Source organism: Mus musculus, chromosome 10 (assembly GCF_000001635.26).
Source record: "Mus musculus strain C57BL/6J chromosome 10, GRCm38.p6 C57BL/6J".
Classification (NCBI taxonomy): Eukaryota; Metazoa; Chordata; class Mammalia; order Rodentia; family Muridae; genus Mus; species Mus musculus.
The window spans coordinates 95,795,516-95,935,616 of NC_000076.6; the positions used below are offsets into that span (position 1 = coordinate 95,795,516).

The following is a 140,101-nucleotide window of genomic DNA, read 5'->3' on the forward strand; positions in this document are numbered from 1 at the left end:
AGTACCACAAAGTAATAGCACCAGTGAAATCAAAGGCAAGTAGACAGAAGTCCCGACTGCTGACCAGAGTTCATCTTTCTGGTCCTTAACTTGGTTTCCTCACTGCTGGGACGAGGAAGTTGCTTGTTTTGTTGTGTCTTTTTCTTAGGAGGAAGTTACCTTATTTCCTGGCCCTGACCACTAGCTGGAGTCAACATTTGGATGCTGCTCCATGCAGATGACCCCTGCCAAGCAGATCAAGTCTTCATCATGTGGTTAACAGTGGCAACCATGAGTCGGACATGATCTCATGTTCAGGGGATGTAGGGAGAGACAGGAGCTGGACTCTGAAACTAGAATACTGAGTTCGAATCCCAACTTTGTTGTTTCTTGGCTATATGACCATCAACAAGTTCCTTAGCTTCTCTGTCGCTCAATTTCCTGGTTTTTAAAAGGAGTTAAATGTATTGCTTAAAAAGTAGATGACTTCAGAAGGCATCAGTGGCATAAAACAGTTATGTGTCATATTGTGAGGTATTCTCTCTCTCTGTATCTGTCTGTCTATCTCTGTTTGTTTTTTTTTTTTTTGAGACAGGCTTTTTCTGTCTAGCGTTGGTTGTCCTGGAACTCCTCTAGACTAGGCTGACCTTGAACTCACAGAGATCTGCCTGCCTCTACCTCCTGAGTGCTGGGATTGAGGGCATTTACCATCACCACACAGCTCTGTTTCTTACTTTACATGCATGATGAACTCAACAGCCATTAAAAAAAAAGTGTTGTAATCCAGGAGGTAGTGTCGAACACCTTTAATCCCAGTACTGGAGGCAGAGGCAAGTAGATCTCTGAATTAGAGGACACAGAGAAATCCTGCCTCAAAAACAAACAAACAAACAAGCAAGCAAACAAACAAACAAACAAAAAAGTATTGTAGTGTTGTACATATGAAAATGTCACAATGTAACCCATTACTGTGTGTCTTATTTAGGGTTTTACTGCTGTGAACAGACACCATGACCAAGGCAAGTCTTACGAAAGACAACATTTAATTGGGGCTGCCTTACAGGTTCAGAGGTTCAGTTTATTATCATCAAGGCAGGGACATGACAGAATCCAGGCAGGCATGGTGCAGGAGAAGCTAAGGTTTCTACATCTTGGAAGGCTGCTAGTAGAAGAATACTCAATTCCAGGCAGCTAGGATGAGGGTTTTAAGCCCACGCCCACAGGGACACACCTACTCCAACAAGGCCACACCTCTTAATAGTGCCACTCCCTGGACCAAGCATATATAAACTATCACATTATGTGTAATTAATTTATGCTAATGAAATATGCCCACCATATGGAGCTCTTTGGTTTAATTTCAATGTGCATGTTTGGGGGAGGTCACAAAACTAGCAAGGAGACTATGAGAAAGGAAGAAGAGATCTAAAGAATGGGGAGGGGCAATAGGGATGTGAAATACATGGATTGAAAGTGAACGGGGCCTATGAAGGGGAAGACATTGGTCCAACAAGAGAGGTGGGGGGCACAGGAAGAGGGTGGGAGAGTGGAACCAATAAGAGCAGGGCTTATGTGAAAATGCTCTGATGAAGTCATTGCTGTATGAGCTAACCTAACAAACGCAGAACAAGATAAATGAAAGTGGGAAAGGCCCCATGTTTAGATCAAGCCAAGTGAATGAAAAAAATTGGCACAACTTAGTTTAGGATTAATGTTGCCGCATATTAAATACTGATGTCCCGTTCATGGCTCCCGAAGTGTGGATGGAAGAAAGCTTGTGTTCTTGGTGTGGAGACACAGGATGGTACAGTACCCTTGGTTTCTGCAGAAGCTCTGAGATGCAAGGAGTCCCACAAGGTCATGAGTAAAGGAGATGTTGATCCCATTTTTCTTCCACCACCAGGATGTAGAATCCAAAAGGGAAAAACATCCTTGATAGAAAAATATTCAATGGCCTTTCAATACTAATAATTACAGAGTTGCACGCTTCGATGTATGAAGCACCTGCCCTCACATAGGAGTTTTATGTGAGGCTGAGAATTAATATACTTAGAGATATAACCCCTAGAATAGACCGTTGTCTTTAAGTGAAGTCAGTTTGAAATGGGGCCTGCGATGCACAAAGTTTGAAGCCATTATATTATCCTATAATTCTGTTTCCTTGTTTTGCTTACCTGCTTTATGGTCCACAAAAGACACTAATTACAGTCTTCCCATGCATGGAGAGACTGGTGCAGGGAGTAGAAGAGAGCAGATTAAAAGCCTGCTGTAGAACCTTGTTCTCCGGGGCCATGAGTCTGGCCAGCCCTTACACTTTAGCATCCCGAGTAAAGCTGGCCAGGGAAATGTCTCCCTCTCTGTAAACATATGACCTGCAAAGTTAATGGGAAGCCGCTGATGTTCCTCCCCAGAATAGAATCCTGGGTTAATGAAAGTCAGTAGGCATTCCTCCCAGATGTCCAAAAAGAAATGGAAGTGTCGTTGCTCTCATTTTAAAAGCCGCAGATTAGGAAAACCTAGTTTAAAGTTATCTAAATGATAACTAGACACTAATTTCAGGCAGAAAAACACAGGCCACCTTTCCGAATCTGTTACATGAGCCTCTCTCCTAGGCTCTGCAGTTCCAAGTTCTCACTGGTATTTAGACGGGGGTTACAGTATCCGTGTCGTTCTGGATATGGAAGGTGACACTGTGCCCATCAGCTCTGTTGATGGATATATTAAACATCATCCGACTAGCAAGCGTCCCATCTAGTCATACTGCCCCCAGCTTATTAACCAGGTGTTGCGTAAGAGAGGAAAGGATGTTCCCAGTGTGCTGTCAGTAGGACACAAATCTCCAGGTGACTTTCTTTTTTATAAAAAAAAATTAATTTATTTTATTTTATACATTTTACCTGCGTGTATCTATACATACACACATCTATCTATCTATCTATCTATCATCTATCTATCTATCTATCTATCTATCTATCTATCTATCTATCTATCTATCTATCTATCTATCTATCATATGTGTGCAGTTCCTAAGGAGGCCAGAAGGGGACATTATCAGATCCCATGGAAATGGAGTTACAGACAGTTGGGAGCTACCATGTGGGTTCTGGGAACCGAATCAGGTCTTCTGCAAGAGCAACAGTGTTCTTAACTGCTGAGCCACTTTTTTCAGCTCCATTGAGCTGCATTCTCAAATGGATCTACTTATTCATTTACTCATTATCTCAGTCCTTCAGCCTACATATATGCCCACGACAGTTCAGATTCTATATTAGAGGCCATGTTTCAGGGGTTACTGTGATGCCACAGCTATTCTAGGTGGCTAATAGTGTAAGCAAGATTCCTTTGGATCTTTAAATCTATAGTGCATGTGAAGTTGGGCTTAAGGGATCTAGAAATCCCTTGAAATTAAGTACACTAATGGATCTGAATGCACACAGAAACATTTTCTAGAAACAAAGATCCCTATCTTTCATCATAATGTTAAGGAACTTAGGACCCAAAGATGATCAAAGAGTATTGATGTAGAAGGAAAGAAAGCCTAAGCTATCTATTTATTGATCGAACGATAGATAGATAGATAGATAGATAGATAGATAGATAGATAGATAGATAGATAGATAGATTGTGAGAGAGAGAGCAAGGAGAGAGAGAGAGAGGAAAGGGGAGAGGGGGAGAGGGTAGAGAGAGGAGAGGAGAGAGAGGGGAGAGGGAGGAAAGAGGAGAGAGGAGAGAAAGGAGAGAGAGGAGAGAGGGGAGAGGAGAGAGAGGGGAGAGGAGAGAGAGGAGAGAGGAGAAGGGTGAGGGATGAGGGGTGAGGGGAGAGGAGAGAGAGAACATGAGTTAGTTGAATTGGGCTGAAAACCAGAGAGATAGAATTCTGGCTCTGACTCCCATCCCTTACTGGTTATATAAGCTTGGGGCAGCAATTTCAATGCTCTGGGCCATAGTCTTTCGTTAATTTAAAATGAGGTATTAAACCCACTCGGTCTGTGTTTGTCAGAAGGCCTAAATAAGATATAATACATGTGAAAATGCTACACTGTAAATTTCTAAAGCCAAACAAGGCTTGCAGAAATTACTGCTTTAGTTTGGGGCATTATTGGGAGAACAGAACCATTCATTAGCAACACCGCACTTTCCTATCATTAAATATGTTGTTTGTCCTCTCAAGGTCTTTATTCATGGATTAAAAATAAATCTGTTATGCATTTTGTTTCAAAGGGCATCTGATAAGGCTTTAAAAGTTTAAAACTATAAACTGAATAGTAAAAGGAGCAACTGAAAGTTAATGGAGCAGGACTTGTCAGGAGAGAGAGAGACTATATGCTGAATTCGAGATAACATCCATCTCATTTGCAAGGAGGAAATCTCTAACCCTCAGAATTATGCTAGAAATTTCCCAAGGGGTTGATTGGTACAATGCCCATGGTTTGATTAAATTCTTCACAGGACTTTTGGCCATGGGCACCCAAGGTTCCGGAACAATTATGATTAAAAAAATTTACTCATGCCAAGTCAGTTACAGGAGCAAGAGCTCCTGCCCCAAGTTTAGCCTGGTGGGATGATGCCTGCGATTTAGTCTTTCACATAGCAAAGTAACACAGTCTCCCTTTGGGGTCCTCTGACTCACTGTGCATCTAGATTATTAGGCTACTCATGCTTAAACAGTTCATCCTCTTGAGTATTTCTGAACTGTTTGCTTCCACGGTCAGGGTTAGGGTTAGGGTTAGGGTTAGGATTAGTGGGCTCCTCGAGAGTTTAAACCCATATTCTTAAAATACAGCTCTGCAGTGGACAGTTTAGAAAGTGGCCTAGCCTCCTCACCAAGGTAGAATTCTGAACAGGAAGGACCTATCCAGGTTCCCTTTCTGGCTTTTAAAGTTCGGCAAGATACAGTGTGATGGGTTGTCATCTGTTGGGGAGAAATACTTGATGTGATTGCTTAACTTCAGATATTATGAAGCCAACGGAGTGGTGTGGTGATGACTATATTTTAGGCCCATTATCAGATTCTTATTCATTTTTTTTTTTTTTGCAATAAGAACTACAAGACACCCCCAGAGCTATATTCATGATCCATTTCATTTAGCTAGGGTTTTGGAGATAATGTTCAACCAACATTGTGAGTAAAGACCCTTGAGAGGCTTGTATCTGAATCTTAGCTTCACTACTGACTAGCCATGACCTGCATCAAACTAATTTTGCTGAGGCTCCAATTTATAGTCAGTACAATGGGCTCAATGATAGCACCCCTTAGTAGAGGGTATTGAGAAGACCGAAAGAAGCAGAGGGCTCTCCGTTAAAGTGTTAACAGGGGGCCTGGAGCCTGAAGTGTGATCAGTGCCTTGTAGCATTTGGTGTTAGCCAAGGGAAGAGTGTGGGACCAGCTCCAGGCTGCAGCCTATTTGATGTGCTCCCTGTCATCCTGTGGCAAGGGCTCTGAGCTGAGTCTTTGTCCTTCTCCAAGCTTTATTAGTCACTGCAGACTGTCATTCTCTGTTTAAGCTTCAAGAACAACGGCTGCCTAATGTAGGTCTCTTTCTTTACCCTGAGTTGGAGTTGGGTTCCTATATCTGGACACTGGACTCTTTATCACAATGATTCTGCATGACACAGTGGTTGGAGGCAGAGGACATAAAACCCTCAGAGACAAGAGACCCCTCCCCTCTCTCTCTCTCTCTCTCTCTCTCTCTTTTTTTTTTTTTTTTTTTTTTTTTGCTGGCGTTGCAAACTGGAAAACAATTTCCCAGCCACCCTTGCCTCACGCTGCAGCAGAGGCTCAGACTTTGTGGTGTAATCATTTCATGCCCAGAGCTATGCAGCAGAAGGCAATTTACTGTTGGATCTTGAAATGGCTCCATTAAATGAATGCCTTTTGATTTAATAATCATTAGCGTCACACAAGACGCTGACTCTTAAGTATGGGCTTGGGGGAGAGGTGAAGCCTGGAATGCACTTTTCATGCTCTGTATTTTCGAGGTAGGCTTCTGTCTGAATTGACATCTCTTGAGCCAGCTCAGAGGGAGTGTGCATTTTCGGTTGCATTAGAGATCATGTGCATCACAAGAAGACTGGCTTCTGGTTGGGCTGGTGTGCTACTGTGAATACAGAGGGTGTGCCAGAGCCTCACTCTGGGCTGAGAGGTTCCTGCTGAGCTGGGTTTGCTGGGCCAGCTAGCAAGCTGGGGAACAGGGAGAGTGAACTATTTCTGGAACACTTGTAACCAGGCCTGGTGCTAGTCCCAGGGTCTCTTGCTGCACTAGAAGAAGGCAGAGCTCTCTTTCTCTGAAGTCATGACTCTTTTGGACTTGGGTTCCTGACTTCTGTCCATCTTCTCCCAGTCTGGTTGTATTTGAGTCCAGGAGTTAATGAGAATCATACCCAATCCACTAGATCAGTGGAATACATTTGTCACAGGGAATGAGGAGTCCCCAAGAACTAAGAATTTCAGTGTAGCTTGAAATGTTAATATAGTCTAATGCTGTGCTTTTGAAACAGGCACTTAGAAGCATTGCACACACTAGCAAGATTTTGCTGAAAGGACCCAGATATAACTGTCTCTTGTGAGGCTATGCCAGGGCCTAGCAAACACAGAAGTGGATGCTCACAGTCAGCTAGTGGAGGGATCATAGGACCCCCAATGGAGGAGCTAGAGAAATTACCCAAGGAGCTAAAGGGATCTGCAACCCTATAGGTGGAACAACATTATGAACTAACCAGTACCCCGGAGCTCTTGTCTCTAGCTGCATATGTAGCAGAAGATGGCCTAGTCAGCCATCACTGGAAAGAGAGGCCCATTGGACTTGCAAACTTTATATGCCCCAGTACAGGGGAATGCCAGGGCCAAAAAGTGGGAGTGGGTGGGTAGGGGAGTGGGGGGAGGGTATGGGGGCCTTTTGGGATAGCATTGGAAATGTAAATGAGGAAAATACCTAATAAAAATATTTTTAAAAAAAAGAAAAAAAAAAGAAGCTTTGGTTGTTGGAAAAGCACTGAGTCCTCACTTGGCTCAAAAGACAACTAAACATGGGGTAAACGCCTGGTTCCTCTGGTTCTTTTTCTTGTCGTCTTTCTATCTCTTTCCCTTTTACTAAAAGCACAGAGATAGCATTGCTTTGGTTTTGTTTTGTTGTTGTTTTTGATACAGGGTTTCTCTGCGTAGCCCTGGCTGTCTTGGAACTCACTCTGTAGACCAGGCTGGCCTCAAACTCAGGGAGTTCACCCATCTTTGTCTCCCAAGTGCTGGGATTAAAAGCATGAGCCGCCATCACCTGATTGCTCTTAACCTTTCCTCTTAAGTCCCATTGGACTCTTGGAATAGCAGGACCATACAGAACTGAGCCCTCTCCACATGAAGGCCGTTATCCAGGAAAGGGAGGTAGCATCACAGAACAGGTCATGGCAGGGATAACTGAGACATGGCCAACCAGAACATCCTGCTTAGTAAATCACACTCCTGGCTGTGTCCAGTTCTTCCTCTGCTCAGCAAACCTCATGTCAAAAGCCCAACACTGGACTTGGGGGGGGCGGTCACTGGACCCCTGCATTTGTCTCTTTTCCCACTGTGGCCCACATTGGATAAATCCCTCTCTGCTTTGCACTGCTACTCAGACTGTCCTGGAACTCTATAGACCAGGCTGCCCTCGAACTCAGGGTCTTTGCCTGCCTCTGTCTCCTGAGGGCTGAGTTGATTGGCACACTGGGTGTGGGTGGCTGAGTCCAGCCAGTTTGGGCCACTGAATCCTGAGGCTTTTGCTGTAAAAACTCCAACTAGGTCCCATCTTAGGGTTTTATCACTGTGAAGAAAAGCCATAGCCACAGCAGCTCTTATAAAGGGAACCATTTAGTTGGTGTCTTAGTCAGGGTTTCTATTCCTGCACAAAACATCATGACCAAGAAGCAAGTTGGGGAAGAAGTGTTTATTCAGCTTACACTTCCACATTGGTGTTCATCACCAAAGGAGGTCACACAGGGCAGGAACTTGGAGGCAGGAGCTGATGCAGAGGCCATGGAGGGGTGCTGCTTACTGTTTTGCTTCACCTGGATTGCTCAGCCTGCTTTCTTATAGGACGCAGGACCACCAGCCCAGAGATGGCACCACCCACAATAGGCCTTCCCACCCTTGATCACTAATTGAGAAAATGCCTTACAGCTGGATTTCATGGAGGCATTTCTTCAGGGGAGGCTCCTATCTCTGTGATAACTCCAGCTTGTGTCAAGTTGGCACACGAAACTAGCCAGTACACTTTGGGGCTGGCTTACAGTTCAAGAGGTTCAGTCCGTTATTGTCTTGGCAGGAAGCATGGTAGCATGCAGCCAGACATGGCACTGGAGAAGGTCTACATCTGATTCAGCAGGCAGCAGGAAGGAAGAGTGACACTAGGCCTGGATTGAGCTTCTGAAAACCTCAAAGCCCACTCCCAGTGACATACTTCCTTCCAACAAGACCACACCCACTTTAATAAGGCCACACCTCCTAATAATACCACTTCCTCTGAGCCTTACGGAGGACGGGGGGGGGGCAATTCTCATTCAAACCATCTCAGACTCCATACTCATATGGTGGGCACAGTGTTAATTGGATTCAATGAATTAAAGAAAAAAAAATGAAGGTATGTGGAAATGGGGCTTGTTTGGGGCAGTTGTCAGATACATTGTCTACATATAAGAATAAAAAAAATTGAATTATTTAAAGACATTTTCCAGATATATTTTCAAAGTATGGACTGCTTTCTGTGTTCAGATCTACCAATTTGGGCAAAGGGAGATCCATCATAGCATTTGTTGAGTGAATGCATAACTGAAGCATGCATGATGGGCTATCTATCATGAAGGTTCTTTAGTATATGTTTAGCGGAAGAGTATGTGTTGTGTTTTATAAAAAGATAAGGAGAGAAGGAATTTGTTTGGTGGAGGAGTAGTCAGGTATGGGGGAAAGGGGTGCCTCCAAGGGCCCACGCTGAGGCATCCCTTCCTCCTGAGGGACCAGCCATATGATGGTCTAGTATAGCATAGAGTTTATTTGGGGCATGGGGAGGGGAGTTAGGAGGGTAGTAGAGACAGAGAAAGGCAGAGAGAGAGAGAGAGGAGAGGAGTAGAGGCTGGCCATGAGCTCCTGGAGAGAGTGGGGGGAGGGGAGTGGGGAGAGAAGGGGGAAGGGGCGAGAGGACAGAGTGAGAGCAAGAAGGCAAGAGAGCAAGAGAGTGTGGAGGGGGCAAGCAGCCCCTTTTATAGTGAGTCAGGCACACCTGACTGTTGCCAGGTAACTGTGGGGCAGAGCTTAGACAAAATGCTAACATTACTGAAGGGAATGAAATGGCTTTCAGTAAGGACAGTATATACCAGGAAAGTATCATGGAACTGTTAAAGGAAGATGAGGAAGGAGATTGTAGAGCTGATGACTGCAATAAATTTGATAAAACAAAGAGAATCATTACTACAGACCAAGTGGGACTGTTTAAAAAAAAAAAAACAAAAAACAAAACAAAACAAAACAAAAAGGGGAGGTAATTCTTTGTGTAAAAAAAAAAAAAAAAAAAAAAAAAAAAACCTCAAACATCATAGATATTCCTTTCATGAGTCAAAACGTTTTTGTCTCTGTTTCAAAATAGTTCTTTCATCTGTGTGCTATATTTTGGGCACATTCATATCCTATGGGAAGGGGGTGGGTGAGCAGATGTTCTTTCTGCTGACAGCTTCTCACCTTTTTGTATCTGATCATTAGAAGCAAGGTTTCCAAAGTGACATATTCAGGCCATACCATAATAGACTTCCCTCGAAGCAAGTATGCAAATGAGGGTTTAAGGTAAATTTGATCCTTGAGTCTCACTGGCTCTAATGTTCTTAGAAGAATTTCGCTACGTTCTAATCAGTGAGCTCCTGGCACTTTTGAGAGGCTCTATGAGGTACCTGGTCAGCACTTTCAAGAGGAAGACTAGCTTTCCTCTTGGCTTGGAGCAACTTCTCCAAGATCACAAGGGACATTAAGCCTTCATTGATGGTGGCCCTTGAAGATTCTGCGTCAGAACCATCAATTACTTTCAATCATACCTTAGAAGTATTAGGTGAAAGCTATCAGGAATGCTTATAATTACAGATTGAAAGTGCTGACCAGGTACCTCATAGAGCCTTTCCTTTTTTTCTTTTTTCTTTTCCTTTTTCCAATTTTTTATTAGGTATTTTCTTCATTTATATTTCAAATGCTATCCCAAAAGTCCCCTATACCCTTACCCCCCTGCTCCCCTACCCACCCACTCCCATTTCTTGGTCCTGGTGTTCCCCCCCTGTACTGGGGCATATAAAGTTTGCAATACCAAGGGGCCTCTCTTTCCACTGATGGCCGACTAGGCCATCTTCTGCTACATATGCAGCTAGAGACACGAGCTCCGGGGGTACTGGTTAGTTCATATTGTTGTTCCACCTATAGGGTTGCAGACCCTTTCAGCTCCTTGGGTACTTTCTCTAGCTCCTCCATTGGGGGCCCTGTGATCCATCCAATAGCTGACTGTGAGCATCCACTTCTATGTTTACCAGGTACTGGCATAGCCTCACAAGAGACAGCTATATCAGGGTCCTTTCAGCAAAAGCATACTGGTGTATGCAATAGTGTCAGCATTTGGTGGCTGATATAAGATGGATCCCCGAGTGCATGAGTCTCTGGATGGTCCATCCTTTCATCTCAGCTCCAAACTTTGTCTCTGTAACTCCTTCCATGGGTGTTTTGCTCCCAATTCTAAGAAGGAGCAAAGTGTCCACACTTTGGTCTTCATTCTTTTTGAGTTTCATGTGTTTTGCAAATTGTATCTTGGGTATTCTAAGTTTCTGGGCTAATATCCACTTATCAGTGAGTACATATTGTGTGAGTTCTTTTGTGATTGGGTTACCTCACTCAGGATGATATCCTCCAGATCCATCCATTTGCCTAGGAATTTCATAAATTCATTGTTTTTAGTAGCTGAGTAGTACTCCATTGTGTAAATGTACCATATTTTCTGTATCCATTCCTCTGTTGAGGGACATCTGAGTTCTTTCCAGCTTCTGGCTATTATAAATAAGGCTGCTATGAATATAGTGGAGCATGTGTTCTTTTTACCATTTGGAACATCTTCTGGATATATGCCTAGGAGAGGTATTGCTGGATCCTCCAGTAGTACTATGTCCAATTTTCTGAGGAACCACCAGACTGATTTCCAGAGTTTGCAATGGGTTGGCAGGATCAATATAGTAAAAATGGCTATCTTGCCGAAAGCAATCTACAGATTCAATGCAATTCCCATCACAATTCCAACTCAATTCTTCAACGAATTAGAAAGGGCAATTTGCAAATTCATCTGGAATAACAAAAAAATCTAGGACAGCAAAAACTTCTCAATGATAAAAGAATCCCTGGTTGAATCACCATGCCTGACCTAAAGCTGTACTACAGAGCAATTGTGATAAAAACTGCATGCATGGTACTGGTATAGCGACAGACAGGTAGACCAATGGAATAGAAGTGAAGACCCAGAAATGAACCCACACACCTATCTATAGTCACTTGATCTTTGACAAGGAAGATAAAACCATCCAATGGAAAAAAGACAGCATTTTCAACAAATGGTGCTGGCATAACTGGCAGTTATCATGTAGAAGAATGTGAATTGATCCACTCTTATTTCCTTGTACTAAGGTCAAGTCTAAGTGGATCAAGGAACTCCACATAAAACCAGAGACACTGAAATTTATAGAGGAGAAAGTGGGGAAAAGCCTTGAAGATATGGGCATAGGAGAAAAATTCCTGAATAGAACAGCAATGGCTTGTGCTGTAAGATCGAGAATTGACAAATGGGACCTCATAAAATTGCAAAGCTTCTGTAAGGCAAAAGACACTGTCAATAAGACAAAAAGGCCACCAACAGATTGGGAAAGGATCTTTACCAATCCTAAATCAGATAGGGGACTAATATCCAACATATATAAAGAACTCAAGAAGGTGGACTCCACAAAATTAAATAACCCCATTTAAAAATGGGGCACAAAGCTAAACAAAGAATTCTCAACTGAGCAATATCAAATGGCCGAGAAGCACCTGAAAAAATGTTCAACATCCTTAATCATCAGGGAAATGCAAATCAAAACAACCCTGAGATTCCACCTCACACCAGCCAGAATGGCTAAGATCAAAAATTCATGCGACAGTAGATGCTGGCGAGGATGTGGAGAAAGAGGAACGCTCACAGGACCTTTCAGAAGTGCCAGAAGCTTGCTTTATTTCCTGAGGCAATTGGGGGAATCGTACAGCCATCAGGGAGCAAATAATCCTCAGAGACGGGTGGGGGACAGACAGGAGGTTAGTTTTTAGAATGCATTTTGATTTGAAGGTCATCCCCAAGCCGTTCCGAGAGACACTTGCCTGTGAAAAGTCTATATGGTCAAATTGAATGATACTCAGAAGTCTATATCTGTATCCAACTTGGGATACGGAACAGAGAAGTTCAACTCTCCTGGGAAAAGAGCAGAAGACTAGTTAGCGAGTGTTCATGTGGGAGTTGTTATTTTCTGGTATGAAGAATTAACAATAGCGCCCATGAATGAATATGCCTCTGAACGTGTGGGAAGCTCACCATAGTTTTATCGGGTGGCATGGTTTTTATTTCTGGCACCCTCAATTAGAAGTATGTGGTTTTCAGCACATAGAGTCTAGAATTGAGCGCACAACTGTGTATAGAGGGTATTCTGTGCACGAGGCGCTCTAATAGGGCTGGTACACACTAGCCTTATCCTCATCCAGTCTAGGCCTAAGGGGAGGAGGGAGGTGAACAAATAGGAAATGAATATGGATATAAAGTGGAATCAGAGGAGAGGGAAAAGATCCAGCAGGGGAAGAGAGATTTAGTTTGTGCAGACACTGGCCTCCTCGTTGGGGTGAGAGAGAGTAGGCAGCAGTAGTTAGGTCAGGACCTTATCTGTTTATACTTATTTATGTTTTGATAAAACACCTTTATCAAAACACTTTAATAAGTCACCCTACCCAGAAAAAGCTTGCTGAACCCTACGTGAGAGTCGGTGGCTGCCCACCAGTAAACACAGAAACGCAGTTCCCACTGTGTGGAGCCTTGTCAGGGAGGGATTTATGTGCAGGGATGATGGAAAGTTTTTCCCCAGGGCTGAGTGACCATAAAGGAAAAGTGGTGCCCTGCAAGGAAAACCAACCGAATTCTAAACCATCAGGAGCTGGTGGTAAAGTCAGAAAAACAAAAAACAAGGCAAAACAACAACAACAGCAACAGCAACAGCAACAACAAACCCAGAACAAACCAAAAAAAAAAAAAAAACACACAAACAAAACAAAAGCCACACAATACAAAACAACAACAACACACCAACAAAGACTGAAGAAGGCTTTCCCTTCCACAGTGTTCTTTCCTTCTTGCGATCCCAGGATGCCCGTAAGGGTTCTCTAGATGGCATGCATCTTTCCACTCATGGAGAGCAGACACTAGGATACAAGGTGTTCTTGGCTTGGGCCCAAATTCCTCAAACTGTCACTGTTGGTTTTGAAATTCTACCTTAGCTGGAGAAAACAGAGACGGGGTAGAGGGTGGGGTAACAACAGTTGGAAAAGAGGCAGAAAGAAGCTGTCCTGGTTCCATAAGTGTTGTGGGACAAGAAGGAAGGGCAAGAAAACAGCCCTGTCTCAACGTATCAGATGCTTCTCAGCATTAATGGAGGGCCTGCTTTTTAAAAAATTAATGATGTAGTTAATTCCTTTACAGACTCATGCTGTACCAACTGAGCTTGCAGGACACCATTTGAAAATGAGCGTTTGGCCTGAATGCACGTCTGTCCACCACAAGCGTATCTGGTGCCCAGGGAAAGCAAGAAGAGAGCATCAGATCCCCCTGGAACTGGTGAGATGGCTCAGTGGTTAAAGCATTTATTACACAAGTCTGACAGCCTGAGATTGATCCCCGGAACCTAAGTGGACAGAGAGAACCGACTCTGGATAATTGTATCTTATCTCCACAGGCATGCCTGCATGCTCTCACTCACTCACACACACACACACACACACACACACACACACACACACACACATACACACACACATACTACACAGACATCTAGCACACACAGAGACACATGCTATACACATTCATTTCATAGACATCACACACATAGAAAGACACATCACATACATAAATCAGACACACACACACACACAGAAACATCATACATATTAAGACCCCTCTCTGTCTCTGTCTCTGTCTCTGTCTCTCTCTTACACACACATACTAGACATTCCTTATATAATTATATAGTCTAGAAATTAATGCCTTGTCAGATCAATATTTGGCAAGTGATTGATTTCCACACTCAGAGATCTGTCTTTCACATTTCCGCTTATCCTCTTTGTTGTTCGGAAGCTTTTTAGCTTCTATGAGAAGAACAATCCATCTACACTGGCAGAGATGCATTCTTTTTTAGTATAATGCTTTAAATATATACACTTTTCATGGTTAAATATATTATTTCAAGATTTAAGACATAGTAAAAATTATGTTCTTAGAGATTTTTTTGTGCCTTCTCAAAAATACTTAGGACAAGTAAAGATTATTGTTGTTGGAAACGAGTTATCTGTACTTAGCAGCATTGTAAATAAAAGGAAGGGTGGGAGAGATGGCTGCACAATTTGGAGTCAGTGGGAAACATAAACCGTTTTTTAAAAGAAGTCAAGAGACAGGGTTCTCTTTGCTCTTGCTGTGTGGCTGTAACAGAAGAAACAAAGAGATGTTTTAGAGGCAGGCTAATAGAAAAGCTATGCTTCGGTGGCTTCCTGGACTTGGGGAAGGGATGAGCTTTGAACTAGCACTTTGTAGAATGGTCCTTTTCTACCCCAAATCACCGAAGGCCTCTAAATCCTTCTGGAGGCAGGGAACAGTAATGATCAGTTATGTTTAAAAATTCACCAAAAATAGTGAGATGTATTGCATCAGGAGCACGCCACCACAAAATATTCTGCTCTAAAAAGTGGTTAGAATACTATATTTTATGTTACATACATGGCAGCACAATTTAAAACAGACAAATTAGAAGTAATCTCTCCATCCTCAACATCAATATATAAATCTTTTTAAAAAAAACAGGGTTAATAGTATTTAATCAAGAAATGTATTGCATATACATTACATAGGCTATATACATATGTATCAATAATAACAGTAGAAGCAAAGTTGCCAGAGCAAATAGCAGAGAGTCTGGAAAACAAGGAATCCTAGGGTAAGGAAAGGATTTCATCAGAGGCCACTGCTCCTTTAGTCCAGGAGAGGCTGCCACACCGTCAGGGCTGGGAGGACCATTGTGGAGCACCAGGGATGGAAGGCCAAGGAAGAGAAAGGAAGAGAAGGCTCCCAGGATAGGATCTGATTGGTCACTAGGGTTGCAGCAGATGTCAGGTTAGCAGAGCTCTAGAGGGGCCCATAGGAAGCAAACTGACATCATATTTCACCCACTGTTTACAGATGAGCATCTCTGAGGTCAGGATACATCCTAGGCTTCTGGCGTCAAGCTCCTGTCATGTGGGAGCTGTCATTACTGGGCATGTGCAATCTGGGTGCTCATACTGTGGCTCTGTGCTATTTCAATAAGTCGTTGTATCACTTAAGTTGAGCATAGAAAGAAAGAAAAATTTCTAATAAGAATGCATGGTGTCATGGCTTAATGAGTGTTTTTCTTGATTAAATCATGGTCTGTTTTGTGATCGATGATACCTTTAGTACATAGGCATCTCATATCTTAGTACATATTAACTAGCAATGTGGATCCTCTTTACCACCAGCTTGAGGTCTTTTTCTAGTATTTTTGTTGAATCAGAAATGTGCATTTAAGTTGAAGTGCAAAAAGCAAGTGCCCCGCAGTCACAACTCTGCATTCAGAAATGGCCAGCTGCAGACTGAATTTGCTTGTTCATTGGTGACATATAGCCATCCAGGTGTGGAGATGAAACACACTTATAGTCCCAAAACTTGGAAGGTAGAGGCAAGACGATCTTGCAATTAAAGCTAGCCCAAGCCACACAGTGAGTTCAGGGCCCTGTGAGGTGGTGGCACACACCTTTAAGCTCTTGGGAGGCAGAGGCAGGTGGATCTTTGAGTTCAAGGCCAGCTTGGTTTACAGATTGAGTTCCAGAACAGCCAGGGATACATAGAGAAACCCTGTCTCTAAAAACCAAAAGCCAACCAAACCAACACAACACAACAACAGCAACAACCCAAAACAAAGTAAGATCTTTAAAACAATTAAAACAAATTTAAATAAATAGATACGCATATCCATGCCCAAAGACTATTTGCCATGGTTCTGATATCTGCTTAAAGCTATAAAGAATTGTAAATAAATGAATTTCTGGAATTTTCCCTCACAGGCTCAGGTCACCTCCAATGGGTGGCATGCACACTGACACTCACACTCCAATTGGGGTGTGATGAGTCTTTTGTTAAATGGAATCCGTAAGCTGAGGAGGAACAAGAAGCTGCCAAGCAGAGAGGCAAAGTTCTTGACCAGTTTTCTCAAAACGACTGGCTTCTGTTCCAGTTGCAGAGTTGAAGAGCACAATCCATTTCACAGCTGGAGGCCTCTTTGCATTCTGAAGGAAACCGAGGTGGAACATCTCTTCTGTAAGGCATTGGGGCATCAGTGGGGCAGGGGTGGAAAGAAGTCGCCCTAGTTCACTTTTGTCCCTTTCACTGAGTCCCTGAAAAAATATGAAGGAAGGGTTTATTTATTTTTTTCTTGTTTAGGTTTATTTTTATTATTTTTAAAATTGTGTGTTTGTGTAATTGTGTGGAAGATTTCGAGGACAGGTGCCAGTAGAAGCCAGAGGTGCTTGGATCGCCCTGGAGCTAGAATTACAGGCTATTGTGAACCATCTGACACGGATGCTAGGAATTGAACCCAGGTCCTCAGGAAGAACAGTCCATGCTGCTGAACCATCTCCCCATGCCCTCTGCCTCCTCCTCCTCCTCTTCTCTTTCTCCTCCTCCTCTTCCTCCTCCTCTTCTCTTTCTCCGCCTCCTCCTCCTCCTCCTCTTCTCTTTCTCCTCCTCCTCTTCCTCCTCCTCCTCTTCTCTTTTTCCTCCTCCTCTTCCTCCTCCTCCTCTTCCTAAATGAAGAATTTAAATGCAGTCTTTACATCTCTCTCAAAAATGAAAGAAAGGAAGAAAGAAAGAGAGAGAGAGAGAGAGAGAGAGAGAGAGAAAGAAAGAAAGAAAGAAAGAAAGAAAGAAAGAAAGAAAGAAAGAAAGAAAGAAAGAAAGATCTCTTTAGCTCCTTGGGTATTTTCTCTAGCTCCTCTATTGGGGGCCCTGTGATCCATCCAATAGCTGACTGTGAGCATCCACTTCTGTGTTTGCTAGGCCCCTGCATAGGTGGAACAACATTATGAACTAACCAGTACCCCGGAGCTCTTGACTCTAGCTGCATATGTATCAAAAGATGGCCTACTCGGCCATCACTGGAAAGAGAGGCCCATTGGACAGGCAAACTTTATATGCCCCAGTACAGGGGAATGCCAGGGCCAAAAAGTGGGAGTGGGTGGGTAGGGGGGTGGGGGGAGGGTATGGGGGACTTTTGGGATAGCATTGGAAATGTAAATGAGGAAAATACCTAATTAAAAAAATTAATAAATAAAAACATAAAATTAAGAAAGAAAGAAAGAAAAAAGGAAAGAAAGAAAGAAAAGCTGAAGTAGCAATTATATTAACGTTTACTGTGTTTTGCTCTTAGGGGGTAATATATTTTTAACTATGGATTCCCAACTTTGAGAATTTCATTGCTGTGAAAATTCCATTCAGCATGTGTTCCATTTTCTCTCTTATGAAATACGTTGTGGACGGGGGTTGGGGGCTGTCAGCATCTTTAAAAGACCCAGGCTGAGCTGAAGTTACGACTTCCCCAAAGCCATTATCCCCTGTGACAAGCTGGGTGTTGCTATGATTTTTTTTTTTATCCTTCTTTGATGAATAATGTTGTTGGCAAAGAGCAGATGCTCTGTGGCTCACTGGAGTCTGGAGCACTGTGCAACTGAAAGCCAGTGATATGGAGCCAGTGGGAGTTTTTATTAGGTGGACGTAATCACAGGAATAATGTCAGTCATTAACACTGTGTTGCAAACGGCCTTGGGCCCTCAGACCACAGTCGGCTCAGAATGTATGAAGAATGTGTAACTCCTAAAACTTATCTAGAAAGGGTTACCCAACCCTCCCTCTTCTTCCAAAAAGCCAAGAGTAGATGTAGGGAGGGTCTCTCACATTTACACTGATTTCTTGTGTATTCCCAGGTCTTCCCTGGGTGAGAATCAGAGAATCCTTAGGAAGACAGTCGATATTCTTGGGGTGCTTCGCGTCAGTTCAATGAGCAGAATGTTTGCAATAACTGGCTGCAGACACAATGTTTACAAGTCACAAGCAGTTTGGGGAGCAAAGTAACTACTCTTCTATATTAGAGCCATTTGAAAACATATACCCAGGGTACCGAGAAAAAGAAATACATGAATTAGGGCTGGAGAGATGGCTCAGCGGTTAAGAGCACTTACTGCTCTACCAGAGGTCCTGAGTTCAATTCCTAGCAACCACATGGTGGCTCACAACCATCTGTAATGGGATCTGATACACTCTTAAGAGTCAAAGAATTCAGAGGACAGCTCAAGAACAAACCGAAAATCTATAGGTCTTTAATCAGGGAAGATGTTATTTACAATAGATAGTCTTAACGACCCCAAAAACTCTCTCATAATTTGGTGTCAACCCATAGATTCTACCCACAGAAGCATAAATATTTGTGGGAAAAGGTAGGAAAATAAACAGATAGCATACAATTAAACTAAATGAAAATTTTAAAATAATGGTGATCTGTTTAGCACTGTGTGGTTTACAGAACACCTTCTGCATTTGATTACCTGTGTGCTCGCCACTAACCTGGGAGTGAAGCGCCTGCTTTGTGAGGCTGCTCACTTTCCTGATGCACGGTGACAGGTGATTTGCTGCGAAAACTACAAACAACTTCTGTTGGATTTGGACCTCACCTCTGGACTCTCCTGTCAAAGTCCTTCTGAGCGTAGTGCCTTGAGATCAATCCATGAGCCAAATTCTCTAAAAAAAAATTTTTTTCAGAAAGAGGTTCAGAGAAATGATATGATTCGGTCTAAGATCCTTAGCTAAGGGCTAGGCCACACCTCCATCCAACTTCTTGTCTTACACTCTTTAATATCAAGTCATTAAAGTATGCAAGTTTGAACTAAACGCATGATAAAATTCTTGCATAGATGGCCAAGAACACATAGCCAGAAAATGGTAGGCTGGTTACAACTCAAGTAAGAAGACCTGTGTATACACTCAAAAATGATGCCAGAGAGAGAAAGAGAGAGAGAGAGAGAGAGAGAGAGAGAGAGAGAGAGAGAGAGAGAGAGAGAGAGAGAGATGTTTGTGATTATAAACAAGTGCAGAGATGGAACTCCATCTGCTTAGGAAAGCCTTTTAACAGCTCAACCAGTTGGAAATAGCATAATAATGTAAACGTTCAGGTCAATTGAGGCAATAAATAATGAATGTCTGTCTGTCTTCATTATTTCACTCATTGGCTAAGTGCATACATCTACTGTGTGTTTGCCAAGACCACAGCTGTCTTGGAGTTGACATGCTATGACATCTTTAAAAGCACAGTCTAACTTGTATGAAATTGTCAAAGAATAGGCTGGGTACTCAGATGGAATGCAAGAGGAAGAAGTCAATTAGTGCAGGGATAGGCAGTGTCTGTCTGTCTGTCTGTCTGTCTCTTGTCTGTCTTTCTTTGTCTGTCTTTGTCTCTGTCTGTCTCTGTCTGTCTCTGTCTGTCTCTGTCTGTCTGTCTGTCTCTCTCTCTCTCTCTCTCTCTCTCACCACCACCACCACCACCACCACCACCACCACCACCCCATCTCTCCTTCCTGGCCACCACATTGTGAGTCCCTCTGCTTTGCTGTGCCTTCCCACAAGAATGGACTAACACCCCAGAATCCATGAGCCACAATAGATCTTCCCTCTCTGACATTGTTGTGTCAGATGCTCTGTCACAGCCATGGAAAGTGTAGCCACAACACCTTCCATTACTCAGGGTAATAGTAATTTCTTTCTTTTTTTTTTCTTTTTTTGTAATGATATAACAGTCAGGTCAGACACTGTTCAAGCACATCCATGGAGCTTGTGCAGAGACCGGACAGGTTTAGCTTCTTCTTATGAAAAATCTTTGCTAATTGAACCAGCAGCACACATAGTGAATAAGCAGGCTCTCTGCATGTGTGAGAGATTTGTCTTCCTAAGATGTGCGGCTTAGGGAAGCTACTCAGGAGTACTTGAAGAAATGCAAACAAGCAGCCAGTTAGGATCAAAGCATTGAGGTCTCTGCACTTTTAGTTTTTAATCCCTCTTTCCTTGTAAGTGTGAGTTCCTGCAGCAACCAGCTCCTGAAGCCGGAAGTCATGGCTTACTGGTATTCCCTGCCTCCCAGTAAGCCATGCACGGAAGGCAAGTCCTCTGCTACTGAGTTATTTACCCAGGGTGAAGCTTTTTCTTTTGCTCTATAATTTACCAAGACTAATTTTGAAAGGTTGAGGGACATGAGAGTTTCTAGCTACTTTCATCTTACCTTTCAAAGTAAATGAACAGGGATAATGCCGTTAGGTCACTGATTATTTATCCTTGATGTGTGTCAGAACCATGATCTCGGAAGTCCTAATAGCAGCTGCAGAAATTAGGCATTCCTATCTTAATCACTATGACATCTGCCATCAGCATAACGTAGAGATTTGGATTTAGAATCGAGACCACCTGTGTCAATATGACTTAACTATCTATACCATGGAAATCTGCTTAAGATAAACTGTATCTGTTTGCTCCTGGAAATTCCTGTTGATCCAGGGTCTGAGACAGTCTGGTCCAGGTCCAGGTCTAAGAGTGTTCTCTCTCTAACTCATTAGACACTAACATCATCTCTCTAAGTAGAACAGTACTATCACAGTCACACAGGTTATTGGGAGACTGAAGGGTAATTTTTAGTATATATATATATATATATATATATATATATATATATATATATATGTATATGTATATGTATATATATGTATATGTATATATATATATGTGTGTGTGTGTGTGTGTGTACATATATGTGAACACATATATGTATGTATATATGTATGCACATATGTTTATATAGGTATACATAGGAACATATATGTATATACATATATGTCCACACACACATATATGTGTACATATATGTGAACACACATATGTATGTATGTATACGTATATATATATATATATATATATATATATATATATATATGTATATATATATATATATATATATATATATATATATATATAAAATGACAACTCATATTCTAAAAGTCCACACAATCAGACAAGCAGCTCCTTAGTGAAGGGAGAGAACATTATCAGTCTCCTGACATCCCCATCCTTCCACCTCCACCACCCTCAGTGGGGATTCCAAGACCAATAGTTTCCACCGGCTTTCTAACGTCCTCCACCCAAGTCACACAGCATTGATTATATTGTAGATAATCACTCTGTTCAACATTAGATTTGTAGAAAAATATCTTATTTTAAAGAAATGGATATATATGTATATATATACACGCATAACATATGTGTATGCACACATACATGTGTGTATATGTACATATGTATACACATGCATACATATATACATACATATATGTGTTCACATATATGTACACATATATATGTGTGTGGACATATATGTATATACATATATGTTCCTATGTATACCTATATAAACATATGTGCGTACATATATATACATACACACATGTGTGTCACAAAGGTATCTCTATGTATGACAATGCTTACAACTGTTTCCATTTTAACATTTATAATCCACTGTATTAAGCATGTATTGTTTTGCAGCCATCACAACTGTTCACTGCTAGCACTTTGCCGACGTTCCAAGCAGAAACTTTTCTGCTCATTAAGCAACCACCCCTCATTTCCTGTCCCACTCCCTGGCCCCTGAAACCTCTATTCTGCTTCCCTTTTTTGTGACCTTGCAGATTCTGAGCTGCTTACATACACGAAAGCATAGGGTAGTTGTCCATTTCTGCTTGGCCATTGACATCCCCCTTCTATGGGTAAGCAGGCAGTGGTGAAGCAAGGAAGAAGCAAATGGGGGAGCTGGCCTTTAAGCACAGGCAGCCTGGGCGCAGAGCTGAGCACAGCAGAGCCCTTGACCCACGGGTCTCACATTTTAGTCAATTATTCAAAGCACGGGCCAGGGGAAGGCACCACCTATTTCTCAATAGGCTGCCTACCCAGAGCACTACTTGAAGTCACATTTCTTTCCCATGTTGTAAAGAAGCACTCTGCTTTGTCTTTTGTGTGGAGCTGATGGGACAGACGTCCCCTTTCACAGGGACCTCTCAGGTTGTCTGTGCTGCAGCAGCTGCAGCTTGCCCTCTCTCTCCTGTGATTGCTCGTCTGGCAGCCTCCCCAGAGCCACCATTTGGCTGTCACACAGTTCCTATTGGTAAAACTTACCATCCCGTGGCTCCTGACTTTGTACTGTTTGCTCAAATGATCAGTTTAGTGCAGAGCCTGCTGTCACTTTGCAAACCAGAACAATCCCTCTGGAACCAGAGATGTCAGAGTGACTCTTGTCAGGAGTGGGGAGGGGATACCTGTAGGGCACCTGCCAACAGGACAGTCTCATCTATAGTGAATCCATGAGGACAGACACACTGTCTCAGCTTCTGTCTTTCAGCAGCCAAGTCACACAGGGCTCCGTACATTTATAAAGAGTTCATATGCATTCGGTGTATCTTGGGCTAAAGTACTGAATTCAAGCATTTCAAGAAACTGGACGCCCAGAGAAGGCAGACCACCATGGCCGTCTGGACTGTCGTGACTCTGCAGTACTGGTTATTCTGAAAATGCCAATACCATGATATGCTAAGGTAGGGACATTTTAATTTGGTGATTAAAAATAAGATACAAGTGAGAGAGAGAGAGAGAGAGAGAGAGAGAGAGAGAGAGAGAGAGAGAGAGAGAGAGATTACTAAGCCTAAAGCCCTCTTTGTACTTATCACCCAGTTTCAGATATTCACCAATCCTTTGCCAACAGGCTATTTTCCATGCAACACATCACCTTCTGTTTCTGGCTTGGTTGTGATCTGGGGTTAAAAAACCACTAACACAAACCTGCCTCTTCCTCTTCTAATTCTTAGTTTCCTTTCAGGCTCATCTAGGTTTTGTCCCCTCACGTGATCCCATCCATCCCAAATAACATTGGAACAGTAATAACCAGGCTCTTGGTTGTAAGTACCGGACTCTGCCAACTCTGAAACAATATTTGTTGGTCCACATAATATGAGATCTGCTTCAGGACTGATGATGTCATGGGACCCAGTTTCTCTCTCAGAGCTTCTCTCTCTCTGTTAGTTGAATTTTATTTGTTGTTGTCATCATCATCATCATCGTTATTATTATGTTAGCCTCATTTTAATTAGACTATGATGCCAAGATAGAGAGGAAAAAAAGAAAGTAAGCCCAAGCTTCAACTGAACCAAGCTCCTCTTTATTTCTGCTTTTCCCATCAAGAGGTCTTTGGTGGGACCTGGATGGTTTAACGGTTAAGAGAACTTGCTCCTACTCAGAGGACCTTAGTTCGATTCCCAGCACCCAAGTCAGTGTCTTATAACTATAACTTACCTGTTGCTCAGCTTCAGGGGAACTAGCACCTTACTCTAACCTCTGAGGACACACACACACACACACACATACACACAGAGAGAGAGAGAGAGAGAGAGACAGAGAACAAAATAAATATCAGAGAGAGAGAAAGCATTGTTCTTTAAGAAATTCAATCATTCTTCTTGGATTTTTTTTTTTTTTGAGACAAGGTCTTGTTATGAAGCCCAAGCTAGCTTTGAACTCATAGCAATCCCCCTGCTTTAGCACTGAGATTAGAGGTATGAATGACTGTTTTTTACTAATTCTTACTGAAATGATTCAGGGCGTCTGTCATTTATTTGCATACCTTAATCACTGTGGCCTGATGGCTGTCATATTTTGCCTGTCCAAGCCTGAGATCTTCCTTGTTCCTTGGTCAGATTGTTCAGTTAACAATCCTATCACAATCACTACACAGAAAAGGGGAGATTTACCTAGCACAGCATCACCTCCTGTCTCCTGTGTGCAGACACAAGTTGGAGGTAGAAGTGCAACAAGATGGCAGAAAACTGGGTTCAAGTCATTGGGAGATGACCCACACACCCACAAATCCACAGCTGATCTGTGCTTTGTGTAAGAATATGTTGGATCTGCTAACTAGTTCACACTCCTTCTCATTAAACGTTTCTTAGCTCCTACTCTCTTCTGAATATGATAGTGGATGTTGAAGGGATGAAGATTATTAAATACAGTCCATGAACTCAAGTAGCTTACAACCAAAGGGAAGAAATAGATGCACTCACACACTCCGGATAAAACACTAAATCAGGAAAGATTGCCAGTATTCCTTATTCTGTTCCTAAGGATGACACACTCATAGGTTTCTCTCTAATACAACTACAGGCAGAAGCTAGATTTCTCAAGTCTGATTCCAGACTCCCTGAATGAACATAAAATCTGTACCCTTAACGTGGGTCCCTGTCCTCAACTGCAGGTTTTACTGTGGAATTTGCTTTGGACAATGACCTCCTAATAGAGGCAGAGACTTCAAATGTATAAATGTGCTAAATAGTTGGGGTTTTTGTTTTTACTGATTTGTTTTGTTTGTTTTGTTTTTATTGTTTTTTGTTTTGTTTTATTGTTGTGTTGTGTTGTTTATTTATTTGTTTGTTGGCATTTCTGTATGCTGTGTGAGTTCCCAGGTGGCCACTGTTTGCTGGGCCTGGAATAATAGATGCTTTATCTTAGTAGAATTCCCAAGACAAGAAATCCCTTTTCCATCTAATTGTTTGGGTGTGAGTGCTGTCTGGAGCAGCTATCATGGGATCTTTACAAAGGCCTACCTTAAAAAGACAAGCCATGCTGATTTCTAAGTTTGAGGCTACCCTGGTCTACAGAATGAGTTCTAGGACATCCAGGGCTATACTGAGAAACCCTGTCTCAAAAACCAAAAAAGAAAAAAACAAAAACAAAAAGACAAGCCATTGTACATGGGAATGGTGGAGAGGCAAGCTATGAGAATTGTATGTCCTGGTCACATCACAGAGATACTCAATTCACTAGCTCTGACTTCCCTGTTTCTACATGTCTTTCTATATAAGATAGTAAGCCTCATTTCTAAGCTTCTTTGAGTTTTCTATTACTAGCAATTGGTACCATCTGGATGCGTTAATAGGAAATCATGCATTCTGTAACTTTTAGAAGAGATGTCTAAGACTGGGGAAAGTTCGAAGCATTTTATTTTCCCTTTGAGACCAAGTCTCAAACACAGACTGGCTTTGAGCTCACTGGGTAACAAAGGATGACATGAACTTCCAGTCCTCTCGCTTCTACATTTTGAGTGCTCTGGTTACAGGCAGGAGCCACCATCCCTGGTTTATGTGGCACTAGTGATTAAACCCAAGGCCTGCTAGGCCACATGCCCATTCCTGTATTAAAAATTAAAAAGGACCCTGATATAGCAGTCTCTTGTGAGGCTATGCTGGGACTTGGCAAACACAGAAGTGGATGCTCACAGTCAGCTATTGGATGGAACACAGGGCCCCCAATGGAGGAGCTAGAGAAAGCACCCAAGGAGCTAAAGGGGTCTGCAACCCTATATGTGGAACAACAATATGAACTAACCAGTACCCCCAGATCCCGTGTTTCTAGCTGCAAATGTAGCAGAAGATGGCCTAGTCGGCCATCATTGGGAAGAGAGGTCCCTTGGTCTTGCAAACTTTATATGCCTCAGTACGGAGGAATGCCAGGGCCAAGAAGTGAGAGTGGGTGGGTAGGGGAGTTGGGGGGGGGTCTAGGGGACTTTTTGGGATAGCATTTGAAATGTAAATGAAGAAAATACCTAATTAAAAAAATTAAAAGGTAATTTTTTTTTAAACAGCTTTGTTGGCCTTGTATAGAGGATACTAAAAAGGGCCTTTTGGTGGATCCGATGACATCTGACTTTTGATTGAAATCGGTCATTGTGGCTTATAATCAAACTTTACCTTGTGTTAGCTGCACACTGTTGGAGTACCATTTCCCAAATGGAAGGAAACAGACAGAAATGTAGACAAGCTGTGCATTGCTTATTCATTGACCAGGGATTAACTAACGAAGCTAATTCACACTTAATGTCCATGAACAGCTCGCTCTTCTGTTTTTGCTGTAGGTAAAAAGTAACACATTTTGGGTGTGTCAGTAATGAGTTAAAGTCTTAAATACCCAGGTAGCTGTGTGCACGTCATTTAGTGCCTGTTAGCCTTGGTCTCCTACTATATGAAGTAGGAGTGATGGGTGGGCTTTATGTTATGTTTACAGAAAGGATGTAATATATTAAGGGTCTGGTATATACAGTTTGTTGTCATCTCTCCTCTCAACTCCCAGAAAAAAAAATCATCTGCTGGCATGAAGAGGACTGGCTTAAAAATTACAAGTGGGGAAGTTCACATGTGTGCAGGTAAATTCAGTAATAATCATTTTCAAAAATCAGAAGAGAGACGGAGGGAACTGTGTGTTTCTAGGAAGAAAGACAGGATATTAATAGCAGGAAGTATTACAGCTCCCTTCACTTTTATTTCTCAACTTACACATTTATTATTTTAATGTAAAATAACATGACAAGCAAGCCAACTTTGAATACGCTGAGGTATTTTTAGATTCTTCTGCCATTCAAATGCAGGAACCACACTTTTTTTTTTATTTATTCTTTCTGAATCCCAGGTTTTCCATAATGTCTCTTGAAGTTAAGACTGGTTTTTTTTTTTTTGGTTGTTTGGGATTTGGGATATCAGTTCTCCCAGTGTGTATATGTACACTGCTCACAGGCGCAGCTCTCTCAGTGCACGTGCATGCATGATCACACACACACACACACACACACACACACACACACACACACCCTTCTGCTAATGGTGAGAATCCAAGGCTTTCTCAAGGAGTCCAAGCTGTGTGGGTAGAATGGAATTTTCTGTGTCTCTTGGAATGCTTCACATGAGCTCATTGGGCTCTTTCTACCTTTCTTTTTTTTTCCCTAAATCAGAGATTGCCTTTGGAAGGCATGATCTCACAGACCAGGTAAGAGCTCATGATGTCAGGTACACAGTTCAAAAGCTAAAATATGGCCTCCGGATGAAAAGCAGACCCGGTATAAAAATCAACTCGTTGATCTTCCGAAATGGAAAAGATTAGGCTTAGAAATACCCCACACATTCGTTGTACGTTGACTACCATTCTCAGCAAGGTGGGGTCACAGCTATGATCACAGTCCTAACTTAAAGAAGCACTTGAGGTGGGGATGTGTTTGAGAGAAAGCCGGGAGGCTGGTAGACTACGGCAGCAGGGGGAGGGGTATTTTCAGATGGTATCTGGGAAAGAAGAGGATCCAGATGGGTTACAAGTGTCACAGTGGGAAAGGACTTGAGCTCTTATTCTGTATAAAATGGTAGACTGTTGGTAATTTTGAGCCATGAGATGACACTATTTGACATGTTCAAAAGATCCATTAGATACTGTGGTAAGAACAGATTTCCTTACCTATACATTCCCAATGAGACATGCATGTGGTCAGGACCAGGATGGTGGCTTTATAGAGGCGAGAAGCATTACCATTCTGCCTTCCATTCTCCAGGTAGAATCAAGACAGTATCTTGCTAGATTGGTTTAGGATGAGATAGAAGAGTCGAATATGACCCCAAGGTCTTAGCTGAGAGACTGGAAGACTGAAGTTGCCATTCATTGTCCAGAGTGAGAAAGACTGAGGCTGGGATGTGACTTGGGGAGCTTGGTTTGGGACGGATGAGATGTCATTGCACACCTAAGTGGCGATGTTAGGTGAGCAGCTGTTTGTAAAGGTTTGGGTTCAGAGGTCTTGAAGATAAAGCAACCAGCCCAGTGCTCAGAGCAAAGTGATGTCACAACTGATTCCTGTATCACTTATTTCACCTTCCTGGCTGCTCTGTTTTGTTTATAAGCATTAAAGAGCAGAAGGGACTCTGGAGTCCATTCTAATCCATAATAGTGTATGACTTCTTATCTGTACAAGACTGCATATATGTTATGGAAACGAAATATATTGATTAAAGAACCAAGTTGACCTTTTCAGCCCCAGTTTCATAAAGAGGATAATGTAGTATGTATACAATTTCTTCTTCACCTCTAAACCAGTAGCCAGGGAACAATCAGTAGTCTCAATCAATTACTCCTGCCTGTGTGCTCCCTCCCTGTCTTAGTTAGCGTTTGACTGCTGTGAACAAACACCAAGACCAAGGCAAGTCTTATAAATGACAGCATTTAATTGGGGCTGGCTTACAGGCTCAGGGGTTCAGTCCATTATCCTCAAGGTGGAAGCATGGCAGCATCCAGGCAGGATGAGAGAGTTCTACATCTTCATCTGAAGGCTGCTAGCAGAATACAGGCTTCCTGGCAACTAGGAAGAGGGTCTTGAAGCCCACACCCACAGTACCACACCTACTCCAACAGAGCCACACCTTCTAATATGGCCCACTCACTGGGCCAAGCATATACAAACCATCTTACTCCCTAATCTCCTTCAAAGAGCTGTTGTTCATTTCCAGGTCTTCCCTGCCCTTCAGTGCGTTCTTCTCTCCTGCTCAGAAGACTAGAGAGTGCTAGAGAGCCAAGAGTTTTACATCTTGATCTAAAGACTGCTAGGAGGAGACTGTCTTCCACAGGCAGCCAGAAGGCTCTGATTCCACACTGGGCAGAACTTGAGCATAGGAGCCCTAAAGTCCACCCCCACAGTGACACACTTCCTCTAACAAGGTAACACCTCCTCCAATAAGATCACACCTCCCAATAGGGCCACTTTCCATGGGCCAAGGATATTCAAACCACCACAGGCTGGAATATAGTTTCCGGATTCCGGAAATTTGGAAATGGGAATGCCTGGTGGAGGAGAAGTTGAGAGGATGTATAGAAGTCTTCATGTCTTCTGAATCCTGCGCATGTGACAGATGTAGAGTTAGTGAGGGCTGCTGGCCTCTTTCTCTCCTTTTATGGTTGGTGTGAGCTCTGGGAGGCCCCTGCTTTGTAGGGTTAGCTTGAGGCTCTTGATGTTTCCTGAATTGGCTTTTACATGGCAGGCAAGTCCCAGAGACAGGAATGGCAGGTAGTTCAGGTGTTAAGATGAATCTCCCACTTATTCTTTGCTGCCATAACTGATTCACAGATCCGTGCTTGTAAGTGTCTAGAAAACTGAGCGTGGAAATAACCTTTCCTTTATGCAATAAGTAGTAGACACACAGGTGAGGCTAGCCAGGAGCATGACCAATTCCCTTAAAGGAGTATAGGCAGAGGCCATGCCAGCCAGAGAGACAGGAGACAGGCTGAGGAAGTGCAGCCGCCAGTGCCTCCAGCCAGCCTGGCATCTTCAGTATCTGGCTCCAGCTCTCTGACCCTTGTCTTATTCCATTCTTCCTGAGGATTCATGAAGAGTATGTAGGGGAACGCAGAAGGCTTTTTATAGGCATCCTGGTTCAACCTCTGATGGGTTGCTGAAAAAAAAAAATATTTCTCAGCGGAAAGATCTTTAGAAATGTCCTTGCCAAGTGTTTTATTTAGTTCTTCGTCACGGGACATAGCTATGCAGGGAGATTTTCCTAACACTTTCCAAGCTCTTGGGCTATGGGACAATTAGGATGTCGCTACATCAATATGGGAGGAGCAGGGTACTTTGAACCACCCTAGATTTCTGGAATCCTTAAGCTATTTACATCAACAGCCCTAGCCCGAACCTGCAGAGGTTGTATAAGGAATCTTTAAACACGCCCCCCCCCCACTCCCTCCCCTGTGTGTGGAAGAAAAATCTCTGATGGAAAAATAGAAGGCAACCCAGGGACATCACCCCTGTTAAGGACAGAGGGCTGGTTTTCACCCCTGCTTTTCTTGAACCTTTCCTGATGTTTCCTTTATGGAATTTGGAATGGGGAGCCTAAGGGCCTGTCCTTAAGGGGAAGGGAGATATCCTTCCCGTGTGTGGAGGAGGGACCAGAGACCCCACACCAAGTTCATTTTGATTTATGCCCCCATGTTTCCTTTCTTGTTTTCTGCTGGGACTGTCTGGATTTCTAAATTGCAGGGGGAACAGCTGGGAAAACAGAAGAGCTGTTCTAGTCTGCTCTCTGGCCTACCTCAGACTCCAGGAGTTGTGAGTGGCTCAAGGTTTCCAGGGTGGCTTGTGGGCTCCTGTGGATCTGAATAATCCAGATGAGATCAGGAGGAAGGGCATGGACTGGGAACATTTGTGAGCCGGAGAGTCTTGATCCCTTTTGGGTTCAATGGAAAGTCACTGTCCGTAAATCAGCCACCTCCTCTTTTTTCTCTACCTCAGCACCAGAGAGAGAGAGAAAGCGGGGGGGGGGGGGGGGGGGGGGAGGGGGGGGAGGGGAAGGGGAGGAGGCAGGAAGGAGAGAGGGAGGGGGAAAAGGAAGGTAGGGAGAAGAGGAAGAGAAAGAAAATGTAGCTGTCCCCACAGTGAGGGTCAAGTCTGACAGCGTTGTGGTCCTGACTCTGTGTCTGTGAACTGACAACCTGGGATGTAGAGTTACCCTTTCTTGGCTTTTTCATCTACTAGACAAAGAAAAGGAGACCATTTTTAGTCTTTGTTGTTTTTGTTTTTTTTAAATTGTGATATAACACACACATACAACATAAAATCTTCAGTTTTTTTCTTGCTGTTACATTGTGCTTTGAGATAGGGGTGTGTAACCTTGACTGCCTGGGAATGCACAGCCCCTGTACTCAGCACCCCCCACCCCCTCCCCCCAGTGCTGGGCTTACAGGAATGTATGGTCATGCTTGGGGTGCATCAGTGGTATTGTGTATGCCCCCCCACACTATTAAGAAACAGATTTCTAGAACATTCTTATACTTCAAATCTAAAACTAAACCGATTAAACCACTTGCCTTTCCCAAAGAATCTGGTAACCACACGATACTTCCTTTCTCTTCTCTGTGAACCTGACATTGGACAGTTCATAGAGAAGGAATCGTACAGTGCCCGTCTATTTGTGACCAGCTAACTTCATTTACTGCAGTGTCCTCGGGGTTCGCCTATACTAGAGTGTGACCAGATTGTCTTCCTTGCTATGGCTGAGTAACTTTCCACTCTTTGCCTGTTACCTACAGCTTATCCACAGGTGACAGTGGAGTGGTTTCTGTATCTTAGCTTCTGTGAGTACTTCTATTCAAAACACATATATAAAAATACCTGTTCAGATATCAGCTTTTGATTTTTTATATATACATATATGTACAGAGACATATCTAGGAAAAAAGTTACCAAATCATGTGGTAATCTTATTTTTAAAAAATTTTAAAAATGATTTACCAGACAGGATTTTGTTTGTTGTTGTTAATTTGGTTTTGTTGTTGTTTGTTTGTTTGTTTGTTTGGGAGGGGGTTCCAGTTGCTTGTTTTACATGGTTATTTTATTTCATGTGGATGAGTATTTTTGGCTGCATGAATGTACACAAACCACCTGCATGCCCGGTGCCAGGGAAATCAGAGGAGAGTGCGGAATCTCTTGAAACCGGAGTTCAGATTTTTGTGAGCCACTGTGTGGGTGCTGAGAAGTGAACCTGGGTCCTCTTTGAGAGCAACGTACACTCTTAATTGTTGAGCTAGCTCTTCAGCCTCTGACTTGTTTTTGTTTTGGGAGAGGTTGTTATTGTTTAGCCCAATGTAGTCTTGAACACATTGTGTATCTGAAGCTTGTGAACTGCCTCTACCTTCAAATGCATAAGAAACTAAACCTACCAGGAACTCTGACAGACTTTTTTTTTTCTTTGCAAGTTGGACTTTAGTTCTGTGTGACAAGAAGATAATATGCTCTCTTTTTTTAAAAAAAAAAAAAAGACTTATTTATTTATTTTTATGTATATGAGGGCTCTATCTGCATGAACATCCGTGTGCTAGAGGAGGGCATCAGATCCCATTACAGATGGTTGTGAGCCACCATGTGGGTGCTGGTAACTGAACTGGTAACTCAGGACCTCTGGAAGAGCAGCCAGTGCTCTTAACCACTGAGCCATCTCTCCAGCCCTGATGATATGTTCGTTAGGGCTTGTGTGACTGGATGTTTGTGACTTTGGGGAAAGTGTGACCTGGTAATGTTTTTCCCTCTCAGGTTGACACTTCTTCAGATCTGACTACATGTTGACATTTCTCTGAATGCCTTTCATGTGTTAACACAACAGCATCCTCATGACAAGTATGACCACTGAAGGCCTCTTTGGACAGTCTAGGGATGCTTTCTCTCTCTTCTGTCTGTCTCCCTGCCTTCTACAGCTTTCAGAACCCCATTCTTGCGTTCTTACCATTTCTACCAAGCTTCTTCTTTCTGCCCTCAGCTGGACCCTAATCTCCTGAGACTCCTGCTTCTCTTTTGTCCTTAGATAGAGAAGACTCATTCTAAAAAGAAGCAACAACAGAAAACAAAACAAAAAAATTGTAAAATGCTTGCTTATGTTTTCTGGGGGTGGGGGTGGGGTGGGCATGCATGTGCCATGTCACGTATGTTGGGACCAGAAGACGACCTGCGGATATCGGCTCTTTCCATCCTTCATCTGGGGTCCAGGCACTGAACTCAAGGTTGTCAAGGTCAGCAGCAAGCGCCATTACTTGGTGAGACTCATTCTTATCCACCCTCTGCCCTCTGGGCTGGGTGTTGGGAGTTGATACCACCCTTACCCTTTAAAATTGTCCCCAGGCCATATTCTTCCCTCCACACATAAATTACCCTCACACCTTATCCTCTGTCAAACCTATCAAATATCATCAGCCACCGTCTCTAGAGCTCACGTAGGGTTTTGGCAGAGGGCTTGTGACCTATCTCTCTCTCCCTCAGGTTTGGCAGGGTGTCAGCTGGATGCCTCATGGACAAGAGGGTAACCTGCTAACCCGCTGGCTCCCGGTCTTTAGCTGTAGCTTCTATCCTGCCCTGCTGGCTTGTCTGCAGCCCTGCACAGCTGTGTCATTAACTCCAGATCGCTCTACCCAAAATCCCTAGCCCTGATGTCCTTCCAAATTATTCATTCCCTGTCTCCAAGACCCCATTGGCTGATGGTGTCCAGATCCGCCCTCCGTCTCTTCCTATAGCCTCTGTCCTTACAAATGATTAGAACCATTTTCTCACTCTTGTCCTTCAGTCTTTAGGGCAAGCCTCCCCTTCTCCTTCTCCTGTTTGGAGAGTGAAGCACTTGGCCTTTCTTCGGAACCAATGCTCCCTGCTGTGTTCTGTGTTCTCATTACTCCTCAGATGGGGCTTCTCTGACAATCCCTCTGCCTCTGCCCCATATATTTGCCCTCATGTCCTCTCTCTTCAGATATGTCACCTCTCCTCATTCTGCATGGTTCTCTCATATGCAGTCTATCTGGGGGCAAGGATGGAGGAGTGCCACTCTGTGTATCTTAATTGAAGTCTAACTTGCTTCGTAACTAGAGCACAGAGGAAGAAATAGAACTTTCTTGTCCCTGCACTCCTGCTTTGTATATAGCATGAGATTGGACCAAATAAATGCTCAGTGAACCTCTTCCAGCAAAACTGTCTTTATACAATAGAATTTCTCCTAGCAATGTCTTAAGTTTGTAACTGCCTTGGAGGCAAGCCTTCCAAACTGGCTTACAAAAAGCCCAGTGTTCCTTCTACAGAGCATTCTAAGCAAATATCTAAAAAGAGAGAGAGAGAGAGAGAAGGAAAAAAAAGCTTCTAAAAGGCATTGAATTCATCACATAATAACCTGTTACCTTACTGTCCCTCCCTTGAGGAAGCCAAAGCTGTGTGTGTTTATGGTGGTGGTGCCAAACCAGTGTGTGTTTATGTTTATGGTAAGATTGCTAGGTAATGTGATTTCCATCCAAGGCAGATACATGCATTCCAAAGGGATCTTCAGAAGGTAGCATGCCAACTTTGAGGGATAACTTCTATTCAGCTCAATTTAGGCCAAAGAAAGGCTGATGGTTTCCAGACAGATGGGGTCTTTTGTGGATGGAGCTGGACAAATGAAAAGAATGCAGAAATCAAGCAGACAACAGAGAGATTAGTTGAATTCAGCCTAGGCCAATGGCTGCTGAATTCCATCTACCCAAATTAAGCTGCACTGAAAAGGGCCAGTATGTGCTATTTCAAGAGGGCCTGGCTTGTTCTGACTCCAGGAGATTGTCTTTATGTCAGTATAAAATATGAAACTTATTTTAACCGTGGGTGGTTAAGTTAGAAGGTTACAAAAATTTTGATAAAGTCTGTAAGCAAAGCTAGACTATTTAAGAGATTTGCTTCTCTGGTGGTCTAGGGTTTATTTGATTAAGATTACAGCAAGAGCTTTTTAAATACTAGAAAAGTTTTTGCTTGTTTTGGTTATAAATTTGTCCTGTTGAACATCTGAATATAGCAACCTGAATATAGCACATTTATAAGTGCACTTGGAAATAGAGACTATTTAATCAATTAAACATGTAACTGAGATGGAGTATTTACAGTCTAGTGTGTCAACTAGAATTTCTGGAAACTTGACAGAAAAAAAATGGAGAGACTTTTTCTTATTTAAGTTTTATTCATTTTGCATCGAATCAAGATTTGAGTCAACAAGAACCAGTTGGTTTCAAAGTCACATTTGAAACTTTGAAAATGCAAATGTTAGCTTAAAAAATCAACTGATTGAGGTTAGAGAGGCGCCTTAGTTAGCAAAGAGCTTGCCTTGCAAGCATGAGGATCTAAATTCAATCCTTTGATAGAACCTACATTAAAAAAATAAATAAATAGGGCTGGTGAGATGGCTCAGAGAGTAAGAGCAGTGGTTGCTCTTCCGAAGGTCCTGAGTTCAAATCCCAGCAACCACATGGTGGCTCACAATGTAAAGACAGCTACAGTGTACTTACATATAATAATAAATAAAATCTTTAAAAAAAAACAAATTAAAAAAAAAACCCTGGGGGTTGATGAGATATCTCAACAAGTCAGTCCACTGCTCCAAGACTGATAACTGGAGTTCAACTCTAGCACTCACCTGGTAAATGATCGCTCACTCCCCTAGGCTGCCCACACATTTATGTGGTGGCACACACAATAAGTAATTTGTTTTAAAACATAAAACATAAAAGTTGGGTATGGTAGGGAGACAAAAAGATTCCTAGGTCTTACGGGCCAGGCAGCCTCACCTACATGATGAATTAATTATAGGCCAGTGAAAGACCCAGTCTTCCCCTCAAAGAAAAGATTGGCAACACATGAATACTTAGGAGACTAATCAAGGTCTTATCTTAACTTTTCTGTGTCCTCATTGAACAGGTGACAGATCAGGATTAAGCTAGCTCAAGGCACCATTCACTTTGGATAATATACTGACTCAATGACAGGTATTTATCAGTTTCTCAGTGAGGGAAGTGCAATGTGCGTTCACTGTGAAAACTTGACACCTCTGGAAACTGGGAATCAAACGTGATAAGGTAACAAGCAAGGGTTCTTAAAATAACCAGTACAGCAAATGCAATCTATGTTCGCTCCCGGCTCGCAGGGAAAATGGGAAATTGGCCAAATGGGAAAGCAGAGGAAAAGCATCAAGTCTGGGATGCCTGAGTCCTTGCTATCATTCTCCATCAAAAGCCATCCCTTTGTCTCCTCCACTCTTGCTATTGCTTGACACTCCATGTGAATTTAAGCAGCAGTGACTGTCTTTCTCTAAGTCTTGAATTTAGCTGTGGAATTGATGGGAGTGTGTCTTAGTTAGGGTTTCATTGCTGTGAAGAGACACTGTGATTACAGCAATTCTGATAAAGGCAAGCATTTAACTGGGGCTGGCTTACAATTGCAGAGGTTTGGTCCATTATCATCATGGTGGGAAGCATGGCAGGCTGCAGGCAGACATGGTGCTAGAGGAGCCAAGAGTTCTACATCTTGATCTGAATGCAGTCAGGATCAATACTGTCTTCTACAGACAGGTAGGAGGGAACTCTCTTCCATACTGGGCAGAGTTTGAGCATAGGACCTCAAAGGCCACCCCATAGTGACACTCTTCCTCCAACAAGAACACACCTGCTCCCACAAGGCCACACCTCCTAATAGTGCCACTTCCCATGGGCCAAGCTTGCTCAAACCACCTTAGAGTAGTCCAAGGTTATTCTCATGGGATTCTTACTAACAGTGATTATTCTTAAATGTGTGCCTACCAAGAATTCAAGAAGTTAGGCTCCAGACAACCAAACAACCCTATTAAAAAATGGGGTACAGTGCTAAACAAAGAATTTTCAACTGAGGAATATCAAATGGCTGAGAAGCACCTAAAAATTGTTCAGCATCCTTAGTCATCAGGGAAATGCAAATCAAAACAACCCTGAGATTCCACCTCACACCAGTCAGAATGTCTAAAATAAAAAACTCAGGTGACAGCAGATGCTGGCGAGGATGTGGAGAAAGAGGAACACTCCTCCATTGCTGGTGGGATTGCAAGCTGGTACAACCACTCTGCAAATCAGTTTGACAGTTCCTCAGAAAATTGGATATAGTACTACCTGAGGACCCAGCTATACCACTCCTGGGCATATACCCTGGGCATGCTCCAACGTGTAATAAGGACACATGCTCCATTATGTTCATAGCAGCCTTATTTATAATAGCCAGAATATGGAAAGAACCCAGCTGTCTTTCAACAGAGGAATGGATACAGAATATGTGGTACATTTAAACAATGGAGCTACTCAGCTATTAAAAACGATGAATTCATGAAATTCTTAGGCAAATAGATGGAGCTAGAAAATGTCATCCTGAGTAAGGTAACCAATTGCAAAAGAACACACATGGTATGCACTTGCTGATAAGTGGATACTAGCCCAAAAGCTCCAGATAACCAGGATACAATTCACAGACCACATGAAGCTCAATTAGAAGGAAGACCAAAGTGTAGTTGTTTCGGTCCTTCTTAGAAGGAGAACAAAATACTCACAGGAGCAAATATGGAGATAAAGTATAGAGCAGAGACTAAAGGAAAGGCCACCCAGAGGCTGTCCCACCTGCGGATTCATCCCATACACAGTTACCAAACCCAGACACTATTGTGGATGCCAAGAAGTGCCTGCAGAAAGGAGCCTGATATGTCTGTCTTCTGAGAGGCCCTGCCAGAGCCTTACAAATACAGAGGCAGATGTTAGCAGCCAGCCATTGGACTGAGCACGGGGTCCCTAATAGAAGAGTTAGAGAAGGGACTGAAGGAGTTGAAGGGGGTTGCAACCCCATAGAAGGAACAACAATATCAACCAACCAGACCCCCCCCCCCCCAGAACTCCCAGGGACTAGGCCATCAACAAAGGAGTACACATCACTCCAGCTGCATATGTTGCAGAGGATGGCCTTGTCATGCATCAGTGGGAAGAGAAGTCCTTGGCCCTATGAAGGCTCGATAGATGCTCCAGTGTAGGGAAATCAAGGGTAGGGAGGTGGGAGTAGGTGGGTGGGTGGAGGAACACCCTCATAAAAGCAGGAGGAGGAAGGATGTGATAGGGTGTTTCCAGGAGGGAGGGAAACTTGGAAAGGGGATAACGTTTGAAATGTATATAAAGAAAATATCCAATAAGAAAAAAAAAAACAATAAAAACTAACTAAATAAAAAGAGTACCTACCATTTTCTTGGAGAGTATCTTTAGGAGAGGTGGAGTATTGGCAGGACAGCACATAACTTTATTCTTTTATTTTTTTTTTTTTGTTTTAGAGATTCAGATATTAAATATTTATCTGTTTTGATGTCTTGTGGCATTGATTTTAAAAAAAATGGTACACTAAAACAAAACCTGAAGACTTCAGATCATACCTTGCTATAAATAGCTATATTCTTTCCAACCAGATCACAAATACTGCAATTTGCAAAGACAGGGAAACACAAAGAAGAGGGTAAGGATGAACTATAGCTAGAGAAAAATCATGCCCAAATGTTTTGTGCACATTTCAACCTGATTTTCCTAACCTCATGAGGACATACTGTCACGGGAGCCTTACGCTTTATAAACATGCTTGCCACTGCAAGATTATAGGATGTTTACTACTTTATACTGCAGTGGTTTTAGCGTTATAGTGCCTACATGGACTTAGGTTCTATTACCTAACTGACCTTAGTTTATTTCCTTAACCAGTCCTGGCCTGTTGCTTATTTTGTTTCCATTCTTGTCTTTAAAAACAAGGCAGTGCTATTTGAGTTGTCCTTCGGATATCAAGGCAAGCAGTTTTAATCATGCAAGAGTTCAGAATGTATGCAATCATTATGCTTCCTGAGAAACCCATTGAACACGGAATGTACCTGGCCCAGGAGGGGCTGGAAACAGAGCAGGGGCTTTGGTGGTGAACACTGATATTCTTTAGCTCTACGTGGAAGAACAAAACAAAGGGGCAGCATCTATACATGGTTGTATATGTTACAGAACCTGATAAGTCAGAAAAATTTGACTAGAACATCAGAGAAGAGAAAGGGTAAATGTAACCATGCAGAGTGCGAGCGAACCCAGAAGATTCCTCTCTTAGGGTTTCTGCTGCTGTGATAACAGAGCATGGCCTAAAGCAACCTGAGGAGGAAGTCCTCTACAAGCTCAGTCATGGTGTCTGTCACAGCAGCAGAAAACTAAAACAAAAGATTAGGCTGGAAAAATAATTCCAGTTTACTAATCAGTGGAAATGTCACCAATGACGGCGTGAACAGGTCTAACGTCTTCTCTTGTCTGATGTAATAGGAAATACACAGAGCCCTATGAGCATTAGTAAACACAATGGAACATGATCCTGAACTCATTTGAGACATTAGTTTACAGGGCCGAAGGGACATTGAATGACATGAGCCGTCACAACTGACCAAATCCAAAACATGAGTAATATCTATGACATGACATGACATGACATGACATGACATGACATGACTTGATTCCTTCAATTGATAAATGAAATAACACAAAGGAGAGAAATAACCACATATTATAGAGACAAGATATATACATATTAATTGAAAAAAAAGAGAACTATTAATGAATCTGACCTGTAGAACTTTTAGATTTGTGTTGAAACAACATGTAAGAAGACACTTTCAGCACTCTACTTGTATTTAGATGGTATTAAGAAATTATCATTGTACCGGGGAGGTGATTCAGCTAATAAGAGCTCTTGTGGCAGAAACACGAGGACTTGAGTTCAGATCTCCAGGACCTGCCATAGCGTGGTAGAAGCCAGGGCTAGGAAGATCACTGGCCAGCAGCAGAATTCTGATTCAGTGATACATCCTGTCTCAGAGGAACAAGATAGACAATAGGAGTGCGGGATACCCTGTACTTTTTCTGGCTCCCAGACAGAAGATGCATACTCCCACACCCATACACACACAAAGGAATTGTTGCTTACTTGGATATATAAAATAATGATATTAATGTAATACTAATTTGAAATATCATTACTGAGTTTCACCATAAACCTGAATAAAAGGAGAAAAAAAATCCTTGCCCCAGAGGTTTAAATTGAAGTCCCTATGAGTTAGTTGACTGTCAAGTTGACATTTATTTTAAGCTATTCTAGTGAAAACAGAAAGGTGAATAAACGGGGATCCATCCCATAATCAGCTTCCAAAAGCTGACACCATTGCACACACTAGCAAGATTTTGCTGAAAGGACCCAGATATAGCTCTCTCTTGTGAGACTATGCCGGGGTCTAGCAAACACAGAAGTGGATGCTCACAGTCAGCTATTGGATGGATCACAGGGCCCCCAGTGGAGGAGCTAGAGAAAGTACCCAAGGAGCTAAAGGGATCTGCAACCCTACAGGTGGAACAACATTATGAACTAACCAGTACCCCGGAGCTCTTGACTCTAGCTGCATATGTATCAAAAGATGGCCTAGTTGGCCATCACTGGAAAGAGAGGCCCATTGGGCTTACAAACTTTATATGCCCCAGTACAGGGGAATGCCAGGGCCAAAAAGTGGGAGTGGGTGAGTAGGGAAGTGGGGGGGTTATGGGGGCCTTTTGGGATAGCATTGGAAATGTAAATGAGGAAAATACCTAATAAAATACATATATATATATATAAAGAAAGGTGAATAAAATAACAGAAACTAAATGGAGAAGGAACTAGGGAAAATGTTGACAACACGCGAGATTTGGGCCCCTGGCAGCTGAGAGTATTCTTCTTACATGTGCGTCTGTTTGATAATTTGCATTATAAAAACATAAAGCTACAACGAAGTATCAAGTAGGTATAGTGGTACCTTTTTTTCTGATTATTAGAGATACATTCTTGGAAGTGAAATTGCAAGATCAAATATTACACATGTTTTGAGAACTTGTTCTATTTGAATAAATAAACTTTAAACCAGAGTTATTTATTTTTAGTAATATGGAATTCATGTTAAAGTTCTAACATAGTGAGCAAAAAAAAAAAAAAAGATTTTTGTTTTGTTATTTGCCCAAGGATAACTGTTTCTTTGGATAACTGTCCCTATTCCTACAGAATATTAGTTGTGTCATTTCCAGCCTGTTGGATACCCAACAGGGAAATGTGTGAGGAGCAGTCTTTGCTTAATAATACTTCTGCTCATGTTTGGAAAAAGAACTGCAGTTGGCTTTCTGGGTTTTACTTTTGAAATGAAGAGAAGTTAAGGTTTATGTCTTTGGCCATGTGGTGAGACAGAGAGATGTCATTCCACAGTATAGGAATGACTGAAGCATGGTGCTCTGAGGATGGGAGTTGGGGGCAGAGCCAGTGGTGTTTAAGCCCATGGAGAAGTAAAATGGTGAAAAGAATCAAGGCTGAAAAGGACGAGGGGACAGATGTAGCTCTCTCTGAAAGGCCTCAGCAACAGGAGATGGCAGAGCTTTAAAACAAAAGTAACAGGTGGGCAGGCACATTGGCTCAGTGACTTTTCCACATTGTGGACAAGCCAAAACATCTGGGTTTAAGCCTCATGCCCTACGTGGTAGAAGGAGAGATCGTGTTGCAAGTTGTCCTCTGACCTCCACATGGGTGTCACTGGGCATTTGTATGTGTGTGGCACGCCCACAGGGTAAGCGGATAAATGTACAAACATTTTAAGAAAGAAATTAAAAACAAGAGGGGGAGAGAAAGAAAAGCTTTATACCATGTGTTAATGATTTGCCAGTCTTAGTCAACAGAAGAATTTGGTAGGCTACAGGAGGCAAATTTCTCAGCAACGTCCCTGCCTCTCCTTCCAACCACCACTCTGCCCCTGACATTTAGCTGGGGCTCCTCCTCTACCTAAGATAGAAATAGAGAAGTATCACGGGGGATTGTTCAGGTTCTGGCATGGGGGACGATGTATGCTCAAGTCTACATGATTTGCTAGGGGCTGTGAGTAAGATGAACAGTGGGGAAAGGACATGTGTATTGAGAAATAGTTTTGCCACAAAGTTTAAGTGCAAAGGTCCGTGAGTGTATTCTGTGACAAATGTGATTTCAAAAGGTGTTTTTTTTTTAAAGGTGATAAAAACAGGACAAATGTCCAAAAAGTCACATTTTGTCTTGGTCAATGTCGTCATCTGAATGTGCTTACTCACTGCTCTAGATCATTCTTTTTAATTTTCCAAGTATATACACCAAGTGTATATAGCATGGTTTAGAGTTAGATGCTATGAGGACATGAAGAGACAGACATATCCCACTGATCTGGGAGAATGGAGACCAAAAATGCATGAAATGTAGCATCTGGAGAGTTCAGTAGAAACGGCAGGAGTGAAAAATGAACTCAGGTCAGTTTGCAGAGCATGTGATTGAAGGAGGATCGCACCAGATCTTAAGAGACATCTGCACAGTGCTTCATTTCTTATAGAGTACCCTGCATTGAGGACAAGCATGGGGTCCGCCCGGCTCTGCTTGGGTAGATTCAGAGTGCTTTGTGAAGCTGAGAGCCTCATATGGCTGCACAGTGTTCATCAGTCTGTTCTCAGTTGTAATACAGTAAAATGAGCCTCTGATTAGCTTCTGGACATCAGTGCTAATTCTGAGCATCCAGGACCCATGACGCCTATCAATATTTGGAGACATGATAGATTCCTCCCGTACTCCAAACAGTTAACTACCTTCAACCATAAATCTTCTAATACTCTCCTATGGTTGCTCAGAAAATCTGTAAAGTTTCTCTTGACCTCACTCTCTTCATTTACATATGCTATCTTTATACTTCTTCTATTAGGGAGCACCCTGTGGGCAGTAGATGGGGTTAATGTCTACAAACTACAGAGGGACTATGATGGGATGTTTCCTTAGGGATGTTTAGAGTGATACCTCGTTTTTATAGACAGCGATTCTGGGACTCCCTGAAAATTAGCTCCATTTTGTTTTAAGTCAGACTTCTATTCAAATGATATCCAGTCTGATCTTTGACTAAAATATAGTTTATAGGCTACTTGTGTCTAAATTAAGTAAGATTATTAGAAATAAAGAAATAAAAGGTGTTGTGCACCTGTAATTTCACTACTTGGGAGGTGGAGGAAGAAGAGTCAGGAGACTGAGACTACACAAGACCCATCTGAAGAGAAGAAATGAGGAAGAGAGGAAGGGGGGGTGCTATTGAATCAGAGTATCTGGGTATGGAGTATGATAATCTACCTTTTAATGAAATGCTATAATGCTTCTTACACAAGTTGGCATTTCAGAACTATCTATTTGATGGTTATTAATATAGACTTTTCCAGTTTCCAGCTGTGTGGCACAGCAGCAATTTATTTAACATCTCTGGGTTGCAGTCTCTTCCAGATTAAGATAATTAATTCTTCAGGATTATTTATTAAAATGATAACATGCTTTGGCTGTCTACTCAACGGCTATTTCCTAGCATAGCTGGACCATCCAGTGGAAACCAGTTTTATTTTGCTGGGGTGGTTACATTCCACATGTCAAAGGAAGGTGAGACAGAGGTCCCTTAGGATGCAATCCCCACCATCTCATTCTCCTGGATTGACATACAGATCCACATTGGATTTGATCCTTGAAAGGATATGTGTAGGAGAACCTGAAGGGGGACCTTTTGGGTCAGCATTTCTTAAGCTGTAGGAAGGCACATGTGGGTCTTCTACTTTGTTGGCGGTTGTCTATGTACACCTGGAATCATTGCATCCACTAGGCAAGCTCAAATGGAGACGATGGCCTTACTCTGAGAACAACAGGGTTGGAAGATGAGTTCCCTGTCATGGTGTTGAAATGCATATCAGTTATTTTTCTGTGGCTGTGATAAAACTCCACAGCCAAGGAAATGTATCCAAGCATGTTTATGTGGGCTGATGATTTCAGAGAGATTCGAGTCCGTCATAGCAGGAAAGTACAGCAGTCATTGGTAGGCATAGCAGGAAAGCACAGCGGTCATTGGTAGGCATCATGGCAGGAGCAGGTGCTGAGCAAGTGGCAAGCAGAGAGAGAGAAGTGAAGAAGAGAATGTAAACTCTCTAAGCTCTCTCCCAGTGACGTACTTCTTACAGCAAGGTCCTATCTCCTAAAAGTTCCACAACTTCCCCAAAAGGGGTTATCAACTGGATACCATATATTTAGGTACAGGGCCTATAGGAGGACATTTCTCATCCAAACCACCATAAGATACTCAGTCAATCAACGCAGAAAGAAAGCCTCTCATTGGCCAATAGTTACACGAAGTAGGAAACACCTACTGTGTAAGCCACTTGATTTAAATATTAATAGGCATCCTATGTAAATCCCTTTTTGTAATGTCAAACATACTATTTACACTATTTTCACTTTATTATTAATTAATAAATAAAATATTAATCTTGGCTAAATTTGGGGCAGGATTTATAGTGTCACTATGATTAGAAAATACATCTACTCAAAAATATTTGATAAAATACAGCTTCTACTTTTTGTTGCAGTCCAATGAAAGTATGGTGGCTTCACTGTACAGAATCAGCCTTCCTTCTAACCCTTGACTTTGCTGTAGATATGATGGCTATTTAAACCTTCACTTAAATTTAGCCTTCCTTAAAGAGTGATTATAATTTGAAAGAAAAAGAGGGCTTCCAAGCTTGAAGGGAAAACACACTGTAGCTGAGAATTATTCAGGGAAAAAGCCTAAATTTATGATTTTCTGTAGGTGGCACCGTAAGGGCATTTGGAGGGTAGTTAGAAATCAGTTAGTAGAGCCATGAACTTTCTGTGTCATGAGGTATCAGAGGGAATTAGCTGAAGTTAGGTGCCCTGCCCAAGGTTATTCAAGGACAGCATGAACAAAGAGGGATTAGAATTCACCCTCACACTGCCTAGAATTCCTGTGCGTGACTGGACTTTGCTACGTGATGTTACTTGGGGGCAACGCTAATTATTGTGGCAACAATATCTCCAGAGGACAAGGGGAGGGACAATGGTGTCATTGACTTGTAGAGTGGCTCAACAGCAAGAGGTCTCTGAGATCATCCCAGCAAACACTCTGTTCTTACTGGGGATGAAACTGACATCCAGAATGGCATAGTCAGGGTCAACTGGCCAGAAAGGGGAAGGAGGAACTTGAGAAAAGCATTGACCCTTGACATTCTCTCCCTCTTATTCTCATTTCTACTGAAGGTTTTTTTTTTTTTTTTCAACCCTTTGGAGAAACTGTGGACTGTATTCCTCATATTTCTTCACCAGATTTACTTAAATTTCATTTACTTTATCATCTAATTACAGCAGACTTCCCAGGTATCTCTTGAATTCTCAGATGTGCTAGGCCAGTGCTAACGTTTATGGCTGGTTTACCAAGCTGTTTTGGGAAAGAGGTCATAACGTACCTGTCTCTTCTGTAGCTCCATAAGCTGGTAATACTTCATTTCCAAACAGCATAAGTGGAAATCAGAGAGCTATTTCACCATGGCTAAACAATCATTATAACACATTAGCCATGTTAAGGGTTGGTCTTAGCATAACACACTGGACTTGTTCTTATCTTTTAAAAAAATAAACTGAGGGATTCAGGGGTGCTTTATAAATCTCTTGCCTTGTGGGCAAGAGGAATGAAGTTTGATCCAGAATCCACATTAAAGTTTCAAGTGTGATGGTGTACATTTATGGTTCCAGTGCTAGAAAAGAGGAAGCAGGAGAATCATTTTTATCCCGTTGGCCAGCCATGCAAGACTATTATTGGTAAGCTCCCAATCAATGGCACAGTGCCTCAAAGGGAGTGGGTGGCATTCTGGAAGATGACACTCAAGGCTCTCCTCCAGCATCTAATGAAGAAACATGATTATACACACACACACGCACACACACACACACACACACACAAATACACAAATGAGAGAGAGAGAGAGAGAGAGAGAGAGAGAGAGAGAGAGAGAGAGAGAGAGAGATGAGACAGAGACAGAGAGATGGAGAGAGCTGAGAAAGTCAGAGCTAATGATTGCCACCTTACAGAAGAGGAAATCATGCCATAGCTTATATAACTATACAGCTGGAATCAAAAGCAAGTCCGACGGAACGAAGCTCTTGACAGATTTCCAAACAAGACAGAATGGAAATTCTGATGTGTTTAGAAGCACAGAGAAATAATTTAGCCACTGACCACAGAGAATACTGAGGACTGAGTGAACTGGGACTATTAAAGATAGAGTGACCTGGGTCATTAACAGAAGTACTGAGGACACCGAATCTAGGAAAAGCAATCACTGGAGTCTAAGAGGGTTGCCTATTTCCCAATGTGTTTTGGATCTGAACTTTCTAAAAACCTACCAAAAGTATGTCTGGTTTGGAAAGAACCTTGGCCCCATCGGACAACCAATAGGAGGTGCTAATTAGGAATTGAGGTTTTCAGATGGACTCATTATTTGCAAGGGGAACTGTGCTCTTGAATCCTGTGTCATGGGATAGAAATTGCCTCACTCAGCTTTGACAGATGCATTGGAGCAAGGGTTTAGAGAGCAGAGTGTGGAACAAGTCTGAGGACAGTAGCATGACCTTGGATCGTTGTCTTTCATCCCTAACTTCTCTGCTCTGAAATGGGATAAGAATGATAGTCAAGTTCCTAGCTTTGCTGTGAGGGTATAGTGGAGGATGGCTGTACCCCTCATATTTCTGGGGTACCCCTCACAGAGCTGGGCAGTCAGCCAATCAATGTTCACTGCAATATACACTGATGGTTATCAGTGCGATATATGAGCAATTGGAAGAACGTTCAAAAAAGAGGGGGCTCTACTTTTTCACTGCCTTTATAGATTTGCATTACTGCCATCTTCAATAGGTCACACACACTTTTTTTCTTTAGACTTTGATGTCCCTATAGAATGTCAACCCAAGAGTGCTTCAACATACACCATTATGCCACGTGGCAACAGGAAGACTCACAAATGACATATCTGGTTCTCATCCTAAGCTATATTTTGAGACAATGGGTTGCCTCTGAGCCAGGCTTGAAACCAAATGACCATCTTTCTCAAAAATACTAAAGGTTAGTTGCCTCATTTATACCTGTGGGATTTAATTTATGGACATGACTAAGTGACATGGAGAAGCTAATGCTACTGGAAAAAGAATTTATCACTTATTTTTTCTAAGAAGAGGATGAATGTCCATCATTCTGGGCTACAGGAAAATCACTGGGTTTGGTCAGGAGCCAGAAAGGAATGAGGGGAAATCATAAACTATAGGCTTGTTTTACAGAAAAGGCAAGCAGGGCAGTGAGCCGTTCAGCATTGGCAGGCTTGATGTTCCAGGGGGGGCTTCAGGAGCCTGAGCATGCCTGCCCCTCACTTGGCCCTGGGGTGATATAGGGCATAGGTAATATTGGCTTAGTGTCTGCGGGTGAGATGAAAAGTGTGTAGTGATGGGGGCTTGGGATTGGCTAGTTTCTATGTATAACACATTTATAAAAATAATTATAAAACACACTATAAAAAATAATTCACTAGTTCTGGAAAGAGTGGTCTTTCTCCATGTTTAGAAGACTCCCTAGTGTGTTAGAACATCTCAGAACACAATAAGCAAACATTTACAGTTAATATTCTCTACCTTCATTGCATACCTCTACCCTCATTCTTTGGTGCCTGCAGTCCTCCAGGTTCTCTGGAAATGCATGACTTCATAGGTGTCAAGGTTAAATGCACAGGACAAGCCCCTTGGGGTAAGGAGAGAACAAAAATAAAAATAAGTCATCAAAAACTATGGCAACTCACGGCTCCGTGACTAGAACCTTCATTCATTTCAGTTCTGCGACTGTCAATGCCTTGAAAGTGTTCAGACTGAGATTCTAGGTAGAAGTCTGGATTCTAACTGTGGGTTTCACCACGTCAAAGCAAACAGCACCCAGCTCCCGCCCACACAAGGGCATGCATGTGAATTATTCACCGCATCTGATTCTCTTTTATGGGCAGCTATTTTTGTAGGCAGTGTCAAAGACTTAAATGGTTGAGGTGATTTGCATAGCGCAGCATTTTTACAGCTACTTTAGGGAATTTTATGTTTACTGGCGCACAGACTCTTGAAGCAAGAACAGATGGTAGAGGTATTGTCTGTGCGTATCTGCATTGCAGGTAGATAAGAGGAAAGTTCAGGCTATGCTCCTTATTGTGGTGTATTGTTAATGGGCAACTCTGATAAGTTACTGGGCTTTAGTTACAGCAAAGAAAATCTCAAGACCACAGTGTTGGAAGAACACCATATTCTTTGTCAATCATTCACATGGCTTTGATCTCAGATATTTGATCTCTCTCAGTACTTACTAGTTCTACTAGATTGGAAGCTCCTTCTAGTTCTGCTTTTAATTTCCCCATTTCAGTATAGTGTGTGAGTGTGTGTGTGTGTGTGTGTGTGTGTATGAATGTGTATATGTGTGTGAATGTGTGTGAGTATGAGTGTGTGTGTGAGTGTGTGTGTGTGTATGAATGTGTATATGTATATGTGTGTGAATGAATGTGTGTGTGTGTGTGTGTGTGTGTGTGTGTGTGTGTGTGTAGGCTGAAGCACAATCTTGGGTATTGTTCCTTAGGAGCTGTCTTTTTTTCTTTTTTAAGACAGGGTCATGTTCCATCTTCTCCTTCTTTGTATCATTCTTGTGGATGACGTGTAAGCTCTCAGCTACTTCTCCAGGACCTGCCTGCAGCCTTGCTTTCCATCATGATGGTCAGACACTCACCCTCTAAACTCTACAAAAGCTCCAAATTCAATGCTTTTTGACATATAAGTTGTCTTGGTCATAGTGCCTTGTTTATGGCAATAGAAAAGTAACTAGTTGTTGGGATACACTGTATGAATTTGTGTCTCTGTCCTTCCTCACCTACCTAAGGCATTCTCTGATTGGCTTTAATAAACATCTGATGGCCAGTTAGTTGGACAGGAAGCAGAAGGTGGAACTTCCTGGGGAAGAGAAAGGAACTTTGAGAAGAAAAAGAGGAAGGGCCTTTCACCAGGAGACATGAGAGGAGACAGAATGGAGGTTACTACAGACATGGAACACATAGCTAGCCACATGGCTGGATAGGCTAGGTCGACAGATTAACTTAGATGAACTAGTTGAGAGTCTACCCAGATAAGGCCCAAGCTTTAAACTATTAAAAGGTCTCTGTGTGGTTGATTGGGGAACTAGCTGGTTAAGAAATAAGAGCCACTGTATTAATTTCTAGCAGTAATTAATAATATAGATATTAATAATCATTTTTTACAACTAATGATATTTGTGGAGGCCTGCCCTTTTCTGAAGAGAAATGGAGGAGAAGTGGAGGGGGTGGGGGAGAGAGGGGAGGGAAAGGGGAAGGACTAGGAGGAGATGAGGGAGGGGAAACTGCAGTCAGGATGTAGTTAATTAATTAATTAATTAATTAAAAAAAAGTAAGACACCCACTAAGATAGATTGCTTATATGCAATGCTTGTCAACCTTAAAACCACTGTATAAGTATACCCACCAGCAAAGAGTTGTACATTCCACCATATTTAGAAAGTACTACCTTTGTTGTAACACGTCCACACACTCATATCACTCACTCAGATCTATACGTCACAGGTACTGTCTGGGGTTGGACACACTCATTGTTGTTCTCGTTATCTGATTTAGATGTTACTTTCCAGTGCTTGCTTTTGCAGCCTGTGAATAGTGTGAATAGCTTTTTAACTTGGAGTTGAGTGAAATCTGTGGACATTGGATCTCTTGTCCTGCCTAGGGAATCTTCCATCAAAACATTCAGAGAGCCACGGCCTGGGATCGGTTTTCCATGTCTCAACTGGCATGGTACTGCTAATCATCGAAATGTTCTTTGTGAATGATTTCCGTTTCTATGTAAACTCAGGAAGACTCACAGTTATTACTAGAATAACACCATTCTTACTTTCCCCACACACTACCTGAAAATGCAGATACCCCATCCGACTCTTCAGTGTAGCTCACGCTTCCTGTCTCCTGCATACTTACCCTGAATCAGCTATCCAGGTCAAAGTTCCTGTCTGAGGCACGTAAGGGGCAGATGGAGGGTTCGGGACACAAACTTGAATCTTTCATCTTCATGTTCAGTGCTCTGTCACATTTCTATATTTTTATTAGATAGGCAGAATTGAATGATTAATTAATTGCTTTATTTACTTTGAAATATTGCCTTGAATAGTCATCCATATCAAAGTGTGTTTTCCCTAAACATAATTATTTCTATGGCCTTTTCTTTCTAGCCCACTGGCCCCATACATTATGAGAAAGGAGACTCCGTATATAGTCCCCCACCACCACCAGTAATGCACCTCCAACTCAAGAGATTCCTCCTTCCATAAATTGGAGCAAGTTAACCATACAAGGAATAAACCAAAAAACCATGACAAGAGTCAATAGTGACAACACTTGCCTACCAGAGCAATGTCTGCCCCCTCACCCCCCACACCCCCACCCCCCAGGTAGAACACTTCAGATTGCCTGGAGATGTTTTCTTAGCCATTGGGCATAATGATACTGTGAAGGATTTATCATTTTTGTTTAAGACAGTGTCTCATTGTTTCAAAGGTGTGTTGCCTAGGCTAGCCTTGAACCCAGGCTAGCCTTGAACTTCTGATCCTTCTGGCTCAACCTCCCAAGTGCTGTTATATAAGCTCCATAGCTAAGCTTTAATCAGTTCTGATGGAGAATACCATGCTGGGCCTTTTCTGGTAACTCCAAGGGAAAGAGAGTCTGTCTCCTGCCTGGCACTTGCTGATGGGGTGACAGGTTAACATGAATGGAGGGATACCACCATTTTTTTTTTTTTTTTTTTTTTTTTTTTTGTAATATGGAAACCACAGAGTCCGAGCTGATCACCTCCTCCTTAAAAGGGTCTCAGTTTCTCTAAGAACAGAAGAACAGGAGTTGTCTACACCTGAAGCCAGGATGCTTCTCTCAACACTTTTTAGTTATAAAACCCAATGAATGCAGGTCAGAATTCAATTATTTCTTCTAAACTTAAAAAAAAAATAAGATGTTTTAGAGACTGGAGAGATGTCTCAGGGGTTAAGAATGCTTGCTATCCTTCCAGAAGACCCAAGTTCGGTTCCCAACACCCATGTCAGGCAGCTCACAATGTTGGTAACCCCAGCTCCAGGGGATCTAACACCCTCTTCTGGCCTCCTCAGGCCCTGCCCCTGCCCTCATGACATATAGTTACACAATACACAGAGAGAGACACACACACAATAGATGTAAAAATGTTTTGGGTTACCAATTTAGCACTAAGAGTATCTTTCATCTGCTTCCTTGTTGGTGTTTCTCAGTTGGCTACAATAGCAAAGAAAAGTGAGGGGGGATGGGGTTTATCTCCAATTTGCCAAGAGAAAGACTTGTAATGTGGGTAGATGAAAGACTGTGTAAATAATGCCCAGAATTCCATGGTGATGTTTAACAGCCTGATATTGAAATTGGCAAAGAACTCAAACCCACATATCTGCAAAGAAAATGTGCAGAAGACCAAAAGTCACTCAAACCAAGCTTGGCAGAACTAAACATTAAAGAAACACAGATCAAAACTGCAACAAAATACCAATTCTCTTTGTCTCTGTCTCTGTCTCTCTCTTTCACACACACACACACACACACACACACACACACACACACACACACACACACCAATGACTAAAAGCAAACAACAAAAACCCAGAAAGTCAGTAAAGGTGATGATTTGGAGCCATCTGAACCCATTCACAGTGCTGATAGGAATGTAAAATGTAGTCACATTATAATGGTTTCCCAAAATAAATAATGGTAATTACTACAGAACTCAGCAGTTTCACTTCTGGGTCTATGTCCCCAAGAATTGAAAGCTGAGACTTAAATGAGTATTTGCACACCTGTGTTTAGATCAGCACTATTCATAACAGACTTTGAGAGACATAACTGACTCTTGAATAGATAAACAGTGTGGGTGTATGCACGCAATAGAATGCATTCAAACTTTGGAAGAAAAGAAACCGACACAGGCTGCAACGTGAAAGGTCCTTGGAAACACCCTGCTAAGTGAAACAAGCCAGCCACAAAGACAAGTCCTGTGTAATCTCACCTCTATGAGGTGCCTGGAATAGCCAACTCCATATAGAAAGAACTCAGAAGGGTGGTGTGAGGGCTGGTGGAAGGAAGTCATGGAGAGCTATGGTTTACTGTTTCTGTGGAGGATGGCAGACTTTAAGGAGCTTGATACTGGTGATGCTTGCACAAGAGTGAGCCTGCACGGGGCTTGCCACCGCATTGTAAACTTCAGAATGGTTTGGATGGCTTGGCATGGTGCTGTGCCTTTTGTAGCTTCAGCATTTGGGAAATAGAGACATCAGAATTTGGAGTTTAAAGTCATCCTCAGCTACATAGTGAGTTTGAGGCAAGCCTGGGCTACCAATGTATTTCAAAACAACAATGGAGTTAAATTAGGCATTTTTGTTTTATTTTTTCTTTTTAAAAATAAAATACTTAATAATTTTAACAAGATAAAATATATAATAATAGTCGTTATTATTAGTTATTATTCCTTCTATCTTCCAGAAGGTATGGTACTTCTTTGAACAAACAAAAGAAGCCCCTCAACTTAATCAGATGATAGAAGACTAGAAAATGGAAGTGGGAAGGGCAATAGGTTACAATGACTTAGACTCATTGATGGAGCTAGGATTCTTACCTTCAACTCAACAAAAAATACTGGATCATTTGCAAGTGTGGCATCTGACAGCTTGTCACAGCTTGGTGAAGGAGGAGTGGTGGACACTGTGCACCAATGGCCCCCTTCCCTCCAGTTGGCGTCTTCATTAGTTGTAGCAGAAAACAAAGTCTGCTGTCCTCTTTACACAGCCATAGCTTGTTAGTATTACTTGGTTTAGTTGTAAACAACGTTCATTGCCTTTGGATGTTCCTAAAATAATCCAGTAGACATCATGATCAGTGGCTCTGTGCCTCTATTCACATTATCTGTTTGTTCTTTCACACAGATCATCTTCAACCCTTGTGTATATTCTTCTGCTTGGGCTACATGTGACCTGAGACAGTATTCCCTGAGCTCCATCAGTCACCAGCTTCTTGTTGGGAGGAGCCACTTAGTAGTAGCAACAAGAAATCAACAAACTCAACAAGGATAGTCTAGGAATTCTTGCTGCTTCACCTCACCATGGTTTGGGCATGATTGTATTCTCGTTCATTATGCAAGCTGAGGATGGCTTGGCTCCCTAGACTCACAGCATCCTGGAAACGCTGCTTCTCCCAACTTAACTCATTCAAGACTGTGGTGTGGGAGGTAACAGCTCTGCATTGTTGGGAGTCCCTGGGCCTTCTTGAGCTCTTGTTGGTTTCCTTGATCAGCTAAATACTTGCATGACCTCTTGGTCTATTGTTTAAACCTATCGCTCATTTATTCCAAGACTGATTTTTCTGGTGACTCACGTGTCACCAAGATAAAGACTGTCCTGACAATCTGACTCCACTAATGAATAAGGTCCTGCTCATAGAGAAGAGACCGAATGGCCAAGCTGTTGTTGATGTTTCAATATCCACATCTCCTAAATGCACTGCTTAACTCTCATCCAGCAGGGTGCCTGGGCCAAAGTGAGCCCCTGGTAACAGTTACTATTGCTGTTTTGCCATCTTAGTAGCCAGAGCACACCTAAAATAATCCAGTAGACATCATGATCAGTGGTTCTGTGCCTCTATTCACATTATCTGTTTGTTCTTCCACACAGATCATCTTCAGCCCTTGTGTATATTCTTCTGCTTGGGGCAAATGTGACTCGGGACAGCATCCTCAAGGCTCCATCAGTCTCCAGCTTCTTGTTTAAAAGTAAATGATCCACCCTATTTATTTGCTGCTATTTTATTATATTTGCTACTGAAGCCATTCACTGGGCCACCTAGCGACTAGATCTCATTTAATCATACTCCAGAAAGTGCTGTGAGGTAAGGATTACAAAATCACTGTCTCTGTCGTTCAGACAGGGTACCGACGCTCTGAGAAGACTGATGTTCTCCCCGCCCCGCCCCCTCCCCTCCCTCTCCCTCCCCCCCCCCCCAGGATCACACAGCGATTGTTTTGGACTGAGACTGCAGGCAAGAAACCCAGAGCCGGACAGGACAAGCAGATATGCTCCCTCTGTTCTTGAAGCTGGAAACAATCGTTAAGTAAACAATGAAAGATACAGTGTGTTTTACAGGCAAACCTAATCAGACCCAGAGAAAATGATGTTAAGCTAGGAACCAAGGGAATGAAGGAGCCAGATGCAGAGATTTGGGCCAGGCCCCTCACCTATAGATTTGGGAACAAGTTAAGGCAGAGCCAAGTCACATTTTGGATTTAACTCTGAAGTGTCTACCATGTTGCTCTCATGAACTCTACCCTAAGCAAGTGTTTTCCTTGACTACTGAAATACCGATTTTATTCTTCCCTGGTTGATGGCTGTTTCTGGTAGAAATCATCCTTAGTTGTTGTTTCTAAGTCAACTTTCACAGTGCCTTGTAAGCTCACGGGACCATTTTTCCTAGTTATCTGTGACACCCATTCATTTTGTTGGGAGGGACATGTAATTACTTGAAGGGAGAATTTGGCTGAGGGGCTTATGGACAGCGCCAGCCCCTCCAAATGCGCGTTTACATTTTGCAACCACTGTTTAAGAAGATTGCATGCCACACGAATTAGAGGTTACGGGATGAAGGCACCTATGTCTTTATTCATGCATCCCTTATCTTCTCCAGGTATTGTTCATTTCAAATTCATACCAGGTTATCCTTTTTTTTTTTTTTCTGACATCCACTTTTCCAGATTTCAAAAGAATATCTACAGTTGGAGAGACACTTTGTTTGCCTAAAGATATGGGTCTTTCCTCAATTTGTTTGTAAGGAGGAAAGTTGTCTAATGGGAGTCCCTAGGGGTAGTTGGGAATTGGAAGTACTGTGTGTGATTACTGGATGGTTCTGCTGGGGTTTGTTGTATCCTGACCTCTGGATCCATTCTGGCCTATTTTCTTTTTCTTTTCTTTTCTTTTTTTTTTTTTTAAAGATTTATTTATTATATGTAAGTACATGTAGCTGTCTTCAGACACTCCAGAAGAGGGCGTCAGATTTCGTTATGGATGGTTGTGAGCCACCATGTGGTTGCTGGGATTTGAACTCAGGACCTTCGGAAGAGCAGTCGGTGCTCTTAACCACTGAGCCATCTCTCCAGTCCTCTGGCCTATTTTCTTAGCACCATGTCAGGAAGGGAAAGAAATATTGTCCCCTGCTGAGGCTGCAGTTTGGGGGGGGGGTTCTGTGAATCATTAGTGTCCCTAAATATCGTACATGAAGAATAGACATGTGCATTCCATTCGGTACATGTTTCAAGACTGGAAACCAGAGGTACCAGGCTGAGAGGTATCAAAACAAGAGCCTTTCAAAGACCCTTCCAGCAATGCTCTTAAGTACGTCCTAGTTCAATTCCTCCCCACCCCTTACTTCCCCCCCCCCCCGTTTACTGCTGTCAGATTGGGTTATAAGAAAAGATAAAGTCAAGTCATTTAGAAACTGAAATTCTAGATACAGTCCAATCTTGACTTTGGTGTTGGAGCCCTGGTTCCTCCTTTTCTTAACTAGGTAGGTCATTGTTGACAATCTGCCAGAAGCCTGATAGTGCTTGGGACTGAGAGAGGAAGGGAACATTTGTAGCCTCTGCTTGCATGAGTTGACCTTTCCGTAGGAAAATGAGTGGTGACCACAAAGAGAGAGAACCCAGCCTTGTGAGATGAAGTCTGGAGCATTTGTCTAGGTGTCTGTGCATGTGGGGGCTATGAAATTGGCCTAGGATTATACCTGCTTTACCTCCCAGACACTACAGAATCCTTTAAAATGCAGCCTAGGCAAAGGATGACTTTGTAAAAGAACAAAGGTGGGGACCTGCACTACCTGATTTTCAGGCTCGCTATAAAAGCTATAATCACTTGCCAATGTGGTAGTCATAAAGATAGCCATGCAGTTCAGTGTGACAGAGCGTTCAGAAAGAGACATTTCTGTGGCCAGGTGAGTTTTGATGAGCCATGGGGATCAAAAGTAGAATGGAACAACTGGTGCCTCGGCTTTTCCTCACAATGCATTGAAAATTCAGTTGAAAATAGATCATAGGACAAAAGCTGGAAGCTAATATCATAAAGATTCTAAGTAACACATGAGAATAATCCTTGTGCTGTTGAGTTGTGCTAAGTTTCTTATTTAGAACATGGAAACATGAGACTTAAAAAAAAATACTTGTTTAAAACTTTATGAAGTCAGATGTGATGGTGCATACATGTCGTTTTAGCACTTAGGAGGCAGAGGCAGGAAGAGCACTAGAAATTTGAGGCCAGCCTGTTCTACATAGTAAATCCTAGTCTATCCTGGCCTTACAGAATGCGATCCTTTCTCAAAAAAAAAAAAAAAAACACAAAAAACAAAAACAACAACAAAAAACGATCAAACAAAACAAAACAATGAAAAAAAAAGACTTCGTAAAGTTTAGAATCATTAGCTTGTCAAAGCATAATTGACAAAATTAAAAAGTAAGTTGTTAACTGAGAAAATAAAATCCTTGTGAGGTCTATCATTGACAAAGGACTCAGAGCTGGATAACATGCATACACCTTTCAACACAATAAAAAGATAACAATCCAATACTATTATAAAGGGAGGAAAATATTTTATACACACTTCCCCAAGGAAATTATATGGGCAAAAAGCACATGAACAGATGCTTAGCATGATGGGAAATTCAACTTAACACCACAGAGATGCTATAATACCCACACTAGCATGGCTAAAGTTAAAAAGCCTGAGGACCATGAAGGCTGATGAGACCGTGGTAATCTGGAAATCTCATTTATTGCCAGTGGGAATGCAAAAAGAACACAACCACTACGGATAATGACGTTCATAGAATGTTAAACATAGACTTATCATGTGACCCAGTCATCCTACTAGTAGTTATTACCCAGTAGAAACAAAAACATGCCCACAAAAGACATATATGTATTTATAGTGCCATTATACTGTTGAGGCTGCTGGGCAGCAAGCAGTCCAGTTGCCTGACAACAGATGTATAGATAAAAAGAGACCGATGAGGAGCAATGGAATGTTTACAAGTAAAAGGAGCTGAGTACTGACTGACCTATGACCCTGAGGAGTCTTAAACAGCAGAGTAAGCAAAAGGTTGTCAGAAAAAAGTATCTTGTATTGCACTATATTCCTCCATTAACACGAAATTTTATATGCAGAATACAATACACATATACGCATATATGTCTACATACACACACATTAAACAAAGCCACAGGGAGTACAATCTGACAGTTTTGGGATCTGTGGTTAAGAATAGTAACTGTGGCCGGGCATGGTGGCGCACACCTTTAATCCCAGCACTCGGGAGGCAGAGGCAGGCAGATTTCTGAGTTTTCTGGTCTACAAAGTGAGTTCCAGGACAGCCAGGGCTATACAGAGAAACCCTGTCTCAAAAAACAAACAAACAAACAAAAAGAATAGTAACTGTGATGGTTTGTATATGCTCGGCCTAGGGAGTGGCACTATTAGAAGATGTAGCCCTGTTGGAGTAGGTGTGTCACCGTGGGTATGGGCTTTAAAACCCTCAGCGTAGCTGCCTGGAAGTCAGTATTCTACTAGCAGCCTTCAGATGAAGATGTAGAACTCTCAGCTCTGCCTGCACCATGCCCGTCTGGATGCCACCATGTTCCCACCTTGATGATACTGAACTGAACCTCTGAACCTGTAAGCCAGCCTCAATTAAATGTGGTCCTTTATAAGACTTGCCTTGGTCATGGTGTCTGTTCACAGCAGTAAAACCCTAACTAAGACAATAACCAGCTGAAAAGGAGCTCAAGGAAAATTGAGGGTGGGGGTAGGGTGACGGAAACATTCCAAAACATGTTTGTGACTGTTCACACTTCTAAAGGTGGATTTTATTGTGAATAAGTTATACTTTAATATAGCTTTCAAAAACATTATTTAGTACTGAGCGGTTGTTGTCTAGACTACAGGGGGCCTGGTTTCAACGTCTAGCACTGAAAAACAAGTATAAGCCAAAATAATATGTGCAAAGCCAGTGTCGGCAGCTAGGAAGAAGTTTGCAGACACAAAGGGGGTGGGGGTGGGGGTGGGGGGGCTTCTGAGGTTTTTCCAGGAGAAACTTTCACTCACAGCTACACCCCAGAAATCTGCCCACATCTTAGGATGCCACATCTGACAGGACATCTGAAGTACTGAGCATCAGGAATAGCTCTTTTATCATCCATGCAGAAACTTCTGTCAGAAGCCATCAGAGGTGGTGAGCTGTGGACTCCTGCTTTATCTGGAGAGATAAAACCTGAGGGGGATTCTCCTCAGCTGCTCCCTGGAGCCCTTGGGTGAGAGGGGAAAGACCTATGTGGTGGCCCACCTCTTGCTGCGTTTGGCTACGTGTTAGGTTGTATGTTCTCTTAACTTTGAAGTCTCTAGTCTGTTACAACGCTTCTTCCTAGGGTATTGAGTTTCCTCTGAGGACGCTGTCTCTGAAAGCTGCAGCAAAGACATTTGATGTTCTGGGGAAGCTGGAGCCTCTAAGACAGTGGTTCTCAACCCCTTGGGGTCACCCACCCTAAGATTGTCTGCATATCGGGTATTTACATTATGATCTATAACAGCTGCAAAATTACAGTTAGGAAGTAGCAGTAAAAATAACTTTATGGCTGGGGGGTTACCACAGCATTAAAGGGTTGCAGCGATAGGAAGATTGGGAACCACAGCTCTAAGGCAACCCAAGCAGTAGAAAGCCAAGGTTTATTTCTGTTAGGAAACCCGAGCTCATCTTCCCTCTCCAATCCCACACTCGCACATTTTTTATCAGCTTTTACCTAGCTGTGGTCTCTCCCAGGAGCCATCAAAGACTTTTCCCTTAAACTCTCCCTGAGCATCTTTTTTTTTTTTTTTTTTTTAAGATTTATTTTATTATACATAAGTACACTGTAGTTGTCTTCAGACGCACCAGAAGAGGGCATCAGATCTCATTATGGGTGGTTGTGAGCCACCATGTGGTTGCTGGGATTTGAACTCAGGACCTTTGGAAGAGCAGTCAGTGCTCTTACCCGCTGAGCCATCTCTCCAGCCCCCTATCTGAGCATCTTATAGTCTCCCTGTCTGAGCATTTTACACTCTACCTGTCTGAGCATCTTACAATCTCACTGAGGTTTTCTTTCCATATCGTTAGAATCATGTGATAAATCAACAAAATCTGAGTGCTACAATCTAGGGCCGTGTTTTTCCAAGATGTCTTCCTCAAGATGAAGGGGAGTTGGTGCTTAGTAGGAAATGGGTATCCTGGCCAAATGCATTTAGAAAACGCCAATTCACCAGGGTTCTATACACTATGTATTCTGAGCAGGTTTGGTACACTCACCCTGATAGTGAGCACAGATGCCATGGGGTGGGGATTGGTAAAATGTGGAGAGGCAGTTATTTGATTTTCTTTCAGATTATAGAAAAACAATAAGAATATATCAAATAGAAATATCTCATTTGACATTTTATTTTTCTGGACAGGGTCTCACTCTGTAGCCCAGGCTGACCAGGATCTCCTGGCAATCCTCCTGATTCTGTCTCTTGAGTACTGGGATTATAAGTGTGAGTCATCACACTGGGCTTGGCATGAACTTAGGTACATATGTAAATTTAAAGGTTCCTGCAACTATCGTCAGAAAGGTAAAAACAAGCAAACAAACAAAAAAACAAAACAAAACAACCAACCAACCAACCAACCAACAAATCAAATCAAACAGGTGAACTATTTATAAGCAGGCTTCTGTTTTGTTTTCTGACTTAAGTCGGGCTCTCATTTTGTAGCCCAGGTTGGCCTCAAACTAGCAATAGCAATGTAGTTCAGGTTGACCTGGAGATCCTCCTGCCTCTGTTCCAGAATGCTGCTGTTATGCTAAGTATGAGTTACAATGGCTGACTTGAGCATTCTTGATTTCAAAGCAGTTGTAGGTTTTTGTAGCCAAACTGAACAAAAGTACTGGAGTTTACACATAGCCTCTGCCTCAAATCTGCCTTGCTTCTGCTCCTATCCCTTTTCTGATGATCTATTTTTATTTAGCTCAGTAGGTAAAAAGACCATTATTTATTTATTTATTTATTTATTTATTTATTTATTTTTTGGGTTTTTTGGTTTTTCGAGACAGGGTTTCTCTGTATAGCCCTGGCTGTCCTGGAGCTCACTTTGTAGACCAGGCTGGCCTCGAACTCAGAAATCCGCCTGCCTCTGCCTCCCGAGTGCTGGGATTAAAGGCGTGCGCCACCACGCCCGGCTAAGACCATTATTTAAACATCAATCAATGTAACATGATTGAAGGGATGTGCTGCATGTCTGTTTTGCCTTTTCTGTACACTGTTTTGGTCTCTTCATTTGAAAATGTAGCCTGAGCCCTACTGCAAATGCTTGCCAGTCACATGTGGCCACTGGCTCCTGTGTGACTGCAGGTGTAGAGGGCTGGAGTCTGGAAAACCCGGTTCCAGGAACAGGGTTGGGGAATGCTGGCTAAGTTTCATCCTGCAGTCACACAAATGTATTTCAGGACCCTGAAATTCTGCAGTGATTTTTCCGTGAAATACAGGCAATGCTATACATAATGCACAAATTTCATGACTCCAGGGGGGCAATTCATCCCACTACACCATGATTCTAGCACAAATCTTTTCCTTCATAGGAGGGAGAAGTCCAGTTTCCTTCCTGTGCCCTTTGGGAGTACAGCTTTGGATTCCTTGTCAACTGGGTTAGAATGGGGCTTTGTCTAGGGACCCAGAAGACTTCGTTAGCCTGGATGCCTCAGCTTGCCATTCTACTTGGAGCTTTTTAGAATCATGTGTTGTGATCCTTAAGATTTGCAGGACTTCTCCAGACTAGCTTTTCTTGTTCACATCCAAGTCTGTCAGGCAGAGTGCCTGAGGATTCCTGACCATAGACTGTTGTGATGGGCGATGGTCTTTGGGCCTGAGGGTAAAAAGGGAAAAGAAAAAAAACAAACAAACAAATGAAAAAAACCAGAGTCTTGAAGCTCCCAGATGTCTTAGTTATTGTTCTATTGTTGTAAAGAGAAAATATGATAAAGGCATCGCTTATAAAAGAAAAACACTTAACAGGGTAAAAATGTTCTTGATTTAAGAAGGTAGTAAGAATCCATGGCCATCACAGTGGGAAGCACACAGGTGCGGTGTTGGGGTAGTAGTTGAGTGCTTTACATCCTGATCCATAGAAAACTGGCAGAGAGAGAGAGAGAGAGAGAGAGAGAGAGAGAGAGAGCACCTGAGCCTGGTGTGGCCTTAGGCCATCCCTAGTGACACACCTCCTCCAACATGGCCAAACCTCCTGATCTTTCCATCAACTGGGGTCAAACATTCAAATATGCTCCTATGGGAACTGTTCCTATCTGTTCCAAACTACCACACCATGTATTCACAAACAAACGCTTACTGATCACCTACCAAGTGACAGTCCCTGTTACTGGTGCTGGGACACATCAAAAGACAAAGTTCTATGGGTGCTGAAAGATTCTAATGACAAAAGACAGATGAATTGCATAAGTACGGGTAGATTGGAGAGAAGTAGATTAATTTATTCTTTAGTTAAGGCTGTAATTGAAGGAAAGAGGGAACCAATTCAAGAACAGTTCTCTTAGCCTCTGTCCATTATCCATTGATATAAAATGGTACCTTTAATTAAATGATGCATCCTCCCATATGCCTTGACTCGTGTTTAGGTTATATATAATCGCCAACCCAATATAAATGTTGCATAAGCAGTTGTTAAGCTTATTGTTTGGGAAAAAATGACATGTCAGTACAGATTATGTGTAATAAATATTATATATCTATATATAGAAAGAAGAGCAGGGAGTCTTACTGTGTGACTTTGGCTGGGCTTGGAACCAGAGAGATCTACTTGCTTCTGTTTACTGAGTGCTGGGATTAAAAGCATCACCAATCTCAGCTCAGACTATGCATATATAATATTATATATAATAAATATATATAACATATATTTTATAGTGCTGGGTGCAGAACTTATAGAGAGTTAATGGCACACATTTATAAGTACATATAAATACACACATAATGCTATTTTCTTGTTTATTGTCACATGCTTTTGTACCTTCAGTACTTTTGTGAACATGTGGTCTTTCTATGTAGATAATGAAACTATTGAATGACAACCAAGGTGTGTGTTGCTCACACAGCTCTCTACTGAGTACACAGCATGGGCTCAACCATTTCAGGAGAAAGAGAGGCTTCGCTCTCCGACTGTTCAACTTACAAGAGGTATCAGGAGCAAAACGTGTCATAATGAGCTGGCTACTCACCAAAAGCAGCCCTCACTTAAATCTTTCTCACTCTGCTCCAGTTCCTATCCTGCCCAGCAAGTTGTCACTGTGTTGCTCATAGCCTGGCTTATTGTCAGATATAACACAAGCCTGAGACGATGGGAAGTTGAAACAGTCGTTACACAGGGGGATTTGCCAAATTTTCTGGATTTTGTGGAGTTGGTGAAAGCAATACAGAAAAACCACTGGGATTATATGCCACGGACACCTGAGAACTGGACCGTGGTCTCCCTGTCCATCGTGGAGGCAAAGGATGTTGGGAACAAAGACAAAGGTTTTAAAGGGAAGGGCTGGCTCAATATTAAGGGAACAGAAAAGTTGCTTAGAAACCTAACATTTCAGAATAGCTTTTTAGTGCATGTCCTATTAAAAAATCGAGTCAAGTGTGAAGAACGTTGTATAAGCCCCATGGTGGCACATGCCAATAACCCCAAAATTCGGGCAGCTGAGATAATGAGATGTCAACGTTAGCCTGGCTACACAGTGCAAACTTATCTCAGAACAAAACAATTCAGGGGCTGGGCTGGAGCTCAGTTGGTAAATTGCTTGCCTAGCAAGTTTAGTGCTTTGAGTCTGATGTCCAGCACTGTGGAATTGGCATGGTGGTAGAAATCATTAATCCCAACACTCAGAGTGGAGATGGGAGTCAGAAGTTCTGGGCCTTCCTTAGCTGCATAGCAAGTGTGAGATGAATCTGCGTTACATGAAATCCTGTAATTTTTTTTAAAAGAATGAATGAATAAAAGAAGAAAGAAAGGAAGGAAGGAGAGAGAGAGACAGAGACAGAGAGACAGAGAGACAGATACAAGTTCCTCAAGGTCACAGAGCTGGTTTGAAAGACCACATCTCCACTACACAACACTGCCTCCTAGAGGAAATACACGTGTCAACTCTTAACAAGTTTGGAAAAAAGCTGTTGTAAAACCCCATTTTTTTGCAGCCCTCACAGAAATAACTTTTTTCATTAAGCAGTCTCATCTCAGAGAATTTTTGAGTGACAGATGAGTGTAGTATCTTACTGCCTTGCCACTGTATATCATACAGGCTAAAACTTTCAAAGTCTGAATATCCCAACTGCTGCTAGTTAGAGCCTGTTATCTTGTTTTCTTCCTGTCTCCAGGGCCTATTGGGAAAATTAAGCACATCTGATAAACGTTCAGCATCTAGATACCTTACCTTGTAGTTCAGCTGGGAGGCAGACACTAAATAAAATAATAATAAGATAAAATAAAACCTTGCCGCTCACAATGATATGCTGCCTTTGTCTGCCTTTCAAGCAGAGGAAAGCTAACGACCACGTATGGCTCTAGGCAAGAATGCTGATTTGCAGTCTCTTCAGGAAATTGTAGAGCTTCCGAAGAAGACAATATTCGTAGTCAAAATAGATTAAGTTGAAGCCAAGGGCAGAGCTAATGATACTGTGTGTTTGGTTGGAAACAAGTAGCAGACGACTAAGCTATGATAGCAGACAGTCTGCCCTGTAATCCTCCTTTGTTCTTAGGTCCCTGTCACCCACAGGATGGAAAAAAAAATAACATTTTCTATATGAGTACTTCACATTTTTGCAGATGGGTCAGAAAAAAAAAATCATGCTCTATAAACAAATGGGATGCAGGGCAAGAGAGGCAAATGTGTGTCTTTGGGAAAGAGTGGGCCTTCACGCCGACGTTTTCAAAGGATGTAAGAAAATCCTACAGCATTCTCTAGGATTCCAGGGAGGCCACACTGCCTTACAGAAGGGGCTAGAGAGAGTGGCTTCTCTAATAAAGATGGGGTGTCAAGGGTAGTAGACTACCAGAAATTTGCTTTGTATTAAAATGAATTGTAGGCAAGGATTCACAGAAAGATGTATATATACACTTGTGTTTGTAGCAAAACTACTCATGATTGCCCGAAAGTGTAAGGACTCTGTGTCCATGAACAGATAAGGCAGAACAAAACCACAATACATTTATAACCTGGGACAAAAAGCAGCCTTATAAAGGAAGGATATTGTTTTATTATTATTATTATCCACTTATTTATTTTATTTATATGAGTACACTGTAGCTGTCTTCAGACACACCAGAAGAGGGCACCAGATCCAATTACAGATGGTTGTGAGCCACCACGTAATTGCTGGGAATTGAACTCAGGATCTCTGGAAAAGCAGTCGGTGCTCTTAACTGAGCCATCTCTCCAGCCCCATAGAAAGGATAATCCATAACTGAGATGCACCACACTTGAGTCTTCACACTGTGCTAAGCCAAATAAGTCAACCACAGAAGGAACGTGGCATTGATGAGTTCCTACAAAGCCAGGAAATAAAGCAAGGATGTTGTTAGTGTGCATCAGAATCCCTCAAAAGACTTGTTAAAGCAGTTTCCTGGGCACTCTCCTTAGCACTGCCTGTTGGGACACAGAATTGTACTTCTAAAAAGTTCTCTGATGGGGCTGATGATGCTACTTGGAAACCATGCTGAGAATTAACGAGCTAACCTGTGCTCTTATTTATTATAATGTAACAATAGGACTTGTTCTGTCTAAGGAAACTTGTAGGAACCACAGGGTAACTCGATGTGTTGAGAGGACTCAGTGGTGACAGTATGATGAACCAGTCACCTTGCAGGTGACTTTCTTTGCTCTAGCATATGGGCAGTTACTGATCTCTGTTAACTGAGTGTGACCGTTCAGATGTTTTCCACTGAAACATGTGGACAAAGACTCATAGCATCGTGACTCCTCATCAGCTTCTCCGGTCTATTCAGATAGTTTGTGAGGTCCCATTTAAGGATGATCCCTTGGGCCTTAAAACTGAGGTTAGATTAAACTCAGGGTTACGCAGGTTAGCATTTAATGATGCTCTAATTAGTTGACGAGAGGAATAAAGATATTTGGATATGGTTTGAGTGTGTCTCACAAAGATTTGTGTGTTTGGGATCTTGGTTCCTAGTGTGGCAATGTTAGGGTAGTAAGACCTTGAAGGCGTGAGATCTAGTGGGACATTGAAAGACTGGCCCGTTCTGCTTGATCGGTATCCTGATCAGTAACATGATTTATCCATCCTCACATCATCAGCTGTATTGAACAATGGTGTCCTCACCAGAGCTGAGCAACTGCCAAAGCCACACCCTTAAATCTTCAACATATGAGATAAATAAATCTTATATTTATAATGACATCCTTATAAATCTTATATTATAATGACATCAGGTGTTTTATTAACAAGAAGAAGAAGGAGAAGAAGAAGAAGAAGAAGAAGAAGAAGAAGAAGAAGAAGAAGAAGAAGAAGAAGAAGAAGAAGAAGAAGCCACAAGTGGTGGCATGGGTCTGTGATCCCACATTGGAGCAGAGGTTCAGTGCTGAATGAGACTGCATGGCATGACCCTGTCTCAAAGTCAAGGAAACAAAAGCAAAACCACGCCTCCAAAAAATATACAAAGGAAGAGGAGAGGGAGGAGGTAGAGAAGATGAAGAGGAAGAAGGAGGAGGGGTAGGGGTAGAGGAGGAAGAAGGAGGAGGAGGAAGAGGAAGAAGAAGAAGAAGAAGAAGACGAGGAGGAGGAGGAGGAGGAGGAGGAGGAAAGCAAGCAAGAGAAAGAAAGAAAGAAAGAAAGAAAGAAAGAAAGAAAGAAAGAAAGAAAGAGAGAAAGAGAGAGAGAAAGAGAGAAAGAAAGAAAGAAAGAGAAAGAAAGAAAGAAAGAAAGAAAGAAAGAAAGAAAGAAAGAAAGAAAGAAAAGGAAGGATTACTTCAGAAAATCAAATAGTTGTTATTACATTGGAAGGGCCAGATGATACATAGTAAAACTTTTGAAAATTTGTTTGGAAAAGTAACAGGACAGCATGAAAGTTCAAAGACAAAACATTTATGATGCTATCCAAGCTTCAATAGGACCACCTTTGTAGAATCTTAGAATGAATTGTCTCAGCAGTTCCACAGCTGAATATGAATAGTTTAATCTTCCTTCCTGCAACCCATGTCTCAGGTTTTAAAAATTCCACAATTTCTTCAGCATCACTTGACAATTTAGTCAAATCAAGACACTGGTCCTCTTTTTTCTTTTTTTTAAACTTATCTATTTGCTTTACACCCTGACCACAACTTCCCCTCCCTCAATTCCTCCCAGGCCTCCCTCACACTCCACTCTCCTCCCTTTCTCTTCAGAAGAGGGGAGCGCCCATGGAGATCGACTTGGCACATCAAGCTGCAGTAAGACTAGGTACAACTTCTATTGAGGCTAGGTGAGGCAGCCCGGGTGTGTGTGTGTGTGTGTGGGGGGGGGGGGATCCCAAAGGCAGGCAACAGAGACAACCCTGCTCTCATTGTTAGAAGTCTCACATGACACCCAGTTTTCTATTGGGATGCCTGCATTTCTGAAGGCCCTCATGGAGATATGCTACATCAGGAAGAAGTTGCTGTAGGAAAATAACAAAGGTCACTAGTGCTCTATTCTCTTCAAGAACACATTCATATGTTGCCCTAAAAATACCTATTTGTCCTTTGGCATTTGTGGCAGTCATCATGCTGTGACCGGTTGTGACATGTCCAAGCTCATGACAGAATGGCCCTTCCTGTCCTCCTTGAAGTGGCACGGGCCACTGACTTGCTTTGGCCCATGGAATATAAGGAGTGGGAACAGGCTAGGTAGAGATACCCTACCCTCCCCCAAGAATGCCATTATGAAGTTTGGTGATCTGTAAGGACCTGACATTGCAAATTTGAAGACAAAGGAGAAGCTGGGCTAGAGATGCCTATTAGAGTCTTCCAGGAAGTTAGACAGACCAACAGGTTTGTGATTTGCCTGAAGCCAACCCTCTGAGGCCTCAGAAAGGGAGCCCCTCTCTGGCAATTCAGTGCTCTGTATTTAGAGTGGATACTCAACTGAACCTTGTTTGAGTTACCTTGGGCTCTTACCTGGATACTAAAGTAACCATTTATGGAACACTTGTACTGCACACATTTCCCAAGTGCTTTATTGATCTTGTGTGACTTAATTCTCACAATAAACACAAAGAGTTATTCCTATCTTAAAGGTCAGAGCTGAGACTTAATAAGGTCAAACGGCTACTGAGCTGGGAATCAGGGCTCTAAAGTCATGGCTGCCTGGTGTCAACTTCTTATGCCATTAGCCACTAGGAAAACCAGCTGAATTTATTTTACCTGTGTGTTACGGTGTATGTTTGTAAAATATCTTTTTTCACTTTATCAAAAGCTGATTCTATGACTCTATGCTGTCCATTGGAGGAAGGATAAAGCAAAAGGGTGTGGTTCCCAGGGAGTCTACAGCACACCCCCAAGATCTCTGCTCCAGAATGCTCACCTTTGTGAAGTGCTTGCTCAGAGTATAGGTAGATAGAACCCCTGGCTCGCCTCTAACCGCAGGAATGAGGTGTGACTCCAGTGATTGTATAAAGTCATGTGATACTCTTCCTTCCTAGTGGACCCACTCGGAGGTCTCAGAGGCAACAGCAGATTCCAAAGAAGTGAGTCTACTTACTATGACTTTAATAGCAAGGAAGTAAATTCAGTAACTTGGGGAATTACAGAGGCAAGTCCTTCTCAGCTGAGGATGCCAACTTGATCAGCTGCATCTTTGTTTTCATCCTGCTAAGGCTTGAAGAAGAGGTTTTAGCTAAGATAATGGACCCATAAGAGTTAAGATGTAATCAGGAAAAACTGTTTCAAGTGGCTGTTCGTGACAACTTGTTATACAATGGCAAACAAAAGCAGGGTCATGGGGTGGGTTAGCTCAGTTGGTAAAATGCTTGTTTCACAAGCACGAGGACCTGAGTTCAATTCCCAAACCCGCATGAAGTTGCGCAGGACCATGGTGTGCATTTGTGATCCCAGCACTGAGGAGGCAGAGGCAGGAGGATTTCTGGAGCTTCCTGGCCAGATACTTTCTCCAGAGTTTCTGAGGATGTCCTCTGGCCTCCACACTCACAACAGTCACACAAACACATCCACTCACATACACAATGCCATACATGCACATACATACACGCGTTGAAAAAGGAAACAAAACCCAGGCCATCAGTTTAATACACACACACACACACACACACACACACACACACACATACACACGTATCTTACTCAATAAATTAGGTAGGAACTAGGGTTCTAAGGAGGATGAAGACCTGGTGAAGTCAGTTTAGGAGAACCCTCCTCCAGGAGTGACAGGGAGAACCCTTCTGGCCTACTTCTCTTTCTTCTCTGTCCAGCACTGCCATGCGCAACTGGTCCCATAACTGATCCTGGTTCTCAAGCTTTCAGTGAAAAACAGCAATGGGAGGAATATCTTCATCTTCTAGAGCTGACAAACTTCATCACACACACACACACACACACACACACACACACACATAATACAGATTACTATCCCAGGAGACCCAGTATCTGATGAGGGGCACCGCCTCTCACTTGACTTCCACAGTAGAATCAGGTCTCTTTTATAAGAGTCTTATTTAGGAAAGTGGCTTCCTCACGACTTAATGACATCCAAAAGCCCCCCCCCCCCAAATACCATCACCTGTGTGTGTTTGTAGGGGGTGGGGAATATAAAGATTTCAGTATAAATTGGCAGGGATATAGGCACCCAGTCATTACAAAGGGCTTGAGCCTTTTCCACTGTGATCCTTAGAGGAAAATGAAGGACCATGTTCTGGCTATATGGATGAAGATAAACAAAACAAACCTGTGCCTTTTTAAAAAAATAAAATAACTACTTGGCTGTTAGAGTCTTTCTGTCTCCTCTTTGGTACTATATTCTCTGAGCCTTGGAGACATTGAAGTATGAGGTTTGTTGGAAAGATGAGAGGGGAATGGGGCATGAAAACTACCTAAAATCACTATATCAATGTATGAAATTTCCTACAATAAGTAAAGGGCTCTTAGGAACAGATGGAGAAAGAAAATAATTAGATAGATTGGGAAATGTAGAAAATACATAGGTGCGCACGCACACACACACATACACACCCCTAAACTAAAGCCTGTTGATCCCGTTCTTTGTATGTTCTGTGTTTTATTACACCAGGAGCTTCTGTTGCGTGGATATATTACCAGAGAGCCCTTGTGTTTATTTTAGTTGATAAGAATCGAGGTCCAAAAGACATCTCAGTGGGTTGCCCCACCTTCAGGATGAGAGAGAAAAGAAGAAAATTCCATCAGGCGGTCCCCTTATCAGAAAAGAAAGTTTGCTAGCACCAGGAGTTGGAAACTGCAGGTTAAAGGCTAAATTCCTTTGGATTCAATGTAACAATGAAGCTTTTTATAAAAACTAAAGAACAAAGTTTGCAGTTAAATAAATAGGATGGGCTGATTGCAGCCTCCAGCCTCTGTCCCCCTTGCTGTGTCATGTCTGTGCTGGCTGAAGCCTCTAGTGCTTGCACACTGGTCTCAGTGGAGATTAGGGTGGGGAGCACATTCCGGGCAGAGAGGCCAGAGAGAGACAGACAGCATTCCAGCTCCATGAGCCTCCTGCCACTCCAGCACTCCTCTGAAGGGTAGAGGGCACAGGCTTCACACGCTCTGCGGCAGCAGGCAAGGGAGGCAAAGGTGGCATTCCTGTATTTTATTACATGGCTTTTGCACGAGCAACTTCACCTGTCAAAACACGATGAGAAAAATAAAATGGAAAGAGATGGAAGGCGAAAGAGGCTGGAACAGAGGGGCAAGGGGTGAACTGAACCGGGGCCCCAAACGCAATTGGAAATGTCTGAGTGTATTTCATTCTGCAACTGTTCGTCTCTTGGATGGCGTGTGTGTGCATGTGCGTGTGCACACATGTGTGTATGTGTGTCTGTCTGTGTGTGTATATGGGTGAATGTGTGTATGTAATCATGTGTGTGTGTATGCATGTGTGTTTGCCTGTGTGTATGTGTGTACATGTGAGTGTGTGTTTATGTGCATGAGTGTGTGTATGCATGTGTATGTGTGTATGGGTATGTGTATACCTATGCGTGTGTGTATATGTCCACATGTGTGTATGTGTGTATATGCGTGTCTCTGTGTGTGTATGTGTATACCTACATGTGTGAGTGTGTGTATACCTACGTGTGAGTTTATGTGTATGTATGTGAGTGCATGCATGTGTATATAAGTGTGTACATGTATGTGTTTATATGTGTGTGTATGAGTGTGTGTGTGTGCATGTATGTGTGTATATGTGTGTGTGTGAGTGAGTGTATGTGTGTGTGTTTATATTTATCTTCTAAAATTAGCAAAAATGTGCCTGTAGACTAATGTGCTTGTTAAACTACTGCCTTGGATAAATACAATCAGAAGTAACTAATTTCTACACAGCAGATATCAACACAGTAGTGTGGATTGAATGTGTCTCCTGAAGCTCACATCTTAGAAGCAGACATCAGTGGTTTTAGGAGGTGGGTTCTTTGGAAAATAGTTAGGCTAGGATGAGCTCATGATTCTGAGGGCCCTGCAGTGGTAGAACAGCATGGGGAGGAGAGAGTTCTGAGTTAGCAGGCTTGCTCTATCTGACCCTGTGATGACTTCCAACAACCACAGCAGGAAGCAGCAAGAGGGCTCTTCCATATACCAGCCCCTGCCTGGGGTCACAGCCTCCTAAGCTAGGAGCGAAGCAAACCTTTATTCTTTCTAAAGTAGCCTTGTCTGCAGTGCGCAGTTATAGCAACAGCAAGTGGCCTGAGATATATACTAACTTGCTTTCATTACTAGATTTACCTAATGATGTCCAGCTTTTTAAAGATACAATTTTGGACCAGTAAGATGGCTCAGTAGGTAGAGGGGCTTGCTGCACATGCCTGAAGACTTGAGCTCAATTCTTAGAATCAGGGTAGAGGTCTAGAGAGCCAACTCTACACGTGAACCAAGCGAGTGTACCCACCTCTGTCCAGATCTCTCTCTGTCTCTGTCTCTGTCTCTGTCTCTCTCTTACACACACACATCCTTCATCACAATATACACAATCATAATTTTTAAAATATAGTTGTATAAATGAAATCCTTTTTCATATTCTTCTCATCTAGTAGCCTGAGCATTTGCTCATTTCTTCTCTCTGTGAAGCTTCAGAACTTTCACTTTTTATTTATTTCTTTTTTCTTTTTTTTTTTTTTTTAAATTCATTTTAAGACGAGGGTTTGCTGTGCATCCCACACTGGCCTGAAACTCACCACCATGTAGCCCAGGCTGGTCTTGAACTTTCAATCCTTCCTCTATCTTCCCGATGCTGGGATTATTGGTCCTGTGCCACCATGGCCTGCTAGGGAGGAAGTTTTTACTTGACTTCGGAACCCCTTCTGTAGAAACTCCCAGCTTCCCGCTCAAAGGCAGGAATGGCCATCATGATGTTGTCTGCTTGAAAGTGTGAAGCGACAGTGGGACTTCACGGGGAGCCATGGATGATAGTGGGACTTCACGGGGAGCCATGGGATGATAGTGGGACTTCACAGGGAGCCATGGGATGATAGTGGGACTTCACAGGGAGCCATAGGACGACAGTGGGACTTCACGGGGAGCCATGGGACGACAGTGGGACTTCACGGGGAGCCATGGGACGACAGTGGGACTTCACGGGGAGCCATGGGATGACAGTGGGACTTCACGGGGAGCCATGGGATGACAGTGGGACTTCACGGGGAGCCATGGGATGATAGTGGGACTTCACGGGGAGCCATGGGATGATAGTGGGACTTCACGGGGAGCCGTGGGCTTGTTCTCTGGCTTACCTTCCTCTGCTTACCTTCCTACTTGCCAAGTAAAGAAAAAGACTTGGGGACATGGGAGCTGATGTTTCTTTGTTTCTTAGCTTGTCTTGACAGTTTCAAGGATATTCAAATAGTCGAGGTTTTCTCTCAGTACAGTAAGTAGAGCATCTGTCCGATACACAGTGTCAAGATGAGTATTTTCACTCTCGTTCATATGAGACAGAATTTTTTGATTTGTGCATATGTGTATGTACAAGAGTGAGCACATTTAGGGAAATGCATGTATACATGTATGTATGTGCATATTGATGTCAGAGTCAATATTGGGTGTCTTCCTCAATTATTCTCTCTCTATTTTATGTATTTATATTTCACTTTATTTATTTATTTTTGAGACAGAGTCTCACAGTGTAGCCTTAGCTGGAATGGAATTCTCGATATCCATTCGATGGCTGTCTTTGAAGTCTTTGTGTTTCTGTATTTATATTAAACTATAATGATATTGTTTTGAACTCTCTGTGATTAACCAATGTATTTCTTGGGAAGAGCTCTCTCTTGTTTTGAAACTAGGAACTTCCCTTTTTATTGGTGTTGAAATATACTTTCCTCTCTGAAATGGTAGCCTTTTGTTATTGTTATTGTTGGCAAAATGAATACTTTGGCAACTCTGTTGGCTCTCTTGATTCCTCTGGGCATTCCTACTGTCCCACCAGCCCCAATTTAAGTCTGGGAACCACTAAACAAAGACTGCAGTCATTCCAAATACAGAATAGAAGAAGAGTTAAATTCTGTGTACATTACAAATTGTTAATATTTGTTTGTGTCCCACATAATCAATGTGTAAAATGTTGTTCTCTTCAACTACAGCTTTCCTGATGCTTTAAATGCCAAATCGGGAAAGAAAGCTAGAATCCAGCATTGCTCTGTAGCAACAAATAACAAAATGCTTCAGAACCCGCATTTCTCATTGACCAGGAACCTATGGAGTTCTTTGTGTAGTTGTTTTTTGTTGGGTTGTGGTTCCATTTGTGCCTGTGTTTGTACTGATGTTTTTGCTCCTGCTGGGTCCCCTGTACAATAGTGAAGACTGCACGTACGGTCTGTAGTAGATCAGATGGTTCTTATGATTTGTACCCAAGGCTTTGAATTCATGGGAGCGTGCTTCGCATGTAGTGGTTGTTTCCCTGTATGTTCTGTTATGAAAGGGAGCCGTTCCATTGATGTGTGAAAATAATTTCCTTGTGATTTGCGTATCGTACTTGTAAATGTTTTGAGCATATGTACAGTTTTGCTCTGCTCTAGAGCTTTCCAAAGATGCTCAACAGGCACAGATTGGGTCCTCTTCTTTCAGCCCATGCCCCAACTCAGATACATCTGATTTAGCCTCGTTAGAAGCAAATTCCTTTTCTTGGTCCATGCTGTCTCCTCTGTTTTAATGAGCTGTGTCATCAAAGCAATCCCCCTGACTGCCAGCATTTCGTCTGCAGCAGGGGGTTTCTGTTGATGTGTTAGTGCAGTGGAGATGGAAATGGTTTGGGATAATCTGCACTTAGTCTGTAAACGGGAAGGCACAGCATTGACTGCATACTGAAACTTGCTTTGCGGTGGACAGCCAGGGCCTTCAGCCTTCACAGTGATCAAAGATTTTACTGACAGTTTTTGGAGGCTTGTCACTGAGACGTAGTTAGATGAACTAACTACTGAACAATTGTTATGACTTACCTATTGCAATTTAATGTCATGTTGGTTTTTTGCTGGTTATGTGAGCCAAGAGCTCACACAAGTCTGTAGTTCATGCTGTCATCTGACTTGTGGTCTTTCAGCTTCAGCCTTCTGAGGATTAGAGGTATAGGTGTGTACTACCACAACTGGGCACTCGAGATCTCCCTCCCCCACCCTCTCCCCCTCTCCGTCTCCCTTCTCTCTCTCTCTCTTTCTCCCTCCCCTCTCCCCTCCCTTTCCCTTCTCTCTCTCCCCTCTCTCTATTAGTTCCATTTATTTATTTTAACATTTTTATACATTTAATAAGATAATATCACGGGGCTGGTGAGATGGCTCAGTGGGTAAGAGCACCTGACTGCTCTTCCAAAGGTCCGGAGTTCAAATCCCAGCAACCACATGGTGGCTCACAACCATCCGTAACGAGATCTGACTCCCTCTTCTGGAGTATCTGAAGATAGCTACAGTGTACTTACATATAATAAATAAATAAATCTTTTTTAAAAAAGATAATATCATGTAAAATAATAGGATAGGCACAAACTAAGAAAGAAAAAAATCATAAAGTGTCATTGCCATTTTGGTTTATAGGACAGAGTCAGAAAATGGAACAAATTAAGATGACTAGGGAAACATTCTAAAACCACCCCAACCTAGCTAAAGTTACATAATGTTAGGACTCAAATGCCAAATTAGATATTACCCACTTAATCTATAAGTGAAAAAGAGACTCCAAAACTTATTCTATTTAGTATAACAATTTTTACATGAAATATATAGCAATTTGTTTCTCAGAAAGCAATACGGCAACTCTTAGGCGTTTCCTTTATGCAGTAACTAGAAAATCTTGATACAAGTAGGCAGCTCTGCTTTACCAGTGAGCTGCTCAAGGCTAACACAGAACAGCTTAATAGAGAGCTACATCTCAGCTTTCAGAAGGCAGCAATGATTCTATTTTGGCTTTTATTCTAAATGCTTACTATAGTTCAGGCGACAATTGAAGCATATTAAGTGAAGGTAGTTAAGATTAGTGACAATCATTACAGTTTCTTGCAACCTACACACAACTGTGTAATGCTTTTGTGGAATGAAAACAGTGTTGATTAATTGGAATTTTACATGCTCACACAGAGAAAACTAAAAAAAAAAAAAATAACTATCAAAAGCAATCATTCTAAATGTACTATGCTGATGTACTAAAGTCCAAGTGTGCCACAGAATTGAAGCACATGACTAGTACTGTGCTTTGTTCTAGAAGAAAGCTGACCAGGTCTCAGTCACAGCTAAGCCTATACCAGTCATCCTAATCACAATGGCTTATATAAAAACATCAGGTTCCCAGTAAAGAACCCAGTCTAGTGAAGTCAGTAAATCTTTTGAGAGTCTCACATCTGTAAAAGCAGGCTAAGGCTACACCCATCTTAAAATCTGAAGCCGATATCACATAGAGTGGGTTCCTAGCTATGGGAGAAGATAGAAAGGTCTCCATGCAGCATATTCTCCCTGGCTCCAGGAAAGCTTCATGTGCGAAATAGACAAGTTGCCGAAGAAAACTGGAAACACTCAGCCATGGTGCATTGTACAAGGGTTTAAACTTCAGGAATGGTGTGATCCATCAGGCTTTTCATAATGCTGGGAGCCATCCATTTAATAATGTATTTGAAGATAAAAGCAGGCACGATTGTGATGGTAGCCACAGTCCCAGCTGTTGACAGTATATCTGCAATCTGAGCATCCTTCAAGCCAATGATGTTCTGTCCGTTGATCTCACAGATGTGATCAGTGAGAAGGCCATTTCTGGCAGCAGAACTATCTTTTAATATGGATGTGATTTTTCCACTTTTAAAGATAAAGCCAACATGCCCACTGCTGTCCTTATGCATGGTAACTGTCCGTTCAAAGGGCCTGTGACTATTTAAAGCCACGCAGAATCTGAATTGTCATTCTCTTCCTCCATCTTCCTTCATTCCTTTCAGTTCTATTTATTTATTCTCTTTTTTTTCATTCCATTTTTACACCCCACTCAGTGCCCTTCCCTGTCATCTCCTCCCACAGTCCTCCCCCCCACTTCCTCATCCCCTACTTCTCTGAGAGGGTGGAGGCCCCCTTGGTATTTCCCAACCCTTGGACATCAAGTCTCTGTGGCACTAGGCACATCCTCTGCCACTGAGGCCAGACAAGGCAGCCTAGCTAGAAGAATATATCCTATGGTTAGGCAATGGCTTTTGGGATAGCCCTTGCTCCAGTTGTTTGGGACCCACAAGAAGACCAAGCTGCACATCTGCTACATATATGTGTGGGGGCAGGGTGAGGGCCTAGGTCCATCCTATGTGTGCTCTTTGGTTCATGGTTCAGTCTCTGAGAACCCCAAACGTCTAAGTTAGTTGACTCTGTTGGTCTTCCTGTGGAGTTCCTATCATCTTCAGGGTTACAATCCTTTCTCCTATTCTTCCATAAGAGTCCCCACACTCCATCCACTATTCGGCTGTGGATTTCTGCATCCGTCTGAGTCAGCTGTTGAGTGGAGCTTCTTAGAGGACAGCCATGCTAGACTCCTATCTGCAAGAATAATAGAGCATCATTAATAGAGTCAGGGATTGGTACTTGCCCACGGGATCTGGGTCTCTAGTTGGGCTGGTTATTAATCGGCTATTCCCTCATTCTCTGCTCCAACCTACTTCCCTGCACTTCTTATAGACAGGATAAATTTTGGGTCAAAAGTTTTGTGGATGGATTGGTGTCCCCATCACTCCACTGGGGTTCCTGCCTGGCTACAGAAGTGGCCTCCTCAGGTTACATATCCCCAGGGCTGTGAGTGACAGCTAAGGTCCCCCAACATTGATACTTGGGTGCTTCCCCTTTCCCAGGTTTCTGTCATATCCTTGAGATGCCCCCACATCCCCACCCCTATCAGTTGCAGATTTCCATTCATTCTCATAGCCTGGCCATCACTCTTGTCCCTGCCCACATCTGATCCTGAACCCCCGACCCAATCCCTTCCTTATCTCCTCTTCTGTCCAGTTCCCTCCCTCCCTCCCTCCATCTGCCCCCTGTGAGTACTTTAGTCCTTCCTCTAAGTGAGATTCAAGCATTCTCGCTTGGGCCATCCTTCATGTTTAGCTTCTTTGGGTCTGTGGGGTGTAGCACAGGTATTTTTATGACTAATATCCACTTAAAAGTGAGTACATACTATGCATCTATGTGTGCCCCTTTGTGTCTGGGTTACCTCACTCAGGATGATACTCTCAAGTTCCATCCATTTGCCTGAAAATTTCACGATATCTTTTTGTTTTGTTTTATTTTGTTGTTTTTTGAGACAGGGTTTCTCTGTGTAGCCCTGGCTGTCTTGGAACTCACTTTGTAGACCAGGCTGGCCTCGAACTCAGAAATCCACCTGCCTCTGCCGCCCGAGTGCTGGGATTAAAGGCATGCGCCACCATGCCCGGCGGTATCTTTGTTTTTAATAGCTAAGTAGTATTACATTGTGTAGATGTACCACATTTTCTGTATCCATTCTTTAGTTGAGTTGAGTTGACCAAGAGTGGTATAGTTGGGTCTTGAGGTAGAACTATTTCCAATTTTCTGAGGAACTGCCAGATTGATTTCCAAAGTGGTTGTACAAGTTTGCACTCCCATCAGCAATGGAGGAGTGTTCCCCTTGCGCCGTATCCTCTCCAGCATGTGCTGTGGCTTGAGTTTTTTTAAAGATATATTTATTTATTTATGTATATGCGTACACTGTAGCTGTACAGATGGTTGTGAGCCTTCATTTGATTGTTGGGAATTGAATTTTTAGGACCTCTGCTCGCTCGCTCTGGTCAGTCCCGCTTGCTCTGGTCAAGTCCACTCACTCAGTCTTTGCTTGCTCCAGCCCAAAGATTTATTATTATACATAAGTACATTGTAGCTGTCTTCAGACGCACCAGAAGAGGGCATCAGATCTCATTATAGGTGGTTTTGAGCCACCATGTGGCTTCTGGAATTTGAACTCAGGACCTTCAGAAGAGCAGTCAATGCTCTTACCTGCTGAGCCATCTCGCCAGCCCATGGCTTGAGTTTTTGATCATTGTGGTTCTGATGGGTGTAAAGTGGAAACTCGGGGTCATTTTGATTTGCATTTTCTGATGAATACAGATGTTGAGCTTTTCTTTAAGTGTTTCTCTGCTATTTAAGGTTCCTCTGTTGAGAATTCTCTGTTTAGCTCTATACCCCCTTATAAAATTGGGTTATTTAGGATGTTGGTGTCTAATTCCTTGAGTTCTCTATGAATTTTGGATATTAGCCCTCTGTCAGATGTAGAGTTGGTGAAGGTCCTTTCCCAATCTGCAGGCTGCCATTTTGTCCTATTGACAGTGTCCTTTGCCTTGCAGAAGCGTTTCAGTTTCAAGTGGTCCTACAAGTTGTTGATCTTAGAGCCTGAGCCATTGGGTTCTGCTTAGGGAGTTGTCTCCTGTACCGATGAGTTCAAGGCTATTTCCCACTTTCTCTCTAGTAAATCCAGTGTATCCATGTTGTGTTGAGGTCTTTGATCCATTTGGACTTGAGTTTTGTACAGGGTGATAGATATGGATCTGTTTGCATTTTCCTACATGCAGACATCCAGTCAGACCAGCACCATTTGTTAAAGATGCTTTCTTTTTTCTTTTTTTCCATTGTATGATTTTGCCTTCTTTGTCAAAAATCAATTGTCCATAGGTGCGGGGTCTATTTCAGGAACTTTGATTTGACTCCATTCATCAACCTGTCTATTGCTATACCAATACCATATAATTTTTTATTACCATTGCTTTGTAGTATAGCTTGAGCAGGGATGGTGGGTGATACCTCAGAAGTTATTTTATTGTTCAGGATTGTTTTGATACCCTGGAATTTTTGTTTTTTTCCATATGCGATTGAGAATTGTTGTGCCAAGGTCTGTAAAGAATTGTGTTAGAATTTTGATGGGAAATGCATTGAATCTGTAAATTGCTTTTGGTAAAATGGCCATTTTTACTATGTTAATCCTACCAATCCATGAATATGGGAGATCTTTCCATCTTCTATATCTTCCTCAGTATCTTTCTTTAGATACTTTAAGTTCTTGTCCTATAGGTCTTTCACTTGCTTGGTTAGAGTTACACCAAGATATTTTATATTATTCGTGGCTATTGTAAAGGGTGTTATTTCCCTAATTTCTTTCTCAGCCCATTTATCATTTGTATAAAGGAAGGCTACTGATTTCTTTGAGTTAATTTTGTATCCAGACACTTTGCTGAAGGTGTTTATCAGCCGTAGAAGTTCTCTGGTAGAATTTTTGGCGTTGTTTATACATACTACTGTGTCATCCACAAATAGCAATACTTTGATTTCTTCCTTTTCAATTTGATCTGCTTTAGTTGTCTTATTGCTCTGGCTAGAACTTCAAGTACTATATTGAGTAGATAGGGAGAAAGTGGGCAGCCTTGATTTGCCCCTGATTTTAGTGGAATTGCTTTAAGTTTCTCTCCACTTAGTTTGATATTGGCTATTGGTTTGCTGTATATTGCTTCGATTATGTTTAGGTATGTGCCTTACATCCCTAATCTTTCTAATACTTTACCATAAAAAAAAGTGTTGGATTTTGTCAAAGGCTTTTTTAGAGCTTTTTTTAAAAAAAGATTTATTTATTATTATATCTAACTACACTGTAGCTGTCTTCAGATGCACCAGAAGAGGGCGCCAGATCTCATTATGGATGGTTGTGAGCCACCATCTGGTTGCTGGGATTTGAACTCAGGACCTTCAGAAGAGCAGTTGGTGCTCTTAACCACTGAGCCATCTCTCCAGCCCCCAAAGGCTTTTCTAGCATCTAATGAGATAATCATGCTTTTTTGTTTCAGTTTGTTTATATTATGGATTACACTGAGGAATTTTTATACATTGAACCATCCCCGCATCCCTGGGATGAAGCCTAATTGACCATGGTGAATGATGTTTTTGATGTGCTCCTGGATTCAGTTTGCAAATATTTTATTGTTGCATCAATGTTCATAAGGAAAATTGGTCTGAAATTCTCTTTCTTTGTTGAGTTTCTGTGTAGTTTACATATCAGGGTGACTGTGGTTTCATAGAATGAGTTTGGTAGTGTTCCTTCTATTTTTATTTGTGGACTAGTTGGAGGAGTATTTGTATTAGCTCTTTTTTGAAAGACTGGTAGAGTTCTTTACTAAAACAATCTGGTCTTGGGCTTATATTGGTTAGGAGACTTTTGATGACTGCTTCTATTTCCTTGGAGGTTATAGAATAGCTTAAATAATTTACCTGATCTTGACTTGACTTTGGTAAGTGGTATCTGTCTAGAAAACCATCCATTTCATTAAGATTCTCCAATTTTGTGGAGCTTTTGAAGTAAGACTTAATGATTCTTTGAATTTCTTCAGTGTCAGTTGTTGTATCTCCCTTTTCATTTCTGATTTTGTTTATTTGGATGCTGCCTCTTTGTCTTTTGGTTAGTTTGGCTAAGAGTTTGTCTCTCTTGTTGATTTTTCTCAAAGAACCAGCTCTTTGTTTCTAACTGATTGATTTCAGCTCCGATTTTGGTTATCTTCTGCCTTCTACTCCTCTTTGGCGTGCTTTCTTCTTCTTCTTCTTCTTCTTCTTCTTCTTCTTCTTCTTCTTCTTCTTCTTCTTCTTCTTCTTCTTCTTCTTCTTCTTTCCTTCTCTCTTTCCTTCCCTCCTCCTCCTCCTCTTCCCTCTTCCTCTTTCTCTTCTCCTCCTTCTCCTTTACCTTCTTCTTCTAGAGATTTCAGGAGCACTTTTAAATAGCTGATATGAGAACATTTTAATTTCTTTATGGAGGCACTTAGTGCTATGAACTTTCCTCTTAGCACTGCTTTCATTGTGTTTCATAAATTTGAGTATGTTGTGCCTACATTTTCATTGAATTCTAGAAAGTATGTAATTTCTTTCTCTATTTCTTCAGAGATCATTGAGTAGAGAATTGTTCAGTTTCTATGAGTGTGTAGGCTTTCTGGTGTTTCTATTATTGTTGAAGTCCATCTTTAATCCATAGTGGACTGATAAGATACAGGTGTTATTTCAATTTTCTTTTATCTATTGATGCTTGCTTTGTGACTGACTATATGGAGAAGTCCATGAGGTATTGAAAGGAAAGTATATTCTTTGTTGGGATGAAATATTCTATAGTTGTCTGTTACATCCATTTGATTCATAATGCCTATAAATTTCATTATTTCTGTTTAGTTTTTGTTTGGATGACCTGTCAGTTGGTGAGAGTTGAGTGTTGGAGTCTCCCACTATTAACATATGGGGTTAGATATGTGATTTAAGCATTAGCAATGTTTCTTTTACAAACGTGGGCGCCCTTTTGTATGGGGAATATATGTTCAGAATTGAGATATAATCTTAGTAGATTTTCCTTTGATGAGTATGAAATGTCCTTCCCTGTCTCTTTTGATGAATTTTGGTTGAAAATCTATTTTATTAAATATTAGAATGGCTATCCAGTTTGCTTCTTGGGTCAATTTGTTTGAAAAACTTTTTTCTAGCCCTTTATTCCAAGATAATATCCATCTTTATTGCTGAGGTATGTTTCTTGTATGCAGCAGAATGATGGATCCTGGTTTTGCACCCATTCTGTTAGTCTGTGTCTTTTGTTTTGTTTTGGTTTTTTGGTTTTTTGAGACAGGGTTTCTCTGTATAACCATGGCTGTCCTGGAACTCACTCTGTAGACCAGGCTGGCCTCGAACTCAGAAATCTGCCTGCCTCTGCCTCCCAAGTGCTGGGATTAAAGGCATGAGCCACCACTGCCCGGCAGCTTGTATCTTTTTATTGGGAGTATTGATTAAACCGATGTTGAGAGATATTAATGGCCAACGATTGTCAATTCCTGTTATCTTGATGTTGATGGTGTTTGTGTGTGTGTGTTTCCCTTGTTTTTGCTGGTATGAAGTTACTTATTTTCTGTGGTTTTTTGGATGTAGTTATTCTCCTTGGGTTGGAGTTTTCCTTCTAATATTTTCTGTAGGGCTTGATTTGTGGATAGGTATTGTTTGAATTTGGATTTGTCTTGAAATATCTTGTCTTCTCCATGTATGGTAATTGAGTGTTTTTCTGGGTATAGTAGTAGTCTAGGTTGGCATCTGTGCTGTTTTTAGAGATTATAAGATGTCTGTCCAGACCCTTCTAGCTTTTAGAGTCTCTGTTGAGAAGGTGAGTGTAATTCTGATAAGTCTATCTTTGTATGTCACCTGCCCTTTCCCCTTCCTGCTTTTATTATTCTTTCTTTGTTCTGTACATTTTATGTTTTGATTATTATGTGGCAGTGGATTTTCTTTTCTGGTATAGTCTAACTGGTGTTCTACAAGCTCCTTGTATGTTTAGATTTTGAGATAGAGCCTTGCTAAGTTGATCATGCAAGCCTTAAATACTCTGTAGGCAGACAGGTCTTGAAATGGAAACCCTGTTGCTTCAGTTTCCCAAGTAATTTGGATTACAGGTCTGTATGAAATCTGGCTTTTTGAGGGAGGGAAGAAAAGAAGAAAGGAGGGAGGGAGGGAGGGAGGGAGAGAGAGAGAGAGAGAGAGAGAGAGAGAGAGAGAGAGAGAGAGACTGAGACTCTGTGCATCTCCAGTTGACGTTGGACTTTACTACCACTGCATAGTTCAGGCTGGCATCAAACTCAAGGCAATCCTCTTGCCTCATCCTCCCAAAACCTGGGATTATAGTGCCAAACTGGCACTAGTTTAGACTTTCAAATAATAAAACCCTTGTGATGGTTTGTATATGCTTGTTCCAAAGAGTGGCACTATTAGGAGGTATGGCCTTGTTGGAGTAGGTGTGCCAATGTGTGTGTTGGCTTTAAGACCCTTATCCTATCTGCCTGGAAGTCAGTCTTCCACTAGCAGCCTTCAGATGAAGATGTAGAACTCTCAGCTCTGCCTACACCACGTCTGCTTAGGTGCTGCCATACTCCCACCTTGATGATAATGGACTGAGTCTCTGAACCTATAAGACAGCCCCAATTAAATGATGTGCTTTATAAGACTTGCCTTGGCCATGGAGTCTGTTCACAGCAGTAAAACCCTAACTAGGATTTCTTTATAGGAAATATGGAAATGGCATGCTGGTGAGGACAAAACAGAGGAAAAGGGAATAACCATAAGCAGAAAATGTAGCATTATGGACATTCAGAGAAGGAAGAGGGAACAAAGATGTGAAATAAATGTTCAGAAATTATCTCAGTTTCAAACTTCCCCAACACTCAAAGCCACAGCTGTGTGCATGCATTGAGTTCTTGGTAAAGAGAAGAGGTTAATATTTGCAGGAAGAAATCATTAGCTAACCCACAAATCATACTTTTATTTATTCTTCCACTATGAAGGATGCACATTTGTTGGCTTAAGTCAGATCTCTGGCCTTACACAGTCTCCCTGTGGAAAAAATAATATTGACCAAGCTTCTGATCCTGCCTGACATGAAATTGCTACACACTCAGAATCATGGAAATTTTTAGCTGGAAAGTACCTTTGGATGGAATTTAGAGGCACTAAAACCAGTTGTGACCTCCACATCAATTATCGTTTATAGGAAGTCCTGATAAGTGCCATGGCGATAGAAAGTTTAAACAGTTCTGCAGATCAGCTGTGCGAATGAGGTCCCAGTGAGCATGTGCAAGATGAGAGTCTGGCTACAGGATATCGCACAGCTGAGGACCATGAAAGGATTGTTGGCAGCACAGAGATCTCTCAGTCCTTTCTCAATACAGCCAAGTGCAGTGTACAAAAAGCAAGCAAGCAAACAAACAAACAAACAAACACTATATGCATTCTACAAACAGAATGTCCTACCTCAGTTCAGGGAAACAGATGTTTGCCATAGACCAGTAGAGCCTCAGGAGGGCGGGAAAATGCTGAGCAAAAGGATCCAGCCTAGAACTGACTCTGCTCTGAAGGGCTCTGTGGACGACCAGAATGTTCCTTCCTAAAATATGAAGGATTGTTGCACTGAAGATGCTAAAGAAAGATGCCAGACAGAAAGATGCTGTCTCACCTCCCTCTGTCCAAAAGCAAGACACAGAATTTTAGAAATAAAATCTGCCGTGCCTCCTATCCCTCCAGCATATATGCATTACCAAAGAGAACAAAGCTTAATGACCGGAGACACTGTGAAGTACCGTGTGCTAGCTCATGTCTGCAATCCCAGCATCTGCCAAATCTTCTCCAGAATACACATGGGGCCAGCCTGAGCTGCACGGGACCCTGTCTCAAAAACAAATGAACAGAATGAAGAAGAAGAAAAATACAGTTTGGAGAGGAATATGACCTTTATCTGACAGTTGTTTGCTTTCCCCTGTAACTTCTCATAGACACACAAAATCCTTTTCCTCTGAATCATTAAGTCTATTACAATGCACTTGTTTGTTGTTAAGGATGCTGAATAAACTGGAATTCAAAGTCATCTCTCTGAAAACAACTCATTCCATAGGTGTCCTCCGTGTATACATGAAGCAGACATGCAGGCAACACGCCTATAGCTCCAGAAACCGAGACAGGAGGATGGGTGTGGGTTCAAGGCTAGCCTGGGTTACCCAGTGAGAGTTGGTTCCAGACTAGCCAGTACTACATAGTCAGACCGTATCCCTGAAAGAAAAGAACAATAATCAATAGCTTCGGTCTGATCTCTTATTCTCTGAACTCTAAAAACACAAATCACAACAGCAGTGGTTTGAATATGCGCCTAGTTTTCATGTGTCAGAAACGTAGTGGTTTGAATGAGAATGGCCCACAGAGACTCATATATTTGAATGTTTAGTCCCCAGTTGGTGGAACTGTTTAGGAAGGATGGGTAGATGTAGCCTTATTGAAAGAAGTGTGTCACTGTGGTTGGGCTTGGGGTTTCAAACACCTACTGACATTCCCAATGCATTCTCTGCCTCCTACTTGTGGATTGAGAGACGTGAGCTTCAGCTGCCGCTCCAGCCACTTGCTGCCGTGCCTTTGCTTGTCCATCATAACTCTAACCCTCTAATTAAACTCTTTTTTTAATTTTTTTAAAAAATAAATTGCCAAGATAAATAAATAAATTAGCTAGCCTTGGCCTTGGTGTTTTGTCATAGCAACAGAAAAGTAACTAAGACAGTCGATGTACTTGGACATTTGATTCCCTGTAGTTATTGCTTGGGAGGAACCTTAAGGAGGTAGAGTGTTGCTAGAGGAAGTAGATCACTGGGGGCAAGCTTTGAGGTTTTCTAACCTGACGCCACTTCCTGTTCTTTCTGTTTCCTGAAATGTGATCTCTCTGGCTTTCTGATTTCTGGTTCCTGCGGTTCCTACTCCGGTGCCAGCCCCACCAAGGCGGCTTTCTGATTTCTGGTTCCTGCGGTTCCTACTCCGGTGCCAGCCCCACCAAGGCGGCTTGTACCCACTTAAGCAAAACCTTCCCTCCTCTAAGCTCAGGAACAGAAAGAAACCGATACAGTGCGTGGTGCAGCGGTGTGGAGCAGTGGGGATAACACACCCACTAACTGAGATCAGAAGATAGCGCAACTTACTCAAGGCTGAGGTAAATCAGCAGCTAACAGTGGCGAGGAGGATACAAAGCAAGGATAAAGATTCCTCAGTGTAGAGGGTCAAATTCCCCTGGACTGAACTGAAAGTAATCCTCCTGCCCCACCCCTCTGACTGCTGTGATTACTGGAGTGTGCGTCTGCACCCAGTTACTTTTTTTTTTTTTTTTTTTTTTTTAAGTTCCTGATACTTGGCATGCCTAAAGAGATCCACCCAACAGAACTGAACTAGACAAATCCAGACAAAGTAAGGGTAGTCTCACAGTTTAGCTCGCAGTTTTTAACTAATGACTCTGGACTTGTCCCTCTAACCTGCATCATTTCCTGAACCTCGATTTCATTTCCTGTGACCTGCTAGGCACCTTTAGTCAAATGTCCTACTGATACTCAAAACTCAGTACTGCTGCTTGGAAACACATCTGCCAGCGTTTCACCAGAAAGGCAAGGCAAGAAAGAGCACATACCTGCAGTCCTGGGCTGGGGAGACAGAGGTCTGAAAAATCACGGGCTTGAGACCAGCCTGGGCTCTATCAAGACGGTCATATGTATATGTAAATCTAGATGTATATGTATATCGTATATGTGTATCCTATATATATATATATATACTTGATCTCACGTCTAACCTTTACTAAACAGACTATATAAAAGCCTCTGTTTCCATGGTTATAAAATGTTGAGTGCTGTACATAACAGAAATACTGGAAGCTGGGCATGGTGGCGCATGCCTTTAATCTGAGCACTTGGGAGGCAGAGGCAGGTGGATTTCTGAGTTCGAGGCCAGCCTGGTCTACAGAATGAGTTCCAGGACAGCCAGGGCTACACAGAGAAACCCTGTCTCGAAAAAACAAACAAAGTACTAGGAAAATACTAGGAAAAGTAAGAAATGCAGTAGTATTGAATGCACAGCGTAGTATCCTTTTTTTTACAGTCCTTGCTTCGTGTTATTACCAAAAATGTAACATTTTTTTCTCATACCTTCCTTTTTCCTCCTCCCTTTTCCTTCCTTTCTTTCTGTCTGTCTTTTGCAATAGTATCATGAGGTCCAGGCTAGCCTCGACCTCCCTATATAGTTGAGGATGACCCTGAATTTCTGATTCCTTCCGCACCTCCTCCATGCTGGGATTTGAGCTGGACACCATGGCCCTCGGCAGCTCTTCTTTCTTGATCCTCAAATTCAACCAGTTGCTCAGTTGTGAGGGTCAAGACCCCACGCCCCCACCCACCCACCCCTGCATGCAGCATCCCCTGCCCTCAACTGCTTCTCCCTCTTGGTCCTGCCACAAAACAGAGGACAGTGGCTGATTATGACCTCCAGGTGCAAATACCTTGACTGCCACAAAGATAGTCTGTTCCCTGTCTCTCTCAGTTCCTCTCTCTTCCATTCCTGAGTTCTGAGAGCTCAGGATTCCTTCGGGTGGAACCATCTGGGTCCTATATCGTTCCAACCATTCCCCAGACAACACTGCAGTGATGTTACCGCGCTCGTTGACATGGGAGTCAGGTTCACTTTCCTGCAAGACTCCTTCCTTTGCAGCCCTGACATGCACATTTAATTTGTTGCCCCATTTAACACAATCCTCTGCTTTAACCCCAAAATACACAAAAGAGCACATTTCCTGCAGGGGACGGGGAACCAGTCAGCTAAACTGCTTTTGCTTTCCTAACCCCAAGGCGGTATGTCCATTGTTAGCTTCCGTTCGATTGTTTACGGAGGGGCTGAGGGTGTAAGAGGCTGAGAATATGTCTGTCCTAGTTCTGGGCTCTCCGTAGCTAGAATCCCTGTGATTTGCTTTCCCACAACTGTGCTGTTTGGGGGCATGCTCACAGATCAGCAACTGTGCGCTTTTGCCTCCTCTGCATTCAAAGCTCAATATCCACTGCAAGCAATTTCCCCAGCGGAGGGGGGTGGGGGGTGGGGGAGAAGCAATGAGCAGCTGGGTGGACGTTTTAGAGGTGATTTCATTTACCTTTATTTTAGACACAACTCTTCTTGGGCTATTTAAAATAAATAAAAATGTACGCTGTTTGAGTGGATCTTAATCGGCAACAGTCTTCAAAGATATTTCAGCCGTCTGAATGAGGGATGTGTCCCTCGCCCCATGAGGCAACCCATGCAATGCCTGTCTGAGAACCCCCACTCACTTTCTCTATGTGGGAAAGACCCAACGTTAAGAGTTTGCCCATCCTTCCCGTATATGTCTCAGCGATTAAATACGGATCTAAGCTTGCGGGTAGGAGAGTGTAGATTTGTTTGGAACGCTATTTTTCTGACACCAGAGCTGGAACTCAGGGCAAATGTTCTTCTACTACTGTGCTGTATCTCCAGCCTGGTTTTGGGGTTTTTTGACATAAAATGTGCGCGTGTGCGCGTGTGCGTGTGTGTGTGTTGGCTTCTGAAAAGGTTTCTACACTCCTAAGAGACTTAGCTATGTGTAGTAGTGCTCACTTTTGATCCTAGTACTCAGGAGGCAGAGGCAGGTGGATGTCTGTGAGTTCGAGGGCAGTTTGGTCTTTAGAATGTGTTCCAGGACAGCCAGGGCTGGAGGAAGACCAAGTCTTAAAACAAACAAACAAAGACTCACTAGAAAAAGCAGCACTTTTAACTTGGGCATGATTCTTAGACCCCCCCCCCCCCCCCAGGACATGGTTACCGTGGTAAAGACAGCAGAGCAAAAGTTAGGAAAAGAGATAAGTTTTTGATAATAAGATTGAGCTATGGAATAAAAATGCCCACCTGAGTCCACCACAGCACAGATTTCTTGTTGTGTTAGATCATAAACTTATCTTCTTTTGAATAGTTTGGTGAATAAATTGGTGGGGTTTTTTTAAATCTCTTTTTTTCCCTTAAAGACTGATATTGGACTCTCCATAACCAGGTAAAGCCATTCTGGGTAATGGATCAATACCTCATACACAAGCATATGGATAAAAGAAAAAAAATTGGGACCTATTTTGTAATCAGTAAAACCACCCATGTCAAGACACACATTTTATTCTGGAAAATCAGTGAATTTCTTGCTAGGGAAAGTAGTAGACATCAAATGTGGGGCTTTAGCAAACAGCTGATCAAATATCAGCTGAGCTGTGATAGTTTTAGTCAAGACTCAGAATGGTTGAGGAAGATGTAATGATGAAGAAAGACAAGAAACTGGGCGAGGAGAGAACTGGTTGACAAGCACAGCCTCTGAAAGGTCCTGCGGCAAAACCTCAGAAAGAAATTCCAAGTTGTCATTTGTGACAACTTGGATGGACCTGGAGAGGGTTTTACTACATAAAGGAAGCAAGGCACACAAAGACAGAATATGCGGGAATTAGCACAATCTGCATATATGTGGTTAAGAGTTTAAGGAGAGACAACAGTTAAACATGCAGAATAAGGCTTGTTCTTTGTCTTTATGTGTTCTTTGCAGAGTAAGGTTTTGAGAACACTATTGCACCCATTGTAATGGTTTATCTTGGTTGTCAACGCAGTAGGATCTGGGATCAATTGAAAGTCACAATTCTGGGTGGGTGTGAGGCTATTTCCTGGAAGGATACAGTGAGAGAGGAGGCATGCACCACCCCGCCCCCACCCAGCGGGCAACACCTTCTGTGGCAGGACAGATAGAAAGGAGAAGGGGGAAAGGATATCGCTTTTGCTTGGTGGCCTCTCTCCTCACTGGGGCTTCTATCTACTCCATCAAAGCCCAGCTCATCCAGTCTTCCAACATGGACAGAATCCTCCAGGCTTTCATCACCACATAGAGGGTTGCTGGAACCTCAGCTTCTTTGACTCAACAGCTATCAGTTGTTAGCCTCTTGGATCTATGCATGGCTGTTGTCTTGCTACCCAGTTCCTACAGTGTAAGCTGATCTAGTAAATCTCTGTGGTATGCACTCATTCCATCCATTCCGTTCCTCTAGAGAGCTCTGACTAATACACCTATAATCCCAGCACTTGTGGAAACAGGAAGGCTGGAATTTCAAGGCCAGCCTCGGTTATGTACGCAGCAAGTTTGACAAGGTTGTGGCCAGCATGAGACCCTGTCTCAAAAATCAATTAGTAAGCAAGTGGATAAATAAACACATTGTTAGGTAAATGTAAAAGTCAGATATTTTTCACTAGAAAGAAAAAGTACATATTAGAGCTGAAAACCATGATAATTGACCAAATTATTCTACATCATATTCACAATCATTTGTATGTACTGTATAAAAACATAGAATTTATTATTAACATTATTATTATTACCACAATCTGCATACAGAGAGGTAACTGGTGACTACAAGAGGCCAAGAGTTGAACAGGAAGACAATGTATGCAGAATAAGGCTTGTTCTTTTTTTTTTTTTTTTTTTTTACATGTTCAATAAAGAGTAAGGCTGGGAGAACAGTGGTATGCCTATAATTGTTATAGGCCTATATATATTACCTATACTACATATATTATGTATATGTACTATATATACTATATATTATATATGTATACATTATGTATATGTACTATATTATTATGTACTATATATTATACGTATATATTATGTATATGTACTATATTATTATGTACTATATATTATATATATTATATACTATGTATATTATGTATATCTATTATATACTATGTATATTTACTCTCTATATACATACATACATACATACATATATTATAATATGATATTATGACAGATCCCAATAGGTAGTGGGCCACAAAATAAAGAGTATAAAGGAGCATAGTTTAATAACAATGTTAGAACACACCATAAATATGGACAGTGTGGCTAAAATCAGGTGCAAATCATGAAAGGGCAGGGTCAGTCAGTTGACAGAAGACCCACCATGTTACAGGCTTCTAATGTAGTGGTTCTCAACCTTCCTAACACTGTGACCCTTTTAATACAGTTCCTCATGCTGTGGTGGCCACAACTATAAAGTTATTTTCATTGCTGCTTCCTAACTGTAATTTTGTCACTGTTATGAACCATAATGTAAATATTTGTGTTTCCTGAGAGTCACAGTCAACCCCAAAGGGGTCATGACCCCGTAGGTTGAGAACTGCTGTTCTAATGTTAATGTCTAATGCCCAGGGGGTCACAATGTACCCAGGGGCTACATTAAAGGACCTCAAGATTGAACACCCTTTAGTGTGCTCCAGCCATAAGATAACATGGATTAAAAAGAAAAACAATGTTTATGGACTGTCTTAGTCAGGGTTTCTATTCCTGCACAAACATCATGACCAAGAAGCAAGTTGGGGAGGAAATGGTTTATTCAGCTTACAATACCATAGTGCTGTTTATCACCAAGGAAGTCAGGACTGGAACTCAAGCAGGTCAGGAAGCAGGAGCTGATGCAGAGGCCATGGAGAGATGTTCTTTACTGGCTTGCTTCCCCTGGCTTGCTCAGCCTACTCTCTTATAGAACCCAAGACTGCCAGTCCAGAGATGGTCCCACCCACAAGGGGCCTTTCCCCTTTGATCACTAATTGAGAAAATGCCTTACAGCTGGATCTCATGGAGGCATTTCCTCAACTGAAGCTCCTTTCTCTGTGGTAACTCCAGCTGTGTCAAGTTGACACAAAACTAGCCAGTACATGGACAGAGTAATTTAGAGGGCCCCAGGGCAAGAACTTGGCTGTTATCTATTGCATGAGGGCCAGTGTTCTCTTGGAGGGGTCCTGACCCAACGCTGAATTCTAGAGTTGTATGTGGAGACCTTCCAATTCCTAGTATTGTTCCTGTATGAATATGAGGCCAAGTTCATAAATGGAGGTTAGGTGACCTCAGCTGCAAAGTAGGGATACAAAGTAGGGAATCAGGAAATACCTTCCCCAAACACTGTGGACTAATCAGCGGGGCAGTGTCAGCTCAATGGAAAGATTCTTAGTCATCTGTGTGAGGGCTTTCTCCATGACCCAGACTTATTCAAATATTTTTCACTGTGAGTTTGAATGAAAACAAAGATATGGTAACCGGATTTGCAAACGACAGACTTAAGGGAAGCAGATTTAATAATTACAAAAGTTGAATGTAGTTAAAGCCTGTGTGTGGTTATCATGTCCCTGCACAGATTCTTCTAACTTCATAATACAATACTTATGAAGACATAAAATCTTCACAGTCCACAATACCCTGTTCTGGAACTATATGCAAGGACAGGTCTATCATGAGAACCTTGGAGAAATTTCTATGAGTGACCAAGACATAGGAATTGAAGAGGAAAAGTGCTGTCCTTTTGTTCTGTGTAGGGAATTGTGGTGGTTTGAGTATGCCCAGTCCAGGGAGTGGCACTATTTGGAGGTGTGGCCTTGTTGGAGCAGGTGTCACTGTGGGAGTGGGCTTTAAAACTCTCATCCTAGCTACCTAGAAGTCAGTCTTCTGCTAGCAGCCTTCAGATGAAGATACAGAACTCTCAGCTCCTCCTGTACCATGCCTGCCTGGATACCAACATGCTCCCATCTTGATGATAACAGACTGAAACTCTGAACTTGCAAGCCAGCCCCAATTAAATGTTGTCCTTCATAAGACTTGCTTTGGCCATGGTGTCTGTTCACAGCAGTAAAACCCTAGCTAAGACAAAAGCAACCCTGCACTCCTGGGTTTGTGGTTCCTGTTTTCTACCACTGGATTACCTCTGGATTCAATTCCCACAAGAAACAGATGACACAGTAGACTTCTCTCCCTTCATCCCTGTCTTAGTGGGAATTGAACGAAGGATTTAGTAGTTACTACACACTAAGCAGGCAAAGGACACACTGAGCTATACCCTCAGTCTTCCTTTTGCTAAGCTTACTCTCTGTCCTTATACTCACTCTGTGGCCCACACCAACTTTGAATTTTTTACCCTCCTGCCCGAGCCTCCTGAGTATCTGGGATGACAGGCCTGCACCGCTGTGTTTGATGGCATCATTTTCAATAGATGAGGGTCACAGACCTCCGGGCTTTTTTTTTTTTTTTTTCCTGCTTTTGATTTAAGTTCTTCTTTTGTGCTGGCACCAGCTACCAGTGTCAACAGGGGTACCTCTTCCCCGTTCAATAGGATGTCTTTCAAAAGGCAAATGACAACAAATTTAGTCTAAACTGTCTTTTATTGGCGGTTCCAAGAATCAAGCAATACACAGTATAAAATAAAAGTATATTCTGATGGGCTGAATGGAGATGGGTTAGGGAAGAGGCTAGGGAGGGTGGAAAGAACAAATCTGGGCCTTGCAAATTTACTTTCCTTGTAAGGTTACAGGAGAGACTTCTTTGTGCTGGCCTTAACACTGGCTCTCAGGATCTGGCTGCTGTCTGTCTCTATCCTTGTTTCTCAGAAGGTCAGATAAAGGGCTTTGTTTGGGCTTGGTGGTGTGGGAGTTCTGTCCCAGTAGCCCCTCTTTGCTCCTATCGGTTGAACCTGGGCATGAGCTCAGTTCAGACAAGTGAGTGGCTCCTATAAATGTCACCTAGGTGCTGTAATATGTGACCACAGGATTTCCCTTTAGCTTGCTTAGGCTCTTTTTTTCTCTGAAAGTGCCCCACCCCATGTTTGTGTGCATGTGTGTTTGAGTTTGTGTGTGTGTGTGTGTGTGAGTATGTGTATGTGTAAGAGAGTGTGTGTGAGCGTCAATGTGTATATGTGTGTGAGTGTGATTGTATGTGTGTGAGTGTGTATATGAATATGTGTGTGAGTGTGTGTATATGTTTGAGTGTGTGCCAATGCACACATGTACACGCCCATGCATAACATCACGTGTGAGAGTTTGAGGGTAGCATGTAGGAGCTGATTTTCTCCTTCCACCATGGATTTCAGGGAATGGGACTGGGACTTAGGTGATCTGGCTTGGCAGGAAGCACCTTTACCCACTGATCTGTCTGGCCACGCCTCTGTGTTTAATGTAACACTTAAAATGGTACATAGTTCATTCCATTTGGCAAGTCTTTGTTGTTTAGGACATTAAAATAATAACTAAGGGATTGGGAGAAATGGCTCAGCAGTAAGGAGACCATACTGCTTTTGTAGATGGCTCTAGTTAGATTCCCAGCATCCCCAGTGCCACACTGGGTAGCTCACAACCACCCATAACATTAGTTCTAGGGAAATCCAATATTTCTCTCTCTCTCTCTCTCTCTCTCTCTCTCTCTCACACACACACACACACACACACACACATTAAAAAAATCTTTAAAATGATTACTAGTAAATACTAGTCCTCTGTAGTACCGCTTCAAATCAGGAATGGTGATACTTTCAGAAGTTCTTTTATTGTACAGGATTGTTTTTAACTATTCTGGGGCTTTTTATTTTTCCATATGACATTGAGAATTCTTCTTTCAAGGTCTGTAAAGAACTGTGTTGGAGTTTTAATGGGGACTGCATTTAATCTGTAGCTTGCTTTTGGTCAGATGTCCATTTTCACTATGTTAATCCTGCTAATTCACAAGCATGGGAGATCTTTCCATCTTCTGATATCTTCTTCAATTTCTTTCTTCAAAGACTTGAAGTTCTTTTCATACAGGTCTTTCACTTGCTTGGGTAGAGTTACACCAAGATATTTTATATTTTTTTGTGGTTATTGTGAAGGGTGTTGTTTCCCTGATTTCTTTCTTTCTTTTCTTTTTTTTTTTTTTTGGTTTTTCGAGACAGGGTTTCTCTGTATAGCCCTGGCTGTCCTGGAACTCACTCTGTAGACCAGGCTGGCCTCGAACTCAGAGATCCGCCTGCCTCTGCCTCCCAAGTGCTGGGATTAAAGGCGTGCGCCACCACACCCGGCGTTTCCCTGATTTCTTTCTCAGCCTGTTTACCATTTGTATAAAGGAGGGCTACTGATTTTATTTTATTTTTTAGTTAATTTTGTTTGCAGCTACTTTGCTGAAGGTGTTTATCAGTTACAGGAGTTCTCTGGTAGAATTTTTGGGGTCACTTATATGTACTATCATATCATCTGAGAAATAGTGATACTTTGACTAGAAACAGACAGATTGATCAATGGAATCAAATTGAAGACCCTGAAATAAACCCACACAACTAAAGACACTTGATTTTTGACAAGGAAGGCAAAACCATACAGTGGAAAAAAGAAAGCATCTTCAACAAGTGGATCTGGTCTAACTAAATGTCTGCATGTAGAAAAATGCAAATAGGTTCATATTTATCACCCTGCATAAAACTCAAGTCAAAGTGGATCTTCACCAACCATCCATTTGCTGCAAATTTCATGATGTCTTGGTTTTAAGTAGTATTCTGTTGTGTAAATGAAGCACATTTTCTGTATCCATTTTTGGTAGAGGGACATCTGGGTTGTTTCCAGTTTCTGGCTACGACGAATAAAGCTGTTATGACTGGATTAACTTGATACCCGTCCCATAGGCAAGAACCAACCCCTGACGGTGATACAGTGTTATTGCTTGCAGACAGGAACCTAGCAGAATTGTCCTCTGAGAAGCTCCACCCAGAAGCTGATGGAAGGAGATGCAGCGACTCATACTCAAACATTAGATGGAGCTTGGGAAGTTTTGTGGAAGAATCAGTGGAAGGATTCAGGAATCAGGAGGGGATAGAGACGCCACAAGAAGACCAACAGAGTCAACTAACCTGCAACCTTGGGAGGCTCTCAGAGACTGAACCAGCAACCAAAGGGCAAAGGACATAGGCCTTCCACATATATGTAGCAGGTGTGCATCTTGGTCTTTATGTAGGTCCCCCAACAACTAGAGTTGGTGCTTACCCTGGTTCTGTTGCCTGGCTATGGATCCGGCTCTCCATAACTGTGCTGTCATGTCTCAGAGTGGGAGAGAATGTAGCTAGTCCTGCAATGACTTGAGGTATTAGGGTGGGTTGGTATGGGGGATGGGTGGTTCCCCCTTCTCGGAGGTGAAGGGGAAGGGGATGGGGAGAGGGGCTGTGGAGGGGGACTGGGAGCAGAGGGGGTTTGCAATTGGAATGTAAAGTGAAGAAATAAATGGAGAAAAATGTAAATAAAAATAAAATAAAATAATGACTGAGTTTGAGAATACATTTTGTTTTTAATAGAATGTCCTTTGTTGATAGATCATGTCTTAGAGTTTCATTGCTGTGAAGAGACACCATGATCATGCCAACCCTTATAAAGGAAAATGAGGAGGAGTGGAGAGTTCTATATCTGGATTTGAGAGCACCAGAAGGTGTACTGGACTGAGCTACTGAGACCTCAAAACCCACCCACTAGTGACACACTTCCTCCAACAAAGCCACCCCTACTCCAATGAGGCCACATCTCCTAATGGTGTCCTAAGAGCCTATGGCCTATGGGGGCTATTTTTACTCAAAGCACCACAGCAGATATTGGCTAATTTGCTAGAATCATTGTAATTTATACTCAGAAGTTATCTGTCTGGAGGACCTCTTCAGGCACTCAAACCAGCAGTGAACATTGTTGTTGTTTGATATTTTAAACTTTCAAGAATTTACTGGTTAGCTGCTAGGATCTTCAAAGACAGTCTCCAGTTGTTTAGAATATAAGAAAGGGATAACCAATCCTGACATGATGTGACAGAAATGAGCTCAAGTTCAATTAAAGGACACTCTGATGAGATGGGAAGGTAAGAGCTGTCCCACCTGTGCCCGGTGTCCACACATAGAACCCCACCATTGCTGTTAACGTAATGTGACAAAACTTTACCCCACAGCTCACAGCAACCTAACAATTGAAATGAAAGAACAAAGTAGCTAATAATTAAAAGTTATCTTTCCTCACTAGGTCACAGCTGCTGTTTTCTTTTGTGGTTTGTTTGTTTGCTTGTTTGTTTGTATTTGATAAATTGTATTACTTCCTTGATGTTTAAAATGGCCATGGCAGTGACTAAGCGAAATTAAAAGGATCTCTTGTCCCACATTTCTTCTTGGCTTCCTCATCCTGAAATGGTTCTACTCGTTTCCAATGTCTTTGGGGACCAAAGATGGCCAGACTACGACCTCCGGTTACACCTGCTTCCTTGACCTGGGCGGGGTTCAGATCACTTCATAGTTCCATTCAGCCAGCCAGCCCCACCTCAGCTGTGAGTTCCCAGAGCCCACAGGGTTCTCCCTAGGAACCCAGACCATCCCTGCTTCTTTCCTTCCGCTTTTTCCACAAATGGAAGGCTCTGCATCTCAGCTTTGTGTTTTGATTGTATGAGTTTTTTTTGTTTTTGTTTTTTTGCCAGAAGGTTAAGAAAATCCTCAATTCTTTATGTTCTGGATAATTTCCTGTATGACTTAATGTCTCCCTAATTTATGTTATGCTTCAAACCCCGGAGAAATGGCAGAGGTGCCTATTTAACATGACAATGCAGACCTGGCCTTCAGGTTCTCCCAGCAGAGCATCCCTCAGTCCCTTCCTGTTACAGGGTATTGCTGGTGTACCCCACCTTCTACCCAGACCTCTGCAGCCCAGAGGCTGAGCTGCCTGTCCATCCAGAGGCTCTTCCCTATATAATACAGACATTTTGGTTACCTAACTGTTTTGTACTTTTGTTCTCCTGGTTCCTCTCTCCCATCTCCTCCCTCATCTCCCTCTCCTGGCCCAGCTCAGTCTGGTCTTGTCTGCTCTGGATTCTCCCAAATGTCCCTGCCTCTACATTCTCCCTTTTATCTACAATAAACGTTCGTTCTCCTCCACCACACCTAAGAGCACCCCTTTCCTTCCCTTTCCTTTTTATTCGTTTTCATCTATTTACTGATAATATGGCTAGACCAAGACTGCAAAACACCAATTCTTGGTCCTGTGTATGATTATCTGATCCGCTTGTTCTAAACGATCAAACAAAATATGGAACAACGTGTCTGTCAATCACTTTAGTCAGCTTCCTGCTTCCTGGGGGCTTTCCAGCTTGGGCACGCCCTGAACCAGCCCTTAGGGACCCTCCCCACGAACAAACTGTCCTTCAGCCAACCATTCTCTGTTCTTCCCGCCCATCAGGTTGCCCTCTCATTCCACCTTTCCACTCCCATTTCTTGTTTATCCCTCACTCTGAAAGCAGCCCTTGTCCTCCGCCCACCTTTCTTTTGTGCGTATGTATATTGAGACAGGTCATTGTTGAGTGTCTCCTTTTATCACACTCAGTCTTATTTTTTTGAAATAGAGTCTTAGACTGAATCGGGAGCTCATTGTTAACTAGACTGGCTTCCCTGTGAGCCCCCAGGACCTGCCTGTCTCCATCCCTTCTATAGACTGTGGCCAGCTTTTACATGGAGTGCTGAGGGATCCGAACACAGATCCTTTTACTTGTGCGGCAAGGAGTTTATCCACAGAGCCACCTCTCCAGCTCCTGTTTCACGGTTTTTGTTTGTTTGTTTTTTTTAAAGATTTATTTATTTTATGCATGTGAGTACACTGTAGCTGTCGTCAGACACATCAGAAGAGGGCATCGGATCCCATTATAGATGGTTGTGAGCCACCATGTGGTTGCTGGGAACTGAACTCAGGACCTATGGAAGAATTGTCAGTGCTCTTAAACCACTAAGCCATCTCTCCATTTGAGTTTTTATGAAGCTTTATTTTTTACTTGAGAGAGAGAGAGAGAGAGAGAGAGAGAGAGAGAGAGAGAGAGAGAGAGAGACACTGACTCTGTCTCTGAACTGGCCTAGAATTTATTACGTAATCTAGCCTGGTTTCAAATTCATGGTTATGCTCCTGCCTCACATCTGTGATTACTCAGGTAACAGGTACAACACTCCCAGCCGAGAGTCCTGTTTGCTGACCTTTTTGAGATGCTCACAGACTCTGGTGGCAGCGTTTCCACCGTGCTGCAGGAGCCTCCCCCTGGCCCTCAGTACCTTTCTACCCTCTGTGACCATCCTCTTGGATGCTCCAGCTTTGTTTGCCTGTTTATTCAGGCAATGTCGAGAATCCCTTCGAGGAGCTCCGTCCCAGTCTGACTTGCATCAGAACTTGGCACTTTGGTGCCCGCTTCGTACTAAGTTAGAGCAACGCTGTATTTTTTTAAGAGAAGGGAATTTTGTTACCCTTGTACACATTGAAAAGATCTATAGATGCAATTAGTCAGAAGCACGTGTCGGTAAGTATGAACGGTGAAGGCGGGGCGTGCTGGGTTCTGTGGAGCATGCGCTGTCTCCCCCACCAGCCATGCAGTGCCACGCTGCCACATTGTTGACCCTCGCTTTCACCCCACTTCCAGACATTGACAAGTGAAGCCTTTGGAGCCTCAGTCACTCATGACTTGCCTCCTTTGTTACCTGCCTGATCTGCAGTCTCATGTTGGCCCTGATTCATGGTGGTCAGCACGTAAGGTTGTTGTGCCTGGTAGGGGCAGAAAGGTAGAATAGCTGTCCCCATGCCACGAGGGGGAGGTGGGGATGGTTGTGAGCCACCTTGTGTTTGCGAGCCACCTTGTGGTTGTTGGGAATTGAATTCAGGATCTCTGGAAGAGCAGCCAGTACTCTTAACTACTGTGCCATCTCTCAAGCCCCTCAAACAATTTAATTAAAGCAGTTCATTGGGAAAAATGATATTTTCCTACTCTGTAACAATTAAAAATGTGTTTTGTTGGATTTTAAAGGTAGTTGGGGGAGGTGGGTCATTGTTAAAACAAAAATATTCCTTGACCTTCATTGAGTTTTACAAACTCATTCATTTATTTTAGGTGGGGGGTGGGGATGTATGTGCATGACTGTGGACATCAGGGGACAACCTGTGACAGTTGCTTCTCCCTTCTGACGCTTGCATGCCAGGGATTCAAGTCGGGCTGCCTGGCTTAGCAGCCAGAGCCTTTACTGCTAAGCCGTTCCATTTCCTCAACTGCAATGTACTGATCTGTGTTTCTAGTTTAGCCACTGAGCAGTACCACAAAATGGCTGTGACCTTGAACGGACAAAGAACTCAGGAAGTGACAGTTCTGGGTGATGATAAGACAGGTAGGTCACAGCTTTAAGAATATCTCCCTCCAACTTTCCCTTGAAATGTGTGACTCTCACCCTGCACCGTGATGGCTGGAGTCCGTTTGTTTCCTGGTTAACTCACCCGCTTCATTTCTTCTCTGTGGGCTAAGCACGAACCCTAGCAAATTTCAGGGATGCAATGCCGGTCTGAGCCGCAGCTGGGGTGTGCCCGGTTCACACTGTCCACAGGCATCTCCCATTTGGTTTTAAAGCTCTAAGGTCCCCATTTCCCAGCATGACCTAAGGATGGAATGTGTGTTGCAGAGGCTTGTCAACGTTCTCTCCCTCCAGAACCTGCAGCCTCCCGGGTCCCAGTCTTCACGTTCACAGAGTACTCCTCTTGCTTGCTTCTCTTCCCTTTGCTTCTCTTTCTCATCGAAAGACCCAGACCTGATGCCAGTTCTTTTCCACAGGAGAGCACTTTGTGTGTCTCTAGCAGCTTCACAAATTGCTTTATGGTTTCATTTTGTCCATTAACTTTGTTTTTGAAGCAAACTGTGTAAAAACAAGCATCAAGTCTCCCGTCAGCTACACCGCAGTGCTTGCTTTTCTTTTTCTCAGACTCCAGGGACAGCGCCCTGCTGCTTTCTGTTGTTTTTGGTTTTTTTTCAAAGTGAGCCAGCACCCTCTGTAGGCCAACCTGTGCAGAACGCCTCCAACCAAGTCAGCCTGGGGTTTCTAATGCCATTTGACAAATGCGAGACCATTTGTCAAAAACTATCCTGGAGAATCCATTCAACTATCGAGGGACATAAAAGCCGAGAACTGGCTCTTTTGGTTGAGTTGCAACATCCCTAATTGGGACAGTAGACCACTAATGGGAAAGAAAGCTCTCCCTCTACCCTTCTGTCTCTGCTCACACCCACATGTTAATGCTCATGGTCTTCGCTCCACTTGTGACAGATTCATTTATTCAGTGGCTCTTGGTACTTCCATTGGGTGACAGCCTCCATCATAAGATCTGTCGTGTTTTATAAAAAGAAAGAATGCAGGGATATGTTTGGTTGTAGGTGCGGTAAGGTGTGGGGGAAGGGGTGCCCCTGCGGACGCATGCTGAAACATCTCTTCCCCCTGAGGTACCAGTCACATATAGTATAGGATAGTTTATTCAGGGAATGGGGAGGTGAGCTGAGAGAAAGGCAGAGGTGGGGTGGAGAAGAGAAAAAGAGAGAGGAGAATAGTAGAGGAGTAGAGGCCGGCCGTGAGCACATGGAGAGATTGGGGGGGATGGGGGGAGAGGGTAAGGAACAGGAACAGGAGTAAGAGAAAGAGGAGGGGGCAAGCAGCCCCTTTTATAGTGAGTCAGGCACACCTGGCGGTTGCCAGGTAACTGTGGGGCGGAGCCTAGACTAATTGCCAACAAGGTCTGCTGTGGGGAAATAGATTGTTTTTATTCTAATGAATGTGTAAGAACACTGACCTCTAGATCTTAAAGACGAAATGCTTGGTTGGAGACAGTGTCACAGTAAAAATACTTTCCTAGGGGCTGGCGAGATGGCTCAGAGGGTAAGAGCACTGACTGCTCTTCCAAAGGTCCTGAGTTCAAATCCCATCAACCAGATGGTGGCTCACAACCACCCTTAATGAGATCTGATGCCCTCTTCTGGTGTCTGAAGTCAGCTACAGCGAATGTACTTATGTCTAATAATAAATAAATCTTAAAAAAAAACTTTCGTAGCATGCACAAGGCTGATCTGTAGTCTGTCTGTCTGTCTGTCTCTCTCTGTCTCTCTCTCACACGCACACAAAATAAAATGAATAAGCACTCTAAGAGTATAAAGCAGGTGATCTGGAGAGAGCAAGTCATCAGGGTAGTCATGGTGGGATTCTAGATGGCGATGCTGAACGGAGATGTAGATGAAAGAAGGACAAATTCATCAGCTGCATGTAGTCCTATGACCATGGCCAAACCCACACCCAAATCCGAATTTCTGTGCTTTCTTAGTTGCATCCCACATGCTGTGTGTTGAGTTATCCCATAAGGACTCTAAAGGAGGAGTTAGCTCTTACAGCTGCCCATCACAGACTCTTTAGAACTTTGGAGGTGGCAGGCTGGAAATCTGATCAACTGGGGACCACGTGGTGTTACACAGTGGGGTTTTGTATGTTTTCCTTATATGTACAAAAGAATTGCTGCTGTCCATGACCCATGCGGAAGCAAGGAAATGGCTTCCTCTGTGTGAACAGTTCTGGGGGTGAGGATCAAATCCATGTACGTGATAAAAGATTGCTCTGTCACTGACCTACCCCTTGGCCTTTCATGGTAGAATGGCTGATGCTGAACTTACTTTCTGTATTGTGAAAGGAGTCTGGTTGTGTATTTATATGGCACCTTTAGACTTTTAATTAATTTATTTTCTTCTATTGCTTATTTAATCTTGGAACTCTCTCTATGCAGCACAACCTGGTCTTGGACTAAAAATGCAGTTTTGATCAAGAAGAAGGAAGACTAAAGTGTGGATACTTCAGTCCTTCTTAGAATGGGGAACAAAATACCCATGGAAGGAGTTACAGAGACAAAGTTCGGAGCTAAGGCGGAAGGAAGGACAATCCAGAGACTGCCCCACCTGGGGATCCATCCCATATACAACCACCAAGCCCAGACACTATTGCATATGCCAGAAAGACTTTGCTGACAGGACCCTGATATAGCTCTCTCTTGTGAGGCTATGCCAGTGCCTGGCAAATACAGAAGTGGATGATCATAGTCATCTCTTGGATGGAACACAGGGCCCCCAACGGAGGAGCTAGAGAAAGTACCCAAGGAGCTGAAGGGTTCTGCAACCCTATAGGTGGAACAACAATATGAACTAACCAGTACACCCAGAGCTTGTGTCTCTAGCTGCACGTGTAGCAGAAGATGGCCTAGTTGGCCATCAATGGGAAGAGAGGTCCCTTGGTCTTCCAAATTTTATATGCCCCAGTACAGGGGAATGCCAGGGCCAAGAAGTGGAAGTGGGTAGGTAGGGGAGCAGGGTGCGGGGAGGGTATAGGGGACTTTTGGGATAGCATTTGAAATGTAAATGAAGAAAATAACTAATAAAAAATTGGAAAAAATGCAGTTTTGGAGGACCGAAGAGATGACTCAGTGGTTAAGAGGACTTGCTGCTCTTTCAGAGGTCCTGAGTTCAATTCCCAACAACCATATGGTCGTGCACAAACCATTTATACTAGGGTCTGATGCTCTCTTTTGGCATGCAGTTATATATGCAGATAGAGCACACATATACATAAAATAAAAGTAAATGAATGAATGAAAAAATTCTGGCAGAAAACAAATGCAGCTGTCTTGCTTTAGCCTCCCAATTGCTGGGATGATAGCCATGGACCATCATGCCTGGCTAACATCTATCTACCTGCCTGTCTATCTGTTCATGCATTTACCCATTGATCTGTCTGTCTGTCTGTCTGTCTGTCTGTCTGTCTGTCTGTGTATCTTGTCTCCTTGGTATCCCAGGCTGGCCTCAATCATGATCCTTAGCCTCCCAACTGCTGGGACTGCTGATATGTACTACCATGTCTGGCCTAATTAAAGTTTGAATAAAAGGAAGTGTTTTGACTATTAGAAACTCAGAATATCATTCTCCACAGGCTCATTCTGCATGAGCTGTTGTTTTGAAGGTAATATGATAACTTCTGAGCAACAAATGGGGCTGGGCAGGAAACCAGGTTCCTCCAGGACACAGCTAGCTCTATGACAGTAGCTAGGGGCAGGGTTTGGAGGAGTCATTGCTATAGGTTGGATGTTGAATGTCTTCCAGTGTTTCTGTGTTAATGGTTCGATCCCACTGTGGCACTAATGGGCAGTGGGATCTGGTAGGAAGTCCTTAGGTCATTCAAGGGGATTGTGGGACCACGGCTCCTTCCTGAGTCTCTGGCTTGCAATGAGAAAATTTTCTGTCTCAAGCATTCTCTACTGATAACTTCCATCCATCCCAATAGCTCTACCAGATCTTATGCAAGTAGCTTAACTTGCCTCTTATTCATTAATTATCTGTTCCTGGGTTACTTACAGCAACGGGAAGCTGAGTAATATTGGGGCAATCATTTGGGCATAAGGCATACAGAAAGAGCTAAGAGAGAAATGCTTGGCAGATTGAATGGGGTCTTTGAGAGCTTATTTCCACGTGGAGACTTGCCTATTGCTGTTATACAATAACATAATTGACTGTTGTCTGCAGTCTGAAAAGGCAGAATGATGGAGCAATGCTAGCTAGATGCATCACAGATAACTAACAAATAGCACACTTAAATACTGGAAGGCAATGAGATTAGAAATAGCATCTGATCCTGCCCCTAGAGGCATTGCTGTTATGGCTGCTGTATCACATGTGTGTCAGTAGGTGGCAGAGACGAGACAGGCTGTGTCTATGCTCAGTGTTCTGACCTGGGATACCCCCGGAAAAAGGTGAGCCTAAGACAACCACCAATCTAGTGTCAGGGGCCCAGGATAGGAAGCTATTGTGAGACAACTACCAGTCTGGCACTTTGCAGGCTTGGATAAGCTCCCAAGGTAGGGAACGAGCCAGAGACTAGAAGACCCCCACCTGAACTGCTGGCCCAAGGCAGTTCAGAGTGAGCCCAAGATAAAAGACCCTTGCATGGGGTCATGCAAGTGGGGCAGGAATATGAGTGAGTCCAAGGTAGCCACCAGACCAGCATCATGGGGCTGGGTCAGGAACCTAGTCTGAGTTGACCACCAGGCTGGCGCCTCAAAAGCCTGGGGGTGAGGGACACAGACCATGCCCAAGATGACCCCTCCTTGGGTGCCATAATGCAGAAGCGGGAGGAGCACTCCTGAGACAGGCAGGAGGCAAGATGGGCTGCCAGATGCCTGCTCCGGGGAGGCTTGCTCTCTCGAGTGGGCAAGGATGAGGATGAAGTGATTCAGTTCCATGTGCTTCTCCCAGGGACTTTCTTCATCTTGGTTCTTGATGGGGCTCTGAGGACCCAAGCACTGCTAAGAGGAGCAAAAACATGGTGGAGAAGTGGGAGAGGAAGAGAAACAGAAGGATGTAGGCACAATGAAGAGAGGAATGAGAGCAGGGGGCTGGCCCTGTCCCTTGCCTGCTGCAGCACTGGGGAGAGCAGGTCCTGCACCTCACCTGGGTAGCACAGTAGAGCTGGCCCTGATGGTGTGGTGTGGGTGAGCCAGCCTTGAGGGTATGCAAATAGGGGAGTTGACTCTGCCCTTTGTTGATAGTGGCATTGGATAAGCCAGCTGGGACAGGGCAGGAGAGCTCACCCTGATGGTGTGGGTGTGGGAGAGCTAGCAGCCTGACCATCTCAGATACCTCTCAGGCCCAGATCCAGGGCTTTGAATTGGCCCACCTCAATATCTACTCAATCATTGAACTATTGGAGTGATTGAAGGGGCAGGTCCTACAGATCCAAAGCACAGAACAGCAACAGGATATCTGAGAAGAGTCCCAGTGAAGTTCTAGTATAGATGGAATAGTAGAAGAGAGAGGCCTCATACCAGACCAAGGAGTCATTGCAATGAACATTTGCAAGCAAAGAAGTGTGGACCAAAGGGCATACTGTGGGACACACTGTCACACACTACAGCTTCCATGATGAAATTTTTTTTTTCTGTGTTGGGGAGGTTGCAAGGATGGAAGGTGGATTAGTGGGATTAGGGTGCATGATGTTAGAGTCACAAAGAACTAATAAAAATTTTTAAAAAAAAGAAAGAGAGAGAGAGAAAGGGAGAGAGAGAGAAGAAGAAGGAGGAGGAGGAGGAGGAGAAGGAAGGAAGGAAGGAAGGAAGGAAGGAAGGAAGGCAGGGAGGGAGGGAGGGAGGGAGGGAGGGAGGAAGGAAGGAAGGAAGGAAGGAAGGAAGGAAGGAAGAAGGGAAGGAAGGAAGGGAGGAAGGAAGGAAGGAAGGAAGGAAGGGAGGGAGGAAGGAAGGAAGGAAGGAAGGAAGGAAGGAAGGAAGGAAGGAAGGAAGAAGGGAAGGAAGGAAGGAAGGGAGGAAGGAAGGATCCCCAGTGGAGAAACTAGAGAAAGAACCCAAGGAGTTGAAGGGGTTTGTAGCTCCATAGGAGGAGCAACACTATGAACCAACCAGGACCCACAGAGCTCCCAGGGACTAGACCACAAACGAAAGAGTACACATGGAGGGACCCATGGCTCCAGACGCATAAACGAATGCAGAAGGATCCTATTGTGGCGTCGTTCTTGCTGGCGAGTCGGGCGCTCACATTTATCTATCCATCATTTATCTATCTACCCTTCTTTCTAGTCCTTGACTTTATCAGACTTTTTTTTTTCCTGATTTGATTATTCTGCTCTTGTATAATCTTTTCCTGAGCACACTTTATCAGTATTTATATTTTTCCAGCAACCAAACTGAACTTGGAATTGTGGTTGTTCAGACTGTGAATTGTGTTTAGTACTCATAATGAGATTATGGCGTTCCCCTGTACTGGGGCATATACAGTTTGTGTGTCCAATGGGCCTCTCTTTCCAGTGATGGCCGACTAGGCCATCTTTTGATACATATGCAGCTAGAGTCAAGAGCTCCAGGGTACTGGTTAGTTCATAACGTTGTTCCACCTATAGGGTTGCAGATCCCTTTAGCTCCTTGGGTACTTTCTCTAGCTCCTCCATTGGGAGCCCTGTGATCCATCCAATAGCTGACTGTGAGCATCCACTTCTGTGTTTGCTAGGCCCCGGCATAGTCTCACAAGAGACAGCTACATCTGGGTCCTTTCAACAAAATCTTGCTAGTGTATGCAATGGTGTCAGCGTTTGGAAGCTGATTATGGGGTGGATCCCTGGATATGGCAGTCTCTACATGGTCCATCCTTTCGTCTCAGCTCCAAACTTTGTCTCTGTAACTCCTTCCATGGGTGTTTTGTTCCCAATTCTAAGGAGGGGCATAGTGTCCACACTTCCGTCTTCATTCTTCTTGAGTTTCATGTGTTTAGCAAATTGTATCTTATATCTTATATGTTATTTTCTTTCTTTTCTCAATATGCTTAAAATTATATTTCTAGGTAAGATAAAATTCTAGATACCCAGTTGAATTTGAATTCCAAGAGAAAAATATATGAGTACGTTCATGCTAAAGATTTAATTGTTAACTGGATTAACTGAGTGCATCTGCTCACGTCTTTTAACCTAGCAGCCCTGTCTTAAAACTATTTGGTTATCAATGTTAGTGAAGTGACTCAGTGTGTAAAGGCATTGCCACCAAGCCTGATGACCTGAGTTGGCCAAAAAGTTGTATTCTGATTTCTACATACACCATGGCACTCTTCGCTGTACACAGAACCCATGGGGGAAGAAATCTCCTAATCTCTGTGAGTTTTAGGCCAACTGGTCTACATAGTGAGTTCCAGGTCAACCAGGGCTACCTAATGAGAGTGTGATGTGTGCGCGTGTGCATGAGCGTGTGTGCAGAACACAGTTTGTTTTTAACTACTCAGCTCCTCGGTCCATGAATCTTAAGGATCCCTGTCATGAACATGCTGTGTCAGGCACGTGGACAGATACCTTTGTGCCTGTCTACAATGTATGTCAGATGTTTTGAATAACAAAAAAATTACAGTTACATCCATTTTACTGGCAGCATTTGCCAAGTAGTTCTGACGCCCTCAATAGCTGGCTGAAGCAAACACAGATTCTTCAATTATGATTTTTAGCTACTAAGATGAACTCTTAGATTGTATGTTACATATCATATGGCACGTGCAAACAACGTATTAAAGAGGCAAGCAGAAAGCTGATGCAAAAAAAAATCTGTGAGAACGAGCTAATTAAACTCTGTTGGAGAAGCCACTTCAGTCAAGCCTCAGCATCACCGTTAAGCCAAGTTTCAGGGTTAAGTGGAGCTGTAGAAGTAAGATGCCAGACTGAAAAAGTTGTAGAGCATGAAGGGCAGGAGTAAGTCCAGATGGATGAGAGGGTAGACAAATGCATGGCAGGTCCTGATGTACAACAAGCACACAGACAAGTGGATGTGTAGAGGGATAGAAGGTGGTTGCTGACTAACCTGAAAGGATAGTTGGGAGTCCTCTTCCTGTTCACCCCCTTATGCATACACTGAAGAGTCAGACAACATGGATCACTGGGAGCTGTCTCAGCATCAGTCTGGTGTCTCCTCCTTTTTATGGAGTCCAGGTGAAGGTGTTGTACCCTTTCCTTGTTCTGAAATGTAAGTTCTTAAATATGGTATCCCTGATATGATACTTTTATAATGTGACTAAAATATATCGATCTGGTCATATGGTCCCAATTAATTTTGATAAATTTATAGTCTGACACGTTTTTCACTTTTAGGAATAAGCTATCAGTTTGTGCCTTAAGAGTAGTCCTGGATGGGTGGTGTTGCAATACTATTTTACACAATAAAAAGTAATGGAGCAGGACGTTGCCTGATCTCAGTAGCCCTCTGATTTCATCCTTTGTGGCAAACAAGGCTAGAATGTTCTGGTGTCATCTCAGGAGATATAATTATCAAGTGGAAGCAATCATCAAATACTTTCCTGACAGTCAGAATAGAAGAGAAGTATCTTGGAGGAAAGAAAGAGAGAGAAGACTTTTTAAATTTCATTTTCATTATGTTTGTGTGCACGTGTGCATGCCCATGCCATACTCAGTATGTGCAGAGGTCAAAGGAAAACCTTGTGGAGTAAGTTCTCTTCTTCCAACTTTACATGGGCTTCAGGATTAGAGTAGAACAATCTCCTGGTCAAGAGAATGGCATCTTGGGCCTATACGGAGTCCTAGCTTTCCAGTTGGGTGGGCTCAATCGCTTTGGCTAAGGGAAGACCTCTAGGAAAGCAGACTCATCTTAGGCCATGCTAAAGAGACTGGTAAATAATTCATTCTTTTTTAAAATTGGATATTTTATTTATTTACATTTCTAGTATTATCCCCTTTCCCAGTTTCCCCTCAGCAAACTCCCTATTCCACCCCCACCCCTTAGTCTACTCCCCCACCCACTCCTGCCTCACCACCCTAGCATTCCTCTACAGTGGGGTATCAAGCCTTCACAGGACCAAGGGCCCCCCTCCATTGATGCCAGATAAGGTCCCTTCAGCTCCTCAGTCCTTCCCCTAACTCCTCCATTGGGGTCCCCGTGCTCAGTCCGATGGTTGGCTGCAAGCATCCCCATCTGTATTTGTCAGGCTCTGGCAGAGTCTCTGAGGAGACAGGCTTCAGTCAGTATGCACTTCTTGGCATCAGTAATAGTGTCTGGGTTTGGTAACTGTATGTGGGAGGGATCTCCAGGTAGGGAAGTCTCTGGATGGCCTTTTCTTCAGTCTCTGCTCCACACTTTGTTCCTGAAGTAGCGGGTGGGAGAGACTTGGGAGGAAGAGAAGAGTGTGTGGGGGGGGGGGGGGGGAAGAATCAGGTATGGGAGGAGATAGAGGAGATGTACAGAGAGGAAATTGAACAGAGGTCTGTAGCAATGGGGGATGGGGAACTGGGAATAGCAACCAGAAAGTCCCAGATGCCAGGAAAGCAAGAGCCTCCCAGGACCCTACGGGATGACATTAGCTGAAATACCCCACAAAGGGGAGAGAGAACCTGTCGAGACCATATCCAGAGGTTAGGCATGCTCCCTCACCCTGGTTGAGGGATGGGGCCACCCATCCGTCTCCAAAATTTTAACCCTGAATTCCTCCTGTCTAAAGGAAATACAGGGACAAAGAGTGGAGCAGAGACTGAATAATTCATTCTTTATTGAGCTCCTGTACTTTTCCTTCCCAGCATCCTCTTCCTATTGCAGAAGCTTGTGAGTTGTAACCATGTAAGGTCATTAGTCTGTCCATTTTTCTAAATTATCCAGAAAATTCTAACATTTCCCTATCTTCTATGTTTTCTAAGCACATTTTCCTTAACACTTTGGACTTTCCTCCCAACATTTTGGACTTCCGTGCTCTTTCTCTCAAACTTCTTCCCTCCCTGACTTGTGGGCCATGTGTCTGACCACCACACCAGCTTACATAGCATGGCTCTCCCTTCTTGCCTGCCTTCTCCTCTGGACAACAGCTTGCTTGCCCTGTGTTTTTTTTTTTTTTCGAACTCTGTTGAAATTATCCTTGAGCTTCCATGTTATGGATGGCCCTGGAGCTGTTGTATTTTGATGTTAGTTCTGCTTTCCCTGGAGGAGCTGTCTGGAATGAGGACTGAGTCACATACTCAGGTGACTTCTTATGAACCATCTCCTAATGAATAAAGGAATCAATCACTAGGCAAGTATTGGGGGACTTCCGGGTTGGATGGAGGAAGAGAGGAAGCAGGAGAGAGTTAGGGGCTTTTTGGACAGTGTTAGTGAGAGGGCAACATGTAGCTATTAGTGTTTCCGGTTTGATTTGGCATCGGAGGATTTATATTTAATATGGTTTACAAGATTGGGATTCTCGTTGTTGTGCCATTGTTTCTGAACTAAGTTTGTGTGGCATTTTCCTTCATGCAGTGGATCAACTGGGTTTAAGAGAGAAAGGTATGGAGACAAAGCGTGGGTTTGCCAGATGTACACTGCAAAGGCCGTGGGAAGCATGGGGCAGGCATAGTAGCAACCCATCAGTGGGAACTTAGCAAGCTGGGTGGAGAGATTTTGGAGCTCTGAGTCAGAAATTCTCCACAAGATAAGAACTGGCTGGCAAGACGGCCGGGGCTGAGAATAGCTGGGTGAAGAACTGGAACTTGCCGTTCTTTTTACTATTTCCCACAACAATTCCATTTTAGTTTCTTTTAAAATTCTTTTACTAATAACATTAAGAACCCCAAAAGGAGGCCCCAATATTCCCTTTACCACTGTGTCATCTCACTGTCCCCACATCAGTTATCTTTGCCATTTGGTAATGTGATGTTTTCTCGTGTGCTTTCTGATCATTTTATTTTCCTTCCCTCATTCATGTCATTTTCCTGCCTTTCACAAAGGCTATCTTTCTGAAGGTTGATTGTGAAAAGCACAGTAGCCCATTAGAGAATAATAGTACCTGATGGTTATCTTTCTCTGTGTAGCTGAAGCTGGCCAAGGATTTATAATCTCCCTGTCTCCAATCACTAGAATGACAGGCATGGAATTCCCCTTCGTATAAGCTTTGCTTCTGGAAAGTCTGATTATCCAGGACCACACTCAGGAAGAAGAATGAGGAGAGGAGCCCCTGTAGCACGCGGAGCAGGACATGCTTGGGATACAACATCACAAGAATGAAAAGGATGATAAGGATGGTACTGGTATGTTTCTGAAGGTGATTTAGCAATATGGACAGACTGTCCACCAGGTTGTCCTTGATACTTGATACTCTTTTGTGCATTGGCTTGGCCTCTGAACTTTGGCATATATGAAGTGTTAGTAGAGTTTACTCAGGCTCTTGAACATGATCTGGGCAAAACTGTTGTATGCATTGCTGAGGCAGAGGCAAATGCTTCTTCAATGCCTGTTCTCTTCAAATTCTACCATAGTCTCTGTGACTATGAGATTTTGGAAGAGCACATGTCTAAATCTGGTCCTTTCCTGTCTTTCTGGCAGCTAAAGACGTTTCTTGTCATCTGGATGTGAGTAGATGTCTATGCCACTTCTGGATCATGCCTTTAAAGGGTATTCTTTTGGTATTTGGTTCTGTTTTGTTTTAGAGACAGGGTTTTCATATCTTAGGCTGTTCTTGAACTCTCAAACTCACTATGTAAGTGAGAATGACTTTGAACTACTGGTTCTCTTCCCAATTGCTGGGATCATAGGTATGCGCTGCTGTGTGTTGGGGTCATAGGTATGCACTGCTGTGCTGTGTGTATGACATATGGAGATCAAACCCAGAGCTTTGGCACATACTAAGAAGGATTCTACCAGCAGGGCTAAAACTCCAGCCTAGGACTGATATTGTTTTAGTTTTATTGTTTTTGTTTGTTTGTTTTGTTTGCCTTAAGGATTGAACTCAGGGCCTGGCACTGTAAGTAAGCCCCTTACCACTTTTTGTTGTTGTTGTTGTTGTTGTTGACTGGCAGCTTTATTTCTTTGGTGTTTAATTTCTACAATATTCTTTTTTTTTCTCTCTCTCTTTTTTATTAGGTATTTTCCTCGTTTACATTTCCAATGCTATCCCAAAAGTCCCCCATACCCACCCCCCCATCCCCTACCCACCCACTCCCCCTTTTTGGCCCTGGCGTTCCCCTGTACTGGGGCATATAAAGTTTGCAAGTCCAAAGGGCCTCTTTTTCCAGTGATGGCTGACTGAATTCACCATTCATTCATTCATTCATTTGCCATGCTAAGCATCAAAGCTAGAACCTGCCTCTGACTTTAGCCATTCTTGTGGGCTCTAGGACCATTTTCTCACTTTCGAAAACTAATGGTTCTGTCAGCTTCCAAGGCTCCAGATAGAGTTACCTGGATCCAGATAGAGTTACGTTCTCAATGGCTATCTGTAGGGCTGGTAATACAATCTAAAATATGGTAGTGGGGGTGGGAGGGTAATAAGATCCTGTGATGTGAACTTGATCAGTAAGAAACATGACAGGCCATTGCATACACTAGCAAGATTTTATTGAAAGGACGCAGATGTAGCTGTCTCTTGTGAGACTATGCCGGGGCCCAGCAAACACAGAAGTGGATGCTCACAGTCAGCTAATGGATGGATCATAGGGCTCCCAATGGAGGAGCTAGAGAAAGTAGCCAAGGAGCTAAAGGGATCTGCAACCCTATAGGTGGAACAACATTATGAGCTAACCAGTACCCCGGAGCTCTTGACTCTAGCTGCATATATATCAAAAGATGGCCTAGTCGGCCATCACTGGAAAGAGAGGCCCATTGGACTTGCAAACTTTATATGCCCCAGTACAGGGGAATACCAGGGCCAAAAAGGGGGAGTGGGTGGGCAGGGGAGTGGGGGTGGGTGGATATGGGGGACTTTTGGTATAGCATTGGAAATGTAAATGAGTTAAATACCTAATAAAAAATGGAAAAAAAAAAAAAAGAAACATGACAGGTAAATTGCTCTCCTTTACTGCACCTGACAACATGTTCTGAGAGGCCTTGCCTACATGGTTTTCATCTGATAGCTTGTTTGGAATATAGAAACAGACTTTACCATGGATCTATTCATTTCAGTAAATTTCAGTGGGAACTTGAGAGATTGAATAACACAGGCTAAAGAGCACTGCTCTAAGAAGCAGCTGCTCCTCTCTCCACACAGCACTGACACCTGCATGCATTGCTTTCAAACCAGTGCAAACCAAGCATAAAGGCACACCTAGAAAGCACCGAGGAAGAGGCCCATTCCAGGTACACAGAGCTAGGAGCTGGGGTGTTCTTGTCTGAAACATTGCAAGTCAGAAGACTCTCAAAAACATCTCCCCACAAATCAAGAATCTATAGACAGATCGTTGAACAAGCAAAACTCCAAATTATTAATTATACACAGCTATGCTATTCTAAGAAATGGTACAGAAATATCTTCAGCCAGAAGCAGTAGTCTATTGGACAAGGACTTGGATCTGCTCAGGAAATAAGGAGTGTCAGAAAGGTCAGGATTGGCAGATAAGTGCAAAATTCTTTTGAAAATTCTAGTTGCACAAAAATGTTGGGTGATAGTCTAAAACAAAAATAGTATGCATATGGATAAGGGGCTCACATGTTCAATCTACCTGAAGAAGTACTGGTAGTTAATACCTTCTGGAAGAGAGACAATCTTTCTTCTCTGGGGTATGGATACTGGTAGGTTGTCCATGTTCTCCCATGGTTGGACCACACCCATGCACATTAAGAAGTACTACTTGGATATATATATGTGTGTGTGTGTGTGTGTGTGTACTGAAAAACAAAGTATTTTAAGTATGAATATGTATATACATACATACACATATATGCATATCATATACATATGTATATATATATATATACATATTATATATAATGGATTTATACATGATATGTATAATGGGATATACATTTTTTCTAAGACAGGGTTTCTCCGTGTAACACTGGCTGTCCTAGAACTCTCTTTGTAGACCAAGCTGACTTCAGACTCACAGAGATCCACCTGCCTCTGCCTCCTGACTACTGGGCTTAAAGGTGTGCTCTACCATGCCTGGCTGGGTTAATTTTCTTTTCTTTTTTTTTTTTAAAAGAAAAGGATATAAAATTGGTCGGGGGAGGTATTGGGGAAAACTGAAGGGTGAAAAGGAGAAACTGGGAGAAGATATAATCATATTTCATTGTTTAAATGTATACAATTTAAATGTATACAATTCTCAAAAACTAAAATGTTATGATAGTAATAAAAATCCCATAATAGTCCAGATTGCACAGGAGAGCACAGTGCAAAACAACCATTGTATCAATGAAATGGAAGAGTTGAACTCATGTCAGATACAATTTTGCAAGCTAGTCTGTGATTAGGTGAAGACCAATCAGGTTGATCTAATTGGTATGGATTAAAACATCCTGGGTCTAAGCAAAAAATAAAAATATGCCTTTGAGTCAGAGGAAATAAAACTAGACACAAATGACAGAAAGGTAACTGGAAACAAATCTTTAAATCTTTAAAATACCAACTGGTCAAAAACAAAGCCACAGGATGCAATGGTTATCTTCATCGTCAACGGACTGGGGGTTGGGAATCACCTAGGAGACAGAGACAGACCTTTGGGTGTATGCATGAAGGTATCTCCAGAGAGGCTTAACTGAGGAAGGCAGAACCACCCTAAGTGTGGATGCATCGTCCCCTGGGCTCAGGGCCCAGGCTGAGAAAAAGGAGAGCGAGCTGAAGACTCGAGCTCAGTGTTCTGCTTCCTAACTGTGAAGGCAGTGTGAGCAGCTGCCTCGAATGCCTGCCTCTGCCTTTCCCTTAATGGTGGACTTCAGCCCCTTAATTTATGATCCAAATATAAATGCTTTGAGAGTTTTACATAATAAGTCTATGATAAAATATAGGCCTCAATATTTTATCAAGAGACTAAGGAAAAAATTTAAATTCCATCTCATTGTATTTTTCAACAAGAAATTTGAAGGTGATCAAAAAGAACCATGGTAGCTAGAATCTGTATTATCATTTCCCTCCCCTCCTGCCTCTTCATGGAAGAGGACACCGCTGTTGCTGTTGCTGCTGCTGCTGCTGGTGGTACTAGTACTAGTACTACCACCACCACTACAACTACTATGTTGGGAATTGGTTCTAATGATTTGTCTTATCTCAGCTCCCAAAAGCTGTGCTTCTAGACCTGAGGGTCCCTGCCCCCAGCTGGCTTCAATTGATAATAAAGAATTGCCATACAGCCAATGGTTGGGTAAGGAGACAGGGTGAGACTTAGAGAGAGAGAGAGAGAGAGAGAGAGAGAGAGAGAGAGAGAGAGAGAGAGAGAGAGAATTGGCATGACTCAGAGGCAGAGGAATCAGATTTAAGAGAGCTGCAGGAGAGAAACCATCTCACAATGTAGGTGGATAGGGAATGCAGCCCAATGGGGGTGGGGCTGCTCAGAAGCTAACTGGGCAGCAAAGATAAAATATAGATTTAGAAGGTGTTAAGCTAGGAATACTAGAGGGGAGTGTTTGGTAGCAACAGGGAGGTTTAGAGGAGCCCAGCCATTGAACTAGTCAAGGCATATCAAAATTAACTGCTGTGCCCGTGCGTGTGCGTGCGCATGCGTGTGCTTGTGTGTGTGTTTCATTTGAGAATCCAGAGAGCTCTTGGGCAGGTGCAGCACACTGGGAACCAAAGAGGTTTAACTAATTCACCACTATACTACTACTTCCCTTCGTCTTCCTCTTCCCCCTCCTCCTTCTCCCCTGTGTCCTCCTTCATCCCCCCCCCCCCCCCGTGTGTGTTAATGTGTGAGTGCAGGTGTGCGACAGTACATATGTGAGAGGTCGGAGGATAACCGTGGGTGTTGATCCTCAACTTCCACCTAATTCGAAACAGGGTACCTTATCATTTGTGGGTTTGCAATCCAGGCTAGCTAGCACATCAACCTCCAGGGATTTTCTTGCCTGTGCCTCCCACATAGGAGCGCTGCAATGAAGAGATCTAGTGCATCTCGATTTAGTTGGGTGGGATCTGAATGCATACCATCCTCATGCCTACCTAGCAAGCACTTTATCTTATACGCCATTTTCCTAGCCCTGGCATCTTTTTATTAAACATTGCCCGTAGGATTCCTTCTTGAGCTTGTCTCTGGCTATTTACTTTTGTTTACCTTCTTTTTAGAAGGAAAGGTTTTCTGTAAGAAAGGGTACTGTGATATAAACCATACTGTAAGTTGTTACAACCTGTTTGAGCCTGTCCAAAACAGCCCATAAGAGTGAAAGAAGCCACCTCGTCTGAACTTCAGCATGGTTATGTCAAGTGTCCTCCAAGGCACCCTGCTCTGGGTGAGGCTGGGCCCCACCTCTGTAACTGGGAGAAAGGAGAACCACAAACAGTTAAAGGTGTTAAGAACCCTGTACCTTGATAACTAGGAGAGATTGTTTCAGCGCCACGAAATCGGTTTCTGCTGAGCCCTATGAGCCCCTGATTTGATGACATTACTTTTGTTCCCTCTCCCAATTAGGCTACCTGCACATTTTTGTTGGGTGTTGTAAATGCCTTGTTTGATGTCTTGCTCTTCGTTGCTTCTGTCTGTCTGATACGTTTTCCTTGTTCTTTTGCTGACTATATACTTAATAGATTCACTCACTTGAAACTGGAAAAAAAAATGGCTCTGTAGATCATTCTCCATACAGAAATGTGTGTGCAGTCCTCCACCTAGGAAGGGGTAAATCCCACATATCCTGCAGGAATGGCCCTCCATAGTTCGCACATACTTTGAAAATACATACATCTGTTTTCAGTCAGGTGTCTGGTTATTTAGAGCATTTTAAAGTCCCCAACACCCTCCCTTCCAACACGGACAAATAAAAAGCATATGACACAAGCCGGGCATTTGAATCTAGAATATAAAGACACACAGAGCTAAGAGGACTGGCTGAGTCATCATGCTGGCAGCCTCTGAAGTGTGTATGAGCCCAAGAATTGCCAGCACTGAGATCCCTGGAGATCTAACGTGGCTCGTCCTGGGATGAGGTTACTCATCTATTTCTTTTTGGGTTTGCCTTTCTTTGTATCATTCTTTAAACAAACAAACAAACTTATATCAATTCTTTGAGATTTTCATGCTATGTATTTTGATCATATTCTCTCCCAATTCCTCCAACTCTTTCGAGATTCTCCCACAATACCTCAGCCCCCTAATTTCATCACCTCTCTCTCATACACACTTTCTCTTCCCCCAAATCTAATATGCTGCATATACATATATATACACATACATATGCATACATACACATACATACACATACATCATGTACATATACATCATATACATCTACATATATATATAATATACATCATAACATCTACATCTACATACCCCCCCCCACACACACACTATGTATGTTTCTGTGTATGTGTGCCCCCCTGAAGTATGTTCAACCCTCTAGGAGCCACATCTGTAAAGAAAATGGACTTTCCCCTATCTAGAAGTGACCAACTGTCAATAATAGCTCCTCTGGGGTGGACAGGTTTTGTGAAGATGGCTTGATCTTGTGTGGACAACCATAGTCACTGTGAGTTCATGAGTGCAGTAGTCCTGTCCTGTTCAGAAGACAGCTTCACCTCAGTCTGCCCCACCTCTGGTCTTTACAATCTTTCTGCTTGCTTTTCTTCAATGTTTCCTGAGCCCCAATATACTTTTTTTGTTGATTGACACTGGGATATTGATTAATGTGAAATGCCAGTGGCTATTAACTAGGAGACTTCAGCTACTTTCTAAGACACTGCTGATAAACAACGAAGAAATACAAAAGGTTCTATGGGATCTCATACCTGCTATTGGAGATTGTTATAGCCCCGGCAAGGAAGTTATAGGTCCCCACACATATGAAGGGTCAATTAGAATCCTTTATTAGTGCTGGCCACCAAGAGGCTTTTGCCATGGACACGGGACACTGAAGCTCAGAAGTCCATTGCTTACAAAGGGAAAAGACCCCAAACCCACAAGATACACTAAAGCTGTAGTAGTGACACAGAACTTGTGGGGTTAACCAACCAATGTCTGATTTGTTTTAAGACCCACTCCATGGAATAAAGCCCATACCCGATACTGCTTATGTGACAAAGAACTAGAGAGCAAATAGCCCAGAGACCTAGGGTAAAACCAAATACCGCTGCACTCTTCCCCACCCCCCACCCCCAACTATCAATAAAATGACTCCTAATAAAATTCTGTTATACTCAGATCAGTTCCTTATTCAGCCACCATCAGAGAAGCTTCCTCCTGCAGCAGACAGGAACAGGTGCAGAAACCAACAGTCATTGCACGGAGAGAAAGTCCTTGGAAATGGGATGTCTCCTTCCAAGCCTCCCTTCAGAGCTCTGGGAGCCCTTCAAAAAGGGAGACAAAGAGTGTAAGAACAGAGATGGAGTGAACAACACCAGGAGAACAAAGGCCTCAACGTAGCAGAGCTCATATGAACTGACAGAGAATGAAGCAGCAAGCACAAGACCTGCATGGGTCTGCACAGATCCTCTGTGTGTTTATTACAGCTTTCAGCTTAGTATTTTTACACGACTCCTGAGTGTGTCAACGAGTGGGTCTCTGATTCTTCTGCTTGCTCTTGGGGCTCTTTTCCTTCTGTTAGGTTGTCTTACCCAGCTTGGATGTGATGGTTTTGTCTCATCTTATATTTTAGTTTGCCATGTTTGGTTGTTATCTCTTAGAATCTCGTTCTCTTCTAATGAGAGACAGAAAGGAAGAGTTGGTCTGGAGGGAGTTGGGGTGGGAAGGACTGGGAGAAGAAACTGTAATCAGGATGTGTTTGTGAGTGTATACACACATACAGATACCTACGTGAACTGAATGGTGGGCTCTCCAACTCTGATATCACTCCTAATTTTAAGGACAACTAAATCAAACAATTGAAGTACAGTTAGTGTAGCCACTTTCAGAGCATGCTAGCAGGCTTTTAAGTAATGCTTCAAAATGCACACCTTGGAAAAATCCCAAAGAACAGCATAGGCTGGAAGAGATTGACACCCCTAGAGATTCTGCAGAGAATATCTAGAGAATTCGAGGTGCATTTAAAGGAGAAGACACAGTCACAGTATTACCCCACTGCTAAGGAGACATAATATACTCAGTGACAAGAAGCATGGAGATGGGGGGGGGGTTCCACTCTTTATTTCTCCTCAGTCTCCAAAAGCAGCGCTACTCAAATTAGTTCTGTAGAATTTTAAGTATTGTTTCTTTGAGGCAGGATCTCATTGTGCAGCCCAGGGTGGTTTTGAACTCATGGCTCCCCCTGCGTTTGCCTGTTCACAATAGGATTAAAGGCCACAACCTCCCCCATGCACAGCATGAGATTTGGCAAGAGAGGGGTTGTCATGAGGAGAATCATTTGAGAAGCACCGAGGAAACACACTGGTTTCCTCTGAAGGACTCTTTCCAGTAGGTCCCTTATTCTTTAAGACAATATATTGTTTTCTGAAACCCTAAGAGAGGGGGAAGCCTTTATGACCAATCACCTTATATAATAATCACTGACATTTTGGGGGATAGGGAGATGGGTCACTCAGTAAAATGTTACCCCCAAACACATACATGACGCATTTTGGGGGTTGGTCTGGTGCTGCTATGTCTTCAAAGGCTAAATGCGGTAACCGAAGATCAGGTTGCCCCCAAGACTAGAAAATTCCCACATACACCAGCCTTTGTTATGTAAACCTTGCTCCCCCCATTTAAAGTTATTTGGTTAATAAAAGGCTAGAGCCTGTGATTAGGCAGTAGAGAGAGAAAGGCAAGACTTGAGGAACAAATGATGGAGAAGGAGGAGAAAGGAGATTGAGAGAGGAGGAGGCTACCAGGAGAGGAGATGGACCACAAGCATGTGGCCAGGGCAAGTAGACCCTGAGGACAGGCTGATGGAACCAAAACAACCTGAGTGAGACTCAAACAGCAAGTAACCAGGGACATGTGGATGGGCTGCAAGTTAGGATAGCTCAGAACCTGCCCAACCTAGGCTTAGAGCTTGTAACTAAAACACCAGGATTTTGTGTCTTTTATACAAGCTAGCTAGAATAAATAATTAAAATTACATCCGTACCCTACCCCCCCCAAATAACACTCTTCATCAGGAAGCATTTTGTAGATTCTATGAAACACATTTGGAAGCCATACTCAGGAAAAGGGGGGGGGTGTTCTGTTTTCGATAGAAAAAGCTTCCAAACTCAGTGAAAATCTACATAACATATGCAAAGAGAGGGCTTTTTGAACACCCAGTAGTCAAAGGCGAGCATCATGGAGAGTTAAACTAGTTTCTCATTGAGTCATGATGATTTTCCCATTGAAGCAGCAGAAACGTATACACCTGGCGTTTAATGGAAAAAGTGAGTCTACTGGGGGCCTTCCACAGGGGTGAAAGAAGAGAGTCATACGTAGGCTAGCTATCTGGGCATCCCTCAGTCCAGTCAAGATCATACATAAAATTAACAATTATAATGTACTACCTAAAATAAAATGGAATATGTTAGTAAGAGAAATGGTGATTAAAAAAACCACTAAACTCCTACCACATGGTTATTAAAAATAAGTATGTCCAATTAATTCAGTTGCCTGGGGAGGCAAAGGTCAGAGGTGGTTTTGGGGAGCTATAGCATTGACTCATTATGTTTCTCTCATCTGCTTATCTTTAAAATTCCATTACCAGCCAGGAAATAGAAGGCATGGTACCCAATTCACCACCTTTAGTGGTTGGTTCTTAGGACAAAAAACACACTTGTTTTGCTCACTGTTTTACTGCTGTGAAGGGACACTACAGACAAAGGGGACACTACAGACAAAGGCACCTCTTATAAAAGAAAGCATTTACTTGGGGACTGGCTTACAGTTTCAGAGGCGTAGTCCGTTATCATGGCAGAGAGCATGGAAGCACTCAGGCATGGTGGTGGAGAGTGGCTGAGAGCTACATCCAGAGCTGAGTGAGACCCTGGTCCTGCTGTGAGCTTTTAAAGCCCAGCTGTGTGCTGCACCTTCTCCAACAAGGCCACACACCCTAACGTTTCTAATCCTTTCAAACAGTTCTATTCCCCAGTAACTTAAGTATTCAAATATATGAGCCTAGGAGGGCCATTCTTATTCAAACCACCAGAACTCTTTAATATGGCCTTTAAGGTCCCATGGTGTCTGAATCCCTGAACCTTTCCATTCTGCACTTCTTGTCCAATCCATTCAGCTTCCTTTGTCCTATGTGATGGGCACACATCCCTCTTCTCCTTCAAACAAGAATAACCGGAATGGTATGTCACCATGGCCTCAATTAAACCTTCTCTGGCTCCTCAGAGATGCTCTGAAAACCTTGCCCTCCCTTGTGAATCTGGTTTCTTCCTTCATAACATCTACAGTCTCCTGTTTGTCCTGTCAAGCTATGTAATGATTTCCTTTCTCTGAAGACAGAAACTCTCCCAAATTCAAGAGTCACATCTATTCATTTTTTTCTTTTATAATGTAAAATATAGATCTTGATTGGTGCCCACCCACACACAAGAAAGACTATCAATGATGCTTCCTGAGGGAACCTGAAATATATGTACATATATATATATATATATATATATATATATATATATATATATATATACATATATATATATATATACACACACACACACACACACATATATATATATATATATATACACATACATACACACACACACATATATATATACATATATATATAGTCTGTATTCTATGGACAAGAAGTTATATTCACTAATGTTGTAAGCACAGTGATGAAGGGTATATAACATGCGAAGAATCCAAAGGGAAAGATGACTTTGGCCATGTGAGTCATGCTTCTGGAGATGTCTCCAAGAGGGTTAAATGGGGGATTGGGTGGGATAATAATATCACGTGGTATGTTAGTTAACATTATTAACGTGACAGCATCTAGAATTATCTGTCCTCTGGGCCTGAATATGATGGAGTATCTAGAGTGGATTAAGAAGATCCTCTCTAAATGTGAGTGGCACCATTCTGTGGGAGGGCCTATGAGACTTAATAAAAAGGAAAGTGCAAACTTGGATAGTGTTCATCTCTCTCTGCTTCCTGAAAGAGGATGAAGTGTGAGCAGAGTCTTAAGCTCCTGTTGCCCTGACTCCATCATGGTAGACTGTCCATTTGAACCATGAGCCAAAAAGAAACCCTTTCTTCCTTAGGTTGCTTATTTACTTTTTTTGTAATAATAAAAAGAAAAGCAACCAATACAAGAGGCAGGAGTGCAACGGGTTGCAAAATGGTCCTGTGCAAAGGTCTATTGATGGAAGATGGGAAATCTGAAGGTCCAAGCCTGTAGGTGATCGTAGGGTCAGATCTGTGACCCCCTTCTCAGTATTTTCACCCAAGACTCACCTAAAGCCAAGGAAGAATTAAAAAATACACGCATGAAGAATTACAAAGGATGATGTTCTGTCTTGGGGCATTCTGTTTTAAGAAGTTTCTTTTAAATATCTATTCTATATTATATTTCCTGGCAGGGTGTTTGTGGTCTATAAATGTAAATGTTTTTGTGGTTAAACACACTTGTAATTAAATCCACACAACCTGGAAGATTGAATTTTGAAGAGAAAAAGAATCAAGGGTTTGTTCCTCTGCAATTTTGTAACATTAATTTGTAATGCTAGCATTAAAGACAAAAGCCAATAGCAGGCCAGCATTGCTTTTTCAAGTCTTATTATGCTGCTATGTTTTCAGCTATTACCATGCTTTTTAAGTAAATGCTTATTTTTACTTAATTTGCACAATTAAGCTGAAAATCAATGCTTTAACTACACTATGAAAAGACGATTAACCAATTTATACTTACTGAGGTGTTGAAGTTAGCATGAAAACCAATCTCCTTTTCCTCTCTTTCTCCCTTATCTCTCTTTTTCCATTTTCCTCTCCTTTCCTTCCTTCTGGCAAGACATAGTGTGAGCTTGAATCTCTTAATAGGGGCACATACTTTACATGTATCATCCTTGAATTCTGGCACATACAACGAGTCCTATTCAGTGTGATGCAAATGATTCGTGATCCCACATGCCTGGAAGAAGCAGGTTAAACAATTGTGGGTGTGTGTTTGTGTATATGTGTGGATATACATGCACATGCATGAATACATGCCTGTGTGCGGAGCATATGCATGCCACAGCATATGTGTGTAGAGGTCAGTTCTCACCTTGAACCTTGTTGAGAAAGGTCTTTCTTGTTTCTCCCTGGTGGTGTGCTCCTGGCTCCCTGGCCTGAGATGCTATAGGTCAGCTCTCCTGTTTCTGCCTCCTGCCTGACAGCATGAGCTCAGGGATTACAGATGCAGGTCATTGTATCTGTCCTTTCCCCATGAGTTCTGTTGTGCATCTACTTGAGGTTTAATTAAGACCTAGAAGCATCTATAGAGTTTAAGCTGTTGGCCTTTTACTGGGGGTAGTCTCCGCTAGCTACTAACTTACCCTGACTTCTCTGCCATGCCGTCTCTCTATGTGGTTCTCGCTGCCTGCTTCTAATTCCTTCCATCTCTCTTCTACCCCGTTCCTCATCTCCCTGAGTCTGCCAGCGTCTATCTATGCCTGCCCAGAAGTCCTGCTCCAGTTCTTCCTGACCTACCTCAGGCAGTCAGCTTTTTATTTTATAAAATTCCATACTTCAGTCTGAGCCAATCTGCAGTAAGACCACTCCTGATCCATTTCTTTGGGTTGACCTTCATGGCAGCACCTTTCTTTTTAATATGATAACCTCAGAGAATCAACTTTTGGTCAGGGGATAAAGGACAAGGATTTACATATAGAAAGCTGGTGATGGTCTATAGAAATGACAGTAGAAATACCAAGATCCTGCCAGCACTGTGCTCTCTGCAGGGCCCAACAATTAACAATTGAAAATACAGAGACACACCTTTACACAGGTGAGGAAATGTCCCAACAGCATTCCAGAGATTAAACTCAGTTCCCCAGCCTGCACTGCAAGTGCTTTTATCTGTGGAGCAATCTCACTGGCCCACATTTGATTTTAGTTTTATGTTTATAAATATTTTGCTTGAAGGTATGTCTGTGTACCATGCAATTGCTGGATGTCTACGGAAGGTGTTAGATCACCTGCAGTTATGGATAGTTGTGAATCACCTAGTGGGTACTAAGAACTTGGGTCCTCTGCAAGAGCAGCAAATATTCTAAAGCACAGAGCCAAACAACCCTCCAACCCCCCAATGCTCCGTGTATTTTTACATTCTTTCCTTGGGCCCAATTTGCTGTAGTAAATCAACCCCTCACCCTCCCTCTCCCCCCCCTCTTCCCCCTCCCCCTCTCCCTCCTGTTTCATCACTCATAGTTCTTAGTTTATTGTTTCTTCCCACTCTGGCTGAGAACAACATAGAAATGTTTCCTGCCAATTCTTCAGTAGGTCCTCAGACCTTGTCATTTCCTTACCCTGGGTTTCCTTAAGGCCCCAGCAGGCAGATCTTTAATCGGTAACTGGAGTTAAAGCCAATAATTACAGAACACACACAGACCTTAACATATCAATTACAGGTCTTTTAGGTTGTAGGCAATAAAACACAGCAATAAACAAATTTGCAGTCCTATGATGCACAGATCTGGAATGTTAAAGAACGCAGCAGTCCCCTTGTTTCCTTGGCATTTGTAAGGAATTAGTTGCTGTGTCAACATGGCCTGCTTCCTCATCTTCTGCTGTTTGGGGAAATGTTTTGAATTTCTTGCTTCTGTTGATGGTCGAATTTGCTCTGCCAGGCAGGCCTGCCTGAGGAAGAGCAGTAGGTGAGAGCACTGCACTGGCTAAAACTCCCATGGAGTTTTTCTAAGCGCTTTACTTGAAAGCAAACTGGGAAATCAAATCCTGTCTACTTTTTCAGATTGTGCCGTGAAGTGAGGACCATTTTTGTTTGGTTTGCCATTACATTTCTGTGTTGCTGGGAGTAGAACACAGGGCTTTGCCCATGCCAGGTAATCATTTGACTTCCCAGCTATTATATCCCTACACCCAGGTCTCGCTAGACTTATATGGATATAGTTTAGAATTTTCCTGTTGCTCAAGAATTTAGAATCCTTCTCTGATCATAACAACAACACAGAAGAACTAGCTCATGGTGGTATGTGCTTGTTTATAAGTGGATATTAGCTGTAAAGTAAAGACAAACATGCTTCAGTTCATAGACCCAAGGGTGGCGCCGGGGCACAAACATCTCCCCGAGAAGGGGAAATAGATTTTGCACGTGGTGTGGGGATGGGTGGGGTTGAGAAGGAGGGATCAGGTGTGTGGGGGAAGAGAGTGAAAATACTGGGAGAAATGAGAGTGGAATTGGGGGACTTTAGGGGACAAGGGGTAAAGTTGGTACCATGGAAACTCCATGGAATCTACAAGAGTAACCTTAACAAAGACCCCTAGTGATGGGGAACATGAGGCCTGAACCAGCCATTTTATGTAACCAGACAAGATCTCAAGTGGAGGGGTTGGGACACCAACCCAGCCATAAAAACCTTTGATCTACAGTCTGTCCTGCCCGCAGAGTGTGCTGCGACTGGAGCCTAACAAGACTGTCATCAAAGAGACCGGAGAGACTTCATCCAGCAATGGATGTGAGCAGATGCAGAGTCCCAGAGCCAAACATGAAGCTGATTGTGAAGAGTGCTTCAGAGGAGAGGGAGAAGGATGGGAGGAACCAGAGGGGTCAGGGACACCATGAGGACATGGCTGACAGAATTAGCTGACCCAGACTCATGGAAATTTGCAGAGATCAGAGAGTGTGTAGGGATCTGACCGAGGTCCACTGCATATATGTTATGGTTGGATAGCTTGGTGTTCTTGTGGAAATCCTAACAGTGGAAATAGGGCTGTCTCTGACTCTATTCTACTTGTGGGACCCTTCTCCTCCTACTGGGTTGCCTTGTCCAGGTTTGATGGTATGTGCTGGGTGTTTTTGTATCTTACTATGCCGTGTTTCCTGGGAGGTCTTCTCTGAAAGGAGGCAGAGTTGGGGTGAATCTGGGGGAGAAGTGAGGCAAGGATGAGGGAAGAGTAAAATGTAAGGGGAGGGGAAGGAAAGGAAACTGTGGTTGAGATGTAATATATGAGAGAAGGAAGAAAGAAAGAGAGAGAGAGAGAGAGAGAGAGAGAGAGAGAGAGAGAGAGAGAGAGAGAGAGAGAAAGGAAGAAAGAAAGAAAGGAAAAGGAAGGAAGGAAGGAAGGAAGGAAGGAAGGAAGGAAGGAAGGAAGGAAGGACACAGGTTGAGGAAGCCATGATAAGGAAGCCAGTAAGCAGCACCCCTCCATGGGTCATCTGCCTCATCTTCTGTCTTCAGGTTTGAGTTCCTGTCCTGGACTTCCTTTGGTGATAAACTATGTTGTCGAAGTGTGAGACAAATAAATGCTCCTCCCCAAAAGAATTAGCCTATGTTTCAAAGAGGGTCTTCTAACATAGATCTTGTTATAACACAAAGAGGGGCTCTCAACATATGCCCAGGTCTCAGTGGCTCTCAACCTTCCGAGTGCTGGGACCCTTTAATACAGTTCATGTTGTGGTGGCCTCAACCATAAAATTATTTTTGTTGATACTCCATAACTGTAATTTTGCTATTATTATGAATTATAATGTAAATATCTGATATGCAGACTGTATTAGGACGTCTCTGTGAAAGGGTTGTTTGACCCCTGTCTTAGTCAGGGTTTCTATTCCTGCACAAACATCATGACCAAGAAGCAAGTTGGGGAGGAAAGGGTTTATTCGGCTTACACTTCCATGCTGCTGTTCATCACCAAAGGAAGTCAGGACTGGAACTCAAGCAGGGCAGGGATCAGGAGCTGATGCAGAGGCCATGGAGGGATATTCTTTACTGGCTTGCCTCTCCTGGCTTGCTCAGCCTGCTCTCTTATAAAACCCAAGACTACCAGCCCAGAGAGGGTCCCACCCACAAGGGGCCTTTCCCCCTTGATCACTAATTGAGAAGATGCCTTACAGTTGGATCTCATGGAGGCATTTCCTCAACTGAAGCTCCTTTCTCTGTGGTAACTCCAGCTGTGTCAAGTTGACACAAAACTAGCCAGTACAACCCCCAAAGGGGTTGTGACCCACAGGTTGAGAATCATTGTCTTTGTTCAACACAACTTTTCTCATCAGATGTTGGTTAGTTTTATGTCAACTTGACCCAAGCTCAGTCATTAGGGAAGAATGACTCTCAATTGAAAAACTGCCTCCCTAAGATTGGCCTGAGGTCTATTGTGTATTTTCTTGATTAGCAAGTGATGTGAAAGGGCCCACTCTAATGTACAACCCTTTAACATCCAAGGGATCCTTTTCAGATTCTTTACCAAAACTTCGTGCCCCCTGCAATAACCCAAATGCAGCCCAGAAGGCATCCCTCCAGGAGGAAAAGTCCAATATTCCATTTTAGGCAGTGTAACTCCTGTGGTCAGGTGGTCCTACTGAGTGAATGAGAAAGCAAACCAAGCAAGCCAGGAGGAGCAAGTCAGCAAGCAGCGGTCCTACATTTCTTTGCTTCAGTTCCTGCCTCTGGGTTGCTTCCCTAATGTCCCTCAGTGATAGAGCATGACCTGAGAGCTGAGAGGTAAAGCAAAAACCTTTCTTCCCCAAGTTGCTTTTATTTTATTTTTTTTAAAGAATTATTTATTTTATGTATTATTATTATTATTATTTATGTATTATTATTTATTTTATGTATTATTATTTATTTTATGTGCACTGTAGCTGTCTTCAGACACATCAGAAGAGGGCATTAGATCACATTACAGATGGTTGAGAGCTACCATGTGGTTGCTGGGATTTGAACTCAGGACCTCTGGAAGAGCAGTTAGTGCTCTTAGCTGCTGAGCCACCTCTCCAGCATCCCCCGCCCTGCCCCCTGCCCAAGTTGCTTTTTGTCATGGTGTTTTTGTCACGGCAATAGAAACCTAAGACAACAGGTGTGGTGGTTTGAATAGGCTTGGCCCATGGGAAGTGGCGCTATTAGGAGGTGTGACCTTGTTGGAGGAAGTATGTCACTGTGTAGGTGGGCTTTGGAGGGCTCCTATGCCCAAGCTCACCCAACACAGAAGAAAGACCTTCCTCCTGACTGTCTGTAGAAGATAGTCTTATCTTGGCAATTTTTTTATCAAGATGTAGAACTCTCAGCTCCTTCTCCAGCACCATGTCTGCCTGGATGCTGCCATGTTTTCCACCATGATAATAACAGACTGAACCTCTGATGCTATAAGCCAGCCCCAATTAAATGTTTGCCTTTATAAGAGTTACCTTGGCAATGTTGTCCCTCCACAGCAATGAAACCACTATTCCAAATAGCACGCAGCAAGAAAGAGCTGAATTTCACTATTGCAGATGCATTTTTTAAAAGATATTTTTATTAGGTATTTTCTTCATTTACATTTCCAATGATATCCCAAAAGTCCCCCATACCCCCCCCCCCACTCCCCTACCCACCCACTCCCACTTCTTGGCCCTGGCGTTCCCCGTACTGAGGCAAATAAAGTTTTGCAGATGCATTTTAAGGCCACTTTGCTAGGAAAGTACTCAATGGCAGTCCTCCTCTGTCTAGATGGAGCAGAGGCTATCGAAGGAAGGCAGTGAACGTTCGTTAGAAGCTTCCAGAAGATTGTCTAAAATGGGGATGCTGGACTTTTCCTCCTGGTTGGATGCCTTCTGAGCTGCATTTGGGTTACTGCAGGAGGCAAGGGAGTTTAGGAAAGAAGTGGAAAAGAATCCTTTGGACTTTAAAGGCTCTAGAGAAACTTGAAGAACAGGTTAGAACTTCTGCTGCAGGGTTGGGACAAAGCCATGAGGGCCGGTTATGCCACCACTGGGCAGAGCAGACACAATGTTTTCTGTGGATCAAGAAGATATCATAGGGACTGCTCAATAACTGGAATAAATGCAGGCAGGTCCCCCTTTCATCCTTATTGAGCCCTGCCTACCAGCTGCAGTCAGGGAACAGGGAGGGGAGGACAGATAATCTGAGTTGGACAAGAAATTAAAGTTTCATTGCAATGGAACAGAAATGTTCCATTACTGAAAGTGACGTTCTTCTCACATTGAGAGTGACACCACAGTGGAAAGATGGGTCTGAAACACTGTCCGGGAACTTAAAAAGGGAGCTGCTGTTACAAAGTTAGATGTATAGAGGAAAAAGTGCAGTGTCAGCACAGATTCAGCATGGTTAACAAAGCAGTTATAGCTCACTTTAAAACTAAGCTGTTGTTCTAACCCTAGTCTATACTTGCCCTCCCCAACATTTGTAAAGTTGGAACCTGAATCTAATGAAGCCTCATAAAGCACCCACCCACCAGGTTGTAGGAATTCATGCAGATGGAAGGACTTGTTAATGGTCCCACGCAGATGCTGTCAGACCGATCCAGACTGGGAGACATTCCACAGAGACACAATGCTACTTCTTTGAAAAATACAAGGTTTATTATGAAGTTGATTCATGATGACACATTTAAAAACAAAAGGGAGAGAATAAACAAATGAAAAGTGCTGTTACCTCTCTCATTGCTGTAATGAAGTATTTGACAACCAATTTACTTGGCTCATTGTTTGAGAAGGGATGTGGTTCATCATAATGGGGAAGGGGCAGCAACAGCTGAAGGTAGCTAGTCACATTGTTGTACATAGTCAAGATAAAAATATATAAAGAACAGACTGGAAGTAGGGGTGGGGCCAGGCTCTAAATCGTCATGGGTCATGCCACTGTGAGTCACTCCAACAAGGCTTCAGTCCCAAACGCCCACAATCTTCCATAATGGCATCACCTTCTGGGAATCAAAGTGTTCAAGCCTATGGGGACCATTCTACATTCAAGTCAGAACTGATAAAGTGAGAGGCTTATATGAACTCTCTTTGGGGACATGCACACCATGTGCTTGTTTTTATTTAGAGAACTCTAAAATCATACACTTGTGATAATCAAGGGCATTTGACAGTCAAGTGCATGCCTGTCATCCCAGCATTCAAGAGGCAAACCTGGGCTACACAGTGAGATCCTGTCTCAAACAAACCATTTACTTATAAATAAAATTTATCAATAAGGAAAAGAAAAGTGTAATTTGAATATGAAGTATATTGAAGAACTGTCTGTTTTAAGGGTGTGGTATTATTATTATCATCTTGTTTTCCTTAAATTTCTATGCACTAGAGAAACATACTGAATCTTTTATAAGCAATTAAATATGTCTGGATTTAAAAAACAACAACAAGGGTTGGAGAGATGGCTCAGCAGTTAAGAGCACTGACTGCTCTTCCGGAGGTCCTGAGTTCAATTCCCAGCAACCACGTGGTGGCTCACAACCATCTGTAACAAGACTGGATGCCCTCTTCTGAAGTGTCTGAGCCAGCTACAGTGTACTTACATATAATAAATAAACCTTTAAACAACAACAACAACAACAGTACAGAAAAAGTATAAATTTCAGGGATGAATTCATAAAAAGAGAATAGCAAAGTATAAACAGTCACTGAAGCAAGGTTTCAGGTATGTGAGTTTTCATTTTATATTTTTTCTATTTTCACATGTAAAAATGTCCACAATAAAAGGCTGAAGATTCAAGCATGATGTAGTGAGATCATGTCAAACTTACTCAGAATGCTGTCCCCACTATTTGCCATTCACGGAACCTTAGGAAACTCACTAAATTCTGTATCTGCTAATGAGATAGTAATAAGAATGGCTTCTACTGTTACAAGGAGGAAGTCATGAGGTCATAGGTGGAGATTGTAAGTAAGCAGTCACTTCCATTGGCCTGCTCCCAGGGACCTAGCCACTGTCATGTCATCACCTGCCTCTGCCAGGTGTGCCATGTGTGTGCTGTGCATAAAAGGGCCTCCAGCCACCCCAGCGCTTTCTCTCTGCCCCTCTCTCTACCCTCTGTGCCTTTTTCCTCATTCTCTCTCTCAGCCTATCTGTCTGCTTGCCTCTATCTCTCCATCATGTCCCCATCCGAGATAGTCTTCACTTTCCCCTTCGTCAACAGACCCTCTAACACTAGATCAGTTGCATGGTGTGGTTTCTCAGGGGTACAGCTTGGCACAGCCCCTAGCTTGCATTTCATGCTTTCAGAGATACTTAGCAAGGAGTAGGGCAGGTGCCAAATAAGCGAGACAGCCCATTTGAACTCAGCTTTCTTTTCTGGCTGTTTCCATTTCAAGCCATTAAGTTCAGTGTTAGGCTCTCTTATGTTAAGTTTGAGATCTATAATTCAGAAGCGAAAATGTACTATATTAAGAATATTGCAATTTTGCCTAGCCCATATTTTTTACCTATTTCTCACATTTGCATGCATTCATCTTGTATCTTTTCATAGTCCTGAAGTTTCCCTTTTCCTGGAAGAGCCAATCAATACACTGGGTTTTCCTATGAAGATATTTCGTAATATATGACTAAGAAAATAAAAATCTCAAATCTTTACATGCCCTCTCACCCTTTGAAAATAACTGATAACCAATTTAGCATGTCATTAAACAAATGTATCAATAGCCAACATATCTTCTGTTATTTACTGTTCTCAGTCTTAATTCTGTTTTGGTCAACTCCTCTATTACTCTTTTTTTTTTTTTTTTTTTTTTTGTCCATAGGTCTTGCTGTATAACTCAGTGCTGTGGATTGCATGAGCTATTCCCCCATAGTCTTAGGCATTTGAACACTTGGTATCTTGTAGGTAGTGCTGTTTGGGTGGGTTTCAGAAGTGTGGCTTGCTGGAGGAAATATGTTACTGGGATTAGGCTTTGAGGTCTCAAAAGACTGGCCATTCCTAGTTTGCTCTCTTGACATTTTGCTTGTAGTTCAAGATGTGAACTCTCAGCTTCCTGTTCCTGCCATAATAGCTGCTGCCACCCCCAATCCTGCATGGTGGTGTAACTACTATCCCTATGGAATTGTTAAGTGCAAATAATGCCTTCTTCCTATAAGTTTTCTTGGTCAAAAATAATATACTCAAGTTGGTCTCAAATACACTCTTTTTCTCTCCCATCGTTAAAGCTTACTGTATTTATTTACTTATTTGAGACAGAATTTTTCTATAGCCTCCTGGAAATCACTAAGTGGACCAGGCTGGCCTAGAATCTGCCTGCCTCTGCCTCCTGAGTACTAGGATTAAAGGCACACAACACCATATATTACCCCTCTTTCTTTCTTTCTTTCTTTCTTTCTTTCTTTCTTTCTTTCTTTCTTTCTTTCTTTCTTTCTTTCTTTCTTTCTTTCCTTCCTTCCTTCCTTCCTTCCTTCCTTCCTTCTTCCTTCCTTCCTTCCTTCCTTCCTTCCTTCCTTCCTTCCTTCCTTCCTTTCTTTCTTTCTTTCTTTCTTTCTTTCTTTCTTTCTTTCTTTCTTTCTTTTGTCATGGTCTCATGTAACCCAGGATGGCTTAAATTCTTTAGGTAACAGAGAATGACCTTGAACTGCGGGTCTTCCTGCCTCCACCTCCCAAGGACTGACATTACAGGATTGAGTCACCATGCTGGGCGGGCTTCATGTATTTTAATTGCAAACTTAAAACACAATTAGCAGCCCAAAAAGATAATGCTAAAAATGTGCGTGCATATAGGAAGCCCTAAGTTATAATGAATGGATAGGACTTATATTGAGACCATTGATTTTTCTTATCTTGGGTGCCTGTTTTGCTCTCCCTCCAAAGAAAGAAAGAAAGAAAGAAAGAAAGAAAGAAAGAAAGAAAGAAAGAAAGAAAGAAAGAAAGAAAGAAAGAGGGGCTGGTGAGATGGCTCAGTAGGTAAGAGCACCTGACTGATCTTCTGAAGGTCTGGAGTTCAAATCCCAGCAACCACATGGTGGCTCACAACCATCTGTAACGAGATCTGACGCCCTCTTCTGGAGTGTCTGAAGACAGCTACAGTGTACTTACATATAATAAATAAATAAATCTTTAAAAAAAAAGAAAGAAAGAAAGAAAGAAAGAAGGAAAGAAAGAGAAAAGAAAAGAAAGAAGAAAAGAAAGAAAAAGAGGAGGAAAGAGAGAGAGAGAGAGAGAGAGAGAGAGAGAGCGAGCAAAAGGACCGGCCTATCCCATGGGGGAGCAGTTTTAATGGGAGAGTGGAAAGAGGCTGCCAACTGGTTGAGAGAGATCAGAGTGTTATAGATCTATGGTCTCAGTGGACTTCCGGCTGCCTAGCTATCAAGACGTGTGAGAGATCTATGCCCTATGTGCTCAGCAGCAGCCCATTGCAGAGCGACTCTGTAGACAGAAGCTCATCAATAAAAGTAGCATGAGGGGTGGGAGTGAGAGGTGGGGGCAGCGGAGTGTCTCCTGTCTCTGGCAGGTCTCAAAGGCCAAGGGTAGGAATGGTGCATGTCAAAGCAGGGGTACTCTTCCTTTGAGGTTTAGGCAAATTCTGTGCCTAGAAGTAAGAGTAGTGTCTCATGGGGCAGGTGCAGGAATTCTCTTGCTTGTGACCAGTGTCCAGCAGATCTGTGTGGTACAACAGTTCTTGACCTGTGGGCTACAATCCACCCCCATAGGGGTCACATATCAGATAGTCTGCACAAGTTAGTTTCAGTTATGAAGTAACAACAAAATAAATTTTAGGGTTGGGGACACCACAACATGAGGAACAGGAAAGGGTCACAGCATTAGGAAGGTTGAGAACCATTGGGGTGGGTCTCAGGAGCAGCCTTCTTTCTCCTAGAAACACAGGTGCTGGCTGGGAGCATCACTCTAGCCAGGAGGCCGACTGAAATCTTCAAGCATCTTCCTACCAAGACAGCAGGAACATCTGGAGGTGGTCCCTATCAGAGAGTGCCAGAAAGGCTCTTTAGAGGGGTGCAAGTGGATCATGATTGACTCTGTGTGTGTGTGTGTGTGTGTGTGTGTGTGTGTGTGTGTGTGTGTGTGTGTGTGTGGGTGTGTGTGCGTGTGTTGTGTATGTGTGGGTGAATAAGGCATAGAATAAGAACAGATCACGAGACAACTCTGAGCCAAGGGAAGAAAAGCAAAAGCTGGTCGAGACCATGAAAAGTTCTCAATCAGGCTCACTACCCAGCTTCTCCCCAGGTTATCACAGAAGTGGGGAAGCAAAAGGAGAGACCAACACCCGTCTTATACCCTGCCCCCAAGCTTTTTACATTCCTTCCAGTCCTGGTCCCATTGCAAAAGCAAACTGTTTTTCTTGTGGGGTTTTAGCACCTGTTGTATTGTCGGCTCTTGTGTGGGTTCAGCACCTGGCTGTCAGCTCCAACCGTCCTTGTCGCCATCCAATGGATTCTGGTGGCAGGCTCTCAAATGCCGCCCCCACTTCATCTCTTGCCTTTCAGGCATGAGCTCTTGATCCCTACAAAGCCCAAGCCCAGAGCTCCTTCTGTCCCATCACTCCTGCCTCTGAACATGTAACCCTAAAATTCAGAGGAAAGTGTGGGGAAGACTCCAAACATCCGAGGGGATCAGGAAAAAGGAGCTGCTGTCTACAGAGTAGACAGATCACAGTCCTTGATTTTAAATTATACCACATAGCTGTATTAGCAGAACCATTCGGTGCTGGCACAAAAGCAGAAGAAAGGACCAAGGGAGTTAAATAGAAGGCCCAGAAATAAACTCATATAGCTATAGCTACATAATTTTTTTTTAAACTTTAACAAAAGCATTAAAGCATTCATTGGAGAAAAGAACTTCTTTGACAAATGGTACAGGCAGAAGTGCATATCCACATGTAAAAGAATGAAATTAGAGCCCTGTGTTTCATCCCTTGGGGATGAAAGTCAACTTTACATGCATTAAAGATCTCAGTGTAAGACTCGAGACTAGAAATGCTGGAGGAAAAAGTAGGGAAAGTTCAAGATACAGACATATTTCTTCTGGAACAGGAGTCCAGTTGTTCATGAAGTAATGCCAGCAACTGTCAAACAGGACTCATAAGATTAAAAAGCTTCTGCATGGTCAAAGAAACAGTCAGTGATGGGATGGATATTCTATTAAACGGGAGAAAAACCATTGTTAGCTTTGCCTCTGACAGAGAACTAATATCTAGAGTATACAAAGAACACAAAAACAAAACCACAATCCACCAACATGCAAATAACCAATAAATACATGAAAAATGTTCACTTGTTAGCCATCAGAAAGATGAAAATTAAAGCTTCATTGAGAGTTCATCTCAGCCCAGTCTGAATGTCTATCATTAAATCATAAATTGAGTATGTTTTATCAAGGGATTCTTATACACGCCTGGTAGTGACATAAACTAGGCTAGCTATCCATTGTGGAAATCAGTATGGAGGTTTCGTAAAAAAAAAAAACTAAAAATGGGGTCATTGAGATGGTTCAGTGAATAGAGGTGAACAATATTGCAATCTGCGTTTCAAATAAATTAGGCAAGTTAATCTTTGTGGGAGTGTGGGGGTGGGGTTCCTGTAGGTGTCTTGGCAGGCAGTGAAATGAATCACGAAGAGGTGAGAATGAAAACTTAGTTCAGCCCAACTTCATCAGGCTGGATCAGACGTAGAGAGTCTGACGCCAGGGAGTTCATTGTCATTGTCAGCATAAACATAGTACAGTTTGAGGGAAAGGTTTCCAGGCAACAATCATCCCAATTCCAGGTGCACAAGAAAGCTTAAGCTGTGACTACAGAGAACTATTTTGCAAAGTACATGTGACCATGAAGATAGGTTCCATAGCTAACAGTTGTAGAACCTAGTGTGGCCTAGTGTGGCCTCTGGCTGGGATAGCCCAGAGATCAGCAGGCTTTGAAGTACATGTGACATCTCCCATAAGGAGGGTTTAATTGCTGAGGAAAGACCCATCTTGAATGTGAGGGGCACCATCTTGTGGGCTGGGGTTCTGAGGTGAGTGAACATAAGGAAGAGAGCCAAGCACCAACATCATCTCTTCCCTGACGGAGGATGCAGAGGACCAGCTGTCTCATTCTCCCGTGACCTGATGGACCTCAACAATGGACCAAAATAAACTCTGCCTTCACTTTTTGCCAGGTAATTTGTCACAGCAAGCAAAGAAGTAATTAAAACAGATTAGCTTCTCTCTATGATAACAGTCTTGATCACAAAATACATGTCCCCATAGGCCATACAGCTTTGTTTTGGAGTATAAGACTTAGGGGTGAGTTATAATTAGACAATAAAGGGAGGAAGAGGATAGGGAACACTTCAGACATGAGAATATGGATTGGACACTTTGATTTCATTTCCTATTTGTACTCCTTTTATGTCCATTTATTTATTATTTATTTATTTATTTATTTACTTACTTACTTACTTAAAATTAAAATTTTTTTTTACACTCCGTATTTTATTCCTCCCCACTCCCCAATCCACCTTCTGACTGTTCCACATTCAATACCTCCTCCCCACCTTCCTGTCTTCACATGGATGCCCCCCCCAACCCCCGACCTGACTTCTAAACTCCCTGGGGCCTCCAGTCTCTTGAGGGTTAGGTTCATCATCTCTGAATGAACACAGACCCAGCAGTCCTCTACTGTATGTTGGAGACCTCATAGCTCAGCTGCCTGTTTGGTGGTCCAGTGTTCGAGAGATCTCAGGGGTCCAGATTAATTAAGACTGCTGGTCCTCCTACAGGATCATCCTTCTCCTCAGCTTCTTTTAGCCTTCCCTAATTCAACAACAGTGGTCAGCTGCTTCTTTCCATTACTTGGGTACAAATATCTGCACTCCCTTTATGTCCATGTCTTCTCTTATTGCTCTAGCTAATACTTCTAGTACCAAACAGTAGACATCCTTTTCTTGTTCTGACTTTAGTGATGCTCCACAAGGGTAGCAGTAAGCATTTTAGTTCTCACTTTATTATGTCTCTGGGAATATTGGTGCTGGACTTATGCCAGCCAGCTTTTTTGTTATAGAAGCTGTGGAAATTATGAATAGAAGCTCTTGCTATGTATTTGATCCTGAGGACTTTATCCATATACCATGTAATATGATGGAGTTAAGAAGTAGGACTAGCCCTGTAAATTTCCTACATAACTGAACTAAGGCAAAAGTCAACGTGTTACTATGTTGATAGGATTGGAAAGAAATGTTCCTAGAGTAATAATCTTTATCTCAATAATGTGTGAAGGTGAGAAATAGGCAGTAGTTTTTATTTCTTTTTTAGTTGAGGTCTGACTACTGCAGTTCAGTTTGGCTTCAAATTCATGATCTTTCTGCCTCAGCCTCTTGAGTGCTGGGATTATAGACTTGCACAACTCAATTTACTTTGAACTGGGTTTTGATGGAAATAAACAGGACAGGGAAATTACTGTAATAAGAAAGTAAGAGAGGTCAATGGATTAGAGATCTCAATGGGTGTCAAAGAAGTGGATTTGGGAATGTTAATGTGAGAAAGGTGAGTAGGAATTAGTGGTCAAAAGGGATAAACAAAACTGTTATGTGCAGGATTATCAAAGGGTATTCTTATCTGACTATGTCTCAACCACTGCTCATTTTCATCTGGAGCAACTAATCTCTGAACTATGTTATTCCAGTGCTGGATTACAAACCTCAGAAGAATACAAAGATTTTTGAACAATCTATCTAGCCAAACAGCAGACTCAAGTCTACTAAAGATTCTACCTAAGAATTCCATTCCAGAATAGGACATAACATACACACTAAATAGCAAATTTAAATTTATTTTTGAAAACATAAAGTCACTCTTATCACCCTGTTATTGAGAATGTTTCTTGAGTTTTCTGAAATATAACATGGATAAGAAATGAAGTGTGCTTAGCATCAATAATAATTAATAATGTGTTAGTTATAAGTTTGACTGTTCAGCTGTACTATAAAAATCAATACATGGTTAAAAAGAGAGGGCATATTATCTTGTTACATCTTACTAAATAGATTGTCACTAATATGTGAAAACTATTTCCTGTATTTTTAAAAGTTCTACACTTAATTTCCAATAACCACTTGAGGTATTACTTGGAAGAAGAAGTCATGCTTTGCATGTCCCTTGATTCTCCAAGGTCAAGGTTAATTTTGTGGTGTCCTAATCCTTCCCTACTTAATCAATATTAAATAGTTCTACCTACCTAAGGTGAAAGCTGAGCCTCTTGGCTAGTGAATATTTGCAGAACTGTAGGATACAGGAATGCTGACTTTTAAGTTTGCATAATGACATTACGCTTGGAGACCAGTTCCAAGTTGTCATCTTGTATAAAAACATCAGCATTAAGGATGAGTTACTACTTCACTTATGGGTTAATCAGAATCAGACTTACTTACATTTCTTAGTACAAGGTAAAGCTTTACAAAATGCAACATGTCAATGAAATCAATCCATGAAATATGGTTAAGGCCCCAAAGTGTTGAGGGTAGAGACTCAAGGGCCTCTCAGCATGATCAAAACCCAAATTGATGTCTGAATTAAACCAGCCTGCGCCTGCCTGAGGGGAAACATTTCTCATAGGGTGTTTTAAGAGAAAAAGAACACAAAAAAACCCCTACATATTGGTTGGCAGTTGCAGGGGGAAGCAAGCAAGTAAGCAAGCCAGCAGTGAAACAGAAGCTAGTTGGCTGGGACATTTTGACCCCAAGTTTCTACAGCCGTTATTTATTTATTTATTTATTTATTTATTTATTATTTTTATGTTTTTTAAAATTTCCTTCATGGGAGGATGTAGGAAAGGAGGGAACTGAGTCAGTTTCATTTTAAACAAAAAATGGCTCCAGATAAAACAAGATGGAGAAACCTTTGTTTGCACTGTCATATTTCCTACTGTAGTGAGTGAGTGAGTCAAATCATGAACTCATCCAACTCTAAAGAAGTGTAGTTGATCCTAAGGAGCATTAATTTGACTGAATTAATCATTTGCTTTCCATATGGTCCATGAAACTTAAAATGAAAGACCCTACTCTCAACCAAGTCAAAAATGAGAATTAAAGGCCTAGACAGTGCTGATAACAGAGTAGTTAACAAGGGGACCAAGGAAATCCAGATTGGTACCAATGACCAAAGATTAACATCGTTGCCTCTCTCTTTTTAAGTTTCCCCCAACCATGGCCAGATTTTCTCTAATTACTCCTGATTTGTTGTGGCAAGTTTAGCTCAAATGCTTTGTGCTCCTGATGGGTTGCATATGCACACTGGCCCAAGAGCTATATAAATTCATAAATGAACCACACAGATACACACACACACACACACACACACACCAGTTAATTTTAAATATGTCTTGACTAACTCAAAGGTTGGGCAGTTTTAATCCTTCTTGCAGCCAGCACACTTTTCCTCTGGTACTTCTGGCTTAATATCCTATAATTCTATCCCAAGCTTTTGTCCCCACCCGGCAAGAACACACTCAGGACAACCGGAATCTTCTGCGGCAAAAGCTTTATCGCTTACTTCTTCAGGAGGAAGAGAGCAAATGGCAAAACCCCGTCCCTTTTATGGAGAATTGTCCTCCGCCTCGGACGTGTCGCTCCCTGATTGGCTGCAGCCCATCAGCCGAGTTGTCACGGGGAAGGCAGAGCACATGGAGTGGAAAACTACCCTGGCACATGCGCAGACTATTTGTTTACTACTTAGAACACAGGATGTCAGCGCCATCTTGTAATGGCGAATGTGAGGGCAGCTCCTCACATAATTCTATATTTTATCTTTGTTTCCCTGGCTCCTTCCAGGCAGCCCTCTAGTCTCTGATGCCCAAGACACTTCTGGGCAGCCCTTTTGGGGGCCACATTCTTTCTCACCTACATTTCGGGTGATTTTCCTTATGCACCTCTAAATCTGATCCATCTCCCTCTGAATCATGGCAATTCTCTGCTTCCTCTCTCCCAATTCCTAGAGAGCAAATATATAGGTCCCACCTCCGTCTACCTGCCCAGCCATTGGCTGTTGTCTCTTTATTGATCAATCAAAAAACAATTGGGGACAAGGACCCTCACCATTTAGACATACAGATTCCCGATTTTAGGGGCCAGATTAATTCAAAGCATTAGAACCAATCCCCAACACTGATTGATTAGCATAGAAACAACAGGTTTCTTCCAAAGCCAGACCATATGTCTTTCTCTCATGAGAAGTCTAAGCCTCTCTCAGATTTTGTAGGATGGTGTCTGCAAGGGAATCTGTTGTTCTAATTCAGTAATGCAAACTTTTAATACCTTTATCTCCGATCAACCGTTATATCTAGTTCCTTAAGTTTTAATTTCCCATGATAAAGGCTGATGTGCTTATGAACCAGCTATGCTTGCATAGACCAAGAGTGGGATGACAATTGGTGAAGCTTTTTTTTTCTTTGTAGTCCATGGACCATATTAAAATATATACTCTCTTCTTCAACATTATTGGGTATACTTGGGACAGAATATTTGTACAGGCATATAAAATGATTTTCTTAGTTTGGAAAACATCAGACGAAGCACATTTAGTCAAACTATTAGTACATGACCACCAAGTAGTCTCAGAAGCTTGGTAATACTGCTGTTGCCCAAGTGTATTAGCCTGAAATACAATAACAGGCATCAGAACAAGGGGAAGTGTCTAGGTTAAAGGTTTTGGATATTAGTAAGTTTTCTTTCCTTGTAAGTCCTCCAATGTTAATCTGTCCCTAGCACAATGGATTTTGTAACTCACAGTATGGTTAGTTCCTATCCTTATGAGGTATGGGGACTAGGGTTCTAAGTCTAACCAGTAATCCTGGCTAGTTTCTGGATGGGAATGATTAACTAAGTGGTGAACCTTGTCAAAATTAGAAAATAGAAATGGGGATTCATCAGCTTCTGGGACAGGACATAGGACTCTGATGCTGGGTTTGAGCTGTTTACTCCTTCTTTTTGTATCCTCTCCTCTTTGTTGTACCAGAGGTTTAGGCAGTGCCAGTTTGGGTGTGTCACCAGAATATTAGTAGACCCCACTGGTTTTAGGGACAATTGTTGGGGATGCCAGGTCAGTGGCTCACTTACCTCTTGCCTTAGGGGAATCATCTTTTTGATGTCTTCAGTAGTGAAGAATAGCAACTTGTAGGGGAAGCCTAGTACTATCTAGGAAGTCCAAGATTTCCTCCCCTAGTAATGAAGAGCCTTCTTTCTCTATAGATCATACAACAGATATGCAAAGTAGCAAACTCACAGTGACTGTGTACATAATGATGGACTTTCCATTTCCCCATCTGAGAACTTGGGTTAGAATGATCAATTCTGCTTTCAGACCTGTTCCTAAGGCTTAGATCTAAATCACTTAGTTGAAATAACTACTGTAGCCTCTGAGTACCTGATTCTATCTTTAATGAAGCTGTTCCCCTCTGTGCAAAGGACTGCATTAGGATCTTCCAGAAGGGCGTTCACTGCATCTGAGTGGAT

At 42.6% G+C, this 140,101-nt stretch overlaps 2 long non-coding RNA genes and 1 other non-coding gene across 9 annotated transcripts; 2 read left to right on the plus strand and 1 right to left on the minus strand.

The window, feature by feature from the left end:
* The first annotated feature begins 21,805 nt into the window (after positions 1 to 21,805).
* On the plus strand, positions 21,806 to 101,296 carry Gm33377. Of its 4 annotated transcripts, none has more exons than XR_380700.2 (5): positions 21,806 to 22,990; positions 53,312 to 53,525; positions 53,641 to 53,742; positions 98,686 to 98,774; positions 101,197 to 101,296. It is a non-coding gene; the product is annotated as a predicted gene, 33377 (long non-coding RNA). The 4 variants fall into 4 exon arrangements; XR_871968.1 differs by lacking the exon at positions 21,806 to 22,990 and adding an exon at positions 52,282 to 52,869; XR_380699.3 differs by lacking the exons at positions 21,806 to 22,990; positions 53,312 to 53,525; positions 53,641 to 53,742 and adding an exon at positions 97,466 to 98,177.
* Positions 28,458 to 47,395, minus strand: Gm33543 (predicted gene, 33543). 4 transcript variants are annotated; one of them, NR_169126.1, is made up of 4 exons: positions 47,328 to 47,395; positions 32,522 to 32,615; positions 30,335 to 30,469; positions 28,458 to 29,698 (listed from the first exon to the last, which is right to left on the minus strand). It is a non-coding gene; the product is annotated as a predicted gene, 33543 (long non-coding RNA). The 4 variants fall into 4 exon arrangements; NR_169125.1 differs by having other exon boundaries at positions 47,177 to 47,395; NR_169124.1 differs by having other exon boundaries at positions 47,164 to 47,395.
* A 1,791-nt stretch (positions 101,297 to 103,087) lies between the features above and the next one.
* Gm24433 lies at positions 103,088 to 103,220 on the plus strand. The gene has a single exon (XR_003949108.1). It is a non-coding gene; the product is annotated as a small nucleolar RNA SNORA17 (small nucleolar RNA).
* The last annotated feature ends 36,881 nt before the right edge of the window (positions 103,221 to 140,101 follow it).